This window comes from Mixophyes fleayi, chromosome 8 (assembly GCF_038048845.1).
Source record: "Mixophyes fleayi isolate aMixFle1 chromosome 8, aMixFle1.hap1, whole genome shotgun sequence".
NCBI lineage: Eukaryota > Metazoa > Chordata > Amphibia > Anura > Limnodynastidae > Mixophyes > Mixophyes fleayi.
Genome location: NC_134409.1, coordinates 118562657 through 118706835, shown reverse-complemented (window position 1 = coordinate 118706835; position 144179 = coordinate 118562657). Strand labels below are relative to the sequence as shown.

Below are 144179 nucleotides of genomic sequence, written 5' to 3'. Positions count from 1 at the left end.
ACCACCTTTTAGCTGCCCACATGGCTAACTGATTGATTTATTTTATTTTTCTATCTGTCACTACAGGGCATGCTGGAGCTTGTAGTTCTTCAAGTGCCATTATGCTCTGGCATCTATGGATATGCTGGCATTTGTAAGTCTGTAGACTTCCTTGGGCAAGAAGTGCCACATATGAAAATTATATCATGTTTCTTACTTAAAACCTTTATTACCCTCCATCCACCAATCAGAGGTGTTGGGGAGAGCTCTAGTGCTTTCAGCAGCGGGTTGTTTTTTCCTCAAGGGTACATACATATTAATTTTTCACAACTGTGCTGGACAGTCTGGGTCCGCAACCCTCCATGCTGCAGATGTGCCTGTTATAGTGGCTTTTGCAGGGGGACCCCACGCTGTTCACCCCCCCGCATTAACTTTAACCTGCCCAGGCTAGGAGAGCTGGTGCAGGGCTATGAGTGCTTGTACGCTCATTCCCTCCTTTCAAGGCGTAAAGAGATGCAAATCAGGGATTTGCAAAAAAATCTTTATATGGGGATACGTATATGCATTGTTGGTTTGCATACATAGTATGAAAATGAGTATTTTATGCAAAAAAATTGATTTGCATCCAAGTCTAAATCAGGTCCTTTGTGTCCGCGACCAGGTTGGACAATGGCCCCATCAGTGCACTGGACAGGTTATCATTCGACCTGAAAGCCTTTGCCTACAGTGACATGCATGAACAACCATAGTTACAATCTTGATGTGACAGTTCACCCAATATCACAGAGGATATGGGTCAGACTCTTATTGGGTGGACATTGGACAAAATAAACACCTATGTTTTGATCACTATATGAGCTTGTTTTTACACTTCATAACATTTTGTCAGATGTTCAACTGTACAAAGGCAATTTACATAATGTACTTGACATACTAGGTGGGACAAGGAGGTGGGGTTCGACTACATCTCTCCTCACTGTGCACATTCATACTCCACGTAGACTTCGTTGTCAACCGTGGCACACTATAGTAATGCAAAATCCACAAAAACTTCCTCATAAAGCAGAACGTCACTGGCATAAATCTTGTACCTCTAATGATTTCAGGGCATATACTGCGATCTACATACTCCTATTGAAGTGCTCTGGACACTGCTAAACAAACATACTTCCAATCTCTCATCTATGCTCAGGCTACTAACCCCAAACGCCTTTTTAACACATTTAAATTTCTTCTAAACCCTCCCACCCCAAACCCTCCGACTACCATCAGTGCCCAGGATTTTGCTTCCTTTTTCAAGGACACGGTTGATAAAATCGGACTTTGAAATTGTATCATCTCCCTCGACTAGCAATCAGCTCAATTCCTTCCGGGTATCCTCTGACACCCTCTCTTCATTTGATCCCACAAATAAAAAGGAAGTTTCTACTCTCTTCTTATCTTCCTACTCTACCTCTTGTCCTCTTGATCCCATAACCTCCCAAATTGGTAGATCCCTGTCTCCTGTGCTCATTCCACCTTTAACTAAAATCTGTAAGCTATCCCTCAATTGATGGAATATATATGAAAATAAATTATATGAAATATATATGAAAATTTATGAAAATATATCAGTAACTGGTATATTTCCATCACTATTCAAGCATGCAGTGATTACTCCTATTCTGAAAAAAACAAAATTCTTACCCAAACTCTCTCAAATTACCGCCCCATTTCTCAGCTCCCATGCCCCTCCAAACATCTCAAGAGAATTTCCTACACTAACCTTACACACTTCCTTTCTGTAAACAACCTATTGGATCCTCTTCAGTAAGGCTTTGGCTCTCAATCTGTTGCATTACCGACTGTCTTTCTTCCATTTTGTCTTGGATGCCCTCTTGCCAACTCAAGCTCAATCTTTAAAAAACAGAATTAAAAATATTCCCACCCACCAATAGAAGCTTCCTGTCTGACATTTCTGTTTCTGTTGACAACATGACCATAAATCCCACCCCGCAAGCTGGATGCCTAGGTGTAATCTTGACTCACAACTATCCCTTGTTCCCCACATCAAGTCTATATATACATCATGCTGCATACATCTAGTATATGTACATATCTCACACAAGTCACTGCAAAAACTTTAATTCGTGCACTCATCATCTCCCGCATCGACTATTGCATTTCCCTCCTTACTGGTCTTCCCAAGATCAGAGTCGAGCCCCTACAATCTATTTTGCACACAGCAGCTTTTCCTTGCAAATAATTTTTTCTTTGTTGAGCCACTCTGTCAGTCTCTACATTGATTGACTGTTTTTCAACAAATCCAATATAAAATTCTTCTACTAGCATAGAAGGTCATCAACAAAATTGCACCAACATATATCTCTTCACTTGACTCAAAATACCTCCCAACTCGACACCTCCATTCTGCACTAGATCTGCGTCTCTCTTTCACTGTCATTACTTCCTTCCATTATCGGTTAGAGGACTTTTTTGGGCTTCACTCAGTTTAAGGGATTCACTTCCTCACATCACAAGACTTTTCTCTAGTCTTCAAACCTTCTAGCGTTCTCTGAAAACACTCCTCTTCAGACAAACTTATAATATTCCTCAACCACCATCTTAATCTCCCTAGGTTACCGTATTACCACCCTCTACACAAGACAGCAACCTTCTGACCAACATTGCTGTGTGATTGATCATACAGCCCATTAAATACTTTGTAACCTTTGCATTCTAGCTGAAGAAATATGCAATATGATGTAGCACTTACCCTTCTGTATCAAACCATATGTCCTATAGATTGCAAGCTTGCGAGCAGGGCCCTCTTACCTCTCTGTATGTATACTCTCTGTATGTTTTATTAGTATGTTCTCAATTCTAAAGCGCTATGTAATCTGCTGGTGCTATATAAAAAAATGTTGATGATGGTGATTTGCCTGTTTTACTGAATGTGGCTATAGTAATTGAATATTTCTTATGATTATAACCAATCAAAATAATTTAATCACTGAATATATTTTCAATTTAGACTGGACGCCCCCACCAGAGAGTTATTTTCCAGCTTTGGAAGTAGTATTGCAAAAAAACTGGGTTTCCGAGATGGATGGCTCTTCGTTGGTGGGAAAGGAATAAAGAACAAAAGTCCCTTTGAACAGGTAAATATGTTCTTTGGTTGAAATATGGGTGAGGTCAAGAGATGTGCTTCCACTAAACCCTATGCACACAGATAAATGAATCAGAGTTTGGAAAAATCCTGACACACGTATCTAATAAAAAGTAAATTTTACCCCTAAAAGTGTGGAAGCTGTCAATTTGGTTAATGAACACAAGATAATAACGGGGGCTCTCTGTAGAAAATAATTTTTAAAACATTCTTTTCATTCAACACTTTAAATAAAAATAAAATGAAAACATGACTTACTACAATAGGCGTATTTTCACTTTAAATATTAGAAGATAAAATAATCCCTTCTGGAACATGGTCAGTTTGCATGAGCACTTGCACATATATAATATTATAAAATGGACATGTCAAGCAGCTCATTTTCACATTGACCCAATGAATAGTTGCAAACTGAATGCAGGGTAAAAGTTATGTTGCTTAGAAAACACTTTAATAAAACACATTAAGGGGTATATTTACTAATTGGCAGTTCCGACAAGCCACTGATTATCTGCAGTTTGGTGTCTTTTTTTGTTAAAATTACAATTTTATTAAAGACAAAGAGGCAGAACTAGTGAGCTGTGGGCCATGATGCAGGAAAGTGGGAAGGAGGAATCCAGGGCCCACAGCTCACTACTTACCCGTGCTGCGGGCCCCATAATCTCCATGGGCCCTGGAGTACAGCACTGATGCACCAATGGTAGATCCGCCGCTGGACAAAGCCCATCGGGTCAAAGAATCAGCGGATTGTCGGAACCGCCTCTTAGTAAATATACTCCTAAGAATTAATGCCTGCTCACACTGCTCCCTAATATCCTTTAGATTCAGCCTCATCTCTGCATTCTGTTCACCTAAATACATTAATTATAGCTAGGATAGTATTGTATTGCTTTTGATCTACCTTTGAATGCAATGAAAATAAATAATGCATATCTATCAAAACAACCTACTGTATTGTACAATGAAACATATGTCAAAAAAAGATTGTATATATCCTCATTTAATTTTTTCAGACTCCCCCGATTTTTAATTTAGATTCAATAAACTAGATCATATGCCCACTAGTCCTGCAAATATAAGCTGGCAAACATTTCTTCAAAAAATAAGAATTCTGATATTCTGACATATTAAACAGAGGTGACCTGGAAAAATTAGTTCACATTGATACTCTTAGCTTTCAATAGTTTATCATGCACTAGCTGGAGCAATGCTAGAATCTTGGTTGTTACCGTTACACTACAGCACCCTACTGCCATGGAGCATGTGTGTTTGGCCAATTGGTTCAATTAGATCCCCTCCCGAAAACTACAAAATCTACTGACCTAAAAACTCTTTGCATCTAGAATTTCACCATTCCTCTTGTAGAGTGTTTTTCCTCCTTTAATTTAGAGATGTGTGAATTATTTTAATCTATTCAAATGTTTGAACATGTTAGGATTTGATTTTTTTGGCTGATTCGGCTGCTGTGGCCGATTTTGCAATTTGATGTTCAAAGTTCAAGTTTGAAGTTCAAAGTTTGCAGAGGACAGTTAAAATAAAATACAGTAAAAAACTATATAACATTTTGCCTGTTTGAGTTTTAATGTTTCAATGGCTACATTTGATTGGCAAATGTTACAGTAATTGAGGTTGCATGGAAAACTGTTAAAACTACTGTACAATATAATCGCTTAAGCTGAAAAATGGTCAAATTCCTTTGTCTTGCTCGAATTTAACTCAAATTTGTTAGTCTGTATAAGATACCATATCAAATATAATTTTATATGTTGTCTCCTGTTCAGCACATCAAGAATAACAAGGAAACAAACAAGTATGACGGCTGGCCGGAGGTGCTAGAGATGGATGGATGCATTCCTAAAAAAATGGACTAATGACGTCAATATCTCAGAATGCAATCTGAAGTCGTTTTGTATGGTTGTTTTGTTAGGACCCAGAACTGTTCAGCCTCCTTTAGGATATCTTGGCAAATTGTTTATATGTTGATATACATATTATTTTATTTAATAAAGAAGAGAGATTGCGGGACCACTGAGTATTTACAAATCTTTGACCAGTAATATTTTTTCCAAAAAAGGCGCCTGGAGTCAATTCACGCAAATGTTCCAAAATAAGTAATTAAATGTTTTATAAAAAAAGAATAAAAAAAATAAAATCACAACCTGTGGTGATGCTTTTGATAGTTACCCCAGACCTTCAAGATTTCTGGTAGGAGTCTCGCTGTTGAGAAGATGACAGATCCCACCAGCCACTGCTCTAGTATTCTCACGTTTCCTGCAGCCTCAAAGTCTCTGGGGCTGAGACGACACCCAAATCCCTAATAAATTGCCGCATTGAGACCTTAACCTTGTGTCCTCCAGTGAACTTCACTCAAATTAGAAGCGATCGAGTCCATTAGAATTACTTTATGCCCGGTCCAAGACAACCATATTGCACATTGAAAATTACAAAGTATCCACCATGGATGGTATCTACAGGTAAGGTAAAATGTCTATATTAAAGAATTGCCTCACAGCGCTGGAATGTTGGGATCAATTCCGACCAGTATCCTATCTGTATGGAGTTTGTATGTTATGTATACTAAAAGCAGTATCATCAGATGGTGGGCAACCCAAATGTTAGCAATTTGTTGATTAGGCTTTTTAAAAAATAGTTCACATAAGGCAGTGGTATACAATATTTTCATATTTTTATAGTTTAGGGAAACACCAAGAGACAGAACATTGTTTATATATATTAAAAAAAAAAAGGTTGGTGTAGTCATACAGCAAAACTGCAGTCAGTTGGAAAACAGTGCATTCTCAGCACAGATAAATATTTGGTCAGCCTAGGTGGATCTGTCATTTGTATCTAATTAACAGGCCTGTTTATCTCTAACAAACCCTGACATTAAATTAATAGCATTCAAATTTAATAAATTGTTTCTTTCCTCTATTGAGTCCCAGGGTTAAATTTATCAAGCTGCAGGTTTGAGAAATTGGAGATGTTGCCTATAGCAACCAATCAGATTCTAGCTACCATTTTGTAGAATGTACTAAATAAACGATAACTAGAATCTGATTAGTTGCTATAGGCAACATCTCTACTTTTTCAAACCCGCAGCTTGATAAATTTACCCCACAGTATTAATAACCCCTACAATGTATTAATAACCCACCAAACCCACACTACATTACTAAAGAGCAACATCATAATGTTAATAGCCACCACATTTAATAAAGAGAGACCACATTGCATTGATACCTTCCACTAGTCCCACATTTATTAAAGATCAATCACATAACATTAATACCCCCACACACATTACTCCACAAAATATTAATACTCCATATCCCCCCCCACAAATACACACAACACTAATACACCCATAGTTTTTCCCCCAAGTTGCTTACCGATACTTGAATGCTCTCAACTTGTATGTAGAGCAGAGGAGAAGTGTGGAGGGGGAAATAGGAGAGGCCGGATAGAGAGAGGGTGGTGAGGAATGATTGCTGTCATGCAGAGCAGCACATAGGTAGCTGATTACTGGGGACCAGCCACCAGGGAGCATAGCAATGTTTATAATCCTAGGTCACCCAGACCAGGCCCCAAGTCCCACATAGTTCACCCTCATTCCAATACGAGACTCTGAGGAAGGGTCTCCACTTAACGTAAAAAATAATTACATTAATGTTGTGGGTGGGCACTAGGCAGGGACCCAGATTGTGTAGCAGGTGATTCAGTACTATTTACTACCAAACAGTGACATAGATGTTCATGATGGTATGTGATGCCTCTCTCTACATGCTGCTTGTATATAAGGTAAAAAGTGTGGGGGTGAGTAGGGAGGCCCATATTTAGTCCTCTAAACACTAAGGGCCTCATTTAGTACAACCATGTTGCACTACATGGTGGGTAAATTTTAAATAAGCAAACAGATTTAGAGTTGAAAAGTGGCATGTCGTAGCTCAACTCTAAATTGCAGTGTAAAAATAAAGCTGTCTAGGACTTACTTGCTACATGTAAACGCAGCCAGTAATTTCCCTACAAGCAAAAAATGCATTTGTACCACTTGCACCTAAACAATCCTTGCCTCTGCATGCCCTCACCTACAACTCTGTGTGCCCCCACATTACATTATTACACCCACATACCAGTCCTCACATAACATCCTGTGACTCTGTGTGACTCTTCCAATCAGCTTCAGGGTATCTTGCCCTGATCTCACCTCACTGCAGGGTAGTTGTTCTGTCCACTCTGCACTAACAGATATTACCCACACACTTCTTTCAGGATGCCTCTGAAAGTGGGCATCCAGGTGTCTGAATTCCCAGCCCAATGACAAGTCAGGTTGAAATAATTGGCTTGGATGAAGTAGCGATATCACCGACTCCTTGATGTATCTCTCTGGGCTCTGTAGCCTCCGTCTTGGGACTTAGGCACTTGCTCTATTAATACTCTCTACACCTAAGTACTGGAGACACATGTCACACACCAGCAGTCACTGTCAAGGTTCTTGCACCAAACCAATCTTTGAAACCTGACTGTAAAGAGTTGAGACTCGAAGGTGAGATAGAATATTAAGTTTAAGAAAGCTTTAATCTTTAATGTAGCTTTTCCAGGCACCAGAGCGGACATTTAAATGCTGCAGTCTTGTCGTTACACAACTGACCCGGCCCAGAGGTTTCATTCATGTCACATCGCTTTGGGCATCACACACACACATATCTGTGCCATGGGGATTTTACATTTACTATTACAAATGGGCAAACAAGATATATATTTCAATGCAAGTGTTGATTATGTTGCTGTAATTAATTTTTTTATTTATTTTTTATTTCATGACAGTATTTCTTTACAGAAAAAGTAGCTTAGATTGAACCCCCTGTCACTGTGTGCAGTGTTGAGGTGCACAGTTTAGACAGTACACCTCCTTCTCAGCCCTGGCTAGCTCCTGGCGTGGATGTAGATGACCAGACGGTCCCCGCACATGCAAATTATTTTTACAGAGTCTCTTTGAAGATCTTGTGACACAGGTGATGTAACTTGGTGGTGCAGCAATCAGATGTCTCAATAATTTGTCAGACCATCTCTATATTGCACAATAAACTATTTACATTCCTTCTTCACTCCAGCACATTGTTAAACTGTTGCAGCGATAAAGTAAATATATAAAGTTCCTATATACATATTCTGTCTCCTCCTGAACAGTTATTAACGTATATATGTGGACAGAATATTAATGGGGCAGTCATATTTAAAATGGTGGCTTTTTAGCTCACATTCATTTTTCATAGCAGTGTTCACTTACCCCACCTCTGTGAGGTAATATCTCTCACCAGGGCCATCATCAAGGGGATACAGGCGGTAAAGCTATTAGAAGCCCGGATAGACTCCTCCGTCTGCCCGGGCACCCTAGTCTGACCGTTGTTACACACCCCGCGGCTTGGTGATGTCCTCAGTGTCTGGGAGTCGCTGCATTGCGTCAAGAGTAGGCAAAGTGAATTGGGGACATGTATTGTGCAGAGAGAGGGGGACATGTATTGTGAAGAGGGAGGGAGGCATGTGTAGTCAAGAGGGAGGGTGCATTTACGGTAAGGAGGGAGGGGGGCGGTGCTAGATTAATTCGCACTGGGCCCCACAGTTTCTGATGGAGCTGGCCTCTCACCCCTCCTCTGCAGCGGTAATATCACACACCCCTCCTCTGTGAGGGTAATATCACTCACGCCTCCTCTGTGGGGGTAATATCTCTCACCCCTCCTCTGTGAGGGTAATATCACTCACCCCTCCTCTGCAGGGGTAATATCACTCACCCCTCCTCTGTGAGGGTAATATCACTCACCCCTCCTCTGCATGGGTAATTTTGTCTCACCCCTCCTCTGTGAGGGTAATATCACTCACCCCTCTTCTGTAGAGGTAACATATCTCACCCTTCCTCTGCGGGGGTAATATCTATTCTAATGCCTCTGAGGAAATCATCTTCGATGAAATGCATCAGGCAAAAGAACTTCTTCAACTAGGAAATACTACTTGTTTCTGCTCCTAATTGGCAACAAAATATCTGGATGTCAGCTTATCCCTTTTGATATTCGCTGTTATTGACAAGGTGAGGAGAGCGTCTACAGCGTGCACGCTGAGATCATCTGACATCCGGACGGCTGTAACTTTGTGTGCCGGACGGGAGTTATTTGCAGTGCAATTCGGAGACCAGTGGGAGTGGAGAAAGTGGGTTCGTCTATCAGCCCTAAGGTAAGCCACAATACTTGGACTCTAGCACGCATTCCCTTCATGGAGATTTGTGTACCTATTTAAATAGGTTTATGGATATACAGGACCTTCACTTGCATTGTGGAATTTTTACCATTATTGGCACTTGCGTGAAGGATGGTAATATGATATAGAAAGACGGTTGAATTTTTGTGTGCGGGACTCAAGTTGTTTGTAGTGTTATTTGGAGACCAGTGGGAGTGGAGAAAGTGGGCTTCTCAATCAAACCTAGGTAACCCGCAGTATTTGGACTCTAGCACGCATTCCCTTTACGGAGATTTGTGTTTCCAGTAAAACAGGTCTATTGCTAGATTCACTGGATCTTTATTCATATTACGTTTGAAAGGAAATATCCAAATGAGTTAATGTGGATTTTTTTATTAATCTTTTATCCTCCTATAATGGTGAATAATAGTGATAGTAGTAGTGGTTTGAAAGTAATAAATCCACAAACGCGTTTCTCCCCTCTCACAAAGGGACTTCCTCAGGGAGTAATAAATGTGTAGTATCACCATTATAGGAGGAGAAGGAGAGATTGTACATCTCCTGTTTATCACGCTAACATCAACGTGTCCCGCTTGTCGGGTAAGAAAGAGAGACGTACATCCGGTAACTAGTGAGAACTCCTGTATTGCTCTGCGCATGTGTGTCACCACAGAGGAGACTTGGAAGCTTCTTTTCTACACAGTACCTTCGGATACAACTGCCCCCCACTTCAGGGGTGGTAAGGAGGAATGGTTCCTGGAACCTAGCTTCGAGCGTCTAAAGTTTCCTTGAACATCTGGACATGTATAGCCATCTAAGTTTTTTTACTATATTACATGGTATTCTATTACTGATCTCTTCTATGGTTTTTGAGATATCGTTTGACTATACAACCTGGGAATTTGTTGGATACTGCAGATATAATATACCCACACTTGTATACTTGGACATTTATCTGGCATGAACTGGATTATACAAAGGAATGTCATTTATCCATAAGGATTGACGTTTTTCTGAAGTCATTAGACTGTGTTGACCACCAACACTTTCCATTCGACATCTGGCTGTATGTGCATCATATGAGATATAGATCTCGACACCAGATCTTCATCTAATTGAGGTGTCACCTGCTAGATGAGCACACCAACCTGTTTTACCTTATCCAGGATATCCTTATGTTTGCTCCACTACCATAGTTGGAAAGCATAAGTGAGACTATGTTTCCACTTATCCCTGATTTTCCACTTATCCCAAGATATCCCTGTGTCTACTCCGCTATTTTAGTTGGAATGCTTTAATGGATTTGTGAGAACTTAAATTCAATATCCTAGGCCCTAGGATATTGAATTTAGGTTCTCACAAATTCAATAAAGATGTGATTCCCTAGGACCTAGGGGATCACCTCTGCCATTTGGTTTTGAATATAGTCATTGTGGAGTTGTCTACACGTAGGATGCTATTTTTGGTTTTTGGTTTTTATTTTTGGTTCTGGCCAGACCTATAGTATTCATATATTCAATTTTATCATTTACTGTATCACTGTTTTTATAACGATATTTTATAAAGGTTTATTTGTACTATACATTTCTTACATTTTGCGCCTTGGGAACAGCAAGAATACCTTACATACAACATTGTCAGTTGTGCAGATAGATATTATATAGTTAGTAGGAAGCCCTTACAATAAGAAGATATCTCAATATATTTAAAAATAATGGGGCTTTACCTGTCAATGGTTGTATACTTGGTTCAGTCAAATGAAGAGACCTTGTGGAAATTTAATATGAATCAATAATCAGGTAATCAATTCTACTGTGCTTAGAACATGCAGTATATGTGTAACTGCTTTTTCAATTTAATAAATGTAAATAATGTTGGTCACTCAATATTTCTGGTGATTACAAGCAATTAATTATGTGTTAAAAATACTAGACATGGCATTTGTCAATATAAACATGAAGAAACATGTAATACCCATTCACATTGCCTAAAAGACCCAGGTTTTTTCCGCGGTGAGCCACGACGGCCCAGGTCGAGGCTCAGCGTGAATGGGTCCAGGGGCATCTACCTGGGTTGGATGACCCGGGAATTAGACCCAGGTCTTTTGCAGGGCTATTCCCAGGTCCAGCCTGGGTGGCCACCAGTGTGAATGGTGAGACCCGGGTTTTTCAACCCGGGTCTCACTGAACACCATTGACAGAGTAAAAAAAATAAAAAAAAAATAAAAAAATCATCATCATCACAAGAGGAGCCAATCAGAGCTCCTCTTGTGATGTTGCCAGGGAAACCCGGGCAGACCCGTTTTCAGTGTGAACACGCTTTACCCGGGAATCTGCCGGGATATTGCAGGGGCGACAATCTGAAAGTGGTATTAGTGTACTATCTAAAACAAAGGAGCATAAGTGTCTGCCTGGAAAAGCAGATCCAGTACGTTGAATGCTGACAGTAGCGCCACTTTCTAATGCAGACAATTTGACATTGGTTTAAGGAGAAGACACTGAATACAGAGAAAGATAAAGGATGTTGTGAGAATAGACCAGACGTGTGGAATAAGAATACATACAGCAACTAATATTGCATATAAAGAAAAGAGGAAATGATTTTGCGAGAAGTCCTAAAAACATACAGAATATGAACACATGCTGACAGCTAAGTATAGAATACAGATTAAATTCTGATGTTGTATTGTACAATTCTTTATACATAACGAGTAAGAAGACATTGTAAGCATTATGGGAGGGATAAAGGGCAACAAAAGAGGTGAAAAACAAAGCATAAAGATAAAACTATGATAAAACTTCAGGATATGACCCCCAATTTTGAACATTATTTTATCGCTGCTTATCACATGTCATTGAGGGAGGTCAAACATGGTTGACCGGATCGTGCATTTGCGAACAGTTTGTCTGTTTAACAAGCATCGTAGCGGTACACATGCTGCCGCAATGTCCATTCTGTTTTCTCCGTCTTAAGATGACAACAACAGAAGAAAACTAATGAAAAACTGCTTTTTTTTTGAATATTTATTCACTTGTCAATATTTTTTTACATTTTTTTTACATGTTTTTATCTATGTTTTTACAATTATCTATTAATTTTTAACTAAGTGGAACTGAAAGCCCAAGTCTGAGGTTAATGGGCTAGTGTCGTAACTCAAGACATGTGTAAGACTAAGTAAGGAACAAAGACTGGTGTCTACTTTAATTGCGCAAGAATAACTATATTTCAAGAAGGAGAAGTGTTCACATGGCCACTTTCTAATGCAGACAATTTGACATTGGTTTAAGGAGAAGACACTGAATACAGAGAAAGATAGAGGATGTTGTGAGAATAGACCAAACGTGTGGAATAAGAATACATCGACCCCAACTCTCTTGCTAATTATCGCCCTATCTCACTACTCCCCTACGCCTCCAAATTACTTGAGCGGATTGTCTGCAGCTGCCTCACCAGACACCTCTCAGACTATTCACTCCTTGACCCTCTCCAATCCGGCTACCGTCCCCTTCACTCCACTGAAACTGCCCATGCCAAGTTTACTAATGTCTCCTATCAGCCAAGTCCAAGGGTCACTTCTCCCTACTTATCCTCCTTGACCTCTCCGCGGCCTTTGACACTGTGGACCACCCCCTCCTGCTGCAAACCCTTCTCTCTCTCGGCCTCTCTGGATCTGTCCATGCCTGGTTGACCTCATACCTTGCTAACCGCTCCTTCTCTGTATCCACGTCTGGTTCTTCCACCTCCCCCTACCCTCTCACTGTAGGCATCCCGCAGGGCTCTGTTCTCGGCCCTTTACTCTTCTCGCTCTATAGTTCCTCACTTGGCGCTCTCATCTCCTCCTTTGCTCTTCAGTATCACCTTTATGCTGACGACATTCAACTCTACATCTCTTCTCCTGATCTTTCTTCCATCCTCCTCTCTTGGGTATCTGACTGCCTCTCCGCCATCTCCTTCTGGATGTCCGCGCATTTTCTCAAAATCAATATCTCCAAAACGGAACTCATAGTCTTTCTTCCGCCCAGACTCCCATCCCACCATGACCTCTCTATTGTCGTCAACAACACCAACATCTCCTCTGTTACCCAACTCCGCTGCCTGGGTGTCACCCTCGACTCCTCTCTCTCTTTTGCCCCCACATCCATTCCCTTGCCCAGTCCTGTCGCTTCCAACTGCGCAACATCACCCGCATCCGTCCCTTCCTCTCTCAGGATGCCACCAAAACTATCATACACGCACTCATCATCTCCCGCCTGGATTATTGCAACCTCCTCCTCACTGGCCTCCCCCACTCCCATCTCTCCCCCCTCCGCTCTATAATCAATGCGGCCGCAAGACTCATCTTCCTCTCACGCCGCTCCTCTTCAGCCTCCCCTCTCTGCCTCGCCCTACACTGGCTTCCCTTCCCCTACAGAATCCTTTTCAAACTCCTCACCACCACGTACAAGGCTCTCTCACACTCTACTGCCCCCTACATCTCTAACCTCCTCTCCATTCACACTCCTGCTCGCTCTCTGCGCTCAGCCAATGACCGCCGCCTCTCCTCCACTCTTATCACCTCTTCCCACTCCAGAATCCAAGACTTTTACCGTGCAGCCCCCCTTCACTGGAATGACCTCCCTCGTTCCATCTGTCTCTCTCCTACTTTGTGCTCCTTCAAACGTGCACTGAAAACTCGCCTCTTCCGTAAAGCTTACCAACCATCTACTTGACCACCTCACCACCTCCACTCACTCTCCCTTCTCTCTTCTGGCTCCCCTTGTGCCTGTTCTGTCTACCCTCCTTCAGGATGTAAGCTCACATGAGCAGGGCCCTCTTCCCTCCTGTCTCCTCACCTGTTCTTCTGCTCCGTGCTTATTGCATCAGCCTGCCTGGAGTTTCTGAAGTATTGGTATTTTTTGTTTATTGTTCTGTACCTTCTCACCCTTTATAGTCTACTGTTTGTACTGTGTACGGCGCTGCGGAAATCTTGTGGCGCCTAACAAATAAATGATAATAATAATAATAATACAGCAACTAATATTGCATATAAAGAAAAGAGGAATTGATTTTGCGAGAAGTCCTAAAAACATACAGAATATGAACACATACTGACAGCTAAGTGTAGAATACAGATTAAATTCTGATGTTGTATTGTACAATTCTTTATACATAGAGAGTAATAAGACATTGAAAGGATTGTGGGAGGGATAAAGGGCAACAATAGAGGTGAAAAACAAAGCATAAAGATAAAACTATGATAAAACATCAGGATATGACCCCCCATTTTGAAGATTATTTTATCGCTGCTTATCACATGTCATCGAGGGAGGTCAAACGTGGTTGACCGGATTGTGTATTTGCGAACAGAAGAAAATTAATGAAAAACTGCTTTTTTCTTTTAATATTTTTTCACTTGTCAATATTTTTAAAATATTTTTTAGCATGTTTTTATCTATGTTTTTATTTTATTTTTCATCTATTATTTATTAATTTTTAACTATGTGGCACTGAAAGCCCAAGATTGTATTTAATGGGCTAGTGTTGTAACTCAAGACATATGTAAGACTAAATAAGGAACAAAGACTGGTGTCTATTTTAATTACGCAAGAATAACTATATTTCAAGAAGGAGAAGTGTTTACATGGGGAGGAGTTAAAGGATCTCTTATTAAGTAGAATCAGAGATGAAATCACATTCAAGCAGTCAACTGAAGGACAGAAGGTAACAATCCATCAGTTATTATGTGGACTTTGGTGGTTGCTGTATTATGCTTGGTGAGCGCTCTCAATCACGCTAAAGACTCATGTCCAGGTAAGACATATCGTACAGACTTTAAGAGGTAAATTTATCAAGCTGGTTTGAAAAAATGGAGATGTTGCCTATAGCAACCAATCAGATTATAGCTGTCATTTTGTAGAATGTACTAAATAAATGGTAACTAGAATCTGATTGGTTGCTATAGGCAGCATCTCCACTTTTACAAACACGCAGCTTCATAAATTTACATCCATCCAAATGTCTCTAAGTTGTCCATTAAAGGCATCGAAAAGTTTATAATAACTTTTTATTTTTTGTTAATTAACTTTTTCAAGACTGGAGTTCTCTTCTGCCTCCACAACCTGACCTTTTTTCATGGTTTTCACTACAAATTAAATTTAATTTTTTTATTCTACCCAAGCAAATGTTAAATTGTTTTTTTCCGGACATCTAGAAGTTTATTTTGGCAGCATACTGAAATATTTAACTTTCTAGTTGACATCTATTAACTGAGGCAAAACAGACAAAAATAATGAAAATTACACTTTTAAACTTTTTGTTTCATTGTTCACAATCAAACCATTATTTTGAAACACTTTTATTTTTAAATATTAAACAATATTTTTTTTAAAAAGTAAACATTTTTTTACTACTACTTGTTTGCATTTTGCGGTTTGTGAAAATAGTTAAAATAAATCAATTTAAGCTTGACATATCCAAAATGGTTTGCACATTTCTTATATAAATTTTTTATTTTTATTATTTTTAATAGCTTGCCTTTTAAATTTATTTTTGGTGCCTGGAGGCTTGGAGACAAGGCTACTTTAACGAGGCTATAGGAGTTATTTTATAGCTGGTGCTAGACGCCTTGCATACCTGTGGACTGTGGAAATAATTAAAGTGATAGAGCTAAGTAGGTCCACAAATGTGCAAGAACACGACAATAAGAATCATTTGTGTAATCTTTTATATAGCAATTGATATCTATACTAATATAATCTGAAATGTAGATACTGCTAAAAGCAAACAAAAGAGAACTAGAGTCAGAAAACAGAGCTATGCAGGGAATAATACAGTGTATTATTAAGCACAGAGGATAAATTGTCTGTTTTCCTGCCAGACTGCAACTGCTTTGTCAACTACGGACTTGTGTGGTAAGTATTTGCTATCTCCTTGTAAAACAGGCTTTCATTTATACACATAGAGGGGCATTTTTATTATCAACGGAATTGTAAACACGATTAATTTCAATCCTTATCACAAAGATAAGAATTGGAATATTGTGACTGTTTATTAAAATTCTTCACTAGGAACAACAGTCACGAAAAATGTGGGGCAATGTGATGTTAGAGAAATCATCTAGAGAGAGGTCATTTATCAGCAGTGACCGTCCTTGTAAGCTGACTCTCTCTATATGTATATTACTTCCCTCCACTATCATCTTTGCTTGTAGATGTAAAGCTGGTGGGGATTGGAGACTCGGAGAAGTTGGCTATACTTCGAGGATGTCCTGGGCTGCCTGGATCTTCTGGCCAAAAAGGAGAACCTGGTCCCTCCGGAGAGAAAGGTGAGTGGTTATTTGACCGAAATTTTTCAGCAGAGGAGCTTATAGAGAGGGCCAACTGAGCATGTGTGGTGTGTATGTATGGGTGTGTATATACATTAACTAGTGTTAATCAGTGTGAGGATATATGCAATACTTATAGCATCAGTATTATAGTATAAAGTGATATCATGGTTTGCAAAAATATGGATTTTGAAAACAGGTAGCATAGTTGACAGCTATACTATCTGACAGCCCTGGGACCTTGGGTTTTATTCCAACCAGGGTACAATCTGTGTGCAGTTTGCATAGTGTATATATATATATATATATATATATATATATATATATATATATAGCATGGGTTCCCTATGGGATTTCTGGCTTTCTCCCACAGTACAATAACAGAATGGTAGATTAATGTTGGTGTGGTAGAGAATTTACATAGTAAGAATCACTGGGGATTGATATGTTGGGTCAAGCTAAATAAAGGTTAACAATAATACAATCTTAACAATAAAGATTGATTGAAAGTAAAAAATAAATAACAAAAAAAAAATATATATATATATATATGTTGCACCCCTAAACAAAGGACCCCACATCCATTGCTTAGGGGTGTGGGAAGAGCCCTAGTGCTTTCAGCACGGGGCTGGGTTTTCCTGGGGTAGGGTCTGCATTTGTTTTGGCGAACCTCATCTCCCTAGGGAATTGAGCCCCGTGTTGACCAGCCTGGGGCTGGTTGTCATTATGGCAGGGGGAACCCACACTGTCGATTCCCCTGCTATAGTGTCACCAACCCTGGCTGGCACAGCGAGGTGCTGATGCGAGTACAATTGGGCGGGGGGACTAGGCAGCACTAGGGTTAATCTGCTTGGGGGGTGGGCATTCTGTTGTTTTTAAAAATTATTTATTTGCTGTATTTTGTTAGCAGGTCCACCAAGGAGTACTAGGGTTAATCTGTTCGGGGGAGGGGGGTTTGGGGTTCATGTTTGTGTGCGCTTTTTTTTTTAACATTAACTATTTTATTGGCTGCAATTCCGGTGGGTCAGTCGGCGGCTCTGCCAGCTATCGCTGGCATTGCTTTTTGAATGTCGACATTGTGACTGTCAACATTACAACTGTCGACAGTAACAATGTCACCATTTTAACTGACGAGAGAATGAATATGTCAATATTTACACTGTCACCATTTTGGTGTGGACAGTATAAGTGTCGACAAATTCACCTTCTCCGAAATGACTACATCCCGACAGCTGAAACGGCATCTTCTATTAGTATAAAGCAGGCTGCTCCCAGTTCACATGATGGATAAATGGTAATATTTGCTCCCTTGTCCTTGTAGGCCCTGGGTAAATGCAGATACTAAATATTAAACTAGATCATTACTATTTTTAATCCTTGCAGGATCTAAAGGAGAACATGGGAAAGCTGGACCTACTGGGCAGACAGGTTGGTTGTTTACCGTTATTTATTATTGATGCCAGGAACATCCACACTGAGCCCTCCTATCAACCAGAAAGAATCTTCATTGATCTATGGCAATCATAAATTAGGGATACTGAAACTGCTGCCCACATAAATGTCTAATACCTGCACTTTTCTACACCCAGAAAGTAGAACATTGGGAATCACTAAAACTCCAACCTTCTCCAAGATTGAGCAGCCCAAATTTTGGATTGATTGTCTATCTAAGTGGACTATCTTGGAAGTTTAGCAACCACATTGGCAGGTTCCAGGCCAAGCAGTAGTAGGGAGCCGTAGCATGTGCATTGCAGAGTATCAATACACTATGATGCTGCCAATTTCCTATATAGATACTGCCCACTTTTGATTTCTCATGACACACAGCATGGTGGCTAAGTGGTTAGCAATTCTGAATTACAGCAATGGGGTCATGAGTTCAATTCCCGACCATGGCCTTATCTGTGAGGAGTTTGTATGTTCTCCCCATGTTTGCGTGGGTTTCCTCTGGGTGCTCCGGTTTCCTCCCACACTCCAAAAACATACTTGTAGGTTAATTGGCTGTTAACAAATTGACCCTAGTCTGTGTGTCTGCATGTATGTGTGTGTGTGTGTTAGGGAATTTAGACTGTAAGCCCCAATGGGGCAGGGACTGATGTGAATGAGTTCTCTGTACAGTGCTGCGGAATTAGTGGCGCTATATAAATAAATGGTGATGATGATGATGATGAAACAGGAAAAACACAGCTCTGAAACAGAGAAGTATAAGGGGCTTGTAAAAAAATGTAAATCCCATTTAAAGGGCCATTGCCATTAATTTTTATGCTTTTAGTTTTCAAATATAGTTTGTTCCCCACTGACAGTAAACAATTGTACTTAGTCAGCGTCAATGTAAGGACAAATGCAATCATCTGTACAGATTTAAACTAATGTCACATAGGTGTATTAGAACACAGTGCACTTGTGACATCACCTGCTGATGAATTGGAAGCGCTCTTTATCTGTGAGATCAATGCATGAGGCATTTCCGTGTGACATGAGAACTGTTACAAATCCCTGTGAGAACTACAGGATGCTATCTGGATAATCACACTATTCTAAATAATGTACCATTGTGGCATCACCAGCCCAATAAATGTCTGGCAAACACAAGGATTAGAAACAGGGCGAATTTAAATAAACAAAATAAAAGGATCAACCAGCACTCCCTTATAAAGTATTTTAGTGTATAATTAATTTACTTATTTTTATTTCATTGCATATATTTGGTTATGAACAGGAACAGCAGGTTCTCCTGGATTAAAAGGACAAAAAGGTGAGTTGATTGTTCAGTTATTCATTTATCCTGTACTATCTTCTGTAATCTTTTCATGGTCTATAGATTTCAGCTGCTTCAGATAAAATCTATTCTGGAATTCTGTCAGTGAATCAAGAATGGAATTAATTACAGAACCATCGTAATTTAAATTAAATATAATTTATCACTGAAAATTATCTCATTAGATACACTTATTTAGCTTCGATGATATTTAGTGCTTTTCCTTCTCTATTATGTCTGCACAGAGCTTTTAGCCACATAGCTCTTATTGAACAGCAATAATATCAATGACACCTACAGGTTGTAAAAGTCAAAGTTGAAAACAATACACATCATACTTGACAACATATTTTTAATCTCCTCCGGGAGATGAAGCTAAATTACGGAGCAGGTTGTGCGCTGCAATAGCGCCATATTGCTGCGGGTGAAGGGGGGGTCAAATTGTCGTAATTTGCAATTTGCGTCATTGAGGCCCCATCCCGCCCTCTTCGCTAGGAAGTGGGTAAGATGTGGGAGAATGGCCTACTCTCCCAGGAGTCTGGGAGACCTACCCAGAATTTAGGAGTCTCCCACACATTCCAGGAGAATGGTGTATAGGTACAGGTACTGTTTTTGATTTTGGAAATGCTTCTGTGCAAATAGTTTTTGAAACAAATTGCAAGAATCCTGCCTGCTATCACAACCACCTTAATAAATTACTACTTCCCTGCTTGTGTAGCCTCATTTATGTCTAATTACTGTCATGACATGTGTATTGCATTTGTATCTGTTTATTGCTAATGTTTGTTATTACTCTGATAGAATTGTGCCTGGAAAAGAGCTTTGTTCGCATATAAATGCGCTTTCACTTATAGAGTGTGTTCCAATGAAAATAATAACCAATACCTGACATCCAGGACCTCTCCAGATCTGTAAAAGTCATTTTGCAGGACTAAAAAAGGTTTTTGGCCAACCATCAGGAACACCCCATATATTTGTTAATCTTGTTTTTTACAGTACCAAATGGATTACTGGGGTCAGCTTGCATTCAGCAAAGAATACCCTAATTAGAAGGAGAAAATATTTCCCCTCCAGAAGTGGTCGCCATCTAGACACGCTAAGCCACATATTTAGGTCTTAGCATGTTAATATTTATAGTAGTTTGCATATTGCAAGGCAGTCAATCCCATAGCATGCACTGAGAACACTATGCCTCCCCTACTCACATTTGTCTTTCCCCTTTAGGAGAGAAAGGAGACACTCCCACCCCAGACCCAGTTTATGGTAAGTGAAACGCCTAAAGGAAAACTACACTGGGAAATCATCATATTACTAAAGCAAAGTGCAGAAGTTCAAGGATCTACCGTGTCATGGCAAGAATTTGGCCATGGAGACATAACTCCACCAAACACGTGCCATCAACAGATAACCCTTCCTTCCCACCATTCTCACAGACTCACCAGGCCTCCTCAGACCTACCTGACTCTCCAGACAGATAAGATATCCTCTTCCAAAACCTCTCTACCACCTTCCAAATTCCCCTACCCCCAAACCTTTCTCACAACTTTCCAATGCCCTCTTCTACTTCACTCCTTTTCTTGCCATAATCTCTCCTTACTCCTGGTCTGTTATTACTAATTTAGGCAGCAGATTAGTACTACTCACAAGTGATGCTAGTATGCCAAAACTGCGACTAGTTTGGTATTAAACTCCTGTACATTTGATTTACTCTCCAGCTAGATTCTAAATTACTCTATGGCCATATGATGGGGGCAAAAAGTGTCCTAGAGCAGCAAAAACATAACATCTGAGCCTGTACTGTGTGGCTATTGTCTTATTTTTTTTTAAATCAGGTAAAATTTTATTGCATTTTTTCCTTTAAACAACAAAAAAACAAAACAAAACCAACACAGTAGGTTATCCCCCCCAACTATACCCCATACAGTGATACAAGTATTGTCAAGTATTTATACACCATGCAGTTAGAAAAAGCAAAAAAACATTGACATTCGCATTTCCAAGTAAAGATATATAAATTTTTCCAAGATATAGTGAAATAATGGTACAGCTTTGGCAATACAAGATACAATCGTTGATCTTAATAACATAATAGGCGGCTGGATGTCTGCCCCAAGCTTCAATCAGGAGAGTTCCACTTCTCTCAATCCCTCCGTGACATACGGGGATATCCTCCATCTATACCATATTCTTTCATACTTATCCACCAAATTCCTGCTGGTATACATGAACCTTTCATGCCCGACTGTATCGTTAACAAGGTCAATCCAGCTATTCAATGTCGGACCTTCTGGTGCCATCCATTTCCTAGCTATCACTACCTTTGCCAGCATGAGTAACGTATTGATAAGCAATCTAATGAGTCTACGAGTTTTTTTGTTCAGGCCTAAACCGAATATACAGAGCCTTGGAGTCAGGGCATTCACTCCCACCTCCAATCTTTTAATACAGTCCTCCACCTTTCCCCAAAAGGATGAAACCAGCGGACATTCCCAGAGCATATGCCAGAAGCCCCCCTCCTCGCTCCTACATTTGGGACACAACACTTTCTGGCCGCCACTGAACTTAGAAAGCCGAAGAAGGGTGAGATATGCTCTGTGTAGCAGAAAAAATTGAACTTGGCGAAATCTAACTGATGCGGTGACCTCCTTTGGGCTACATAACACCATACCCCATGCCTTATCACTGAAACGCCCCAGATCTCCCTCCCACCGGCATCGCAGCTCCGGCAAGCCCCCTTCGCCAGATCCTTCCACCAAAATTGAATACATAAAGGAGATTTGCCGTCTCTGGCCCAACCTTGACAGTTGCACCCTTAAGGAATCTGCGTTAAAGCTCGGAGTAGCTTCCCGAAACTGCGAGGCCAGAGCATGTCTTAATTGCAAATATCTATAAAAGTAACCCCTAGGTAGTTCATGTAGTGTCTGAAGTTGCTCAAATGAATATAATATACCATTCTCATACAATTGTCCAATGTGTGTTATATTGTAGTTTCGCCAAGCTCCAGCCCCCTCCATCTTAGTCAGCTCTCCAAAATACAAATTGTCCCATAGTGGAGTGCATGGATCCAGATCCATTCCACCTCCAATCTGGGATGACAATCTCCAAACCTTTATGGCCTGTGTTAATAAAGGGGGGTCCCTCCCAACTTTTCTTCCGGCCAGAAGAAACTGCACACGTGTATGACTAGATCCTGTCTCAGAAACCAAAAAATCATGCAAGTCTAGACCCAGCCTTGACCTAAACCAAACTTCAATATGTGCTAACTGGGTGGCAAAATAATAAAGCCGTAGATTCGGCAAAGCCAAGCCCCCCGATCCTCGAGAACGATATAAGGTAGTGAGTTTAACTTTTGCCCTCCTGCCTGCCCATATCAAAGAAGCCATAAGACGTTCTATGTAACGGAATGTACTATGGGGGATATAGACCGGCGACTGCTGCAAAACATACAGAAACTTTGGTTGAACTATCATTTTGACCAGATTAATTCTACCTGTGACCGACAATGGCAGCTGCTTCCACACCCCAACTCGGCTCCTAAGGTAATCAATCTGAGGCTGGACATTACGCTGAATATATTGACCCATATCACTAGAAATCCAGATACCAAGATATTTAAATACCGGAGTCCATTTAAGAGAAGTCTGCAGAACTTGGCCCGTAGGGCAAGTTCCCCTAATCGGAGTTACACTAGATTTATCCCAGTTAATCAAAAGTCCAGAGTATCTACCGAACACCGAAACCACATGGAGTAAGTTTGGCAACGATTTATTAGGATATGACAAAAAAAGCAGCATATCATCTGCATAAAGGGCAATCTTGTCCGTCCTGCAACCCATCTTTAAACCAGTAATATCTGACTGCATTCTTACCACACATGCCAATGGCTCTATGGCAAGGGCAAACAGAGCAGGGGACAGGGGACATCCCTGTCTGGTACCTCTGCCCATAACAAACTGGCGGGACACAAAACCATTTACACAGACTCTAGCTGTAGGACAAGAATACAATAGTCTAATCCACTGAATAAAAAACGGTCCAAACCCAAATGTCAAAAGCACTGCCCACAGGTACCTCCACTCCACAGAGTCAAAGGCCCTAGCAGCATCCAAGGACACCACCACTGCTTCCTCCTCCGCAGGATGGGGCAACTGTAAATGACAAAAAAGCCTACGCAGATTTATGGCCGTAGATTTTCCTGGCATAAAACCAGTTTGATCAGGATGCACTATCTCACTAATCACCCGGTTCAACCGCGTCGCCAAAATTTTTGCTAAGATCTTAATATCCGTTGCCAGTAACGATATCGGTCTGTATGATTCTGGAAACAAGGGATCCTTTCCCGCTTTAGGGATAAGAACTATAATGGCTTCAGCCATAGACGGAGATACACATCCCTGATCTCTAGAACTTGTAAACATGTCCTTCAGGTGAGGCACAAAAAACCCCAGATGTTTCTTATACAGCTCTATGGGTATCCCATCTATGCCCGGGGCCCTACCATTTGGGAACGATGATATTGCAGCTACAATCTCCTCATCAGAAATTGACAGTTCCAAACTTTCTCTACCATCTATATTCAGTTCGGGCATGGAAACAGCCGCCAGAAACGTATCTAAATCAGAATCTGAGTACTCAGCTCTAGACGCATAAGCCTCTTTGAAATATGTATAAAAAACATCACTAATCTCTTCAGTCACGGTATGTACAACACCCAAAGTATCAGTAATCCCCGCCACTACAGCCGCCGCCCTTTCAGACCTAGCTAAATAGGCTAAAAACCTACCACACTTCTCCGCTTCAAAGTATTGTGTATGCTTAGCAAATAGCAGCTTACGCCTTGATTTATCTAGCAAATAGTCCGACCACTCTCTCTGTACTGTTATCCAAGCCATCCTATCAGAAGCCGCATGAGAGGGCTATTGTCTTATTTAGTTTTTGACAAACTTGGCCTGATCTTGTAATATGTGTGATCAAATCTGTTCTCTTGAAATCCATGTTAATCCTGTCTGCCTGGACAAATATCCGCATTAGTGCATATGTAGTGTCAGTTACTGAACTTTCTCTTCCAGCTGCACGAAACTGCAAGGAGCTGCAGAACCTGGGGTCTTTTCTTAGTGGGTGGTACAAAATATATCCGGATGGTGAAAAACCTCTTACAGTCTTGTGTGACATGGACATAGATGGCGGAGGATGGATTGTAAGTGAAAAAAGATCTATAATCAGTGTGAGAACATTCAGAAGTCTCCTCCAATATCCTTGCTTAAATACAATGGGTTTGATTCATTAAGGAAAGTAAAGCAAAAAAAATGAGTAACTTTGCACCTTGGCAAAACCATGTTGCATTGGAGGGGGGGGGGGTAAATTTGAAACGTGATGGTAGATTTGTAGTTGAGGTAGAGTCTGTCCTAGATCAACTTTATATTTCAGTGTAAATATAAAGCTATCAAGTATTCGTTTGCTGCACGAAAAACAGCCAGTATTTAACTTATGTGCAAAATAATTAGAGATGGTCACTGACCCCCGTGTTTTGGTTTTGGATTCGGTTTTGGATCTGGATTACCGTCGTGTTTTGGTTTTGGTTTTGGTTTTGCAAAACCGCCATTGCGTGTTTTGGTTTTGTTTTTGGTTTTGTTTGGTTTTGTTTTGCTATTTTTTGGGAAAATCCATGTTTTTGGGCCTAAATTAACCCAATTTAGTGCTCCAACTGTTTTAAAGACAAGTAATCTAATTGTTGAGGTAATAAATCATCCAAAAAAACAGTTTAATTCTTCGTTGGTAGGCCTACATTTATTCTACACACAAAACAGATTGTCTTCCTCTCCATCTATGCATATTGGCAATGCAGCCATCGTCTTTGGATGTATATTACACCCTACACTTATAGTTAAATATGTAAAGAAATGGAAAAAGACAGTTTGCTTTCTGTCTCTATAGGCCCCCCTCCACTTTTTTAAAAAAACAAAAAATTCAGCCATTATAGACTGTACAATATTAATTGACATGGAGAAAGCCAGTTTGGTTTCTGTCTCTCTAGGCCCCCCTCTACTTGTATAAAATACCAAAAAATCCAGCCGTTATAGACTGTACAATATTAATTGACATGGAGAAAGCCAGTTTGGTTTCTGTCTCTCTAGGCCCCCCTCCACTTGTATAAAATACTAATAAATTCAGCCGTTATATACTGTACAATATAAATTGAAATGGACAAAGGCAGTTTGGTATCTGTCTGCATCAGATCCTCTCTCCACTAGGAGTAAAATAGAAAACTATTCAGCCGTTATATAATCTAGAATATAAATAGAAATTGAGAAAGGCAATTTGGTATCTGTCTGCATCATAATCATCAACATCATCATTAGTGCCCTCGTCGCCTACACAAATCTCCCCCTCATCCTCTTCTAATTCCAAAGTGGCATCCTCAATTTGGGTATCACCCGCTACACTCGGGCTATTAAGGCACACATCAGCAGAATGCTCACGATTAGACATCCCACTGTTGGATGGACTCTCCACAGGGATTGTTGTCATTTGTGAATCAGAGCAAATATTCTCCTGTAATGCCTCACTGTTATCTTGCAGCTCGGCTTTGACGCATAACAGTAGTTGTGCACCAATTGTAGGCTGGGTAACTTTTTGGGATCTGCCACTAATAGCCAAAGGTGAAGGCCTCATTCTCTCTTTGCCACTGCGTGTATAGAATGGCATGCTTGCAATTTTTTTTATATCGTCACTTAACTTTTGCTCAGTTACACTTCTTTTTCGCTTCAATACAGTAAATTTTTTTGGGGGTTTTGTTTTTTGCACTAATTTGGAAACACTCTGTTGTTTGACATCGCCTTGGCCAGATGACGTACTGGGAACACTAACATCAGGACTGGTGACAGAACCTGGTTGCTCATTCAGATCATATGTGGACTGCTTTGAATCCATTCTGAGCGCAAACCACTGGGGAGTGCTAAAAATTATTTGGTAGATACTGCTGACAGATATGACTTTTGACAGCCAGAAATATTAATGCAGAATTAGGGAGGACACCCCAAAAGCACTGAGGAGTGCTAAAAATTATTTAGTAGATACTGCTGACAGATATGACTTTTGACAGCCAGAAATATTAATGCACAATTAGGGAGGACACCCCAAAAGCACTGAGGAGTGCTAAAAATTATTTAGTAGATACTGCTGACAGATATGACTTTTGACAGCCAGAAATATTAATGCACAATTAGGGAGGACACCCCAAAAGCACTGAGGAGTGCTAAAAATTATTTAGTAGATACTGCTGACAGATATGACTTTTGACAGCCAGAAATATTAATGCACAATTAGGGAGGACACCCCAAAAGCACTGAGGAGTGCTAAAAATTATTTAGTAGATACTGCTGACAGATATGACTTTTGACAGCCAGAAATATTAATGCACAATTAGGGAGGACACCCCAAAAGCACTGAGGAGTGCTAAAAATTATTTAGTAGATACTGCTGACAGATATGACTTTTGACAGCCAGAAATATTAATGCACAATTAGGGAGGACACCCCAAAAGCACTGAGGAGTGCTAAAAATTATTTAGTAGATACTGCTGACAGATATGACTTTTGACAGCCAGAAATATTAATGCACAATTAGGGAGGACACCCCAAAAGCACTGAGGAGTGCTAAAAATTATTTAGTAGATACTGCTGACAGTTATGACTTTTGACAGCCAGAAATATTTATGCACAATTATGGGGGACACCCCAAAAGCGCTGGGGAGTGCCAAATATTAAGAAAAAATAATAAACCTCTATCCTCCTCTCTGCACTAGCGATTTTGGTTAGAGCAATTGCAAGAACAATATTGTATTCTCTGTCCCTGCTCTAATCAGCCTATGACTACACTCTGCTCTCTCCCTCTGTCAAATGGCGATGGATTGCTGTGGAGGCGTGTATTTATAAAGTTGAAGTATCGCGAGAACCGAGCCCTGAGATCCGACGACGTCACGATGACGTTCGGCCTCGATTTGGATTCGGAATGGGCGGGAGAGTACCAAGCTGCTCAGCTCGGTGCTCGGATACCCAAAGTTCGGGTGGGTTCGGTTCTCGGAGAACCGGACCCGCCCATCTCTAAAAATAATAAACTACTTTTCACCCCTTGCAGTGTAACATGGTTTGTCCATGAGAAAATTTACTCTTTTATTTGCCTTACTTTTCTTAATGAATCGGGCCCAATATGTTCAGAAATAAAGCATATTTAATGCATAAGAGTTACAATTACCTTCAATCACTATTCAATATTCTTTACTCCTAAACACATTGGGAGGCATGTTGCTGGCAGATATTTGCTTTTTCTGACCTGTACTTAAAAAAAATAATAAAAGAATCCATATGGGAACCGCCTCCTTCACTACACACTTACCTATCACATTAAGCTGATTACTCTCAATTTGAGCCTCGGTGCACTACAATACTTATAATGGCATCATAATTTAAATTAAATATAATGTATCAGTGAAAACTTGATTATAATTCTTTTAGCATTTTGCAAATTGGTTCAACAAATTGTAATTTCATAAATATGCATTTAATGTTAATATACTGTATGTACATGGGAAAAACTAGACATTTGTGGACCCATAGCAAAGTTTTATAAAGGCCTCCATGTACTGCCCAATGGTGAAAAAATGTACATATACACATGGGGCTGTGACAGGGAATGCGGACCCCCATCAACTCATTGCTGCATAGCAAGTGGTAGTCATAATTCCGGCAACAGTAATGCCGTCATCATTGAGACAATGGCGGCATGTTTGAAATAGCGACTTACAGAAAAACTTACACACCACATTACCGACAGCCATTCCAGAAAAGCCGACACGAACAAATGCCGGCAGTGTGATTGCCAGCACTTAAAATGCGACACTCACGTTGCCGACATTAATGGGGCAATGTGAGCGGGTCCTCCGGCTATACAGCCGCAGCACCCGCCAGCACTGTGTTTTTTATAAAGTAAAAAACACAGTAAGAAGGAACAATAAAAATGTGTGGGGGTGCCCCCTATAAACACTATTACTGCTGGTTGTGGCGAAATCACAACCAACACAAACCAGCCAGGGTAGGTGGCACTATAGCAGGGGAACACTAGGGAGGGGATCCCCCTGCCATAATGACAACCAACCTCAGGCTACTCAGCACTGGGCTGGATTCCCTAGTGAGTGGGATCCGCAAAAGAATTATGTGAACCCCCACTCTAGGAACACCCAGCCCAGAGCTGAAAGCACTAGGGCTCTTCCTACACCTCTTGTGCGGTGGGTGTAGGGTAATAACGGCACAAGAAAGTTAAATAAAGAGTAGGAAAACAACATTTTAGTTTGTGGAACTACAATTTCCTGATAGCCCGGGCTGCCTTTAATAGTCTGGGCATGCTGGTGCTTGTAGAACTACAAGTGCCACCATGCCCTGACAACCTGGACCTGCTGTAGTGCCCCAAAGTAAAATGTTAAATAAACCACAATAACCTCTTTAATAACATATAATTTTAATAAAAATAATAAAACCCCTTAAATAAAATACAACACCCTCTTTATAGCTACATCTATTTATTTAAAGTAAAAAAACAAAAAACAAATACTTACCAAGAGATGTCTTCTTCTGTTCTCAGAAGCTTGCAATCCAGTTATGCTTGTAAACCATGTCCAAATAAATTATACTCCAAAGGGACCAGGAAAATGTTCCCAAATAAATTGTATCCAAAAGTCTAGTTAAATTATCTTATATTCTGGTCCAAAGAACCCCTTTTGTAATTCCAAAAGTCCTGTATGTTTATTATACCATCCTTATGTTACTGTCTGGGATTTTCCATGGTTCCTAAACCTGCTTTGAACCTTTAGGTTTTCCAAAGACGATACGATGGAACCGTCAATTTTTTCAGAGATTGGGTTGACTACAAGCGAGGGTTTGGCAACCAAATGAGCGAGTTCTGGCTAGGAAATGATAACATTCACAGTCTGACATCTTCAGGTAACTGACCCATCACCTTCAAATTCAATCACCTGTATTTTTTAATTCATGAATGTTCATATTGTCTAATATCTTTATTGTCTAACAGGCAACCTGTGTCTTGACAGCTGTGACAGAACTTCAAGCTTAAGCATGCTTTGCCAGTCTCTGGAACTACAAGTTTCAGTTGATAGCTTGCCAGAATATGTTGTTTCATGACAGCTAGGTTGCCTACCTCTGGTGTAATGGAACAGTGAAATCTTGATTATCCACCAGTGTCCTTTGTAAGTGTTTGAACAATGCTGTTTTCATTTGTATGTGTTTACACTTTCAGGAACCCATCAGCTTCGAGTTGACCTGACAGATTATGAAAACAACTATAGTTTTGCAACCTATGCTTCCTTTGCCATATTAGGAGAAGATGAAAAATATAAGCTTAGCCTTGGGGCTTTTAGTGGAGGCACTGCAGGTAGGTGTCATCATTCCATTTCTATGTAAAGTTATGGCAAACAAATACCAACTTTAAATTTCAGTGTACAAATAAGCTATCAAGTATTTGTGTGCTACATGAAAAAACAGGCAGTATTTAACTTATGTGCAAAACAGAATACTAATTTGCACCCCTTGCATTGTAACATGGTTTTGTCCAGGAGACTGAAATAAGAAGTTTCTCAAGTTAAGATCCTTAATGAATCAGGCCCTATGTCATTATTTCTATGATCTATTGCGTTTCAAATGACATAACCGAGTAATTTTACATGGTATTTAAATTGATGCTTTAATATACTTTATATCCAATATAAATTAAAAGCCATACTCTCTGCCTGTTCCTCCTATCCCGCATGGTGCCTTACTAAAGGCTCAAGCAAAAGAGTTACTAGCCTGATGCAGTAACCCGCTGTGCACACGGAGGCACGTCTGTGCAGTTTGTGGTCCATTTCCATCAGGTAACTGATAATAAAGTGTGGGAGATAACACAGCGGATCATTAGCAGAGTACCATGGTGCTTCTTTGTAAGGACCCCAATAAAGCCTGTTTTCTATGTTCTCTGCATAGTGGTGCTTCTTGTGCCTCTGGCATTGTATCCCCATTTGAACTGGAGGGGGAGTGGCTAAAGGGCAGCCTATCACTTTACTAGAGCTAGGACCGCTCTCATAGGGCTATGTCCTATCCCGATTCTGGGAGCAAAATTGTTGGGGGTATGCAGCAGGGATAACTCTCATCTCATACAAATTATCACTGTTATTTGTATTGATGTAACGTACCATATAGAACACTGATATTATCACTTGTATCATTGTTAGAAATACCAAAAGGTAAAAACCCCAAATGCAGACTTTTCAATAAAGAATAGCAGCATCTTAAAAATGAATACTGTACATTTTGGAGCCTTCAAAAACGGGATGTCTGAGACAGCTGCCTCAATGTGTCTCATTATGGACATCAGGTCCAAGGGACTACTGTAAAATATTAAAAATAAAACAAAAGTTGATGTACTAATTTCTGCCTATTTCTTTTATATATGCAGGTGACTCTCTTGGCTATCATAACAACCGCCCCTTCACGACTAAAGACAGGGACAATGACGAATATGGAAGTAACTGTGCAGACGTTTTTAAAGGAGCCTGGTGGCATGGAAGCTGCCATAATGCCAACCTGAATGGACTGTATCTGAGAGGGAAACATGCCAGCTACGCAGACGGAATTATTTGGGAAACTGGCAAAGGAAATTATTACTCTTATAAAATAACAGAAATGAAGATCAGGCCAGTTTAACCTGTATTTACACTGTGTGCTGGGTGCATCCCTTTAATTTGAAATAAAAGCCCAAACATAGTTTGATATATTGTGTAGATTTCTCAAGGGAACACCGGAAAGTTTCGGTCTGTAGCTAATACAAGTAAGTGTTCCAGGCTCTTTCAGCAATGTGTTGCATTGGAAAAATGGACGCTGTCAAAAACCTGCGGGCCTGTTTCCTCTAATGTGGATGTGATTTTACATTGCCAGAAGAATATAATAAATAAAATATCATACAAAGTAGATGGCTTCCAACACCCTGATTAATGTATATATAAGACCTCCCTAACACCCTGGTGTAAGATCAGTACTATCCACCAGAGACTGGACCGTGGGGGAAATGCCCCCCTGCCACTCTGTCTCTGAGAATGAACTTTATTGTCTTATCTTTCCATGAATTTTAATGAATGAAACAACTTTGAGGTTACTCCACGCAGTCTTATATTTCTACTAAAGTCTGTGCAATAGATCTTTTCATCTGTAAATTACACTAGTAGCATTTATATACACTACTGAGAATGAGTAAAATAATAGAGAAGTGGGCATGGAGAGACAGAAAAGAGAGAGAAGTACAGAGAATCGGGAGAGAAAGGGCCGGTTTGAGGGAAAGACAGAGACGATATGGATGAAATCTGATAGATTACAACGAATAAGGAATAGAAGGTGTGAGAAACGGGTAAAAAGGAAAGGGAGAGACAGAGCTTTGATAAAGAGGGAACAGATCTAAAAGTAAAATAATACAGGGTTGATTGAGAGCAAGGAAGGAACTGTCAGAGAGACAGAACAGACAGCAGTAGATAGTTACAGACAGTTAAAAGACTGATAGAGGATTGTATCAAGGACAGATTTAAAGGAAAAATAATGCAGTGGTTGCAGGAATAGAGGGGAAAAGCTGAAATAAAAAGGGGCTGTCCTGCCACAATCATGATAGCTGGGAGGTATGCATTAATATAACAAAATATAAAATAATATATAAAATATTACAGTGCGAATAATAAATATTTTTATTTATTTATAAACTGCTGACATATTATGTAGCACTGTATATTGAGGGGATCATGACATGACACAAACAAATTACATACAATGACATGGACCAGAAGGTTAAGCTGAGCTTACAATCTAGGAGATTCGATGGGGAACACACGATGGAGAGCTTAATAAAAGAACTTACAAATAGTGCAAACAATCTAAAGCAGCCGTCTATCACCAGGCTCCTGATCCATATCTAAGCCCAACAATCACTAATGAAGATATAATATATGGGGACAGAGATGGCGCTGTAGACATAAGCTGTATATACAATTATTTTGTTTCCACAAACACACCCGTTATATATTTTGTGTGTGAAACAAATATCATATAGTACTTGTCAAAATGTTCTTATAGGGCCTGATTCATTAAAGAAAGTTAAGCAAGAAATTGAGTAAGTTTTCTTACTTACGTTTTCTGGACAAAACCATTTTGCAATGCAAGGGGTGGAAATGAGTTTATTATTTTGCACATAAAGAAAATACTGGCTGTTTTTAAATGTACCACACAAATACTTGATAGCTTATTTGTACACTGAAATCTACAGTTGATCTAGGGGGGGAAAAGCCAGTATTTTCCTTATGTGCAAAATAATAAACTAATGCACCCCTTGAATTGCAACATGGTTTTGTCCAGGAGAAAACTTAAGTAAAAAAGATGAGTACTTTCCTTAATGAATCAGGCCCATAGTCCTTCCACTTATATATCAACTATTTCAAGGAATCCTAAAATCCAAAATGTGAAACTTACTTAATAGCTCCTCTAAAAGCGTGTATATGCAAAAAACAATAAATAAACAGACCACAATGCAACTCTGTATATAAAAAACCCTTCTAAATATAATAGAAATATTCTCTTCCCATTAAGAACTGGTAGTGATAATTCAGTGTTATTAAATCTTTATACCATGTGAGGTACTACACACCCCTCTGTGGCTGCACATACGGAGTGTTGATTGCAAATCAGCCTTGAGTATCAGATATAATGCATCTTCTCAGACTTCAATAGAAAATCCTCCCATTTGTCAATTGCATGAAAGACAGAAAACATGCTAATAGTGCGTTAAATTTTTACATTTCTTAAAAAAAAATTCAAACGTCATAATAGGGGACTTAATCCCCATAAAATAACATATAAACTCTGCAACACAAGTAAAGGTGGACCCTTACCACAGAAGTTAGCAGAATAACAATTGGTGGGAAAGTGTGAGTGGCTATTGTAAGCAGTCATTGGCAGCTGGCATTTCTGTGCAGCTACCGATGGCGCAGCACGGTTGGAACGAGGAGAGACAGCGGAAGGCAGAAATACTAAACATGAACCAGTCACTGCAGAGATACCAAAACAGTAAGCTGTTGGCAGCTACAATAGTCCTCCACTGCCCATCGCAACTAAGCATCCTCCTGGTTCTAGAGGAAACATTTCCTTTCACTCTCCACATGCACTCTTGCGGTTATCTGTCAGTTTTCAGTAACTGTGCTTAGTCTGATGTTTTACTTTAGTGTCAGGCTCGCTGCTGAAAAAGAGCCTTGACAATCGTTCCCCATAATCTATGGCAGCTGCTGTCACCAAGGAGCCAGCAGAGATCACAAAAGGAGGAATAAAGATGGCAACAGCAATGACATTAGAACTCTCTGGGTTCAGGATTTGAACTGAGATAGCATTCCAGTAGATCTTCTAAACAACCTTGTCCTTGGTGTGATGACATTCCTCAGCACCACTTTGTAATTTCCCACTGACTTCACAAACCTGAACTGATTTTATATTTGTCAGAAGATGAAAATGTAGGAGGCAGGGCACAGAGCTGATCTAAACTACAGTCATCTCTAACAGCCTTCTGCATGATGGCAACCATCCTTTTGTCCCCGATTCCTCAATACTCACAGGTTCAAGGGCATGAGCTGTATCATGACTACTTGTAGGGACCAAGTCCTAAAGGTAACCAGCTACCACATGTAGTGACCAAGCCATAAACATATCCACCCACTACCCATAGGATCCTAAATGTAAACGTACAATGAAAAACACTTTCTATCCTAAAATAGATAGGAGAACCTTGACATCCCCCCGGAACGCCGGCAATACTGCTGTAACAAAATGACAAAAACAAAAGTAGGATATTCTCTGCCTCACTATCTTCCTTGTGATTTGATTAACTCCCTGTGAAACTAAACTCAACTATAATGAAACTGTTATGAATTATATTTATTAAGTTCCAAGTGATCATTAAAATATGTACAGAAGACCTTAGTTTTAATAATGCTAGTATTAACAGTATCTTCTGCCTTACCTTATCTTCTTCCCACAGTGCTCAGTGTTACTAAGGTTACGGTAACAGCATTGATAAAGATACAACATCACAACTGGTAATTTGTTAAAGCACTAGTATCCTTCCTAAGCCAAACCAGATCCCTTATCCCATATCAGAAACTGCTCCTTGCCTTAATCCTGTCATATCGCCCCCGTCACTAAGACTAAAGCCGCACTTCAGGGCTCACACCACATTATCATTATTATTATTATTTTCCTTTATTTAGAAATCATCAACATGTAATGTAGCGCAGGAGGTAAATATGGCCCTGCCCAGATGAGCTTGTAATCTATCGTTATCACAGGATTAGCCAAAAATCCTCTCACTATTCATTTTATATTTTAAATAGACCACTATTGTTTCCATGTTGATGACAGGTTTACTTTAACAAATTAACTTAAACATAAATTCATAGTAACGGCCACCCAATATTATGTCTGAGTAGTGGCAATGAGTGAATTATGGGGTATTATATCAAATCCACATTACGTCTCACAAGCTGAAGTTCTGAGATGTGAAGAACGTGGACTGCATCCCTTCTTTTGGTTGTAATGACTACTAATAAAAAAAAATCATATAAGCAATAAGTTCAGAAGGATAAAGGGGCTCAATGGGTTTGAAATGATTTCTGTATTATGGTATACCCCCAAAAGAGACAGTAAACCTTACTTGAAGTCTTTGAAAACATGAATGAATCTCTCCGCAAGAGTGTATTCGGTCCAAGCGATTTCAGGATAGATGGAGAAAACTAATACATACAGATCATATCTCCCGCGTAAATTCTTTATCAAAAGGTTTCCGCCAGCTAAGAGTTTTACCGGGAAGCCTATTTAATAAATACTGACAAAAGTATTCCTCAGGGTGAGGAGAAAACTGATATTAAAAAATGTTTTATTTATTTAAATAACATATTTTTTCTATTCAAACTGTCTGCAAAGATTTGTGATTTAAAAAATAAATAAAACATTTTTACATATTATTTTTTAACAATTTATTAATTTTTTTACATATATTTTAAGTAGAACTGGAATCAAATCAGGGTTTTTGCTTCCACTGCACATATGTAAACCGGCAAAGCCTGGAAAATGAGGCGCTTCAGAAAAAGGCAGTTTCATTGAAGGGACCAGGCCTTTTCTGTCACTTTGGAAGGACAATAAAGAAAGCTGCTTTATACTTATCCCTTTATTAAGAGTATTCAGGAAGATGAATATCAGAGGGTGACGCATCCTGTTGATATAGAAATTACAACATGTATAGAGGAAACTCCCAATGAGTCCTAAAGAATCTAAAGACTTCCCGGTCTAGATCTCGCAAATTGATCTACCTGTCCTGTAAATCAGTGGATTCCAAACTTTTTCAGTTCAAGGCACCCTTAGGGTCTCCAAAATTTTGTCAAGGCACCCCTAAGCCAAAATAATTACCAAGCAGTCCCCTGCCTTGCTTACCACTGGCCCTGGCCGAGGCACCCTTGTGAGATCTCCAAGGCACCCCAGGAAGCCTAGGCGCACAGTTTGGGAACCACTGCTGTAAAGTGTATGTGCCTTGGTCAGAACTGATAGATAAATGGAATACTTAACCTGGTATGGAATTTCTTCAATCATTTCTTAGCTGCTTGTGTAGCATCAGCTTTTGCACATGGGTAGGTTTCAAATATCCTGAATTAATACAAATAATAACTCTATTAAATATTCAAAGTTTACATTTTTACATTGAATTAATTCACTTTACAAATTTGCAAATGGAACTACTGATGCAATGTTCCTAAATGAGGTAAAATTGCAATGTTTGAGAAGGAGGCTGTAACAAGCTTAGACAATACGAGTTTATTTGTTCAACGTTGACAGAGAAGAAGATATTACACATACAGCTTATGCAACAGGTAATATGCAATATTTATTCTGAGTTTCTCTTGCACTGAAAGCTGTACTTCCTTAATCAGTTATCTCATTCCTAATTTTAAACACAAGAACACAAGTTATGATTTAAGACAGTAGGTGGCAGTAGAGCTACATCTGACAACATAACAATGTAAAAGTTTAATATTTCCTATAGCTTCTATATAAAGCCCAAGATTTATAGTAGGTTAGCTCATAAGAATTTGTGCGTTATCTAACAGGTAGCAGTTACAACTTATTTTTTCTGAACAGCATTACTGATCAAATAATTACTTCAATAAGCAATACAAAAGTATGTATATAAAATATACATATATATATATATATATATATATATATATATATATATATATATATATATACACACACAAGTTAACCGTGCATGATACTCATGCATTCTAGTCAAATCAAGCTACTTAAGGTGTTAAAGAGGTTCTTGTCATGCATTTGGGCCTAGCCCAGGCCTCCTCAGGGGAAGAGCGTAACTTCCCGACGCAAGCGCCCTTTTTTAACGTGGTTTTGTCCACATGTCACCACCTCATCATTTTTCTCCATCATCTCATCCTTCATCTTCATCGCCACATCCTTCATCAAGCTACTTAAGGTGTTAAAAACTCCCCACTGTCACCCCCGGTAACCACCAACCACTCCCAACTGTCACCTCTCCTTCAAGAAATATATAGGTCAGTGTATAACTCTGCCCAGCAGGTGGCGCTGCAGCTTGGTTGTTTTTTTTCCACACACGCCACTAGGAAATTATATAGTAGATATATATATATATATATATACATATACATATACGTATTATTAAAGTAATTCTATTGTTTTCAAATAAGCATTGCCCAAGCGATTGTATGTGTTTCTAACGCACAAAGTGATTTATTTTAGCAGATGTAAATAGTTAACAGTTCAATACATCAATAACTAGAGTATGCAATGTGCGATCTCTTCGCCGAATGCACCGGACAGCTGCTGATGAAGAGGGGTTTAATACTAGACATGATACTAGACATGACACCTTTCCTATAACCTGAACCTTAAATAACACTGAAGTGTACATTTAATCATATTATATAAACTAATAATAAACTAAATACTATCTGCTCATAAATGACTGTGTAACGGAACCAATATGAATATGAATTACATAAATAACTAAATGTTGTAATGCGAGTGTGTACGTGCGTATTTTACTTTGCGATCGCCGTATGCCACGTGTAGCGTGGCATACTGAGTGCAATCGACCAATAAAACAATATTAACCAATATACTTTCGTTCATCCAATTATACGACTTTGACAGTATATATATATATATATATATATATATATATATATATATATATATACACATACATATATATATACATACATATATATATATATACATACACGTATGCTATACAATATCAAAAGAAAATAGTCAAGATACTTAAGAAAAAGAGTCCAATCAGGACAACCTATTGTATCAGATGCTGCAGGATCTGGAAGCTGTCGGGAGACAAGGGCAGTCCTGAAGCAACATCCATACAGAAAGGGCTTCTCTTACTTAGTCTGGCACGTTTACGTTGGCTCAGACAATACAATGTACTGGTTCCCTCCAGATCAGTTGTTCAGCATCGCACCACAGGCAACACAGAAATTGTTGTGGAATTATGACACAAAAGAAGATTTGGGTGCTGACTTGTTTAGATGTTATGCTTTTGTATTCAAAATGGATCTATTCACAAGAGAGAGCATACTAGCATTTTGCAATACACAATGACAGTAGAGCTCTCTGCCCCCTATCATAAGGAAATAGTGTTTTAAAAGATACAATTGTTGGTGATAAATCCATATTTATTAATACAGTACCTAAGAAAAGTCACAATATTTATGTTTTTAAAAGCTAGGCAGTATTTTAACAACATAGCTCACAAAACAGGAAATTAAGAGCTAAGCAACATTTGTCTGTGAACCTCAACTATTAATAGCATGCATCTTGCACTTTTTGGTGAGATCCACATCATCTTCTGATGAGAGAAACTTGGTGGGTTGGCACCCTTCTAACCATATGTAGTATGCATGTGTTGTGTTATGCTACCCACATGCGAAACAGACATTTTTTTTTTGCAGGATTATTTAGTGTAGAAGGCACATTTTAGGGGTTGCTCCCTGGTTAGCATTGGTCCACCGGGCATTGTTCTACCCACAAAAGGTCTAAGAAGTGGTAGACCAATGAAAAAAGGTGGGAGAAACCACGCTTGCCTTAATGTGATGAGGACAGTGCTGCCTCTATGGAAAAAACCTAAATGAATACAAGTGGGTCCCTTACCTCTAGAGAAAAAATGCAGTAATAGTTTTGTTTTCCCTGGTGCAATGATAATTATGCAATCAGTTTATGGATGATTAGGATACAGATAATATTAAGTGACAATGTTTATTATCAGAATAAAACACATATAGTAAAGCAATTGCGTAACATAAAAGGTCCGGACCAATTAAAGAATTTTCCAAATCAAACCAATCTCTATAACATAAGAATTGATAAAAACATTGCATTGGAAAAAATCTTAATCACTGAAACATCTTATCCTTTATGCAATAATGTTACAAGAAGTGGTAGAAACCAGACCTCGACCTTGATTTTCAATAGGACATCTTTTGTCCTTCAAAATACACTTATTATAGGAAAGCACATGTATAAGCACAATTCAAGCAATGTAATGAAATCTTTAAAACACACAAAAGTGACATCTATAATACAGACAGTCCAGGGGGTAAATGTATCAAGCTCCAATTTTTTCAGTGTGTTAAAATTGCGGTTTCAGTCAAAAATTTCTCAAATGTATGAAGTTGCGTTTTTTACCCTGATCTTCAAAATCGCTGGTCATGTCTGGCAATTTACTGCGATGTAAAACACTCCTGTGTTAGCTAACTCTCCTGTGTTGTAGCAGCGTGTTGTATAAACACATCACTGTTACACTGCCTGTACACTGTGTTCTACACAGTAGGAGCTCCGATGCGCAATGAGCTTAGCTCATTGCGGTAGTTCTAATTATAGTCTATGGTGATTTTTCCAACCTAGTGGGAAAATCCTCTAATACTATAAAAGGACCTAGTGCAATGAGCTAAGCTCATTGCGTATCGGAGCTTCTACTGAGTAGAAGCTGTTTGCGGTGGTCCTGCACTTTTTTTATTTTCCTTCAATCAAGCAAGAAGAATCGGGGATGTTACAAATATGGGGCCCACTGGCCAGAAAAACAAAAGACTGCAATCAACAATGGGGCCCCATCGCCAGAAGAACAGAAGACATTACAAGCAGGACTTTTGGAATTACAAATTTATTTTGGACTTTGCCAAGCCGGACTGTGGGATACAAAATTATTTTGGACTTTGTTGACAGTCATTTTTGGATTAAAAGCTGCTGACGACAGAAGAAAACATCAGTAATTGAGTATAGGGTATTTATTATTTTTAATAAAAATATATGGTGTAAATGAGGGTGTTTACTGTCATTATTGTGGGTTAATTATTTTTATTAAATGTTAGTGGTTTTAAGGAGGGTGTTGTGGATTTGTAAACATTTTGGTTTGTGGAACTACAGGTCCCAGCCAGCCCTGGGTGTCAAGGCATGTTGGCACTCGTGGTTCTCTAAGTGCCAACATGCCCTGGCTGCCATGTGTATGCTGGTGCAAGTAGCAGCATGCCCACACTATTTAGGGCAACCTGGCTGGCTGGGACTTGTAGTTCCACAAATAAAAATGGCGTCCGTTTGTTTTTTTAACAATTATATCGCCGTTATTACATGGTTATCATCTCACACTGGGATGTGCAAATACGCATACCACAGTTTTTCTCTCTTCACACAAGGGTTTGCTCAACCTAATTACCTGCTACTGGGCTAATTGGTTCCTTTTAAAAAATATCTGGTCAAACATTTATCTGAGTTGAAAATCAGGTTCATTTCTATGTATCAATGCAATTTTATTTGGGCCCTGGCATTTAATATTCTATTTCATTTCATTATATCAGATTTATGCTCTCATCCTGACATCCGTAAAGTTAGTTTCTGATCCTAGAAGAGGTATAAATAGTGCATCAGATGGGGTATGCTCGCACTGTCTTGGTAATATATTGCCATGATTATATAGCTCATGTGTGTTATTTGTGTGAATGAACTCAGCAAAGTCTTTCGGTATTAATTATCTTGGAGGTTAGTAGTTATTTGTTGCTTGGTTTCTCCGATCCCCATGTTTATGCACGGGTCTCACACAGCGTTGTATGACTGTAGGATAACAGCTTTGCAACATTTAAACTTTCTAATGACATTTTTAGGTGACATGCATATTAGGTTTACTGAATCCAGGATGCACACATGATGGAATCCAGTCTACCAGATACATTCTGCAACATTTAACCCCCTCAGCTCCAGAGCTGTGCTGATGAACCCTTTCATAGCATGTTCTAGAACAGTTCGTATACCACCTCCTCTCCCAGAGGAAAAACTCTTGACAGGAAATAATAATTGCAAACAATTGAAGATCAAAAACATAAAAGTTCAACCCCCATAGTGTATTATTGCCTCATAACATCATTATATGTGAAATATATATAAAAGTACCAGGTAAAAAATATATCTTGCCGGGTCATATTACAACTCCATTTTCAGTCTCTTGGACAGTGGGTTCCAACCTTTTTCAACTTGTGTACCCCTTTTGAACCCATTTCTATAAATTGTACCCCTTGTTTTTAAAATAGCTGTTTTTAAATACTGACAATTTTGTTATAATGGTGTAAATGAGGAAATAAGTTGGAAAAGGAAAATTACTACATTAAAAGTACAAACCATAGATTTAATTTTACTATATTTGTAACACAAGTATTTCACAAACCTTTAATTTATTATTAATAATAATATTTATTATTTATGTCTTACCTGAAAAGTCTGTAATAACTGTTCTACAGATCACTAGCAGATTGAAACATTGTTACTGAGATCAGCCATCCTTCATGCCTCATTCATCATGTCTCAGCCATCCCTCATCCCTCATGTCTCAGCCATCCCTCATCCCTCCTGTCTCAGCCATCCTTCATCCCTCCTGTCTCAGCCATCCCTCATCTCTCCTATCTCAGTCATCCCTCATCCTTCTCCCCTCATCCGTTTCTGTTGAAATGACAGGCTGCGCGCTTTACTTACCTGCTCAACAATGGCTCCTGCGGCCTTCGTGCAGCTCCTCTGGGCGGCTGAATGTTGGCAGCTCCTCCTTCATGGGTGGTTCAGTCATGATCCCACATAATCTCACATGACTGAACGGCAACAACTTAACAGCACAGGTGCAGATCAGCTCTCTGTGTTTAGAAAAAGTTTAGGCCAGGTCACCAGATGTTCACAGCCCTAATAACGGAGCGGGTGGTGCCAGTCTGACGCTATTTTTTTTGTCGTACCCCTCTACCGCCCTGCACGTACCTGTTTGCGCCTACCCAGCATTCTTCTCACCAATGACTTGCGTTGAATGAAAAACAGAGTGTGTTTGTAATGGAAGCATATTCTCCTCTGGGTACCACCCACAAACCAACGGTCAGACAGAGCGAGTAAATCAAGATTTAGAATTGTTTCTTCGTTGTTTTTCTTCACACAACCAATCCAATTGGAGTCTTCTGCTACCTTGGGCCGAATTTGCCCACAACAACCATAATCATTCTTCCTCTGGATATTCCCCATTCTTCACTGTATATGGGACCCATCCCATTCTTCCCTCGTTTTCTTTCCCACCCCCCACGGTCCCTGCCGCCCACGCTATGACTCAAGATATGGCTAAACTATGGGCTTCCACCAAACAGAATCTTCTCAAGTCTGGACGTCATTATAAAACTTCCGCTGACAATCATAGAAGAGTCGTACCAGTCCTCCAGGTTGGGGACAAAGTCTGGTTGTCCACTAGGAATTTGAGACTTCGGGTTCACTCCATGAAACTGGCACCCCGCTTCATTGGACCCTTCTCAGTCACTCAAATCATTAACCTAGTTACGGTTAGACTCCAACTTCCTCTGGCTCTGAAGATCCATAACACCTTCCATATTTCCCTCCTTAAACCTCTGATACTCAACAAGTTTTCCCAGGTCACCCCTGTTCCTCATGCCATTCCAACCACTATGGGGGACGAATATGAGGTTAGTCAAATCCTGGAGGAACGTAAATTTCGAGGACGGTTACAGTACCTGGTACATTGGAAAGGCTTTGGTCCAGAAGAGAGGTCTTGGGTTTTAAAAGAAGATTTGCATGCCCCAGGATTATTATCCGCCTTTCTTAAACGGCGCTCTTTACCAGATGGGTCTTCCGATTGTGAGGAGGGGGGTACTGTCAGACGCCGTCCCCGCGCCTCCACGCTAAGCAGGGACGGACATCTGACTCTCCCTGAGCGTCCCGTTGCTAGGCAACGGAGACGCATCTTCCGGCGGCGGTGTGCGCATGCGCGCCCGTCGCCATGACCACGGGACGCGCTGCTGAAGCTTCCTGTCGGCGGCCAGCTGTCTGACCGCCGAATCATTGTCCACCAATGAGCATGAAGGACCTCCTATATATATCCTGCTCTGACATCACTAGGATGCCAGAGCAACTAGTTATCTAGCCTCCAGCGTTCCAGCTATACATTCTACTTGTATACATCCTATTGATTCCTGTTACTGACCCGGCTTCCTGACCTCGCCTTTGGATTCTCCCTGTGTCCTGCATTGCTACTTCGGTTTGACCCCGGCCTGCTGACTATCCTCTGCCTCCTGAATTTGTACCTTATCTGCCCGCTTGGTTCTGACTCGGCCTGTACGTCTACGGATTTGCCCTTACCTCGCAAGTAGCTACCTGGGAGGGCCGCGACCTGCACGTCGCTCGCCGCAAAGTCCAAACTCCCTTGCGAGGGTCCCTGGTGAATACCGGTGGCGTGTTAGACTCCGCGCCTCCTTGACTAGCTGAGCCAATACTTGCAGGAACTAAAGTCACCTCTGTGACAGTATGCCAGAAACAAACTGTCATGATGTTGAACCTGGAGACTATGTTATAATCCGCAATTTCTTACGTTCAGGTTGTTTAACAGACCGTTGGGAAGGCCCATACCAAGTGCTGCTGACCAGTACTACATCACTGAAGGTTGCAGAGAGAGACACTTGGGTCCATTCCACCCACTGCAGGAGAGTCCGTAACCCGGAGAAAGTGCAAGATAAAACTGAGACCAACGACATAGATCTGTCACTTGTAAGTCTGTTCCGGGAGACCTAAAGCCTGCAGTCGAGACACCTGAACCAGAGACGTTGCCCCAGAACTACCTTTCCAGCGATGGAGTGGCGGTTTTTGTTTTTCTTTTGTTCCAGGATTTTCCTTGTTTTTACTTTTTCTAGGACATTCTATTTTTGTGAAGGAGGATGGAGGACGGAGGAGGGTTCTGGTAGTGATGCGGATGAGATGGAGGCTGAGGAAAAGTTATTAGAATACTCAGAGCAGCCCATTATCAAGCTTGGTCCAGGGATTATGAAAAGGTCTGCTATCTCAGGAACTCGGAGACAGTGTGAGGGGCTATTTTCTGATGAGTATTGTATCTGCAAGTTCTGTGACTCCCTAGTTGAAGAGAGATGCATCCAGCGATGCCAGTCTACCGGTAATCTGAATATGGGCGGGCATCCTTTGGAGGATTATCACTCCCTGGTGGGTAAGGTGCTAAATCAAACCGAGTGCTGGGTGTGCTCTCACGTGCCGCAGGGGCAGCATAATATAGGACTAGTGCCATTCCCTTTAAACATTTCTAAAGTACTTGAATTGAGGGGTGGGAGGCCCATAGAAGGGAGGTACAATAACACTAGGTCCCCTAGTCTGACGCTTCGACAATACTCCGTAGACAGATCTTTGCTGTGCCTAAATATCTCTCATGCAAAGCGTCTGGAGAATTGGGAGGCTGACCCATAAGATCAGACAATGGTTCGCCACGCTCATGTTTTAGGGAGACTTACAAAGTCACCCATGGCCAAGAATGTTGATGGAAGTTACAAATTAGGGCGTACAACCAAACATAAGAAAGTGTCCATTGGTAAAGTCTCTATAGATAATTGTGAGAATGTCATCCATGATGACACGTGTCTTGAGCAAATTAAGGGCTAGATTTACTAAGCTGCGGGTTTGAAAAAGTGGGGATGTTGCCTATAGCAACCAATCAGATTCTAGCTTTCATTTATTTAGTACCTTCTACAAAATGATAGCTAGAATCTGATTGGTTGCTATAGGCAACATCCCCACTTTTTCAAACCCGCAGCTTAGTAAATCTAGCCCTAAGACTCTAGACATGGGTAGTTTTATCAAAACTCTGTGCGATATAATTAATGGGCATACTGTTCCTTATGTTCTCCCTGATGATGTGTACTTTGTTTGTGGGAGGAAAGCTTATTCCTGGGTTACTCCGAGTTCCAAGGGCTTGTGTTTCTTAGCTAAACTGGTTCCTGAAATCATGACTGTTACTCATGAAGAAATGGTTGGTATTCACAAGACTACATCCCCACCATACATACACACACAGTATGAACACCGTGGCAAGAGAAATATGATTCCTGGTGAGGAACCCATAGCTACAAAATTGATTAGTGAAACCGCTGGTTTTCAAGTTATGGTTGCTCTAGATCTCACCAGGACTGCTCGGGGAACATTAAACTTTAAGTATATCCAAGACCTAGCCAAATTAATAGATAATATCACCGAGATGTATGATGACACTTTCAGGTATACTGGAAGGGAGCTACAAGCGTACAAGAAGGAGTTGGGGCAACATAGACTGGTACTAAATTATCTCACCTCTATTACTGGTGGGTACTGTGTAACACTGGCCACCCAGTTCGGTGTCAAATGTTGCATGTACATCACCAATAATACGGATGACCCAAAGGAGGTTATAGACCGGAAGATGGATGAAATTCTGCAACTGAAATGGGAATTTCGAAGGAACCATAATATCTCATCGTCCCATGGCTATTCAAGCAGCCAGGACAGGATGAGGACACAAATGGGGCTCCTGATTGTATTCTAGAAGTTCCTATCTAAGCGAATCCTCCTGTTCTGCAAACTGCAGCAGCTGCCTTGCCATAGATGGCGCTCTCTGGCTTATGTTCCCCTGGGGAAGGGCCCTTAGCAAACAGCTATATGAGGGGGTCAAGGAATGAAAACATGATGTGTTATCCAAAAGTGGGAACCCCTTGTGCATTATAGCCTAAAGCTCCATTTTTATTTAGCATGATTTTGCATCTGTTTATGAACTCTTTTAATGTAGGCATTTTTACTTTGCATTCACTTTTCCTGAGCCAAATAATGATTTCTAGACTATTTAATTTTAATTATTACTAGAGAGGTCTATTTTATCACTTATAGGTACCAAAGCTTGAAAAACATATCTGTGATTGCAAATATACTGATAAATAATGTTCTGTTACTAATGAACTATGTGAAATAAAACATGTTTAAGTATACATAGTTACTCCTGGACAGTTACATCTGTAGAATATATATCTGTAGTATATTCGCGAGTCGTGTTTTATGAACTCACGTTATAAGCAGCAGCTCCTCATCTAGTGTTCAGACATCTTGTCCCCAGACTTCAGGATTGAATGACTGTACACTGGATCCAGAGCGCCTGCGATAAGTAACGGCTGTACTTATTATAATTTTTGCTTGAATATCTACTGCTACTTTTTGAGAATAAATCTTTGTGCATTGGAAACACAAATCGAGATTCGACAATCGTTATTGATTAGCGACAATACGCACATAACATAATATATAGTTGTCCATATGAAAATGTATTTCTAAGCACTATAAGTCAAATATAATACAGCTACATCTGACCATTGTATTATTTACAGAGCTTGTTTTAGTGACTGATGTACAATACAGAAAATGTTGTAGTGAATACTATACAATATAGACTGCAATTACATTTCCTTTATACATATTCTAACCTAGTTTCGTTTCAGCTATGTACCCTGTGATTTCCTGGAAATGGGATGATTTCAATGCTTTATATTATATTACTCAGAGTGAAACTGAAACTAGTGAAGGAATTTCCTCTATAAATAAGAGTGAGTTGCTCTTGCCCACTAAGAATGTAACAGAGCTCTGCAGACATCATCAAGACATTCCGGGGTAAGGTATGTTATACTGGGAAATTACAAAAGAAAAACATTTATTTTTTATTTATGCTATTAACTTCATATATAACGAAAGATTTAAGACAATTGGTTGTGTTTAATGGTATCAAAGTATAAGGAATAAGAACATTCTATGGGGAGACGTATGTGGGGTTAGACGTGTGTGATTTCTGCACTAAGTGGGATTTTCTCACAAAGTGGACGAAAATGCACAGTTAGACAACACAGTTGGACAAACATTGGACTACATTTGACTTGATTTAACTCCCAGCAATAAGCAACATCTGCCACAGCCTATTTCTGCACTACTTGTCTATTTATATGGAATACTGCTAAGAGGTAATTCTTAAAATATCCTTGCTTTTTGCTTTTACCCCTTTTTTCACAATGTTTCACAAATTGCTTTTCTTAGTCTCATTTCATGGCATGATCTTTAGGACTGTGTCATCTTTCACCCCTCCACCAACACACAAATTTGTTCATATTGCACCTGCATTACTCCACTCACCTCTATTTAACACCCATGAACTGTTGTCCTATTTATTATCTCTAACAAGTACAGCCTCCACCTGTCGCCAGAAAATAAAAGGCCACACATCTTACAATCCCCTTGCCTATCTTTCGCTCACTCTGCTTCTATTAGCTGGTGATATATCACCTAATCCAGGTCCCCCACACTCCTCACACACACATACATCAGAACACTACCGTTCTATAGCAAACCTCAAACACATCACCTGTCTACCCTCTCTTCCCAAGTCCTTTAAATGTGCCCTTTGGAATGCACGATCTGTTTGTAACAAACTTACCTCCGTTCATGATCTCTTCCTCTCAAAAAACCTCAACCTTCTGGCAATAACAGAAACATGGCTCATGCAATCAGACACTGCCTCACCTGCAGCACTTTCACATGGTGGCCTCCATCTCACCCACACCTCCAGACCTGAAGGCAGACAAGGAGGTGGGGTTGGACTACTTCTCTCCCCACAGTGCACATACACAGTTCTACCAAATGTCCCATCACTCACGTTCACATCTTTTGAAGTACATGCTATTCGCATTTTTAATCCATTCTCCCTACGTGTTGCGGTGATCTATCGTCCCCCTGGAGCACACCAACAATTTATTGAGGATTTCTCTGCATGGCTCCCTCACTTCTTATCTTCAGACATCCCCACCATCATCATGGGTGACTTCAACATCCCCATTGATAACCCACCTTCCAAAGCTGCTTCCAAACTACTCTCTCTAACATCCTCACTTGACCTCTCCCAGTGGATTGAATCATCTACTCATAAGGATGGCCACTGCCTTGATCTTGTTTTCTCTAGACTATGCTCAGTTTCTAACTTTATTAATACACCCTTCCCCCTCTCGGATCATCACCTTATCAGCTACACTCTCACCCCCACTGCTCTAACCTCTCTACTGTCTAACTCAACCAAGCCTCCTCATACTTGTAGAAATCTGAATTCTATTAATCTTCAACAATTTTCCACCTCTCTCCAACACCTTCTCTCCCCTATCTCTACATTCTCATCCCCTGAGATGGCAGTACCTCATTTTCACCTAACCTTAGCAACGGCCCTTGATCAAGTGGCTCCAGCGACACTTCATACTACACGTCGACTTCGATGTCAACCGTGGCACACCAAAGCAACACGAAATCTTCAAAAACTGTCCCGTAAAGCAGAACGTCACTGGCGTAAATCTCGAAGCTCTAATGACTTCTTCACATATACTTCTGTCTACCACTCCTATCGAAATGCTCTGGACACTGCAAAACAAACATACTTTCAATCTCTTATCTATGCTCAGGCTTCTAACCCCAAACGCCTTTTCAATACATTTAATCATGTTCTCAATCCTCCCACCCCGAACCCTCCATCTACTATCAGTGCTCAGGATCTTGCTACCTACTTCAAGGACAAGATTGATAAGATCAGACTAGAAATGGTATCCTCTTCCTCAACAAGCCATCAGCTCATTTCCTTCCCACTACCCTCTGACACCCTCTCTTCATTTGACCCCACAAATGAAGAGGAAATTTCTACGCTCTTCTTATCTTCCTACTCTACCTCCTGTCCTCTTGATCCTATTCCCTCGCAAATTGGTAGATCCCTGTCTTCTGTGCTCATTTCACCTCTAACTCAAATCTGTAATCTCTCACTCTCTACTGGCATCTTTCCATCACTATACAAGCATGCAGTGATTACTCCTATTCTAAAAAAACAAAACTCCGACCCAAACTCTCTCTCAAATTACCGTCCCATCTCTCAGCTCCCTTGCCCCTCCAAGCTTCTAGAGAGACTTGCCTACACTCGCCTCACACGCTTTCTTTCCGCAAACAACCTGTTGGATCCTCTTCAGTCAGGCTTTCGTTCTCAACACTCCACAGAGACTGCGCTGACCAAGGTTGTTAATGATCTGATCACTGCTAAGACTGAACGCCATTACTCTCTCCTAATTCTCCTTGATCTCTCGGCTGCATTTGACACAGTTGACCACTCTCTTCTCATACAAACGCTGCAATCCCTAGGTCTTCAAGACACAGTTCTATCCTGGTTCTCATCTTACCTCTCTAATCGCTCTTTCACTGTTAATTTCTCTGGAGCCACATCTGCTCCGCTTCCCCTATCAGTTGGAGTACCACAAGGCTCAGTGCTAGGTCCTCTGCTGTTCTCTATCTATACCGCTTCTCTTGGAAATCTAATAAGTTCCTTTGGCTTTCAGTATCATCTCTATGCGGATGATACCCAAATCTATCTATCCTCTCCTGATATCTCGACATCTGTGTTGTCCCGTGTAACTGACTGTCTTTCTGCCATTTCATCTTGGATGTCCTCTCGTCAACTCAAACTTAATCTTTCTAAAACAGAGTTAATAATATTCCCACCCGCCAACAAGAGCATACCTGACATTTCTATCTCTGTTGATAACATGACCATAAATCCCACCCCACAAGCTCGCTGCCTAGGTGTAATCCTTGATTCACGCCTATCCTTTGTTCCCCACATTGACTCTATATCTAAATCATGTTACATACATCTAAAGAACATTTCCAGAATCCGCACATATCTCACACAAGACACTGCTAAAACCTTAATTCATGCACTAATCATCTCCCGCATTGACTATTGCAATTCCCTCCTTACTGGTCTTCCCAAAAACAGACTCAAACCCCTAAAATCTATTTTGCATGCTTCGGCAAGACTGATTTTCCTTGCAAATAGCTATTCCTCTGTTGAATCACTCTGTATGTCTCTACACTGGCTGCCTGTCTTCTACCGAATCCAATATAAAATACTTTTACTAACCTACAAGGCCATCAACAAAGCTGCACCAACATACATCTCCTCTCTTGTCTCAAAATATCTCCCAACTCGGCAACTCCGTTCTGCAAAAGATCTGCGTCTCTCATCCACCCTCATTACATCCTCCCATTCCCGGTTACAGGACTTTTTTCGGGCTGCACCCACTCTATGGAACTCTCTCCCTCGCACAATAAGACTCTCCTCTGTTCTACAAACTTTCAAGCGTTCTCTGAAAACCTACCTATTCAGACAAGCGTATAATATTCCTCAACCACCATCTTAACCTCACTACCTTTAGCCTGTTACACAATTTCACACAAGACAACTACCCCCGGACCAACATTATTGTGTGACAGGATCATTTAGCTTATGAATCACCCTACCTTTGCAGTCTGGCTGGGCCAAGATGCAAAATGTATACTTAACCTCATGTGTCAATCTCCCATTGTCCCATAGATTGTAAGCTTGCGAGCAGGGCCTTCTCACCTCTTTGTCTGTTTTACCCAGTTTGTTTATTAGTTTATTACGTTTGTCCCCAATTGTAAAGCGCTACGGAATATGTTGGCGCTATATAAATAACTGATGATGATGATGATGATGAACATTGAATTTCAATATTCTAACAACTTGTAACATTTTGTTTATATTTTTATATATTAGCAGAAATAATTAATCCAAAATCTCAAGAATTTGGTCCAAATGGATTACATAAAATTAGATGGTGGTAATGATGAATCTGAATGTTCTCCTAAGTGTTCAGTTCTTTAAATGCTTTTGATTTATTCTGTTCTACGTTTATTTCAATTTACTATAACTATAGATACATTGTATATTGTTACATGCAGTTCCTTCCTGTTGGCTAAATTTAAAAAACTTGTTTGTTTATCCTATTATTGTTTCTGATTGTATTTTTTTAGACCAATGTATAGTACGTAATCTGTAATATTTGACCTTTTTATGCATTATTGAAAATTTAAAATAAAATAAGCATGATGAAAAAAAACTGATATTTTTAAACAAATTATGATCACTATTAAATTAATATCCTATATTGAATCACTCACCTTACATAATTCTTGCCATGTGCTCATACATAATATCTTTAAGAATATATATATATACTACTTAAAAGCCCGTTAAAATGACGGAAAAAAATAAAAGATCATGTTGGACCAAACGAATGGATAGAAAATCGAGTCAATTTTGAATAACAAAGCTAATTTTAAATGGTAACTGAAACACAAAAAATGTAAATAAACCAGGCCAAAGAAGCCGAAGAAATGATGAACATCTAGTCAGTAGGAATAGTCATTTGCAAACATTTTACCAAATCTGTGGAAGTGTGTGTGGGGGTGATTTGCAGTGGTGTGAATGTGTGGAGGTGTGTTTGTGTGTGTGTGTGTGTGTGTGTGTGTGTGTGTGTGTGTGTGTGTGGTGTTGATGTGCGGAGGTGTGTGTGTGTGTGGTGTAGATGTGCGGAGGTGTGTGTACATGAAATATGGAAAGCTGAGCAATAGGTAAACAGGGTACGTAACAGTATATAATACATTCATCCTACCTTCAAAAGGGCTGAACATTACCCTTAATTTTGAGACTGAAAATATAAGCTAAAGACACCCACATCACTCATCCGAAAATGCCCACACATGCCACCTAGACCTCCCACATGTTCCAAAATAGCCTCAAATGTACTCAGACTTTGATATGTACTATGAAACTGCGCTCATATCTTCACACATGCACCTTATCTGCCCCTCAGACATCCCCACATGCCCCTTACATGCTCATCAGAACTCCCAACCTAAACATTCTTTTCCTTACTCACAAATGTATTTTTGCATGTAATTTATTATACATCCCCTGCCCAATCCTTGTCACTCTTTAGCACCCTGTCCCTCTTCATCACATATCCTCCTTCCTGTCCCCCTTCATCACATATTCCCCCCTCCCTGTCCCTCTTTATCACATATCCTCCTCCCTGTCCGTTTTCATCACATATCCCCCTCCCTGTCTCCCATCGTCACACATGCCCTCCCCCTGTCCCTCTTCATCACATATTCCCTCTCTTTCTCTCTCTTTGTCCCTCTTCATAACAGTTTCACCCCCCCGTCTCTCTTTGTCACATATCCCCCTCCCTGTCCCTCTTCATCACATATTCCCCCTCCCTGCCCCTCTTCAACACATATTCCCTCCCCCTGTCCCTCTTCATCACATATTCCCTCTCTTTCTCTCTCTTTCTCTCTCTCTCTCTCTCTCTCTCTCTATATATATATATATATATATATATATATATATATATATATATATACACAAAACCACAGATACCCAATACGGGGGCGCGTAACCCACTTCTGTGTACAAAGTCACTATCTACTGATAGACATTAAAAAAGTAAACACAAAGTCCAAATTGCAGGAGGCAGCCAGTTCCAAAAACAGATGGTGAATCTGGACTATCTAAAAAAGAAGGGTAGAAGAAACAGGGCGCCACATAGTGTATTACCACAATATAATAAATGCTTGAAAAGGATAGAGTATGACAAAGATGGAAGCACACTAGAGATATAATATGTATTTAAAATGTTGTGATTTTCAAATAGTGATCAGAAAAGACACTTGTGCCAACACACTGTTATCCCAGGTGTGATCACCACTTGTAAATATTAGGCGTACCGGATAAAAAACTTGTCAGGCATATCCATAAAACTATGGGACCGGCCCAGGGGACAGATGCCCCCTTGTCCCTACAAAGGGACGACTAAGGACTGTTCTGTGTCTGAATTTATATAAATTACAGAAAATGCCCTATGTATGTTTAAATGCATTTCAGTATTTGTTATATTGTTCTATGAATATTTTCTCTCTATTACTCTCCCTTGAAGGTTCATGATACCAACGGAGTGCATCAGAATACTGTGATACAGAAGATTCTTTGTCGCCTTTAGGTATGCAAATAGTTTTTATTTTCATATGGTGTTATTGTTGCTGGAACTGATGTCACATCTGTGAGCTACAAATGTATATATAATTAACTTAAAATGAATAATGTGACTATGAGAAATGATTGCATACCCAAACAATACATGTGCGTTTCAGTCTCAATACAGCCTTCTATTGAAGGCTGTATTGAGTGGCTTTTCTGAGCAGGGTGCCTGGTGGTCCCATTCCGCATGACCTGACCAATCAGTCAGCATTCACATCCACAATTGGATTGCAACAATGCGTCTGCATGCTCTTGGGGTCAGAATTGTAGGTGTATTTTTTTGAATCTGAAAAAAATTCTTACGTTTTTTCTGAAAGCTATGAAAGAGTCCAGAGGATGTTGTCATCTTTCACACAGGAAAAAAATAAGCTTTCTACATGCAAAATCTGTGAATAGGTTAAATAGATTGGCTGCATGCGAGAAACCCTCTATGTTGGGAGGGGAGACTGGAAAATAATGCATGTCCACTGGGGCTCTTCCTGACCTCCCCTCCCCTCCCTGGGGCAGGGTAAATAAACAAGATTGGGAACCCTGGACTGGCAACTATGCCACTCAGAATTGGTCTTAGTATAATGGACTGTGGTCTCTTAGCACTGAAAGAGAAGTCACAGAGACAAAACTTGAAGTTAGTCAATTTAGATGGGGAACATTGCCTAGGCCAATAAATAGCATTTCTACAGTAAATCCAGGCTTTTTTTGCTGCCATATGTATTTGTAACTTGTGTGCCAGAGTGTGTAGTCCTCTGAGCCCTTATACTTGAATTACTGATAAACATTGAATCATCATCATCATCATTTATTTATATAGTGCCACTAATTCCGCAGCGCCACTAATTCCGCAGCGCTGTACAGAGAAATCATTCACACCAGTCCCTGCCCCATTGGAGCTTACAGTCTAAATTCCCTATTATAGACACACACTCAGACACTGACAGACAGAGAGACTAGGGTCAATTTTGATAGCAGCCAATTAACCTACCAGTATGTTTTTGGAGTGTGGGAGGAAACCGGAGCACCCGGAGGAAACCCACGCAAACACAGGGAGAACATACAAACTGCACACAGGTAAGGCCATGGTCGGGAATCGAACTCATGACCCCAGTGCTGTGAGGCAGAAGTGCTAACCACTAGGCCACTGTGCTGCCCATGAATGTTTGCAATAGACAGGTTACAATGAGAGATGCTTATAAAATGCTTAACACTTGATGTTCTCACATAAGTCACCATTTTTACAATCCTTCTTAAAATCCTAATAATAAATAAAAGACACGAAAACAGAGCTTGGCAAATAATTGGAGTTTATTAAAATACAAACGTATGGTGGAGAAGAAAATGATAAGCAGTTCAGTTAGGACCAATGATCCTTACATCACAGTGAGGGTCATTTGCCCTCTCGATATCAATACATGGGGAACCATTTCACCTGGGCACATCCCTTATCTTTTAAACTTAGGTATCCATTATCCCAAGCATCTGAAGATCTATGAGCTTCTGAGCTGTCAGAATGCAACCAATTAACCCACCCCCAAGGGCGATGCCTGTACCGAAACCAAAGCCTGACTCTTTGAAGGGAGGCGGGTTCTACCATTACATACAATTAAGCTAATGTGCACCCACCAAGCATTGGCCACCAACTGCTCAATGTATTTCGGCAGATGCTACCATCATGCCAGCTTGTGTTGGCACCCAAAGCTCCTGCCAAAAAATGTCATCGGGAGTAACATAGCACCAGGCAGCAAAGCCGAAGGGTGATGGAACCCAAATCCGAAGCCGTCCCAATAGGGGCACTATTAAACACACCTTGGGCTAGTGTTGGCATACAAATCACCTGCAAAGAAGCTCCAAAATCAGGGAGGAAGAGCGGGCAACTTGTCCTGCAGACTAAGAGTCCTGCACCACCTGTCAGAGAAATTTATAATGTGGCCTAACTAACCTCTCAGTGACACAACATGGGCATACCCAAGGCTCACTTTGCTGCCCACTTTACCCCTTAAGAGAGGGGACAAATACAGTTGCAAACAGACATCTCAGCTTTTAATTTCCCTCAGACATAATAGTCAGGACCCACCAAATTGATGCTCTCACTCTCCATTCTAAGTGCTGCACTTGCTTAAGGACATTAGCTAAAAATATACAAGTCTGTTTCTTAATTAACTCCTGCACAGTACTGGATTATAGGCTGGATTTGATGCAATCAGGAGTTGACTGCACAGTTTCTTCCACCCCTAATATCCACTTTTGAAGCTTTTTAAACCTACTGTACTCTTTTCTTAATAGTGATAAAAACAAAGAGTCAATATTATAACACGGCAACTATAATGTACTCTGCAAATGTAATAACATTTCCAAATGAGCCCACAAAAATGCCTATTGCACAAAGTAAAAGTATATCCCACATATTGAATATTCTCACTATCGCAAAGTGGCTACTTTGCGATAGTGACCAGAGGGGAGAGCAGGTAAGATGCGGTGAGGTATCCAGGATCCCTCTACTGCAATGCTCTCCCCATAGACTTCAATGGCTAACGCCATCTTTAGATGACATTAGCCATCGGGCACAAGTTGAACTTGTTATATCATGCAAAATAGCAGTCCTATGGGGACTGCTTTTGCATTCGAAGAGACTGGGGCCGCAGCAGATATCTCAGATATCTGCTGTAATCCCCTAGTTATAAATTGATTTGATCGTTCAAAATTCGGCTATCCCCCGAAATATTTTAAAGAAAAAGAAGATTAATAAATAGACCTCATAAACTGATGTGTGCCTACACAATCATGAAATTTTAACACAGATAACACATGATAACTAGGGATGTGCACCGGCGACTTTTGGTGTCTCGTGTTTTGTGTTTTGGATTCGGATTGTTTTGAGGTTTTGGGTTCGGATTTGTTTCACAAAACACCTGCCGAAAGGCTTTGGTTCGGATTTAACGTTTTGGATTCGGATTTTTTTTGAAAAAAGCATAAAAAGTTCAAAAATCAAGTTTTTGGGCTTATTTTCACTCCTACGCTATTATTAACCTCAATAACATTCAATAACAATCATTTCCACTAATTTACAGTGTATTCTGAACACCTCACAATATTGTTATTAGTCCAAAACGTTGCAACGAGGTATCTTTCTGGACTGCGTAGTGGAGTGGTCCCCACAATATAATAAGAAAACCATCAACTGGTCTTAATTACACCAAAAATTGTATCTGGACTGCGTAGAGCAGTGATCCCTACAAAATAATAAGAAAACCATCAACTGGTCTTAATTACACCAAAAATTGTATCTGGACTGCGTAATGGAGTGGTCCCTACAATATAATAAGAAAACCATCAACTGCTCTTAATTACACCAAAAATTGTACCTGGACTGCGTAGAGGAGTGGTCACCACAATATAATTTAAAAACCCTCAAATGGTCTGAATCCCACCAAAAATTGTACCTGGACTGCGTAGAGGAGTGGTCCCCACAATATAATAAGAAAACCGGCATCAACTGGTCTTAATTACACTAAAAATTGTATCTGGACTGCGTAGAGGAGTGGTCCCTACAATATAATAAGAAAACCATCAACTGGTCTTAATTACACCAAAAATTGTATCTGGACTGCATAGAGGAGTGGTCCCTACAATATAATTAAAAAACCCTCCACGGGTCTGAATTCCCAAAAAAAAGTTTCTTGACTGCGTAGTGGGGTGGCCCCGCTACACAATTTTTTACCGGGGCCACAATATAATTAAAATACCCTCCACGGGTCTGAATTCTACCAAAAAAGTTTATGGACTGCATAGTGTAGTGTTCCCCACAATATTATTTAAAAATTTTGCAGCAACAGTCAACGTTGTTTAATATCTGATACACCTCTATCTGGACTGCATAGTGGAGTGGCCCCGGTACTAAATTTGGTACCGGGTCCACAATACCTCCTCCAACTTCCAAGTGTAGTGTTTATAACATATAAACACTACAGTAGTTCTAGCACGTCAATACCTCTTGTTTTAAATTATGACAGGGCTTTTTACTTTTGGTTTAATTTTTTGAATTTGTTGACATTTTGTTTTACTTTTTGAACATGCCAAACGACTGTTGAATGGTCACATAATGCCAAAAAAATAGTTGCAAGATGGAATTGTCCTTGGGTACTCCCACCCACCCTTATGTTGCTGAAATAGGACATGCACACTTTAACAAACCAATCATTTCAGCGACAGGGCCTACCAATTAACTGTGGCTGAAATGATTGGTTTGTTTGGGCCCCCACACCAAAAAAACAATTCATCTCTCCCTGTACAAACTAAACAGGCACTACTGAGGAAAGATGTCGTCCTCCTCCTCAACCTCTGATTCCTCTCCCCCTACAGTGTGTACTTCCTCCTCCTCACACATTATCAATTCGTCCCCACTGGACTCCACAACCACAGGTCCCTCTGTACTATCTGGAGGGCAGTGCTGTACTTCATTGTGGATTTTTTTTCCTGCCAGTAACAATATGGACTGTCTGACATGTCTATTTGGATGGTGTCAGCAAAATAATCCTCCACCATTTTTTCAATTGTGACAGCATCCAATGCAGCGACAGTAGACATGTCTGCAATGGTTGGCAGGTCCTTCAGTCCGGACCAGATGTTATCAGCATCCCCGCCAGCGGGTCTTTTAGGAAAACTGAGCTTTTTCCTCACAGCCATAGATGTGGAAGAAAATGAGGGTGGAGCTGTTGGCATGTCACGGTCCTCTTCAGAGGACAATCTTCTGACCAGCAGGTCTTTGCACCGCTGTAGACTTGTGTCCGCCGGAAACAGAGACACAACATACGCTTTAAACCGAGGATCGAGCACGGTGGCCAGAATGTATTCCTCTGACTTTAAAAGAGTGACCACCCTCGGATCCTGGCAAAGCGTACGAAGGGCTACATCCACAAGAGCTACATGCTTGGTGGAATCGCAATGGTTTACCAGCTCCTCCCTCACTTTCTCCAGCTGCTTCTGCAACAGCCTGATCAGGGGAATGACCTGACTCAAGCTGGCAGTGTCGGAACTGACTTCTCGTGTGGCAAGTTCAAACGGCTGGAGAACCTTGCACAACACGGAAATCAGTCTCCACTGCGCTTGACTCAGGCGCATCCCCACTCCTTTGCCTATGTCGTAGGTGGCTGTGTAGGCCTGAATGGCCTTTTGCTGCTCCTCCATCCTCTGCAGCAAACTCCAAGGTGGAGTTCCAGCGCGTCTCTTGTTTGAGGTGATGACAGGGCAGGTTCATGGTTTTTTGATGTGCCTCTAGTCTGCGGTAGGCACTGGCTGAATGCCGAAAGTATCCAGCAATTTTGCGTGCCACCGCAAGCATCTCCTGCACACCCCTGTCACTCTTGAGGTAATGCTGCACCACCAAATTAATGGTGTGGGCAAAACATGGGACGTGCTGGAAATTGCCCATATTTTATGCCCGCACAATGTTACTGGCATAGTCTGACACCACAAATCCCCATGAGAGTCTAAGTGGGGTAAGCCACTGGGAGATAATTTCCCTCAGTTTCTCTAATATGTTGTCAGCTTTGTGCCTCTTATTAAAGCCTGTAATACACAATGTTGCCTGCCTTTGCACGAGCAGCCGTTTTGTAGATGCTGCTACTGATGCAGCTGTTGCTGTTGCTGCGGAAGGGGATGCATCTACCCAGTGGGCTGTCACAGTCATATAGTCCTTCGTTTGCCCAGAACCACTTGTCCACATGTCCGTGGTTAAGTGGACAGTGGGTACAACCGCATTTTTTAGAGCACTGAGGACACTTGATCGTACTTCTCTGTACATTTTTGGTATCGCCTGCCTAGTGAAGTGGAATCTCGACGGGATTTGGTACCGGGGACACAATACCTCCATCAACCCTCTAAATCCCACTCCACTGATGGCGGACACCGGGCGCACGTCTAACACCAACATAGCAGTTACAGCCGCAGTTATACGCTTTGCAATAGGGTGACTGCTATCGTATTTTGTGGTCATGGCAAATGACTGTTGGACGGTCAATTGTTTTGTGAAAGACTTAGCGGTCTTACGACTTCCCCTCTGGGAAGATGACCGACTAACAGCAGCAACAGCAGCAGTGGCAGTAGTAGGCGTACCGCTGCAGGATTCCTCGGATGAATCCCGTATTGGAGAGGACTCAGTCTGGCTGCTGACTTGGGCTGCAGGACTGAATCTGATGGAGATCGTGGAGGAAGTTGACGAGGAGGGTGTTGCTGGTGTGTATCCAACTGGACCACGGGATTTAGGTGTCCCTGTACCGATGACGGTCCTAGCCCTAGTTCCTGAACTAACCACTGAACTATGAAGGTTATTCAGGTGACGTATAAGGGAGGATGTCCCTAGGTGGGCAAGATCCTTACCCCTGCTTATTTGAGCTTTACATAAGCTACATATGGCAATACAATTGTTGTCCGGATTGGGATAGAAATAACTCCAGACCGAAGAGGTGCATTTTTTGGTCTTCTGACCCGGCATGACAATGGGCTTTTTCATCCCATGGACATCAGCTGTTTCCCCCACTGCTGCCTCATTTACAATAACCACATCAGCATCATCATCATCAAGTTCCTCCACACCACCAGCTACATCAATAGCCTCCTCCTGAGCCACCTCTTCCCGTACAGTGATGGGAAGGTTAGGCTTGACAACCACCAACACCCTTGGACTCGCCTTGGAGATTTGTGATAATGTCTCTTTAGAAGGCAGAGTTGTTTGCTGTGTTGTTGCTGACAGCATAACTCTCTTAAATTTTTTGTAGGGGGGGGGAGGAGGAGGGCTTAGTTCCTTGGGTGAAGCTGAACCACTAGTCATGAACACGGGCCAGGGGCTAATCCGTTCCTTGCCACTGCGTGCCTTAAATGGCATATTGGCAACTTTACGTTTCTCCGCAGATGATTTTAAGTTTCTCTTTTTGCTACTTTTACTTAACTTGGGCTTTTTGGATTTTACATGCCCTGTACTAGGAGATTGGGCATCGGGCTTGGAAGACGACGTTGATGGCATTTCATCGTCTATGTCATGACTAGTGGCAGCAGCTTCAGCATTAGGAGGAAGTGGGTCTTGATCTTTCCCTACTTCATCCTCCAAATTTTTGGTCTCCATTATATGTAGCATAAGATACTGCAGAATGTGCGAACTTGGTAATATTGCAGTACCAATGGACTTATACTGCTGGATTGGTTTTGCAAATTTTGTTATAATTCCTTTTTTTTTTTTTTTTTTTTTAAAGTTTTTTTTTTTTTTTAAATAACTTGGGAATAATGGGGAAATAACTATGCCCTTAGAAGCACAGAGCACAGAACACAGCACCACTGGACTGAACAGGACACAGCACAGGACCCAGCAGCACCACTGAACTCAGAAGGACAGAGCACAGGACACAGCACCACTGGACTGATACTGCAGAATGTGTAAACTTTGTAATATTGCAGTACCACTGGACTTTTACTGCTGAATGTGTGAACTTGGTAATATTGCAGTACCAATGGACTTATACTGCAGGATTGGTTTTGCAAATTTTGTTGTAATTAATTCTTTTAAAAAAAAAATTTTTGTATTTTTTTTTATAACTTTTTTTATTTTTTTTGAAAATGGGGAATAATGGGGAAATAACTATGCCCTTAGAAGGACAGAGCACAGGACACAGCACCACTGGACTGAACAGGACACAGCACAGGACCCAGCAGCACCACTGAACTCAAAATTGACAGAGCACAGCACACAGCACCACTGGACTGATACTGCAGAACACAGCACAGCACAGCACAGCACAGCACAGAACTAAACAGCACAGCACGAGATCTACCAGGACAGAGGACCACCTAACACACCCTCCCTCTACCCTGATCAATGCCCGAGTGAAGATGGCGGCGACTAGCGGGGAATTTATAGGATCCGAGTATCGCGGGATTATGACTCCGAGCCTCGGTTTCAGGTTTTCATTTGGTGCCAATACCCGGATCTGTCTCGGATCCGGCTCGGATCGGAAATGATCGGGTGGGCTCGGATTCACGAAATCCGAGTGCGCTCATCTCTAATGATAACAGACACATACTTGCCTACTCTCCCAATTTTTAGGGAGCCCTCTCGGAAGAGCAGACACCCTCCTGGATCCTGAGCAGAGATGGGGCTTATGATGCAATTTGCGTTATTAAGCCCCGCTCATGTTGTATAAATACAGAAAATAGCGATATATAATGTCAGAGAGCGGGTGAATGGTGACAGTTGCGTCACCGCACACCCTGCCGATTAGTCACTTGATCTCGAAAAGTTGGCAACAGAACATCAAACAGGTACAAGCATTTAGGACCAGTGAAGAAAATCCCAGATTCCACGGGATGCACCCAAAATGCACATTAGTAGAAGAGTACAAGGGTGCCTGACTGAGATATTTTAAATTACTTCTGGTCAGACTAGTCTTTTATAGTGGTAATCATAGCAAAGATATTACATGTCAGTAATACTCCATATAAGCATAGAATATGTGATTTAACAGTAGATGACACTAATACTACATCTAGCTACATAAAAATATTTTATTTTAAAACTTCCTGCTAAGGTCAAAGTCTGTATAGAAAAATACTTTCTTCCAATCAAATAGTAGGTCTTATGTCCTGTTTTGGTGTGCAAGGATTTTTGTACTCTTTTTTCCTCTGGAACCATCTAACACTTTTTATAACGTACAATTTTTAATAAGATAAAGTTATATATTATAAGATTATAATGTGTATATGTCTTTTTTATATATGTAATGTAACAGGTGCGGAAAAGCCTTGCTTTATATATGTATATGTAAAAATTAAATAAGCACAGGCAGAATGGTGGCTTAGTGGTTAGCATTTCTGCCTCACAGCACTGGGGTCATGAGTTCGATTCCCGACCATGGCCTTGGCCTTAACTGTGCGGAGTGTGCATGTTCTCCCCGTGTTTGCACAGGTTTTCTCCAGGTGCTCTGGTTATCTCCCACAGTGCAAAAACATACTAGTAAGTTTATTGGCTACTATCAAAATGACCCTAGTCTCTGTCTGTGTGTATGTTAGGGAATTTAGACTGTAAGCTCCAATGGGGTAGGGACTGATGTGAGTTCTCTGTACAGCGCTATATAAATAAACGATGATGATGATATAAGAACACCGCTACTTACAAAGCATTTTTTCCCTCTCTTACTTATGAAACAGTTGTTTAGTTTCACTTGTTCTTCATCATGATAGCCAGTGAAGGCTGCTTAGTTAGTGTGTATAGCTCTAAGTGTATAGATACAAGTGTGAAACAAAAAAATTTAAACAGCATAATTCGGAGTTATACCGGAGTTACACTGGATGAAACAGGAGAAGAACATTCTGCCTATTAACACAGCTTCACAAGGACAACAGTCAGTATTCACCTGAAATTCCATATTCTACCTCTGATGTTTTCTCTGGCTACAAGCTACATGCAACATGAGGACTGTTTTGGACTCTGATCTCATTTTCCTCTCATCTCATGAAAGTTTGTTCTATTTGTCAGTTTGTTTTCAATGCAAAATCCACTCTGTTTAATCAGACTGCTGTACTACTTGCTCAACCACTCCCTACCCATGCTACAGTTATTTCAGTAACCTATCTCACCACTGTACTTCAATTCTATTTAAGTTTTGTCTCCCTTTACAAGTAGGAAGAAATTATACTGTCTTTCAACCAATCTCCTCTCTCATGAGTCTGCGAAATCTCAGCTACTCAATTACCGTCTCTTTATTACTCTCCATTCAACACTTCCACCCACTCCCCCACATGGCTCCCCACATCATTACTTTATACTATCCAGACATCCAGGAATACACTACATTTGCTGCAGCCTAGCTCTACACTATTTATCTGATTACACTGGACATTGCAATTAGGCAATTCCTTTAATTCCTCATTTTTGCTATTTGACTACTAGTCCCAATGCTTGCCAAAATATTTTTCTTTCTCTCTTTTCATGGCATTATCTTTAGGACTATATCATCCTTCACCCATCCTGCAACACACACCTCTGTCCACATTGCCCCTTCATTACTTCACTCACCTCTAGTTAACACTCATGAACTCTTTTGCTATTTAAATTCAATAACTTTAACAGCCTCACCCTGCGCCAGAAACTAAAAGGACACACATCTTACAATCATCTTTCCTACCTTTCTTCCTCCCTGCTTCTATTAGCTGGTGATATATCACCTAATCCAGGTCCCCTTCACTTCTCCCACACACATATATCTGAACACTACAGAAATCTGGCAAACCTCAAACACATCACCTGTCTCCCCTCTCTTCCAAAGTCCTTTGGATGTGCCCTTTGGAATGCACGCTCTGTTTGTAACAAACTTACCTCCGTACATGATCTCTTCCTCTCATACAACCTCAACCTTCTAGCAATAACAGAAACATGGCTCACGCATTCAGACACTGCCTCACCTACAGCCCTTTCACATGGTGATCTCCATTTCACCCACACCCCCAGACCAGGAGGCAGACAAGGAGGGGAGGTTGGACTACTTCTCTCCCCACAGTGCACATTCACAGTTCTACCAAGTATCCCTTCACTCACATTCACATCTTTTGAAGTACATGCTGTTAGGATTTTTAACCCATTCTCTATGCGTGTTGCTGTCACCTATCGCCCCCCTGGTCCACACCAACAATTTCTTGAACACTTTTCTGCATGGCTTCCTCACTTCTTATCTACTGATATCCCCACCATCATCATCGGTGATTTCAACATCCCTATTTCTAATCCACGTTCCAATGCTGCTTCCAAACTACTCTCTCTAACCTCCTCACTTGACCTCTCCCAGTGGATTGAATCTGCTACTCATCAGGATGGCCACTGTCTTGATCTTGTTTTCTCTAGACTATGCTCAGTTTCTAATTTCCTTAACACTCCTTTCCCCCTCTCGGATCATCACCTTATTAGCTACGCGCTCACCCCCAGTTCTTTACCCTCCCTGGTGTCAAACTCTTCCAAGCCTCCTCGTACCCGCAGGAATATCAACGCTATTGATTTTCAACAGTTTTCCACCTCTCTCCAACACCTTCTCTCCCCAATTTCTACATTCTCCTCCCCTGATCGGGCAGTACCCCATTTTCATGAAACCCTAGCAACTGCTCTGGATCAAGTGGCTCCAGCGACACTACATACTTCGCGTAGAATTCGTTGCCAACCAAGGCACACTACAGTAACACGAACTCTACAAAAACTTTCTCGTAAAGCAGAACGTCACTGGCGTAAATCTTGTGCCTCTAATGATTTCATCACATATACTGATATCTACCACTCCTACATAAATGCTCTGGACACTGCTAAACAAATATACTACCGATCTCTCATCTATGCTCAGGCTTCTAACCCCAAACGCCTTTTTAACTCATTTAACTCTCTTCTGAATCCTCCCGCCCCAAATCCTCCAACTAACATCAGTGCACAGGATCTTGCTTCCTATTTCAAGGACAAAATAGATAAGATCAGGCTTGAAATGGTATCTCCCTTGATAAGCAATCTGCTCAATTCCTTTGTAGCACCCTCTGACACTCTCTCTTCATTTGATCCCACAAATGAAGAGGAAGTTTCTACTCTCTTCTCATCTTTCTACTCTACCTCCTGTCCTCTTGATCCAATTCCCTCACAAATGGGTATGTCCCTGTCTCCTGTGCTCATTCCCCCTCTAACTAAAATCTGTAATCTATCTCTTTCTACTGGTATTTTTCCATCTATATTCAAGCATGCAGTGATTACTCCCATTTTAAAAAAACAGAATTCTGACCCTAACTCTCTCATAAATTACCGCCCCATCTCCCATGCCCCTCCAAGCTTCTCGAGAGAATTGCCTACATACACCTCACACACTTTCTTAGAGCAAACAACCTATTGGATCCTCTTCAGTCAGGCTTTCGCTCTCAACACTCCACAGAGACGGCGCTGACCAAAGTTGTCAATGATTTGATCACAGCAAAAAATAATAACCAATACTCTCTTCTAATTCTCCTGGATCTCTCTGTTGCATTTGACACTGTTGACCACTCTCTCCTCATACAAACGCTGCAATCCCTAGGTCTTGAAGGCACTGTCCTATCCTGGTTCTCATCCTACCTATCTAATCGCTCTTTCAGTGTTAATTTCTCTGGATCCACCTCTGCTCCGCTTCCTTTATCAGTTGGAGTTCCACAAGGCTCAGTCCTAGGTCCTCTGCTATTCTCTATCTACACCACTTCTCTTGGAAAACTAATAAGCTCCTTTGGATTTCAGTATCATCTCTATGCGGATGATACACAAATTTATCTATCCTCTCCTGATCTTTCACCATCTGTGTTGTCTCGCGTTACTGACTGTCTTTCTGCCATTTCATCTTGGATGTCTTCTCGCCAACTCAAACTTAATCTTTCAAAAACTGAATTAATAATATTCCCACCCAAGAACAGAAGCTTCCTGCCTGACATTTTCTATTTCTGTCGATAACATGACCATAAATCCCACCCCGCAAGCTCGTTGCCTAGGTGTAATCCTGAATACAATGCATAAATAAAATCAATAATCACATAAAATGATCCACAGGCTCATAGGGACCTATATATATATATATGTACACAGTGAGACAAATATCTCTATAGAGTAACATAAAAATAGGCTTTCAACGATTGTCTCTATAACCAGAAGTTACCACCATTAATACAGAGTTACCACTCTTCTGGTTATAGAGACAATCGTTGAAAGACTATTTTTATGTTACTCTATAGAGATATTTATCTCACTGTGTACATATATATATATATATATATATATATATAGGTCCCTATGAGCCTGTGGATCATTTTATGTGATTATTGATTTTATTTATGCATTGTATTCAGTAAACAGAGGTATTACTATATTATGAGCTGTTTGTACATTTATTTTCATATATTTTTATATTTTTTATGTGTATTCATTTGATTTGAACATCTCATGCGCAATCTGCTTTTTGGTTTGTATTGTCTTATTAATGTTTGTTCCCAATTGTAAAGCGCTACGGAATTTGCTGGCGCTATATAAATAAATGTTGATGATGATGATAGGCCCCACTTGTTAAGTTTATTAAGATGATTTGCCGAACTCCCCATTTGGTACTATGTTCTCCCCCTTTCCCCTTTTTTCTGGCATGTCCTTTCCCTCTTGTACCCCTTTCTCAACCTTCTGGTGTAAACCAGGCTCCTCCCCCCTGGTTGTTTCCTTTTACGTCGTATGTGCTTGTTTGATACTACTGGTTACCAAAAACAGCTTTGTACATGCAATTTTACACCTGTAACCTTTCACTGCTGCTATTCTGTATATTGACACTAAAAATGGAAAATAAAGAATATATACAGTATATATATATATATATATATATATATATATATATATATACACACACACATATATATATATATATATATATATACATATATATATATATATATATATATATATATATATATATAAAAACAGTGATACAGTTAATGAAATTTTAATTTAATTTTAGTGACATTTTGAAATACAACCCACCTCTTTGTGTGCATTGTATTGTGAAAGTAAAATCGCTCTATGAGAGTAAATGATTGAATGGTAGACAAGATGGTTAAAAACATAAAAGTTAAGCAATATTCATTTTTACTGCCTTCACTAAATGTTTTTGCTGGCTTGCATAAAATGGGTCTGCTTACGCCAGTGCATTCCATTCCATAAATTGTTTAGTTAGGATAAGATTAATTTTCTGCAAACTGTCTGACCACAGAAGGTTCTAGGACAGTGTTGGCTAACCTGTGACACTCCAGATGTTGTGAAACTACAAGTCCCAGCATGCTTTGCCGATATATAGCAGCTCATTGCTGAAAGGGTATGCTGGGACTTGTAGTTTCACAACACCTGGAGTGTCACAGGTTAGCCAACACTGTTCTAGGAAAACCTTTCGACATCCTAAGAGGCATAGATGCTTTAATCAGTCGTGTGATGAATTTGAGTTGTAATCATTTTGCTGATATATTTGATGTAATGTACAAATATAAAATATTGTGTATTTGTCAAAGTGGGGGTGACTGCTCAGTTGAGCCAGGCATCCTATTATTTAGGATAACCCCACCCTTTCAAGCACTTGCTATGAAACTATAATTGATTGAGCAACTTTCACTTCTGTATTGTTTGTTTGAGAGACATGTTGGTATCAGTAGCTGATGTCGCGTGCTGGCGCTGTATTGCCATTTGGAGGCTTCTGGGGTACCTCTTGGTAAGTTAGCTCTCAATTTATAAATACATGTATGTATGGCCCAAATATATGGGACTCTCACTGTTTAGAGTTAGGACCAGTGTTCCCTCTAAGCTGAGCAATCTGGAAATGATAGAGTTAAACCTGTATCTTACTAGGAAACATCCTGCTGATTGTGAATACAAACCTTTCGGGTGGAGCCCTCATTAGAATGATCTTTTAACTCTTTCCTTTCCAGATTGCTCAGCTTAGAGGGAACACTGGTTAAAACCACCCTATTAGCAAATGCACCATGGAGTGGCTGGTGGCTTTCCATACATTTGCAAATGTGTGCAACTGAGACTTTTGCATTTTTATGTACAAGTAGAAATGGCAGCTCTTTGCTGGCTATAGCAGTGTGCTGGGGGATTTTTCTCAGTGTTTGTTCCTTTTAGGATAACCCCACCCTTTCAAACACCTGCTATGAACCTATAAATTGATTGAGCAACTTCCACTTCTGTGTCCTATTATGCATGTCAGGATCCTGTATTTAGAAGCAAGACACAGTATTCAACTTTCAATTCACAGTATGGAAAGCACAGCTGATGCTTAATGAGATGCAATCAGGTGATAGCTGACATCACATAGGGGGGCAGGGTTTCAACTCACAAATAGTAATCAAATCTGCTCTGTCTGTCAATCCCTGCCAGATTTGCAGCTTTGCTGTTCTGAGCTGCCATTATCTTTTTTAGTATTTAATTTCTGATTATTGAACCGTCTTGATCCAGACTTTGGGATACCTGGATCCTGACTTTGTACTATGCCAACAGATTGGTTATGACCTCAGGCTTTCCCAGACCATTGCTCTGCTTTCCGATTCTGTTCCTTTAATCTGCATCCTGCTTACCTTGGCTAATCTGACTGTTCTACCTTCTGAACTACTTAACTGTAGTGTGTATGGGGCTGTGTAGCCGCAAACCGGTCATAGTGCCTATGATGACTCCTGTTCACCAGCAAAAGTGCCTACAATGAGCACTTGAGTTCCAGAACTGGACCTTGGAGCTATGGAAAAAGGTGTCCTAGTCTAATGAATCACGTTTTCTTTTACATAATATGGACGGCTGGGTGCATGTGCGTCATTTACCTGTGAAAGAGATGGCACCAGGATGTACTATGGAAAGAAGACAAGCCGGCGGATGCTCTGGGCAGTGTTCTGTTGGGAAATCTTGGGTCCTGGCATTCAGGTGGATGTTACTATGACACGTACCATCTACCCAAACATTGTTGGAAACCAAGTACACCCCATAATGGCAACAGTATTCCCTGATGGCAGTGGCCTCTTTCAGCAAGATAATGCGCCCTGCCATACTGCAAAAATGGTAGGTTTGTGGAACATGACAAAGAATTCAAGGTGTTGAATTGGCCTCCAAATTCCCAGATATCAATCCAGTCGAGCATCAGTGGGATGTGCTGAAAAACGTCCAAGCCATGGAGGCCTCACCTCGCAACTAACAGGACTGCAAGGATCTGCTGCTAACATCTTGGTACCAAATACCACAGGACACCTTCAAAGGTCTTGTAGAGTTCATGGCTCAGCAGGACAGAGCTGCTTTGGCAGGTTGTTTTAATGTTGTGACTGATTGGTGTGTGTAGATACACATAGAAACATGCACACACACATAGATATATATCCACATGAACTAGTACTTGTTATTCATATCTCACCCAACTGGCTATTGGTTATCCCACCTACTGATCACTGTGATAATTGCTCTCTCCTGGTAATTGTCTTTCAAACAGATAAAGGGTTGACTATGGTCAGTCACACTTACAAGTGGAATTGTACTACAACATCTAAGATGCATAGTTGAAATAAAGTTAAAAAATGACCAGAACATTGCAATTGACAAACTGCTAGGGCGGGTTTTCATTAAAAAATGACTTCATATCAGATGGCATAACAGAGGCAGAAGAGAAGAAGATATGTGGCATTATGTTAGCATTGTTAGCATTGAAACTAGTTGATACATAAGGTTATGGGAAAGTAACATAAACTAGCACAATTTTGAGGTTGTAATAGATGTATTGAAAGGAAGTAATGGAGTGTGTAACATCAAACTAAACATTATAATATAAGATGAAATCACACCACAATCCCAAATGGAAAAAACTGTTAAAAGTAAAGAAGTATGGAGTCTAATGGACCCCCTGGTATTCAGCAGGGACCCCACAAGGAAGTACAGGCTTCACTGCATGCAGTTTGCAGGTCGCAGTCTTCTGATCTGCCTGTTGGTATGTCAAGCTGGTACTCGCAAACTTGATGGTAATGAGTATGGAGCGCAATCAGACATTTGAAGAACGGTGTCATACGCCGGGTCCTCGGTATCTCTAGACTGAGACCCGGCTCACTTACCTGCCTGCCGGCCCCATCCGTTCCCCGCTGACGGCCGTCATCTTTGATACGGGTCTGCGCATACGCAGACCTGATTTCTTTAAAAAACCTTCTCTACCTTCCTATTGGATGATGATTTTCCCTCTACTATTTAAAGCAGCCTCCTTCTCCCCTCTGAGCCTGTTCTTAGGTTCATTTTGTGTATGTACTAGTGGACGTCTCCTTCGTTCCAAGCTGTTCTCCTGCAAATCTGCAGACCGCCACAGCTCCACGCTGTTCTACTGCAAATCCGCAGACCCTCACAGCTCCACACTGTTCTCCTGCAAATCCGCAGACCGCCACAGCTCCACGCTGTTCTCCTGCAATCTGCAGACCGTCACAGCTCCACATTACTCTCTGCTATCCCAGCGGTAATTCCTGCAATCCGCAGGCCATCACAGCTCCACGCTGTCCTCCGCTATCCCAGCGGTAACTCCTGTAGTCCGCAGATCTTTAATTCGCTGAACTCCGCGGGCCTTGCCCCACTCCCATAGGGCGATGACCTGTGTAGCGGCCGCCGCAAAGTCCATACCACCTTGCGGGGGTTCTTGGTGAAGACCAGCCACTGCGTTAGACTCCGCGCCTCCGGTGAGTGTTAGTATTGGCAGGCCAGGGGTCTAGTATTCCAGCTTACCATGACAAATGGTCAAATAAGCTGTCGTCTAAACACAGGGGAACAGGGGTTTTTTATTCAGCCTTTCAAGGCTTTTTAAAAAAGCAAGACTGGAAAGGCTGAATGAAAAAACCCTGATCCGTCTCTGTGATAGATTCACACAGGCCGAGCTGGATGTTATTTGTCCTGTTATCGAAGCAGAAAACTCTGTTTGAGTCCCCTACAAATTGCAAGAGGAATTACTACGTGAAGTCATAGAAAACACTGGTATACAAATTGGACTAACATTATTGAAGATTGACTGGATGTCACTGTCCCCCAGGAGGGAGATTGAAGGCAACCTGTTCATAGAATTTACAGGACCGCAGCCTAATGATGAAAGTGACTGAAATAGATTCAGAAAAAGACTTGAATCAAGATTAACAAATATTTCAAAAATAAAATATATTTTAATGGATAAAGTTCAAGACAGGAGCCAAATGATTCCACAGGCAATAATTTCAGTAAAGATTGGTGACCCTGAGTGACTTAAATTTTCAATTCACGTTGAGCCTTGATTGGTCTTTCCGCCCAGGTGACATATTGAATCCTGATTGGTGATTGACACTCACGTGATCGTTACCATCCTTATATAAACACAGTCCGTACTGGATGCTGTTACACATACCTCTGATGAAACGGCTATCAGACGAGAAATGCGTCAGGTGATCTGTGGATCCGTTCGGTGTAAGTTTTTCAACTAACGCCGGGGTTTGGTTCTCTATAGGAATATAGCAACAAAGACACTATTACATACTGGATTGTCACACTGGGACTAATTGCCTATGCTTTTGACATCTAAGGCTGATTTAAGAGACAAGTATGTCGATAGAAGTGCACCACATATGAAGAGAAAAGTATATTGATGGAAACACATCATATATGAATACTGATCTGTGTTCTTTGCACCAAGTGTGCTAATCTTTCAGCGCAAGTGTAATGGTCTCTCATTGCTAAGAAATGAACTGTCTCATTTAATAATCTGTCCCAGTGGAGAAGTACTGGCAATTGTATCTCTGGAGGTTGCTTATACTACAAGGAGAACCAGATAAAGTATCCTACACATTAGATACACCGGAATCCTACAGAGGACTTTGTTTTTTGACTATTTTTTAGTACTTTTTATCACTTTTATAATCTGTTTTTTCATTTGATATCTATTATATGTAAGGGCAATAAATTATATTTTTTGTATACATCATGCTTTGCACTCTCTCTGTAAATCTTTGTTTGTTCCTTCTGGCAGGTTCAGATCCTGCTGTTTGAGAGCTGCAGCATAGTATTAATCTATTAGGGTCCATATTGCGCCCATATTTGTTTATAGTTTATCTTTAATACATCAGGTAAATTATCTTGGTTAGCAGAAATGTACATCCTTAAAAACTTTTCTAGTTCTTGATTAATCCTTTCTCTTTGCCCATTGAGAATGCAGGTGGTAGCTGTGGAAATTTTACACTTAATACCCATATTCTTACAAAACCAGTGGTCGAAGTGGAAAATTAGAAGTGGGGGTATGAAAATTTAGACATTTTGGTATGAAAAATGTAATGGGAATGTAAGTGAATGGAATTCAGTTGTTTTACAATGAAGGCAGTAAGAGAAGTAGCGGTATAGCCTCATCATTACCTGAACCAGTCTCTGTCACCTGCTAATAATCAAAAGAATTAACCGTCCTGAGAAGAGAGTGAAATGAGAGAACACAAAACAGGAAAAACTACAACTTCATGCTGGACAACAGTCTTAGCCTTTGGCTCAGGTGCTACTAACTGCATTCGAGGCCTTCCAGTACAGACTCATGAGTGCCCTTGGACCCTTCTCTGAGTGTTGGCCCCTCTGCAGTGGGTGGAATGGGCACCAGTGTGTCTCTGCTACTCTTGAAGCCGTGATGCTGGTAGCCTACACCTGGTAGCTGTCTGTCAAAACACCTAAGCTTAAGAAATTTCTGCTCCACAACTTACTCTCCTGATCCAACATCCTGACAGTTAGTGTGACCTTTCAGGAAACAGTGTTTTGGACGTTCTTGGTTGCAGTCTCACTATTTACCTTCTTTCAAGATCTAACCTAGCCTCCCAGTTACAATCTCATCTCACGAGGGGTCAAGAACATTTCAAAAACTGACAGGTTAGGAGTCTGTCCAGGAGTGATCTTTTGGTAGCGGGAAAGGACTAGTGGCCGAAGCTATCAGTCACTTCAATCAAGTTCCAACTCTTATTCTATTCAATTTGTTCTACCGAGTACCACTACTTTATGTTCACACTGGTTTATGGTTAATTGAAAGTATGTGATTTGTTACCACTACTCATACATTATACCTCTATTATCAATAACATGAATACCCCTATCATCTATTATAACTCTAGGACTATCACATTGAATAACAAAAGCTTTGAGTATGACACAGTAATACATTAGACACATTTCAATACACCTCTACCCAGACATATTTCATTGGTACACCAGTGTATACTTGAGGATCCTGCATGGTGGTAATTGGATGACGTGTATTTGTTTTACCTGGAGGAAAACCCATCAGCAGGAGGGATATGGGATGGCTCTATTGGTCTACCTTGTCCATCTCTCCAGAGTCCGCAAGACTCCTCACCACATCTCTTCACCTTCCAGACAGTTTATCCCTCAGGTAACACAAATCTTCCTATATTAACCAATATGTGTATGCGTGCATGTGTGTGTGTGTGTATGTGTTCACATTTTAAAACTAAAACAATACAACGAAAAACAAAACAAAACATAGATTTGTTAACTGTCACATAAAACCCTGCTGTCTATTTGACAGCTATGTTCGCCCTGGTGTGACAGCCATGTATGGTCGTGTGTGTAAGTGTGGACTTTACTAGCAGCTACTTCAGTTGGTAACTGTGTCACTGTATAAAGTCCTCTATGTAGTGTCCTAATCATGTGCTGGTATTGCTATAAAACGATTTCTCAGTCATCTCAACATCGCCCTCTAGACTAGAAAAATGCTAAAGACCAATGTATATCAATCGATTTTCCCTCTGCCAACTCACATGTCATTCTCAGTACCTCATATTCAGCTACTTGACTAAGTGGGAAAGGCAGAGGGGTCTATTTCTATAACACTTTCTTCAAATATAACAGTATCCAGTACATGCCTGTCTAACAGTGAAAAAAATATAAAACATGAAAATTCTACATTTTCTAGGGTTTCACATTATGTCGTATCTTGTGGTAAAAATCCTACTCCAATGTTCTATACAGAGATGCATATCTGTATGCCTAACCTCCAGCAATCTCCTATCCACCCTTTGTGCATCCATATAAAGGCACAATTTTGCACAGGAGGCACGAATCATAAAAAAAACAAAAAAAAAACAGATATGCAATCTATAAAACATGAATCGTATTTCCACAACAGAACCTTTCTGCTTAAAAATCAGCAGTTTCTATACACATGAAAACAAAACCCCTAACTGTTTCTGTAACTCATGTCAATCTAGTGTGTGTATCTCTGAATTTGTCTTATGTAAAAAAATAAAATATGTTTTAGCCCCATTGTTGAGACTGTGTCTGATTTTATCTCTACCAGTGCAGAGAGAGAGAGAGAGAGAGAGAGAGAGAGAGAGAGAGGGAGAGAGGAGGGAGAGGAGGGAGAGAGAGAGAGAGAGAGAGAGAGATACTAGCATTTGTGTAAAGAATGGGAAATAGGAAAGCAATGAATGATGGGAATACAAAGATTTGAATACAAACATACATGTAGAAAGGGAGATTTTTACAACAAAATGACAGCTGGATTGGACTCTGACTCTATGGGGAAATGGCTGTATTCATTCCACTGCTCCCCTTAGCTATTTGCTAACTATGACCCCTCCCCATACTTGACTAGGGGGTCTTAACAGTGCAATCCAGTGTCGTCCGTCATTTGTTCATTAAGAACTCGGTATCTTATTGACTACATACCTTTTCAAAGGACTTTTCTAACTTATGATAGAGAAATGAAAAATTTACTCTTAGTGACTCATGTTTTCTCTGAAATACATAAAACGATATTTTGGAGCAAAGTATGTACATACTTCATTTTTGGATAATGATTCTCAGCCAAACAAATTATCATGAGACACTGCAGCCTAAAACAAAAGAGTGTTCCAATTGTCTATTGTTAATTTGTCTTTCAAAAATGATTCTTCTATTTCTCTATCTCCCCCCTTTTTATCACTAAGTCTATACTCCTTTTGTGTCCCCTTTACCTGTGAGAAGAAAAACAAGATAGTTATCTTAAAACAGCAAACAAAACAAACATTTCCATTCTTTGTCATCGGCCAGCGATTTAGGAAAACAAACATGTGACAACATAAAGCAAACAAACAAAATCAACAAAGATTATTTTTTTTTAAATAAGTTTCTTTCTACACTTTGCACATTAATACTTACCACAGATTAACTCTAGAGTCGCCTATATTTCTTCCCCAGAAAATTAGGTGTTACAGAGTGTGCAATCAATTGTAGGGGAACCTCTGAGAGAAATGTACGCCTCTTTTGTGGATGTCTATGTGATTTCCAACCCAGGTATCCATTCTTCTCTCTACACAGTTCCTACTCATGTGTCCCTTCTTACGGCAGTAGAAACACGTCCCTGTCATGTCTGCACAATGTTTTGCTAGGTGTCCTATTTTATTGCCTTGAAAACACTTCCTCAACTCATGTTGTTTCTCTTCCTTTTTACAATCTCTCCTAATGTGTCCTTCTTCTCTGCAATTGTAACATCTCACTATTCTGGGTTTCCTGTTATGTGGGTTGTATGCTGGTGGTCGTGTGTGCAGTCCCTCTAATGCTGGGATACTTACTATCATTACCCTATCACTTAGTGCTATTTCCTCTTTACATATATTTTTATCATGTCCTATAGCTGACTCCCTGAGAACACTTACAGTGATTCCTTTCCAGTTTGGTAATGAAGTTTGCACCCTTCTTTTCAAGTTTTCCCTGAGGCCATCCATTAGAACTTTAACAGCAACCTCTCTGTAGCGTACATTATCTTTTATGTCTGGTACCCCAGTATATTTGCCCATTGCTATCAGAGCTCTGCAAAAATAGTCTGTTGCATTTTCACTATCTTTTTGCTGGATAGTAAAAATTTTATTCCAGTCCACTATCACTGGGAAATACATGGCCAACTGTGTGATTATATGTCTAATATTGTCCTGATTATCATCCTCGGTTAAGGATTCATCCTCCTCCAACATACAATCATTAATGAACTTTTGTATATCAGTATTGAGAGGAAGACAGGTCTTCAATAATACTCGCCAATCGTTATTAGTTGGCTCGTACACATTACCATAATATCTAATAAACTGCTGACATTTGGTCAAATCTTTCCTAGGATCAGGGAAATCAGACAAAATTGAAAATATTTCAGACCTAGTGCATGGATCATGCTTTGCTACATGTTTCAAGGGAACATCACTATTCCTGTCTTCTTTCCCATTGGGAACTGCTGTTGTGCAGACAGGATGCAAGTCTACCAAATCACTAAAACTAGTTGCTGAAATTGCTGCTGCAGTACAATGGATGTCTCCCCCTGTGTTAACCTTTTCATTATTCTCACCACTTTTAGCCGCTGCCCCTGCTGGTGGGACTGTTCCTTTTCTTTGTCCTGAAATATTACTTTTAACATTACTTAAAACAACATACAAGTTACTAGTTACAGTTTTCACATTTTTGGTATTGGCTGTACTTCCCGCCCCGACCGAATTTGTCGGGGGCGTGTTTGTGCTCAATTCGCCACGCTTTGCAATGCACACTTCCGAAATGCTTGTTTCCGGTACGCTTACTTCCGCTGAGCACGCGCTTCCTTGCCACGTGTACCCTTCTTGTTGCCACAATTTTAAACAGTCATCATGTTCAATTCTCGTTTTTGTTGATTTAATCAACCGCACTTTATCTCTAACATTATTTAATACCTCTGAGTCAAGAGTACCTATGTTTGAGAAAGGTTTCACACACTCCCGGGTCATCTTGACCCATTTGTCGCAATATGCCGTAGCATACGCACCGTATTTATTATACATAACATATTTTGCAGAACCAACCGGCCATTCATTAGGCAGCACAACATGAACTATCTCTAGCGTTTGCTTCGTATCCATTGTGAAAACAACCTATTTCTCAACGCTACACAAAAAGACTTTTTACCTGTTCTCCTTTCAAACAGAACTTACTAGAGATTTTTTTATTTATGGACGTTTTCAACAGGCACGTCCCCTTAAAGATATCAATGCCCTTCCTAGTTTGAGTACTTTACCACTGTTAGCACCCGATATCAATCAAGAATATCAGTGGTTGCAGCGTATTTCCTCCCACATCTCCCAAGTCGCAATCACGGCTGCACTAAATCAACCATGCGGTCCGATCGCACCGCTTACGGATACTAACTATCAGTAAGCTTTGCGATTAATATTTGGGAATGCCGCGAAAACCTGTTATTTTCGCTTCGAGTATGCCATGCATACTCTGTGGTGTCTCTTTATCACCTGCTCTTTGTTAGAACAGAACACCACTCACACAAAGTTTTCTTTATATCCTGCTCAGCCCTAGAACAGAACCTTTGTTGTCAGGTCACCTTTTTTACCATGCCCCGTCAGACACACCTGAACAAAAGCGCTGCTCAGAGATACTAGTTATCTGTGAACATCGTGATTAGTATTAGGCACACGTGTAAAAACCTATAGTTGCCTATAGTTACCAGTATATTTTTGCCTTTATATATTCATTCACATACACACACATAACCTTTGTTTTCTGTACAGAAAATAAATTTCCCAAACAATGGCACTATCTTTTCAGAGATTTTACCAAGTGATTACACTATGCATAGCTAACAGACTGTGATCATGACTATTTACACACGTGGCAACAATACCGGAAGTTCATACACACTAAACAGGAAGCACACATACACTAGGCAATGCAGTACCCTTTAAAACATAAAATGACAATAAAAAGAAACATTTTTCTTTCTTGTCCCAAGATTCTAATTAGCGTTCCTTCAGTCTATGCAACAACGGACATTCGGTTTCGCAACACACAGTGAACCACAGGTCTTAAACGTATTACGTTCTTTCCTGCTTTATGCGACGCGTCCGTCAATCCACCCTTTCTGGAGGAACCGAATATCGTAAGCGTTGCATACCTGCCGGTAACGTAACTCCTAACTCACGAGCCCCCAAATTATTAAAGTAATTGTATCGTTTTAAAATAAGCATTGCTCAATCAATTGTATGTGTGTCCAAAGCACATGGTGGTTTATTTTAGCAGATGTAAATAGTCAACAATTGAATACATTAACATATTATAATACAGTACAGTACAGCACAGCCAATACCAAAAGTTACATACATACATACCGCTGCAATCGCTGCGCTTCCATGGGTCCCAATGGAACAGTGTATCTGTTAGATAACTGTGGTCAGAGAAGACTGAGAGCCAAAGGAAGCGCAGCTATATTATATACAGTACAGTGTTACACTTGAACAATAGAGATGACGTAGATTGTTTCTATAGGTCCAGACGTTGGGTGGGTCCAGGCCAGACAGGTAATAGGTTGATTCAATCTAAGGAATCCATAGGTGGGGTTCTTCTCTCCAGGGGGTCTGCTCCTTTCATAGCCAGTATCATACAAAGGTTTACTCTCTAATATCAATAACTAAAGTATGCAACGTGCGATCTCTTCGCTGACTGCACCGGACAGCTGCTGATGATTAGGGCTTCAATATGATATCAGGCATGACAACTTTCCTATAACCTAAACCTTTAATAACACTACAATGTACATATAATCACTATATATATATATATATATATATATATATATATATATATGTATATATATATATATATATAGACTAATAATAAACCGAATACTATCTGCTCCTGAATTACAGTGTAACAGAACCAATATGAAATTATATAAATAACTAAATGTTGTAATGAGAGTGTGTGCGTGCGTATTTTACCGTGCGAACGCACCACGCTACGTAACACGTGGCGTACGCTTCGCAATACGCACGGCAAACCAATATTAAACCAATATACTTTCGTTCATCCAATTATACGACTTCAACAATACAGTAGGTTAATAGAGGGAGTGTGCGTGCACATGTGAAAGAGTGTGCATGCACATGAGAGTGAGTGTGCATGCACGTGGGAGTGTGCGTGCACGTGAGAGAGTGTGCGTGCACGTGAGAGAGTGTGCGTGCACGTGAGATTGAGTGTGCATGCACGTGAGAGAGATTATGCACAAGAAGGAGGATAGAGTGAACAATACGGAGGACAGACCGAATAGTGGAGGACAAAGACAAATAGAGAGTAATATACAGTGGGTAATAGAGAGATCAGTTTGGTACCATGTAGTTAGCAGTATACAGAATTGCATACAGCAGGCTTGGCACACGGACCACTTCTGTCCAGCAGGCCGGTGGTCCGCAGATGCTTCACTAAAGCAGCTGTAGATGGCTGAAATCAGCTGCGTTAGTGAATCAGCTCAGAGGGTTATATATATAATTATGGCTTATTTTATGATGCTACTATCATAATATATATATATTGATATATATATATATATATATATATATATACAAGTTAACCCGTGCATGATACTCATGCATTCTAGTCAAATCAAGATACTTAAGGTCTTAAAAAGGTTCTTGTCATGCATTTGGGCCTAGCCCAGGCCTCCTCAGGGGAAGATCGTTACTTTCAGACGCAAGCGCCCTTTTTAATGTGTGTTCATGAGGTAAAATTACCTCACGAAAATGAGTTTGACCCCTCAACTCGTAAATTTAGCCTTTACTACCCCTCCCACGGGGGGAAGGGGGGATGATGGAAGTTAACTGACTTGACTATTCTAATTTTTTTGTCAAATAATGTCAGTATACCAAATTTCAGGTCAATTGGATGAGCCCTTTCTGAGAAAATAGTTTTTTCCACACACACACACACACACACACACTAACGCACGCCTCTACACATGTGTGTTCATGAGGTAAAATTACCTCACGAAAATGAGTTTGAGCCCTACCAAATTTCAGCCCTTTTTGAAAAAATTTTCCCACACACACTAAGAATTTAGTACGTCAGTGTATAACTCTGCCCAGCAGGTGGCGCTGCAACTTGTTGTTTTTTTTCCACACACAGACGCCACTAAGCATTTATATATTAGATATATATATATATATATATATATATATATATATATATATATGGTTATATATATATATACATACATATACTAGATTTTAGATGGCACACTGATAAAAAAAACAGTTTGCCGACCCCTTGCATACAGTGTACCATAATTTCCCTTTGTCTAGCAGGGAGTGGGGAATGTCTATACACCTTTGCAAGACTCCAAGATGCAAGCATTACACCTGTCTAACATGCAAACTTTTACCATTGCAAAAGAGATTATTTATCTCACACAGGAGTCTTTTTGTCCAATCATGGGGACAGTATAAATTTACAATGACAGCCCTTTTGAAGGCATGGAGGGATTAGATCAACTTCTATTTTCTCTATTGTCTCCATAAACACTGTCTCCATTAAACACATGGTTTATCACATTATTGCCATATTAACTACCACCCCATGAACTCAATTTCTCCAGCAGTAATCTGCATTGCTTCAAAGTTTCACATTACAAACTACCTTCCATTCAATCCATTCAACATACTATAATCCAGTTTCTCATTGTAGCCATTTTTAAACCAAAGACACAGATTCTAAAACAATTTTTCCCATGTTACAATATCACTTAACTTATCACTTACTAACAGCAAAACAATATCACTTCACTTCACTTACTAACAATGTAACAATATCACTTCTAATTTTTCCCAAGTAACCACTTCCATACAAACTATTTAACTTTCTAATCTTTCCAACTTTCCCAAGTAACCGTTTCCACTCAAAGTATTTACATCTCCTATTAATAAAAACACTGTACCAGTAAACACTGAACATATAGAACACTGTACCAGTAAACACTGAACATATAGAACACTGTACCAGTAAACACTGAACATATAGAACACTGTACCAGTAAACACTGAACATATAGAACACTGTACCAGTAAACACTGAACATATAGAACACTGTACCACTAAACACTGAACATATAGAACACTGTACCAGTAAACACTGAACATATAGAACACTGTACCACTAAACACTGAACATATAGAACACTGTACCAGTAAACACTGAACATATAGAACACTGTACCACTAAACACTGAACATATTAAACATATTTAACCATTATATATCCCCTCCTGATCAAATATTACCACAGCCCAGAATGGCTTATCAAAGAGTCCTCTTGCTTGGTCCATGGTGTGGAATGAGAGTGAAATGAATGCGTATCCAGTATTTCTGCAAAAGTGACCCACAAAAGGCTATTCAAATTTGACCTGGCCAGGCAATACCCTCTGCAGATCACATTTCTAAACCAGAAATACTAGTTTGCTAAAGGTGTGACAGTTTCTTAACAGAAACTACTGTTATGTGCGTATTGTCGTTAACCAATAACGATTGTCGAACCTCGATTTGTGTTTCCAAAGTACAAAGATTTATTCGCAAATAGTAGAATAATATGCTCAAGCGAATTGATAATAAATACAGCTGTTACTTATCGCAGGCGCTCTGGATCCCGTGTGCAGTCATTCAATCCTGAAGTCTGGGGACAAGATGTCTGAACACTAGATGTGAAGCTGCTGCTTATATACACACAAAAATACAGTAACACAATGAAGATGGTATAGCTTGCATCTATTGGTCCAGGTCTCAGGAAGGTCCAAGGGGTTGTCAATCATTGGCTAGTTCATCCTAAGGAATCCAAAGGAGGGGGTCACCTCTCCAGGGGGTATGCTCGGCTCTTCCCGCCAAGATTCCTTAGTCTTAAGTAGTTCATAGTTTCCTATCATTCATAATTTGCGTATGCACTCTGCGATTCCCTCGCAGAGTGAACCAAACAGTAGGATATGTAAAGAAGGTTTATTATGATACCACTCATGATATGATTCCTTCAACCTGTTCCGTGTATTTCACTAATATGCATGTAACTCTAATATAACATATAAATACTACTATATTTCGACATAACTGACTATGTGTTGCAACTACCATTAATGTGTACTATTTTATTAGTATGCGTGTTTGTGCGAATGTATGGTAAAAGACCAATTATTGTTGCTGCCACGTGTAGTGGATGCGTACGCCGTAGCGTGCCCATGTACGTCATAGCGTACCGTACGCATCTTTTCAGACAAAGACAACCAAGTTTGCTCGACTTTAATTGAAATGACTTTATCCAATTTGCTGACTTCGACACTACTGAAGAGGGGGGAGGGGTCCACATTATCACATATATACAGTTACCATTTTGTTGCAATACTGGGTCTTGATCACAATCACATCTTTTGCAAATGTATAAGCAAAATATAGTTCACTCATACTTTCTAACTCTCCCGGAATGTTCAGGAGACTCCCGGACTTCTGGGAGAGTATGGCAGCCTCCCGCATCTTCCCACATCCTAGTGAAGTGGGCAGAATTAGATCCAAATTGCCTCATTTCTCAGGGAATTGCAGCATTTGACCCTGCCCCCCAGCTGTAAAATGACGCATTTGCGTCATTGCGTCACGGGGACAGGGCCAAAATGACGCGATTTGCTGAGCTCTGCCCTCCGCACGCCCACCTCCCCACTGCAGCTCCCAGACGCCGACTTCAAGAAGTTGGCAATTATGAGTTCACTTGACTAATGCTCTCTGAACATAGGAAATCCCTGATAACTCTAATGTGTCAACTACCAATAAAACTACAACTCCCAGATAGTCTGCCTTATCAGAAACACTATTGACAGATACACTCCAACTCACTATTTAGTGAATATATATTGCAGGAGTTAGTTTGTCTACAATATGGGATTATTTACAGGGGTTGAATACACTATCTGAATAATAGGGCTTATTAAATATAAAATATATAGTGTAATATTCAAGCAACAAGAGACGATTACAGTGGTAGCACTGTATTTTATTTGCATTTTATTCACTATTTTCTATCTTCTACACTCTTTTTTCTATAATTTTATATAGAATACTTTAAATTGGGATGGCATTTCAGTAAATTGTTTTAGAGCACATCAATAAAGATGTAAGTTGTAACATCATTCCCCTGTGCACAACAGTATAATGACCACAACTGTCCCTTGGTATACTAAAAAAGGAATTTGTGCAAGGTTTTATGCGATGCTATCAATAGCAGTGCAATTTTTCTTCAAATATTAAACAGTATTTCTGGTCTACACCTGTAATCATCCCCAGTACTTGCCTGTCATATCTCAGTTTACATAATATGTAGTAAAGAAGGGACAGCGCATCCAAGACTGAGGAATAGCACAGTGACTTACCATCAAATACTTAACTTAAACCCACATATAGAGAGGACGATCATTCCTGCAGCCACAGTACCACTTTTTTAATATAGCAAACTATATTGCAAAGTACACTTATTTTATTAATGCCAATATTTATTGCTAATGCTGATGTGTATTGTATTGTTCATGCAAGACATACATTTAAAATTAACTTCTATATTAAACTAAACACTTGTAAAATGATTGATAGTGGGTTATTTACTTAATTAAAGATATCACTAAAATTGTCTTAGAACTGAGAACTTGGTTGATGATTAATTTATACAACTGTTGCAGATACTGCAAATAGACCAAAGCTGATGAAAGTAAGCCTGTTTATTAAAGAAAAGCAGTTTAGCCCACCATCATGAAAGCTATTATGTTCACTTTTTTCAGTCTATCATGCACTCTAATATTCAAACTAGAAATAAATTAGAGATGGTCACTGACCCCCGTGTTTTGGTTTTGGATTCGGTTTTGGATCTGGATTACCATCGTGTTTTGGTTTTGGGTTTGGTTTTGCAAAACCGCCATAGCGTGTTTTGGTTTTGGTTTTGGTTTTGTTTGGTTTTGTTTTGCAATTTGTTATAAAAATTACATTTATTGGTGCTAAAATAACATAATTGAGATATTATTTTGTAGCTACATTATTATTAACCTCAGTAACACTAATTTCCAGTTATTTTTTATTCAATTTTGAACACCTCCTATGTCACAATATGATTTTCATACACTTGAAAAGAAAAATTGTTGCAGTTCTTGCCAGTGATAACAAAAAGGCCATTGTCATGCCTGGGCATAAGACCAAAAATCCACCTCTTTAGTGTGGAATTATTTTTACACGAATCCTGGCAAGAGTTGTCTATCCATTTGTAGCATTTTTAAAGCCACACTCAGTAGAGGTAGGGACCTTAACCATCTGGGATCCTCATCCATGTTTCGTCATTTTTCAGCAAATTCTTGTAAAACTGTTGGGAAAATCAGAAACTTCGGTTAAAAAAAAAATAACAACAAGCATTCCAGCATAATCTACCTCCCTTCTCTCATCTACATCCCAGCACCTGCAGTCTTCCCCCCCAACAATTGGCAGTTAAACAATCCTCTGCAAGAGGAAGCAAGAATGAAACCTGTCACCCAGTCGCAAAGCGGATCACAGACGCCCTGGGTACTATGCTAGTGTTAGATCTGCGTCCAATGTCCACTATTAATACAGTTGGTTTAAGACATTTATTTGAGGTGTTATGTCCCTGTTAGCAAATGTCATCACTATACCATTTTACTAGAAAAGCTAATTCTCTCCTGTACCGGAAAGTTCCTAAAAATGTCATTATTGGGTGACAAAATGGTATTCTACCCACTGTACACTTAACCACAGATGTGTACAAGCGTAACTGGGCAAACAAAAGATTATATGACTGTGAAAGCTCACTGGGTTGGTCATTCGCCTTCATCAGCATGGACAGCAGCAGCATGTACCCCAGTACATCACATTTTTGAGAAGTAGGCTACTCTGTGTATCAGCAGCTTCACTAAGAGGCATACAGCTGACAAACTGTTCCAAAAACTAAGGGATGTCATTGAAAGATGGCTAATCCTGCTTGGAGTCTCCTGAGGATATGTCATTTCTGATTACGACCCCAATATTGGTCCAGCATTACAGCGGGGTTGAATTTTATCACATTTCCTGTTTTGCACACACTATCAACTTGGTGTTACAGAACTTTTGAAAAATGACATGCAGGAGATGCTGTTTGTGTCCATAAACATTTAGGGTCAATTTCTGGTTTCTGCAACAGCATGTAGGAGAATGCAGCAGCTGCAACAAGACTAGCATTTGGGGGGAATATACTTTAGTCCAGCGAAGTAGTTACCTGTGAAGAAAGTGCAGACACGGTTAGCTTGAGTCAAGTGATTGCCTTAATAATAGATTTTGAAAAGGTGCTACATAAAATTATAGTGTGCAATAAAACAAAGTAAATGTGCTAACTATATTTTAATTGTAGATTAAATACTTAATTTTCTTTGCAAGGATCCCAGACTTATCAACATCTTGTTGGGACGACTTCTCCTTCAGTTTCTCTGGCAACTGCTTGTTGTAAAAGAAATTGCTTTCCCAAGACACCCAGTGGTGATGCAGATGAGTCCGCTAAACATTTTGATATTTGCTGTGCTGTAAAAGAATTGCCCAAAAATCGTGACAGCTCTGCCATAAAATCAACTAGTCATTCCCTTTGGAAGGCCATTATCAGCAATTACATCTTACTACACAGACTTCTATGATATTGGGATGAATTAGTATTGTTGGAGGAAGATTATCACTAAACCCTGCCACCTCTCCAGTTTCGCAGTGAGCTATGGTACAATAAAATGTAACTGCAGATTTAGACCAAGACTGTCAGCCCTATTATTTCTATTTCAGCAATTACAATTAGCAATAGAGCAATGAAGCTCTTCTCTTTGGGTGTTACCTATATAACGCAGCACAATTTGCCTGCAAATTCTACAGACAAGCCTGCTTGTCTTCCTCTCCATCAATGACTCTTAGCAATTGAGCACTCGTCTTTGGGTGTATATTACACCCAAACATTATTAGTGAAAATTATGAAAAATACAGTTTAATCCCTGATAGGCCCTCTACCATCCTTTGCATGTTAATAGTAGGATTGGTTGGAATTATGGTCAAGGTCACACATTTTTTTGACAAATCCTTCAAACCAGCCCAGATGTCAAACTGTTGTGGTCTGCCACCTGCGTCATCCCTGTTTGTGTTTGGAAAGTGCATATTGGTGCCAGAACCTCACATGCCAGAACTGCTCCCACTGGTGCCACACTGCTGCAGGACTTACACAATCAACTGCATCCTCATCGTCGGATACCCAAATCTCCCCCACATCCTCTTCTAAAGACAAAGTGCCATCCTCACTTGGTGTATCACCGGCTACACTCGGGCTGTTCAGGCACACATCAGCAGAACTGCTGAAAAGGCCCTTCTTTATGGGTACACTAACAAAATGGTCACGATTAGACATCCCACTGTTGAATGGACTCTCCACAGGGATTGGTGTCATTTCTGATTCAGAGCAAACATTATCCTCTAATGCCTTACTGTTATCTTGCAGCTCGGCTTTGACGCGCAACAGTAGTTGTGCACCAATTGTAGGCTGGGTAACTTTTTGGGATCTGCCCCTAATAGCCAAAGGTGAAGGCCTCATTCTCTCTTTGCTACTACGTGTGTAGAATGGCATGCTTGCAATTTTTTTTTTATCGTTACTTAACTTTTGCTCAGTTACACTTCTTTTTCGCTTCAATACAGTAAAAAAAATTAGAGTTTTTGTTTTTTGCACTAATTTGGAAACACTCTGTTGTTTGACATCGCCTTGGCCAGATGACGTACTGGGAACACTAACATCAGGACTGGTGACAGAACCTGGTTGCTCATTCTGATCATATCTGGACTGCTTTGAATCCATTCTGAGCGCAAAGAACTGGGGAGTGCTAAAAATTATTTGGTAGATACTGCTGACAGATATGACTTTTGACAGCCAGAAATATTTATGCACAATTATGGGGGACACCCCAAAAGCACCGAGGAGTGCTAAAAATTATTTGGTAGCCAGAAATATTTATGCATAATTATGGGGGACACCCCAAAAGCACTGAGGAGTGCTAAAAATTATTTGGTAGATACTGCTGACAGATATGACTTTTGACAGCCAGAAATATTTATGCACAATTAGGGAGGACACCCCAAAAGCACTGAGGAGTGCTAAAAATTATTTAGTAGATACTGCTGACAGATATGACTTTTGACAGCCAGAAATATTAGTGCACAATTAGGGAGGACACCCCAAAAGCACTGAGGAGTGCTAAAAATTATTTAGTAGATACTGCTGACAGATATGACTTTTGACAGCCAGAAATATTAATGCACAATTAGGGAGGACACCCCAAAAGCACTGAGGAGTGCTAAAAATTATTTAGTAGATACTGCTGACAGATATGACTTTTGACAGCCAGAAATATTAATGCACAATTAGGGAGGACACCCCAAAAGCACTGAGGAGTGCTAAAAATTATTTAGTAGATACTGCTGACAGATATGACTTTTGACAGCCAGAAATATTAATGCACAATTAGGGAGGACACCCCAAAAGCACTGAGGAGTGCTAAAAATTATTTAGTAGATACTGCTGACAGATATGACTTTTGACAGCCAGAAATATTAATGCACAATTAGGGAGGACACCCCAAAAGCACTGAGGAGTGCTAAAAATTATTTAGTAGATACTGCTGACAGATATGACTTTTGACAGCCAGAAATATTAATGCACAATTAGGGAGGACACCCCAAAAGCACTGAGGAGTGCTAAAAATTATTTAGTAGATACTGCTGACAGATATGACTTTTGACAGCCAGAAATATTAGTGCACAATTAGGGAGGACACCCCAAAAGCACTGAGGAGTGCTAAAAATTATTTAGTAGATACTGCTGACAGATATGACTTTTGACAGCCAGAAATATTAATGCACAATTAGGGAGGACACCCCAAAAGCACTGAGGAGTGCTAAAAATTATTTAGTAGATACTGCTGACAGATATGACTTTTGACAGCCAGAAATATTAATGCACAATTAGGGAGGACACCCCAAAAGCACTGAGGAGTGCTAAAAATTATTTAGTAGATACTGCTGACAGATATGACTTTTGACAGCCAGAAATATTAATGCACAATTAGGGAGGACACCCCAAAAGCACTGAGGAGTGCTAAAAATTATTTAGTAGATACTGCTGACAGATATGACTTTTGACAGCCAGAAATATTAATGCACAATTAGGGAGGACACCCCAAAAGCACTGAGGAGTGCTAAAAATTATTTAGTAGATACTGCTGACAGATATGACTTTTGACAGCCAGAAATATTAATGCACAATTAGGGAGGACACCCCAAAAGCACTGAGGAGTGCTAAAAATTATTTAGTAGATACTGCTGACAGATATGACTTTTGACAGCCAGAAATATTAATGCACAATTAGGGAGGACACCCCAAAAGCACTGAGGAGTGGTACAAATTATTTAGTAGATACTGCTGACAGATATGACTTTTGACAGCCAGAAATATTAATGCACAATTAGGGAGGACACCCCAAAAGCACTGAGGAGTGCTAAAAATTATTTAGTATATACTGCTGACAGATATGACTTTTGACAGGCAGAAATATTAATGCACAATTAGGGAGGACACCCCAAAAGCACTGAGGAGTGCTAAAAATTATTTAGTATATACTGCTGACAGATATGACTTTTGACAGGCAGAAATATTAATGCACAATTAGGGAGGACACCCCAAAAGCACTGAGGAGTGCTAAAAATTATTTAGTAGATACTGCTGACAGTTATGACTTTTGACAACCAGAAATATTTATGCACAATTATGGGGGACACCCCAAAAGCGCTGGGGAGTGCCAAATATTAAGAAAAAATAATAAACCTCTATCCTCCTCTCTTTACTAGCGATTTTGGTTAGAGCAATTGCAAGAACAATATTGTATTCTCTGTCCCTGCTCTAATCAGCCTATGACTACACCCTGCTCTCTCCCTCTGTCAAATGGCGATGGATTGCTGTGGAGGCGTGTATTTATAAAGTTGAAGTATCGCGAGAACCGAGCCCCGAGATCCAACGACGTCACGATGACGTTTGGCCTCGATTTGGATTCGGAACGGGCGGGAGAGTACCGAGCTGCTCAGCTCGGTACTCGGATACCCAAAGTTCGGGTGGGTTCGGTTCTCGGAGAACCGGACCCGCCCATCTCTAAAATAAATACGCTTTCAAAATTGCTATAGTGCCATATAAACCAATGCCTGTCCCTGGCGTGTATAATGCTCTATGTGCATGCTCATGAGTTAGCGAATGGTTGTATAAATATATATCCAATTTTCTGGTATAACAACAGAAACTGATATGCAATAAACTAAATGTACCATAAACTGACCATAAATCAGGTGGATATTGCCATGAAACAAGTATATATCATGAAAGTTAATTTGGTTTAAGATACATATGGTACCTTGGTGATTTCAGCTACACTACTATACTGTCAAAACACATATATAGGAAAAGCTCTGACGATCCTGGCTGCTTACTGAATTTGTATTGCAGTCTGTCTGTTTGGTGGGTATGTGGGGCTCTCTTTGAGTATCAAGTGACCGGCGTGTCCATGGGCTTTAGGTTGTGTAATGTGGGCGAGTTTGTTTTCAAGCCATTTTTTAACATTTTTAAATTTAATGTGTGGACCTTTTGAAGGTTGGATGTATTTATATGTTATATACTGTGTTCTCTTTAATGCAGGGCTTTCCATATGTCATATACCTATACATTTTCAATAAAGGCTCCAATATTCCAGGATCCAGACTAGAAATCTGCAGGAGGTTGTGGAAGCAGCAATAACAAGTAGGCGAGAATAATACAGTCCAGCAACAGCCTTGTTCTTCACCCTTTCATTTTGTTACCTAACCTCTCTTGTTCTCTCTCTCTCTCTCTTTTCCATCCCCTCTCCCTTGCTGTATTTTATCTCGCACCTTCCTCAATATCCTGAGCATTCACCTGCTGTGCTTATACTTAACATCTTGCTCACCTTCTCCTCCTCCATGCCACCTTCACTCCTCCTCATCCTCTCTAATCTTACCCTCTCTCCACAGCATACAGGACAGTGACAATCAGCTTGAGGCACACAAAAAAGCAAAGACCAACCATTAATCTTCACGTAAGTGAAAACTTTATTTTATTAGCTGATTTTAGTCAGAGAACAACTAGTGTTTTTTTCCCACTTCAACTTGCCACCACATGCTGCCCGTTCCCCCCCCCCCATTCACACATTAGTACTGTGAGGGAGTGCTGTAGTATTCACTTGCGTCCACTGGGCCCTGCACTGTTTATTATTAGAGATGGTCACTGACCCCCGTGTTTTGGTTTTGGATTCGGTTTTGGATCTGGATTACCGTCGTGTTTTGGTTTTGGTTTTGGTTTTGCAAAACCGCCCTTGCGTGTTTTGGTTTTGGTTTGGTTTGGTTTTGTTTTGCAATTTGTTAAAAAAATTACATTTATTGGTGCTAAAATAACATAATTTAGGTATTATTTTGCAGCTACATTATTATTAACCTCAGTAACACTAATTTCCAGTCATTTTTTATTCAATTTTGAACACCTCCTATGTCACAATATGATTTTCATACACTTGAAAAGAAAAATTGCTGCAGTTCTTGCCAGTGATAACAAAAAGGTCATTGTCATGCCTGGGCATAAGACCAAAAATCCACCTCTTAAGTGTGGAATTATTTTTACACAAATCTTGGCAAGAGTTGTCTATCCATTTGTAGCTTTTTTAAAGCCACACTCAGTAGAGGTAGGGACCTTAACCATCTGGGATCCTCATCCATGTTTCGTCATTTTTCAGCGACTTCTTGGAAAACTGTTGGGAAAATCAGAAACTTCGGTTAAAAAAAATGACAACAAGCATTCCAGCATAATCTACCTCCCTTCTCTCATCTACATCCCAGTACTTGCAATCTTCCCCCCAACACCTTTATAATCAATATCCCCTGAACCAACAATTGGCAGTTAAACAATCCTCTGCAAGAGGAAGCAAGAATGAATCCTGTCACCCAGTCGCAAAGCGGATCACAGACGCCATGGGTACTATGCTAGTGTTAGATCTGCGTCCAATGTCCATTATTAATACAGTTGGTTTAAGACATTTATTTGAGGTGTTATGTCCCTGTTAGCAAATGTCATCACTATACCATCTTACTAGAAAAGCTAATTCTCTCCTGTACCGGAAAGTTCCTAAAAATGTCATTATTGGGTGACAAAATGGTATTCTACCCACTGTACACTTAACCACAGATATATGTACAAGCGTAACTGGGCAAACAAACGATTATATGACTGTGAAAGCCCACTGGGTTGGTCATTCGCCTTCCCCAGCATGGACAGCAGCAGCATGTACCCAGGTACATCACATTTTTGAGAAGTAGGCTACTCTGTGTATCAGCAGCTTCACTAAGAGGCATACAGCTGACAAACTGTTCCAAAAACTAAGGGATGTCATTGAAAGATGGCTAATCCTGCTTGGAGTCTCCTGAGTATATGTCATTTCTGATTACGACCCCAATATTGGTCCAGCATTACAGCGGGGTTGAATTCCATCACATTTCCTGTTTTGCACACACTATCAACTTGGTGTTACAGAACTTTTGAAAAATGACATGCAGGAGATGCTGTTTGTGTCCATAAACATTTAGGGTCAATTTCTGGTTTCTGCAACAGCATGTAGGAGAATGCAGCAGCTGCAACAAGACTAGCATTTGAGGGGAATATACTTTAGTCCAGCGAAGTAGTTACCTGTGAAGAAAGTGCAGACACGGTTAGCTTGAGTTAAGTGATTGCCTTAATAATAGATTTTGAAAAGGTGCTACATAAAATTATAGTGTGCAATAAAACAAAGTAAATGTGCTAACTATATTTTAATTGTAGATTAAATACTTAATTTTCTTTGCAAGGATCCCAGACTTATCAACATCTTGTTGGGACTTCTTCTCCTTCACTTTCTCTGGCAACTGCTTGATGTAAAAGAAATTGCTTTCCCAAGACACCCAGTGGTGATGCAGATGAGTCCGCTCAACATTTTGATATTTACTGTGCTGTAAAAGAATTGCCCAAAAATCGTGACAGCTCTGCCCTATAATCAACTAGTCATTTTCTTTGGAAGGCCATTATCAGCAATTACATCATACTACACAGACTTCTATGATATTGGGATGAATTAGTATTGCTGGAGGAAGATTATCACTAAACCCTGCCACCTCTCCAGTTTCGCAGTGAGCTATGGTACAATAAAATGTAACTGCAGATTTAGACCAAGACTGTCAGCCCTATTATTTCTATTTCAGCAATTACAATTAGCAATGGAGCAATGGAGCTCTTCTCTTTGGGTGTTACCTATATAACGCAGTAAGATTTGCCTGCAAATTCTACAGACAAGCCTGCTTGTCTTCCTCTCCATCAATGACTCTTAGCAATTGAGCACTCGTCTTTGGGTGTATATTACACCCAAACATTATTAGTGAAAATCATGAAAAATACAGTTTAATCCCTGATAGGCCCTCCACCATCCTTTGCATGACAGATATGACTTTTGACAGCCAGAAATATTAATGCACAATTAGGGAGGACATCCCAAAAGCACTGAGGAGTGCTAAAAATTATTTAGTAGATACTGCTGACAGTTATGACTTTTGACAGCCAGAAATATTAATGCACAATTAGGGAGGACACCCCAAAAGCACTGAGGAGTGCTAAAAATTATTTAGTAGATACTGCTGACAGATATGACTTTTGACAGCCAGAAATATTAATGCACAATTAGGGAGGACACCCCAAAAGCAATGAGGAGTGCTAAACTAAAAATTATTTAGTAGATACTGCTGACAGATATGACTTTTGACAGCCAGAAATATTAATGCACAATTAGGGAGGACACCCCAAAAGCACTGAGGAGTGCTAAAAATTATTTAGTAGATACTGCTGACAGATATGACTTTTGACAGCCAGAAATATTAATGCACAATTAGGGAGGACACCCCAAAAGCACTGAGGAGTGCTAAAAATTATTTAGTAGATACTGCTGACAGATATGACTTTTGACAGCCAGAAATATTAATGCACAATTAGGGAGGACACCCCAAAAGCACTGAGGAGTGCTAAAAATTATTTAGTAGATACTGCTGACAGATATGACTTTTGACAGCCAGAAATATTAATGCACAATTAGGGAGGACACCCCAAAAGCACTGAGGAGTGCTAAAAATTATTTAGTAGATACTGCTGACAGATATGACTTTTGACAGCCAGAAATATTAATGCACAATTAGGGAGGACACCCCAAAAGCACTGAGGAGTGCTAAAAATTATTTAGTAAATATTGCTGACAGATATGACTTTTGACAGCCAGAAATATTAATGCACAATTAGGGAGAACACCCCAAAAGCACTGAGGAGTGCTAAAAATTATTTAGTAGATACTGCTGACAGTTATGACTTTTGACAGCCAGAAATATTTATGCACAATTATGGGGGACACCCCAAAAGCGCTGGGGAGTGCTAAAAATTATTTAGTAGATACTGCTGACAGTTATGACTTTTGACAACCAGAAATATTTATGCACAATTATGGGGGACACCCCAAAAGCGCTGGGGAGTGCCAAATATTAAGAAAAAATAATAAACCTCTATCCTCCTCTCTTTACTAGCGATTTTGGTTAGAGCAATTGCAAGAACAATATTGTATTCTCTGTCCCTGCTCTAATCAGCCTATGACTACACCCTGCTCTCTCCCTCTGTCAAATGGCGATGGATTGCTGTGGAGGCGTATATTTATAAAGTTGAAGTATCGCGAGAACCGAGCCCCGAGATCCGACGACGTCACGATGACGTTCGGCCTCGATTTGGATTCGGAACGGGCGGGAGAGTACCGAGCTGCTCAGCTCGGTACTCGGATACCCAAAGTTCGGGTGGGTTCGGTTCTCTGAGAACCAGACCCGCCCATCTCTATTTATTATAGTGACATTACTGAATATGTAAAAAATTGTCTGTTAAATTTATTTGAAAATCATTGCTTTTGTCTGAAGTTAAACATGGTCTTCTTCACTGGGACAGCTTTGTTAGGGTTATACTGATAAACCAAAAAAATCAAGCTAGTCTGGTTTACAATTTTAGAACAATGGTCTTAAAGAATTTCCTACTGAGTCAGGTGACCATTTGCATGAGTATACTTTTTTAAACTCACTCATCATCCCATATACAAAAGTAAAAGTGCTTTATCAACACCTAATTCCTAATAATAATTTACTGTAGAAAGGAAGAAAAACTATGCAATCTAAACTTAATGTACTTTAACCATTTTAGACAAAATCCACACATACATCTAGGTATGTTTTGCTTTCATTTGGATTGATGACTGCTTTTAAAGATGTTGTTGAAGCCTGGAAAAAAGGGACTCTGGATGCCCCTATAATAGGAGTATTCCCTGACTATTCCCCAATAATCTGTGAGCAATTCTGAGATATAGCATTTTCACAGCTGATGTACTATGAAACACTCACATGTACTCAACACTATCTATAATATGGGCAGGATTTAGCAGACTATCCTGCTCAGCTAGGAGCTTTTCCCAGCAAGAGGAGCATTTGGGACATACTTCCCACTCTTCACTTTACATAAATACTGCGTGAACCAGTTAGTTGTGCACTCTTCATATAAGAGAAATATGGGAGGGAGATGTAGATGGTTGGAGGCTCTAACTATGCCCTTCATGGTGCTGGCCAGACATTCTTTGATAGGATGGTGCTTCTCACAATAGGCCCTTGATAGTTTTCAGCACCAGGCCCATGTGGCCCCTAATTTGGCCCTGGGGCCGGAATGTGATCACCTGGGCCCCCACAGAGGAAGAACTGTTGGAGCAGCCTGTGCTGCTCGGTAATGCAGAATCCTCACTGTCTCTGTTGAGCTCCGATTGGCTGACACTCAGCCAATCAGAGCACAGACATGCCCCCTACCCATACTGCCATTGAGGAAACTGAAGGCAGCACTGCAAGAAAAGGTAAGTTTATGGGAGTTTATATGTCTGTGTGTATGACTGTGTGTGTGAGAGAGAGCATGTGTATGCAAGTGTCTATGAGAATTAGTGGCGCTATATAAATAGATAGATAGATATGAGAAATGTATTAGTGTGTATGAGAGTGAATGTGAGTCAGTTTGTGTGTATCAGAGTGTGAGTTAGTGTGTATGACAAATGTGTGTATGAGAGAAGGGGTGTGAGTCAGTGTGTATGAGAATTGTATTAGTGTGTGTCCATGCACTCAGTATATAGAAAAAGAGGGATCATACCGCTGGATTAATTAAAAAAAGGGATATTTGCAGGGACAATAAATTTCCATGGACAAATCTTTAAAATCCTTGGAAATTAAGGGCAGTCGGTAACTCCAGCAGTGTCCAGCACAAAAAAAATCAAGAAATAGTGTTAAGTTATACATTAAAGCAAAACACTGCTTATCACTTTTTATTATTTATGTTTCTATGATAGTGCAGACATTCAGAGACTTTCTCTTTGTGCATATGTGTCTATTTGTCTGATTATTTGCGGGTCTGAGTGGAAATATGGGAGGTGTAAAAATGTCACTACAAAGTCCATCACATTGCCACGTTAGGATTTCTCCTTTCATTATGTTCAACTTTCCATTTCTCCAAAATACTATTGCTTATAATTTCATTAAGTCTTAAGAAAGGGGACTCTATTTGTTTCCCTTGGAATTGGTCTAATATAAAAGTCAAACGATTAACGTATGAACATATTTTAGATTTAGGACTTTAAATATTGTCTTTAATGTTTTTATAAAGTCTGCTTGCGGAGCTCACCATTCTTACAGTTCCATTGTTTTCTTTCTCTTCCATAGAATTTCTCTATCTTGTCCCAGAGATATTCCTGGCAATGTTATAATAATCCAATAATTAGTGTGTGTCCGTGTTTTGCTATTGATTTAACATCTGGGCTGGTTGGGGGGGGGGGGCTAGAGTGTTCACTCATGGCTCGTCTTTTCATATTTCTTGTACCTATCCTTTTTCCCCAAACAGGAGCCCAACATTCCAGGATCAAGACAAGCAACTACTGAGCTTAAGACACCTGGAAGTGAAAGCTGAAAGAACAGGTAGGAGAGAGCAGGATAGCTGTCAACTGTTCTGATTCTGGTGGGACAGTCCTGAATTTGGGTGACTGTTCCGCTTTGTACCAATCTATGGGTTGGGACCCAGACTGTGCACTTTTTGCATACTCCGCATTCTTATATAACTTGGTATTCCCCGGCGCAATTGAAGGATCGTGGTCCCATTCATGTGAAGTAAGTAAAAGATTTTAATGAAGTTTGTAAAAAGTAACATGCTCAAGTATATACATATTTATCACAGAAAGAAGAGTGATCACTCATTAATCAACAATTTCCGAGATACAGTATCAAAAATAGCAAAAGTCCAGAAGTTCATAATCAACATAAATAGGTCAAAATAGCAGATTGAGAGATAAGAAACTGGAGTCTTCTCTTGTATTTGCTGACAATCTCAGAGAGAGATAAAAGGGATTTCCTGCTGGGAGAGTTCCATGTAAGGAGCTCCAGATGAGAGCATATAATGAGGTCTATAACAAAACACTGGATGCAGAGTTCTGTGCATTGCTTATCTCTCTGCTGAGAGATTTATTGTACCACAAAGTCACTGACTTTGTAAAGCAGGGATTACTCCCAGAGAAAAGTTGAATCAGTTTTGTTTTACATCTACCTGCAGAACCCCTGTATGTGTAGTAAAAAAAAGAGGCACACAATGACTGTATAAAATCAGCCCTGTTTCCAGTCTACAACAGGGACTCATTTAAGCTAACAAGGCATAAGTGTCTGGAAAATTGTCATATTCTCTCAGGCTGATGATTGCAGAGAAAGTAACCTGTTCAGTCTGCAGAGGTTAAGTGATTTCTCTACTGCCCTTCCTGAAAGAAAAACACCCAGACAGATAATTAACCTTTAACTGTCAAAAATGACTCTTGCTGCATAAGGACTGAATGATGCAAAACTTGCAGATCTTAAAGTGAACGTTTGGTTAATCCACAAATAGACCACTCCCTCAAAAAGTCAAACAGAAAGACACTGCACCATATTAGGAGCACATCTAACAAGAAATCACTTTAAAGTATATGGGATTTAAGTCCACCACCACAATTATCCATAATTGGCTGCAACATTAAGTTAATGTAAAAGTAAGGACAACTCATCATGTGCACCACTGTTACCGAGAGATATTAAACCATACTTGCCAACTCTTCCGGAAAGTCCGGGAGACTCGCGAAATTCAGGTCAGTCTCCCGGGCTCCCGCGAGAGCTGGCATTTCTCCCGCATCCCGGAATTCACAGAGAATCACGTCATTTGACGCAATTCTCGGTGAATAACGCCATTTTGGAGGGCGAGAGGGGGCGGGGTAAGGCCAATCGCGTCATTTTGGCCCTGCCCTCTGCGACATGAATTACGGTTTCATGGGGGGCAGGGCCAAAATGACGCGATTGGCCTCGCCCCGACCCTTATCGCCCTCCAGTCACGTCCCCTCTCCCGGAAAAATGTTTCCAGCAGTAGGCAAGTATGTATTAAACCATTTTATGGGGTATAGCTGTCTAAGATAATATTTACTGCGTAGTAATTTTTCTATGAACCGAGTATATGGTTCGCTGGATAAACCTGTGTCTATATTGTTCAGTTCAAATGTTATTTACATGTACACACAAATGTGATAATTGTAACAGTTAATGTTATACCATTATTCACACCAAGGTCTTTGAGTTCTTTTGACCGCAATGTCTGCAATGTGAATTTTTGTCAAATGCATACAGTTTAAGGAACGCAAATTGGATTGGGGGTGCGGGGCCACAAAAGAGTAATGCTATAAGCATTACATTTTGCATATTGTCCTGTAATCTAGTGGCAAAGGAACAGGCACTCAGGTATTTTCACAAATGTATTCATTTTCTTACAATGGCATTATATTTGCTCTTACACTATTTTGTTTGTATTTTTCTTCTTATTATTATTATTATTAATAATAATAATAATAATAATAATAATAATAATAACAATAATATGTGGGGTCTTGATAAGTTGCTTGTGAAAAGGTTTTTTTTAGACTCGCAGAGTAGCCATTATTTGCACATACTTTACATTTCCTGCTATGTATATTAGTCTATTCCCATTTTGGAACAAATATCCAAATAATATTGTAATATACAAATAAAATAAAGTTGCACAACAATTTGGTGACAATCGCAGAGAACACATTAGGGTCATTCTAATGCACAGGTAAAGTGTACATATTTATGAGGTTCAATTCATTTTGATAACAAGTTGTTTTTGATTCTTCTACAGAAATGTCAGGAGAACCAGATGAAAGTTCTGCTGCTAAAGAGCTCGTCAATAAACTCAAAGAGACAGGTTTGGATTCTGAGCATTGGCTCTATGTGCTTAAAGAACAGCTGGGCATTACAAATATTCAGTCATTACAACATGTAATTCCTGAAGACTGCTCAGTACTAGAGGAGAAGATTCGTTATCCCTGGGAAAAAAGAGCATTACATAAACTATTTAATATACCAGACAGCAGTGTACAGATTGCTGAAGTACAAGAGAAGCAATGTCAATTACTGAAAAATAAAAATGAACAAGCTTCTAAAATACTAACACAGTTAAAAGAATTGAGATCTGAAGGAAAAAGTCGACATGATGAACTTGTCAAACACAGTGAAGAAGAAATGTGGAAAGCCCTGGAGATACCTAGTGAATGCTCAGCACCACCTGAAAAATCATTAGTGGATCTGGTAGATCACTTTGAAAATCTGATTAAGCTCAGAGATGAATCATATTTAAAAAGAGAGAATTTAAACGATGAAGAGATCATTAAATGTGCTTCTGGAGGGCTGGCACTTGAGGGAATTTTCCAAACAAAAAACATAGAAGACATGTTTAAGAAACGTGAACCACTTCTCTGTATTCCAAATGGTTTCAAACTTGTTGGACCAGAACAAAGTCCAGCTTATCAGCAAAAGGAATTTACGTCTCATGAAGAGGAATCGAGATTTAAAAGAATTGTTGAAAAGATTGGGTTAAGTTTAAGTAGTTCAGTTACTGCTGGTTTTATGGGATTAGGTATAAAGTGCAGTACTGATTACAGCAAATCTTCACAATCTGACAAGGTCAGCAAACAATCAAGTGAGCACACTGATGTTTGTACAACCAGATATAACTACATCCCATTAGCTTCCTGTTACTTTACAAAGGACCAGCTCAGACTTTCACAGGCTGCAATAAATGAGTTAAAAGGCATTGAAAACTTAATTGGCATAAATTCAAATGAACAAATTCTAGTAACAAAGTGTGCTGATTTTTTCCAGAGGTTTGGCTCACATGCCAACCTAGGCCCTATATACTTTGGGGGAATATACTGGTGGAAAGCTTCCATGCAAGGAGTTACTACCAGTCAGCTGCAGCAAGCAAAAAATATGACATCTGAAGCCCTAAACTTCTACATGGGTGATAGTTATGCTGGAAGTGGAGGTGACATTGACCTGTCAACAACAAATACACAGGGTTCTGTGGACAAGTCTAAACTATCGACATTTCAGAAGGATATTCAGTTTTCTGTTACCAAAACGGGGGGTCCATCAGGAGCTGATTCTCTCTCCCACTGGAAATCTGGACTTGCAACCAGTAACAAAACCTGGAGTGTCATAGATAGAGGATTTCAGCTGATACCAATATGGAAAATCATTGTAGACAATCACAAGGATGAGTTCATAGACAGTTTTAAACTTAGTTCCTGCCTAATTAAATACTACACATCAGTGACTGGTCTCAGCTCAGAAACAATGATTGGAGAACATCTAGAAACGCCTCTGGAAAAAACAAAACTGTTCTTAGAAAATGTGAAGTTCTGGAACATTGACAACTGCAGAGAACATTTAAAAGCACTGATTGATTTTAAACAAACACTCTATGAAACCACAAGAAGTTATAGTGCCTGGGTGACTTTATGTCTGTCAGATAAAAGTCTACAAGACTTTTTAGTTAACATTGTTAAGAAATACAAAGATGATTCTGAACAAGACACAAGTTTCATAAAAGTTTCATTGCAACAGCTAGTTGAGTCTCATATTTATTCAGTTGATAACTTCCCCAGTGCTTCATTTATTATGAGATGGATTTATGCCTCTGAGAAGGATGAACTTCATCACATTTCTGTGTCTGATTATAAAGAACTTATTGATGTTTTACAGAAATCGATGGAAGACATTCTTCATGTTAGTGTATCCTTGAAGTCATCCACAGAAGAACACCACCAAGCAAAGGTTAAAGCTACAATGCACATTAGTCGCTCATTGTATTCCTTCCTGAGATCTATTAGGGAGATGAAACAAACTGACACAGAATTATTGGTACTCTGCATTGCAAACAACTCCGGTTATTGTATGATAAATCATAACTTCCGAATCCTTTTAGGATATAAAGATATTGAGTTTCTGAAAAATCAGATTCAAGAAATCTATATGGAGTACACAAACCTCAGAAGTCAGAGTGTTCAGCAGGCTCAAGCATTCGTCCTGTACACAGGTTTAACATCTGTAGGTGAATATAAAGCAATCTCTTTGGAACAAAAAAAAGAACGTTTGAGTTTTATGAAAAAGCACCTGGGAGATTGTATTTTACCAAATGTCAATGATATTATTGAACAACATTCAGAATATTGTGATTGGAGTAAAATGGAAGATGGGCTGAGACAAGTTAGCTATGGACACATGAAAAACCTTTTCAAAACAGATGAAAATGCTGAGGAGTTTAATAATATATGCCAAGAAAAAGTACCAATTATAAAAAATGATAAAGAAATGGACTGCAGAAACATGGACACATATTTTGTACAATTGCTGCAGAGACTGGATCTGGAAAAGTATTATCCACAAAAAATGAATACTGCTGACTTTCATAAGATCTGTAGATCTTCTATATTTGAAATTCAGATTTTAGAAGAAAAACATGTTCCTTTGCATTTTTTGCAAAAATTGCTCATGTTGGACTATCGTGCACGATATGTACAGTGTAAATGCAATGCTAACCCCATTCAGGTGAACACAAGGACAATCAATGAAGATGATGAAATGGACATATCTGAAGATTTCTTAGAAGAATTCCTTGGTGAATCTAATGATGATTTTCAAAATCAGACCACAAATAGTGAACAATCTATCCACCCTATGGATGTCCAGATGGTAATTTTTCATTGTGCTAATGACTTTATGAGACAATATATTTACACAAAACTTTCATTTTGCCAGTTTGCTGTACCACTTTTGGTAACTAATCCTGGTACAAATTATGTTGAGTTCCCACTTTGGTCTTTTCAAGAAGTTAAAAAGAAGTGGAAAACTAAAAGTGGAGATAGCACCAAGAATGATAAATCTAATGACAAATTTATTAAGGAAGCAGAAAATCCAATTATATCCTTCATTCGTTTTGGGCCATCTACTTCCTCTAAATCCCAGTTAATCAATTGGTTGATGAGTAAACAAAGACATGATATATTCTACCACCGTCACTGCAAAGGAAGCACCAAGAACTATGTGCTGATGAATGGAGTTACAGAGATTGCCTGGTATTGTCCAGGTGGGAAGGAGGATGACACGTTTGATGACTGTATCGCATTCACTAATCTTCATGGTGATGCCAGAGAACATGATCATCAAGTACAATTCTTACAACAAATTTCATCTGTCATTGTAGTAATGTTCACTGACTCAGATGTAAAGGATATGAAAGGGAAAGTAGTGCTACAACAATTATTGAAATCCCCCATACCATTAATATGTCTACTTGCAGACAAAGAACGTAGTCAACCAACACTTAGATTTGAAAAAAAAAAAATAGGTATAAAAAACAGAAATGAAGCAGAATTGTTGCAAGAAATTACAACAGCGATCCAATCATTATTACTTATTTCAAAACGAAGGCTTTCCCTTAACAAATGTGGTAGTCTTGCCAGATCTCATGGATTTATTGTTGATGAAGACAGAGAACAGTGCAAGCAAGGGAGAGAACAAGCTGAGATCCTACTCTCCCTGTTAAAAGGAAAGAATGTATCAGCCAGAAAGACTGAATTTCTTCCTTTACAAGGTGATCTCTGGCACAGGTGGTGCATGAAAGACAAAGAACTGACTCGACTCAAGAGTAAAAACAACCTGAGTATTGAGCAACAACGAAGTGACATTGAGTCTCAAAAACAAACAATAAGAAATAGACAACTAGAAAGAGCATTTCCTCTCAATGACTTCATGGGATCTTTTCTACAGATTCTACAATCAAATGATCAATGGTCAAAAATGTATTTTCTCCAGTGGTTTAAAATGTATTTGGATGACTTGTCTTCAAATACTCTTTCAGTGCTGAACCAGGAGTACCACAATGTGTGGTCCAAAGTAAAGAAGGAAAAGCAAACAGGTAAAAATAAAGAGATTATAGAAAAAATGGACAAAGATTTAGAAAAATTATCAATTAAGATCAATATGTCAACATTTGGGCTTGAGCACATTCTAAGAGAACTGGGACAAATCTATGAAGCATCAGAAACTTCCCCCAAACAGGATAAAAGTTTTTTCAGATTTCCAAAAATTGTTGCAAATCTCATGATTTCAGGGCATCCGGTTGAGCTGATGGATGGTGATGCTGCACATGTACCACTGAGGTGGATTAGATCTATTCTGGATGAACTGATAAAAATACTAGGAGATAAGAAGCTTTATGTCCTCTCTGTACTGGGTATACAAAGTACAGGTAAATCCACGTTGCTCAATGCTATGTTTGGCCTGCAGTTTGCAGTGAGTGCTGGAAGATGTACTCGAGGAGCATTTATGCAGCTTATTGAGGTAGATGAAGAACTTAGACATGAAATGAACTTTGACTATATTCTTGTTGTAGATACTGAGGGACTAAGAGCTGTAGAGTTGTCAAATAAAAATGTACTTAATCATGATAATGAATTGGCTACATTTGTAATTGGCCTAGGTAACCTTACGGTAATCAACATTTTTGGGGAAAATCCTTCTGAAATGCAAGATATCCTACAGATTGCTGTCCAAGCATTTCTGAGAATGAAAAAAGTCAATCTACAGCCCAGCTGTCTATTTGTTCATCAAAATGTTGGAGAAATCACAGCCAAAGAAAAAAATATGCAGGGACGAAGACAACTTCAGGAGAAACTGGATGAAATGACATTGTGTGCTGCGCAGCAAGAGCAATGTGATGTAACCTATTTTAATGATGTCATCAAATTTGATGTAAACACTCATATTCACTACTTTTCCCACCTCTGGGAAGGGGACCCACCCATGGCTCCACCGAACCCAAGTTACAGCCAAAATGTGCAAACACTAAGACGGGTCATACTCAACTCAGCAAAACAGGAAGCACAACAAAATATTTTAAGTATTTCAATGTTCAAAACACGTGTTAATGACCTGTGGAATGCATTGCTTAATGAGAATTTTGTTTTCAGCTTTAAGAATTCTCTTGAGATTGCAGCATACAACAAACTGGAAGTGAAATACAGTCAATGGGCATGGACATTAAGGGAACACATGCTGACACTACAAAACAAAATCAATAACCAAATTCACAAGGATGAAATAATGTCGGTAAATGTAATGTTTCTAAACAAGGAGTATGAGGAAAAATACAAAACAGTCCTCGAGGACTTAAAGGTATTTTTTAATGATGAAAAGGACGGGGAGTTACTAGTGCAATGGAGAGTGAATACAGAAAACAGACTTGCTACCGTTAAAGATTACCTTATAGAAGAGATAAGGAAAAAGGCAGAGGAACTAATTAGATTAAAAAAGGACAATACAGAAATAAATAAATTGAAAGAGAAATATGAGGAACAAATGTTTGTAAAAAGCAGAAAAATGGCCCTAGACTTGGAAGGAAAAAAATTAAATGATAAAGACTTACTGGAAATATTCAATAAAATGTGGAATACCTTAATTACTGGGGCAACTGAGGCGATACGAACTCCTGAACCACCACAAATCTACCAGGATTTAGAAAATGTTTTTCTAGAACGCTTCAAAAAAGAACCCAATCTAGTCAGTACAATCCGTGATTCTTATAAATGGGAAAACTTACCTCAGGTGTTCTCTAAGTATATTTCAACTAAATCAAAACTTTTCTTTATCCGTGCAAAGTTTTCAAATAATTTCCAGATAAAAATGGGAGTCGAAACCCAGGTTCTAAACAAGCGAATGGATGAATATATTGATCAAAAGCAGAAGGAGAAAATGGATTATCAGTGTATTTACTTTTATGAAATTCTGCAAATGCTAGAAACAGAAGTAAGCGTTATGTTAGATAGTAAGTTTAAATTCATACGTGAATACACACTGTATGTGTCTCTGTTCTTGTGCCATAAAGCTGCCCGCAGATTTCTCCAGATTTCTGAAGCTTTTAGAAAAGCCAATGATCCTATTGCCTATCTAAAAAGTAAAAGAGCACAATTCTGGCAGAGTTTTAAAATCTCTTGTGAAGGAACAAAACAAATCGCATCACTGGCTGACTTTTTGTGTAACACATTAAAAGACTCCATCCAGCAAGCAGTGAATGAGAAGTCTGCAATTCAATTAGCTGGAGACATGAAAAGTAACCATCCTGCTTTGAATGGGAACAGATCAAAACTAGAGTTCTGTCTGCTTAAGTCACTGGCAGAGAATGAAATCTTTCAGGATTATATAAATTATATCACAGATCCTAAATCAGCAGTACGAGTCTTTATTGAGGAATGTATTGAACAGCATTTTAATGACGAGAAAAATACGTCAGATATTCTACACAAGAATGTGGATCACTTCAGAAACATTATAATAAAGGCTATAGATACATCCACTGTAATGGTCACAGACAAACAAGGTGATGTCAGCTCATGGATAGATACTTTCTGCTCAGAGCTCGGTAGTGAGATGAACCTGACATGTGCGGACCTCAAAAGTGTGAAATATCAGAACATAACCGATATAGATTTTCTAAAAGAGGCAATGACACAGGCTTTGGAAATTGTGGTGAAAGACCTAAAATACGAAATTTCCAGGTGTGATCTGTCCGATCTAAAGAATAATATTCTTGGGATGATATGTGATCATTTTAAAGGGTGCTGGCAGAGGTGCCCATTTTGTGCTGCAGTTTGTACAAATACTATTTCTGATCATGATGGCGATCATAGTGTTCAGTTCCATCGCCCTAATGGTCTTAATGGTTGGCACTATAAAGACACAGATTACTTGGCAACAAACATATGCTCTACTTCTGTATCCAGTGATTCCTCATTTTATGCTAGGCATGATAGTACTGAAAGCACTCCCTACAAAACCTACAGACAAGCAGGACCTCCTTACAGTAACTGGTCAATTACGCCAGACAACTCCTCATTATCCTACTGGAAATGGGTGACCTGCCACTTCCAGTCTGAAATTGAAACACATTATAATTTAAAATTTGCAGGTCTGGGAACAATCCCTTCACAGTGGAAAAATATAAGTAAGCAGGAAGTCATTTTGGAGATACATATGTAAAATGTCAAACAATGAATTTACAGTGAATCATTGTAAAAATAAAACTCAATTTATAGAATGCTGAGTAAAACCTTCATATAATATTTGTATTAAAATGTATCATATAATAAATCAGTAAATAGTGTAGAACTGAAATGCTAACAGAATTATTGATAAATTGTCATTTTAGACTAATAATACATAATACAGAAGACAATACAAATATTAGATGTTTGGTGAATTATCAGATCATAAAGGGGTTGAAGACTTACGTTGCGGTAGATGCCAATCACTGGTTTTGACAATCAGATGCTCTATGTCACTGATAGATCTCCCCTCCTCAAACGTATCCCAGTCATACATTGTAAAACTAACAATTGTCATTTACCACAAGGTTTGTCTATAAACAGTTTAAATTCTGCAATTAACGTTTTATGAATTTTTGATGTGGTTATTTAGTAGTATAGCCAGAATATAAAATCAGTTTGTTTTAATCATATATAATGATGCTTAATTCATGATTACCTTTTTTCTGAAAATGTTTCATTTTCTTGCTTCTTGCTATACTGTAATTATTCCATGTTGTATGAATTTGGTGATATGATCAGGATAAATTATGGTAATGCAGGGATCACTTTTCAGGCAAAGAAATCCCACATATGCCCTTAAATGTTTTGGGATAGCTAGAAAACAGAAGTGTCTAAAATCATATGGAAAAGTAGTTTATATTTAGTTTGTAATGTTTTAAAACAAAATGTGCAATAAATTAAATAAATCATGCCAAATAATCAATTTTCATTGAACTATGTGTCCTTTTTTTCAGAACATTCTGTCCTCTAGTAACTATGCAATAATTATAAACTACAGTCTTCTGAAATTCTATATGGGGTGATTACCCGAGTCTTATTTTGGGTATACCACTTCTAACTAAAACTGGACCTAATAGTATCTGGGTGACCTGCTAGTCATTGTTTACACCATGAATTTGTATGCTTTTACTCAAGTGCTTGAAATAATCATCTTCATGACATATGTAGAGCAGCCCCCCCCCCCCATACCTCAGCAGATAAGCATCACGTTTAATGATCGTCAAAAGCCATCACACGCTTGTGCAGTCTTTACAAGTGAAATCCCAATGGGACACATACTATTAAGATTGAGATTTAGTACAACTGACTCTTACTTGTGAGGCCTCTCTTTCCACTATGTATACATATTGAATGTGGGAAGTGAAAGAGAGGAGGATTCAAGGATAACTCCCAGATAGCAGGTTTGGAGGACAAATGAAGGGGTAATGCTGTTAACAGAAAGAGAGATGTGAAGAGTCAAGGGGACTCTGGAGGATATAAGACAATGGACTTTATTCATCAAGGCACGCAGTCTGAGCGCAAGTGCGTTTGCTCAAAAACGCACGTAAACCGGTCTGCGAACTCTCAAATTCAACAAAGAATGGATCTGAAGATACATGCGCTGATGAGTTCAGGTGTAGGTTTGCTGTGCTCTACTACACAAGACACTGCAGGATACGTCCAATACCTATGTGGATTATAAATTCGCAAAGGAACTCACAGAATTTTTTATAAATGAATGTCACCTGTTAATAATATAGGCATTAGTGATAAAACATAAACAGTGATGAAGTAAAACAGTGTTTTTTTAATCATTTTTTTCCTCATTAAATACATTTATTAGGATGTTCAGTAACATAATTTTTTGTTAAAATCAATTTTAGGATGTTCTTAATGTCTAATGGACATAAAATAAATGTTTACAGTTATTCCTGATTGCAAACACATATTATATCATGCATATGAGACTGTCATCACTACTGATCAGAACTTAGACTAGTCCTGTAGCTGGAGCAAGAGATACGGCAGAAAAACTAAGTAACTCTGAGATGCCCAAAGCTTGATTCGGTCGTGGATGCCTGTCTTTGAGTTTGGCACCCCCTTACTGTTAATTGACTATGGCAAAACGCCCCTTCTTGCCCCATTTACTCTCCGAAATCTTCGGCTGTAATAGGTGTCCTTTGCGCTTGAAGACAGAGTGGACAGGGCTGCGTTAACTGGCACATGTGTTGGTTCTGGGCAGAATCGGCAGATACGTGCCTTGATTAATTAGTCAACAGACACTTGCGTTCAACTTGCAAACATGTACAAAAACCTTTTATTTATTATGTTATGAATGCAATTGCTATGATGCATCATTTAAACTTGAATAACCTAGCTAATACACCAGGAAAAACTTCCCAACATGTGTACCAAAAAAAAATTTTTTTATCTTTACGACAACACGCTTGCCAAATCCTATTCTATAGCTAAGCGACTACTAAAGTCTAAATAAGCAGTTCACTAGTTCGGATTTTTATCATCATCATCCGCTGCTTATACCTGCCCTTGATCACTTGCAAATAAAACCACTTTTTAAGTCATAGTCCCATTCTGAATCCATAAACAACTGCTTGAACACATCCTTACTGTACATTACCTACTTTAAAACACTCCTTTCCTCCCCTGTTATGTCTCTTCAGGCATAAGGAGTCATAAGTGGGAAAGAGTTGCAGATATGAATAGTTTCCTTTTCGCACGTTCAGTTTCTGAGCATGCTCAGTGCGAAAAATGCAAAGATACGCTAATTAAATGGGCATATGTCTCACTCTGAATCAGGCCCATTCATTTTAAAGAAGAGCTGAGACACCCAACAGGAAATAGCAGAAAGTTAGCAGGAAACGTGAGAAAGCGGGGGTGGAGATGTCAAGGGAAGAGCTGTACATCTAGGTATCATCAGCATATAGAGGGTATTGGAGGCTGAAACAGCTGTTGTGATCACCAAGGGACAAGGTCCACAGGAAGAAAAGGAGGGGGCCAAGAACAGAGAATTGGTAGGATGACAACAAATAGAGGAAGTAGGGGGTAGGTGAAGTCATGACTAAAGAAAGGGAAGGAGCAGTTGGAAAGGTAGGGGGACAGCCAGATCAAGTCGGGCTATGCACCAATATAGTCTGGATCAACTTCCACTGGGTAGCAGAGTGGCCATTTGATCGATATTGTCCTTTGGCATTTAACTTCCAGGTCTGTAGGAACCTGTCAACGTGTGTGTAAGGTTGCAACCAATGTGTTTCAGCATCCAGTGTCTTCCTCAGGGAACAAATGTGAATTAAAAACTTTCCACTTTGTACCAAAGCATTTCCTTACAGGAGGAATTTGTCAGGAGAATAAACTTGCTAATTGTCAGTGCCAAACCAAATAGTCAAAGGTTTAAGTACAAATAAGTACAAATAAAACAAGAATGTCACAACTAGTCTTATTACCATATTTTATAAATAAAGAAATAAATGTCTGAGAATCACAGCTTCTCTACAAAATTCCCCCAATCGCTGTACGAGAACTTGGATTCCCTGGACTGCCCACTTTGAGTAAAAACCACCATTGAATACCAAATGACCCACTCTTATTACTAATATAAATCAGATATACATTGACTCATTGACTCCTTTCCATACATCGACACACGCACCCCGTCCACATGATGTAAAAGTAAATGTGATTCATCAGACCAAGCCACCTTCCTCCATTGCTTCATGTTCTGGCACTCACGTGCCCATTGTAGGCATTTTCGGTGTTGAACATAGGTCAGCATGGGCACTCTGACCGGTCTGCTGCTACGCAGCCTCATACGCAGCAAGCTGCAATGCACTGTGTGTTCTAACACCTCCCTATCATAATGAAGTTGTCAAACCAATAAAAGTGTTTTACTAGCTGTTCTTCCCTTGTATTCAAAATAATTATAACTATTTATATATTATTGGGGTGCTACTACCAAACCTACATTAAAATAAACGGCAAAGAGAAAAAAGAAGTTTTAGTGCACTACGATAAAAACTTCTTTTTACTCATTGGAATTTTCCTTTTTTATCAAAGCCAGCATTAACTTTTCCAGCATTCTGTGCTACAGTAGCTCTTTTATTTGTGCAAACTGCAGCACAAAATGGACACCTTTGCTATCCTTTGTTACCCATGCACATCAATGAGCTTTGACTACCCATGACCCAGTTGCCGGTTCACTGGTTGTCCTTCCTTAGACCACTTTTGGTAGATGCTAACACTGCATACTGGGAACACCCCACAAGACCTGCCGTTTTGGAGATGCTTTGACCCAGTTGTCTAGCCATCACAATTTGGCCCTTGTCAAAGTCGCTCAGATCCTTACGCTTGCTCATTTTTGCTCCAACACATCAACTTCAAGAACTGACTGTTCACCTGCTGCCTAATATATCACACCCCTTGACAAGTGTTATTGTAACAAAATAACTAGAGATGTTCACTGTATTGGTTTTGTATTTGGTTTTGGATCTGGATTAACTTCGTGTTTTGGTTTTGGCAAAACCACCCTCGCGTGTTTTGGTTTTGGATCTCTATTTTTTTTTTTTAGAAAAATAGCTAAAATATGCTAAAATCACATAACTTAGTCTTAGTCTTAATCTTTTTCTTGTTCCAACATTATTATTAACCTCAATAACACTAATTTTTAGTTATTTGCAGTCAATTTTGACCACCTCACAGGTCACAATATCATTTTCATACACTTTCGGACAAAGACTGCAGCAACCTGGCAGGATGCTAAGCGACAGAGCAACAACACAAACACACGGCAGTTCATAGCACATCTAGGAAACATTGCCACAAAGCAGTGGCAGAAAAGAAAAGTGGTGCAAGATGGATTTGTCCTTGGGCCCTCCCACCCACCCTTATGTAAGATAGTGAAAAGGACATGTACAGTTTAACAAAGCAAGCACTCCAGCAAGAAGCAGTGCCATGTTTGTGGCTGAAGTGCTTGGTTTGTTTAGGCCCCCACAAAACAAGCTGCCAATGGCTTAGCTGCCTTAATGAACTCTACATTATTAAACCATATCTGCTTGTGCTGCATCTTTAATCTCCTTATTCTCTCTGGATAGCTCCCTCTCATTTCTGAAGAACTGCCAAACTTATTTAGACACAGGAATGGATATTACAACTGGAGAGGCATTAGATCTGCTTCAGACAGACTGTGAACTGGAACATGTGGGCAGCATGGAATCTGTCATGTTGGAATATGCTGCATTGAACAGAGATTTCAACCGATATATAGACGCAGTTGAGGAGACCGTACATAAGTTAAAACGTGACCCACCAGATGAGATTAAGGAGAGCTCGTACACAAGAAATACACTGCGCTTCAGAAGAAAAATACAGAGGAGGCCCTGAGTCAGGATTAGAAATATGTCCAGTTTAAAGAACAGCTAAGAGACCTGAGAAAACAAATGGGTGGGTCACCGGCCCCCATATTAAGCTTTGGCAGATGAAGATGAGGGGATCACCCAGAGCACACAGTACAGTGAACCTGAGAATGGGTCATTGAATCAGTTATGGTTCCTTTGATCACTCCACCCATTCCTTGGATAACTGTGGTAATTCTACAGCTAATACATGGCGATGAGCGCTGACCCCTCGGGATGCGTGCATTTTTCAGACCAAGACCAATCCAGGGTGCCCCAGCGGGTTGGAGATGGTGAACCCAGTGAAAAACAAAGTATGTGGTCACACGTACGAGAGAGAACCAATTGAAAGGATGATTGAAAACACACTTCATCCTAACACAATATTAATTCAACCCCACAGAAAACCATCATTAAAAAAGTCTTTGTAACATAAATGTCAAAAACAAAAATGTAAAAAAAAATGTTTTACCTTTTTAAAGTAAATAACACATATTTAATAAAGGAGAAACTTTACTGTAGAAAAACATAAAACTGCCAACATGTCATTTTACCCAAAAACTATTAAGCATTCCATCATCAGCTAGCTTCCTTCTCTCAACTAGATCCCAGCACGTGCAATCTACATTGTCATCATTCTCACCCTCATCAGTGTGTACATCATCATCACTCAATACTAATTAATCCTGCTGGAATCCACCATTACAGAAGTCTCTGTACTTTGATCTAAATGCCAGTAAAGGCCTTCCTCGTGGAATTTGTAGTTTATTTTACGACAGAGCTGTCACGATATTTGGGCAATTCTTTTAGACCAGACCAAATGTCAAAATGTTCTGCTGAATCATATGCATCCTCCTTGGGTCTCTTAGAAAATCTTCGTTTTTTCCTAGTAGCAGTAGCCTGAGAAACTGAAGGAGGGGGCGCCGTTGTGTCAGGTACCACTTCAGCTGTCAACTTGCTTACCAAGAGCTCATTGTGTCTCTTGTGATCTGGGACAGTGGGAAATAAAGAGAAGACATAGCTTTTAAACCTAGGATCAAGCATAGTCACCATAATGTAATGATACGATTTCCAGAAGTAGATAACTCATCGATCCTGGCGAAGCGATTAAAATGCTTCATCTACAAGTCCGACATACTTAGCGTAATTTCTTTGTTTCAACTCCTCCTTCAATTTTTCAAGGTTCTTTTCCAAAAGACTAATTAAGCGAATCACTTTGCTCAAGCTATCACTGTCTGAAAACAGTTCACAGGTCACTACTTTGAATCGTCTCAGCACCTTGCATAACACGGAAATTATTCGCTACTGCGCAGGACTAAAACACATTTCCCCTCTTTTCCCAATGTTATGGCTTGTGGAGTAAGCGTGGATGACTTTTCGCTGTTCCTCCATCCTTACAAGCATATAAAGTGTGGAATTCTACCTTATTACCACCTCTTGCTTCAGTTGGTGGCAAGGCAAAATAAATTGTTCTTGCAGCTGCTGCAATTTCCTACATGCTGTTGCAGAATGACGAAAATATCCTGAAATTTTTTGGGCCACAACCAGCATCTCCTGCACGTCCCTGTCATTTTTCAAAAAACTCTGTACCACCAAGTAGATTGTGTGAACAAAACGGAATGTGATGGATTTCACCCAGCTGTAATGTTCTCACAATTTTGGTGACATTATCATAAATTGTCACGGTTAAATGCAGGAATACAGCAAGGAGCCACGAATATGGTGAAAAACACTCAATGTTTATTTGCTGAAGTGTACAAACAGTAGGTAATCATGAGCTTGTAGTAAATACCAGGTACAAAGCTGATGCAGGAAGCAGGAGGTAATATTAACTTGCAGAAAACACCAGGTACACGACTGATGCAGGGAAGCAGGAGGTATGGAGAGATCCCAAGCAGCAAGTAACCAGAAGCATAGCAGAAGGCAGGAACAACAGAACGTAACAACAATAACCAGCAATGAATGCTGGGAGAGACAAGTATAAGAAGGACACTCCCAGGTGCAAGGAATAATTAGTGAACAGGTTAACCCTTAATACACACAAGGAAGGTGCAACAGCAGCACCTTTGATGAACATTGGTACTGCCACAATACATATATATATATATATATAACAAAGTCCAAAAGGCAGGAGCTGCCAGGCAAAGCAACGCTTGCAGGCAGATCCTGACATAAATTACATATCCTCAGGAGAGTTCAAGCGGGATAAGCCATGTTGCAATGACATCCCTTAGATTTTCAAGCAGGTTGTCATCAATATGTCTCTTAGTGAAGCTGCTGGTACACAGAGTAGCCTGCCTCTGAATAATCTGGCGTTGTTGGGTACATGTTGCTGCTGTTCCTGCAGCTGAAAGCAATTCACCAACCCAGTGGGCTGTCACAGTCATATAATCTTTAGTTTGCCTAGTTCCGCTTGTCCACATATCTGTGGGTAGAATGGCATTCTGTAGCCCAATAATTACATTTTATGGAACCTTCTGGTAGAGGTGAGGAATAGCTTTTCTAGTAAAATGGTGTTGTGATGCAATTTGGTAACAGGGACAGAAGACCTCAAGCAACTGTCTAAAACCAGCTGCATTAATAGTGGATATTGGACGCAGATTTAATACTAGCATAGTCACCATGGCGCCTGTGATCCGTTTTGCGACTGGGTGACAGCTTTCATTCTTGCAAAGGATTGTTTAACAGTCAATTGTTGTAAATTACGTGTAGACTTCTTATTGGTCTGCTTCTGGATTGAAGATCCATCCCCAGCAGCAGGAGCAGCAGCAGTGGGCCTAACGCTCAAGGATTCTTCTGAGGAGTCCTGGATAGGGGAGAAGTCATCTCACCTTAGAAACTTGGATGAGGGTGTAGATTGCAGGTGCTGGGATATAGCTGAGAGAAGGGCGGTAGCTGATGCTGGACTGCTTGTTGTTATTTTTTAGCATAAGTTTCTGATTTTTACAAAAGCTTTCCATGAACTCGCTTCAAATGGCGTAACATGGATGAGGCTCCTAGATGTGGCTTTACAATTCAACATATGGCTAGACAACTGTTGTCAGGATTTGTGTAAAAATAATTCCACACATAAGATGTGGATTTTTTGGTCTTATGCCCAGGCATGACATTGGCCTTCTTCTTTTCACTGGCAAGAACTGCTGCAGTCTTTGTTTGAAAGTGTATGAAAATGATGTGAACATCTCTACTAGGAACTGTCAGAAGTTTGATCTGTAAGTCTAGGTTCTATGTAAATAAGGATAGACGGACACATATGGTGGACAAGAGCTCAACAGTATTTAGAGTACATGAGATGTAAGTAACACATCCAAGAAGAGGAACAACAGAAATTACAGGTAACCAATTGAACTCACATTGCCTAGCAACCATTTGCTCCCTGCAGGAGTCAGTTATACAGTTGGTAAGTATTAACACCTAGGTTATATCTCCCAACAGTTCAAAAAGCTAATTTGGGAAAGGATAGGTGCCCCCTATGATCTGCCCACCCACACCAGATACGCACAAACCATGCCCACATTATATTGGAGACAAATCAAGACAGTACCAGCAAATTAGGAATTAGGATCTAGGTTCAAAAAGGGAGTGTACTGCGTCACATTGGGGAACCAGTTGCGTCACATACTGAGTATGAGACATCCCCTGGGGGCGTGTATAGTGCTTCAATAGTAAACACCATTGTCAGTTGGGCAGATAGATATTATATAGTTAGTAGGAAGCACTTAAAATAAGAAGATATCTCAATATACCTAAATATAATGGGGCTTTACCTGTCAATGGTTGTATACTTGGTTCTGTCAAATTAAGAGACCTTGTGGAAATTTATTTTGAATCAATAATCAGGTAATTCATTCTAACAAATCAATTCTACTATGCTTAGAACATGCAGTATATGTGTAATTGCATTTTCCAATTAAGAAATGTAAATAATGTTGGTCACTCAATATTACTGGGGATTATAGGCAATTCATTTTGTGTTAAAAATACTAGACATGGAATTTGTCAATATAAACATGAAGAAACATGTAATACCCCATCTACATTGCTTGAAAGACCCAGGTTTTTGCCGGGGTGAGCCCCGACTACCCAGGTCAACGCTCAGTGTGAATGGGTCCAGGGGCATCTACCCAGGTTGGATGACCCGGGAATTAGACCCGGGTTTTTTGCAGGGTTATTGCCAGGCCCAGCCTAGGTAGCCGCCAGTATGAACGGTGAGACTCGGGTTTTTCCATCATCATCGCAAGAGGAGCCAATCAGAGCTCCTCTTGTGATGTTGCCAGGGAATCCCGGGCAGACCCGTGTTCAGTGTGAACACGGTTTACCCGGGAATCTGCCTGGATATTACAGGGGTGGCAATCTGAAAGTGGTATTAGTGTACTATTCTAAGACAAAGGAGCATAAGTGTCTGTCTGGAAAAGCAGATCCAGTACGTTGAATGCTGACAGTAGCGCCAATTTCTAATGCAGACAATTTGACATTGGTTTAAGGAGAAGACACTGAATACAGAGAAAGATAAAGGATGTTGTGAGAATAGACCAGACGTGTGGAATAAGAATACATACAGCAACTAATATTGCATATAAAGAAAAGAGGAAGTGATTTTGTGAGAAGTCCTAAAAACATACAGAATATGAACACATACTGACAGCTAAGTGTAGAATACAGATTAAATTCTGATGATGTATTGTACAATTCTTTATACATAACGAGTAAGAAGACATTGTAAGCATTGTGGGAGGGATAAAGGGCAACAAAAGAGGTGAAAAACAAAGCATAAAGATAAAACTATGATAAAACATCAGGATATGACCCCCCCATTTTGAAGATTATTTTATCGCTGCTTATCACGTCATCGAGCGAGGTGAAACGTGGTTGACCGGATCGTGCATTTGCGAACAGATAGTCTGTTTAACAAGCATCGTAGCGGTACACATGCTGCTGCAATGTTCATTCTGTTTTCTCCATCTTAAGATGACAGCAACAGAAGAAAATTAAGGAAAAACAGTTTTTGCTTTGAATATTTTTTCACTTGTCAATATGTTTTTACATCTTTTTTTACATGTTTTGATCTATGTTTTTACAATTATTTATTAATTTTTAACTAAGTGGAACTGAAAGCTTAAGATTGTATTTAATGGGCTAGTGTCGTAACTCAAGACATGTGTAAGATTAAATAAGGAACAAAGACTGGTGTCTACTTTAATTGCGCAAGAATAACTATATTTCAAGAAGGAGAAGTGTTTACATGGGGAGGAGTTAAAGGATCTCTTATTAAGTAGAATCAGAGATGAAATCACATTCAAGCAGTCAACCGAAGGACAGACGGTAACAATCCATCAGTTATTATGTGGACTTTGGTGGTTGCTGTATTATGCTTGGTGAGTGCTCTCAATCACGCTGAAGACTCATGTCCAGGTAAGACATATCGTACAGACTTTAAGAGGTAAATTTATCAAGCGGCGGGTTTGAAAAAATGGAGATGTTGCCTATAGCAACCAATCAGATTATAGCTGTCATTTTGTAGAATGTTCTAAATAGACGGTAACTAGAATATGATTGGTTGCTATAGGCAACATCTCCACTTTTACAAACACGCAGCTTTATAAATTTACCTCCAAATGTCTCTAAGTTGTCCATTAGAGGCATCTGACCTTTTATCATGGTTTTCACTACAAATTAAATTACATTTTTTTATTCTACCCAAGCAAATGTTATATTGTTTTTTTCAGGACATCTAGGAGTTTATTTTGGCAGCATACTGAAATATTTAACTTTTTAGTTGACATCTATTAACTGAGGCAAAACAGACAAAAATAATGAAAATTACATTACACTTTTTGGTTCATTGTTCACAATCAAACCATTATTTTGAAACACTTTTATTTTTATATACTAAACAATATTTTTAAAAAGTAAACATCTTTTTACTACTACTTGTTTACATTTTGCACTTTGTGAAAACAGTTAAAATAAATTAATTTAAGCTTGACATATCCAAAATGGTTTGCACATTTCTTATATAAAAAAAAATTTTTGATTATTTTTAACAGCTTTCCTTTTAAATTTATTTCTGGTGCCTGGAGGCTTGGAGACAAGGCTACTTTAACGAGGATATAAGAATTATTTTATAGCTGGTGCTAGACGCCTTGTATACCTGTGTACTGTGGAGAGAATTAAAGTGATACAATTATGTAGGTCCACAGATGTGCAAGAACATGACAATAAGAATCATTTGTGTAATCTTTTATATAGCAATTGATATCTATACTAATATAATCTGAAATGTAGACACTGCTAAAAGCAAACAAAAGAGGACTAGAATCAGAAGACAGAGCTATGCAGGGAATAATATAGTGTATTAAATAAGCATAAATAAATGGTGATGAGTGTAAATTGTCTGGCTTTCCTGCCAGACTGCAACTGCTTTGCCAGCTATGAACTTGTGTGGTAAGTATCTGCTATCTCCCTGTAAAACAGGCTTTCATTGATACACATAGAGGGGCATTTTTATTATCAACTGAATCGTAAACACAATTAATTTCAATCCGTATCACAAAGATAAGAATTGGAATATCGTGACTGTTTATTAAAATTCTTCACTAGGAACAACAGTCACGAAAAATGTGGGGTAATGTGATGTTATAGAAATCATCTAGAGAGAGGTCATTTATCAGCAGTGACCGTCCTTGTAAGCTGACTCTTTCTTTATGTATATTACTTCCCTCCACTATCATCTTTGCTTGTAGATGTAAAGCTGGTGGGGATTGGAGACTCGGAGAAGTTGGCTATACTTCGAGGATGTCCTGGGCTGCCTGGATCTACTGGCCAAAAAGGAGAACCTGGTCCCTCCGGAGAGAAAGGTGAGTGATTATTTGACTGTCTTTTACAGCAGAGGAGCTTATAGTGAGGGCCAACTGAGCATGTGTGGTGTGTATGTATGGGTGTGTATATACATTAACTAGTGTTAATCAGTGTGAGGATATATGCCATACTTATAGCATCAGTATTATAGTATAAAGTGATTTCATGGTTTGGAAAAATATGAATTTTATTGTAAAACTTTTTGAAACAGGTAGCATAGTGGATAGCTATGCTACCTGACAGCCCTGGGGCCTTGGATTTTATTCCAACCAGGGTACTATCTGTGTGCATTTTGTATAGTGTGTATATATATATATATATATATATATATATATATATATATATATATATATATATATATATAGACAGATAGCATGGGTTCCCTATGGGATGTCTGGCTTCCTCCCACAGTACAATAACAGAATGGTAGGTTAATATTAGAGATGGTCACTGACCCCCGTGTTTTGGTTTTGGATTCGGTTTTGGATCTGGATTACCGTCGTGTTTTGGTTTTGGTTTTGGTTTTGCAAAACCGCCATTGCGTGTTTTGGTTTTGGTTTTGGTTTTGTTTGGTTTTGTTTTGCTATTTTTTGGGAAAATCCATGTTTTTGGGCCTAAATTAACCCAATTTAGTGCTCCAACTGTTTTAGAGACAAGTAATCTAATTGTTGAGGTAATAAATCATCCAAAAAACCAGTTTAATTCTTCGTTGGTAGGCCTATTCTACACACAAAACAGATTGTCTTCCTCTCCATCTATGCATATTGGCAATGCAGCCATCGTCTTTGAATGTATATTACACCCTACACTTATAGTTAAATATGTAAAGAAATGGAAAAAGCCAGTTTGGTTTCTGTCTCTCAAGGCCCCCCTCCACTTGTATAAAATACCAAAAAATTCAGCCATTATAGACTGTACAATATTAATTGACATGGAGAAAGCCAGTTTGGTTTCTGTCTCTCTAGGCCCCCCTCCACTTGTATAAAATACTAAAAAATTCAGCCATTATAGACTGTACAATATTAATTGACATGGAGAAAGACAGTTTGGGGTCACTCTGTCTCTCTAGGCCCCCCTCCACTTGTATAAAATACCAAAAAATTCAGCCATTATAGACTGTACAATATTAATTGACATGGAAAAAGCCAGTTTGGTTTCTGTCTCTCTAGGCCCCCCTCCACTTGTATAAAATACCCAAAAATTCAGTCATTATAGACTGTACAATATTATGAAAAATGGACAAAGCCAGTTTAGGGTCACTCTGTCTATGACACCCTACCCTTAAGGATAAATTGCCCTAACAGCAGCCTTTCAAGATGGTATGTGATATGGAAATGCCACAAGTCCCTTTCCTCTTTGGGGGTAGATTGCACCCTACACTTACATAGAAAGTTTTAAAAAGATGTTATCGGCATCATCTTCAGCTTAATCCTCACCCTCATCAGTGTGTACGTCATCATCACAGACTATCAATTCATCGCCGCTTGAATCCGCCATTAGAGAACAGTCAGTGCTTGGATGTCTTGGATGGTGAAGGCCTTCCTCGTGGAAGATGTAGTTCATTTTTATAAACATCATTTTCTCCACATTTTTGGGAAGTAACCTTCTACGGCGATCACTGACTAAGTTCCCTGCTGTGCTGAACACTCGTTCAGAGTACACACTGGAGGGTGGGCAGCTTAGGTATTGCAAAGCAAGTTTGTACATGGGTTTCCAAATGGCCTGCTTTTCTTCCCAGTAAGGAAAGGGACTGTCTGACATTTCCATATCAACTACCTCTTTAAAGTAATCCTCCACCATCCTTTGCATGTTTATACTCATATTGGATGGAGTTATGGGCAAAGTGACACATTTTTTTGAAAAATCCTTCAAACCAGCCCAGATGTTAAATTGTTCTCGTCTGCCCCCTGTGTCTTCCCTGCTTCTTTTTTGGAAATTTAATTTTTTACGAGCAACAGCTTGAGAAAGTGAAGGAGGACACGTCGTCAAGCCGAGGCCCAGTTCAGCGGCCAACTTGCTGAGCAATAGCTCCTTGCAAAAGTTCACATCTCGCTCATTTACAAGTAAAGACTCAATGTAGGTTTTAAACCTTGGATCAAGCACAGTGGCCAAAACGTACTGATCCGAGTTCAAGATCTTAATAACTCGAGGATCATTGTGAAGCGAATTAAGTACTTGATCGACAAGGCCAACATACTTTGCTGAATTGCTTGCTTTCAGCTCCTCCTTCATTTTCTCAAGCTGCTTTTCCAATAGTCTAATTAAAGGAATAACTTGGCTCAAACTAGCAGAGTCTGCACTGACCTCACATGTCACAACTTCAAATGGTTTCAGCACCTTGCACAGCACTGAAAGGATTCCCCACTGTGCAAGAGTGAAATACATCCCCCCTCCTTTCCCAATGTCATGACTTGTGCAATATGCTTGGATGGCTTTGCGCTGTTTCTCCATCCTCTGAAGCATGTACAGGGTGGAATTCCACCGAGTTACCACCTCTTGCTTAAGTTGGTGGCAGGGCAAGTTAAACTGCTCTTGGAGCTGCTGTAATCTCCTACATGATGTGGCTGAATGCCTGAAATGGCCTGAAATTTTACGGGCCACCGAAAGCATCTCCTGCATCTCACGGTTATTTCGTAGGAAGCTCTGCACCACCAAGTTGATGGTTTAAGCAAAACAGGGAATGTGCTGGAAATCACCCAGCTGTAATGCTCGCACTATATTGTTGGCGTTATCTGAAATGACATACCCTGGGGAGAGTCCGAGTGGTATAAGCCATGCATCAATCACATCTCTCAGTTTGCGTAACAAATTGTCAGCCGTATGCCTGTTAGTGAAGCCGGTGATACAAAGAGTGGCCTCCCTGTGACAAATGTTACGTAGTGGTGTACATGCTGCTGCTGTTCCTGCTGGTGAAGGTGAATGACCAACCCAGTGGGCTGTCACAGTCATATAGTCTTTGGTTTGGCCACTTCCACTTGTCCACATATCTGTGGTTAAGTGAACAGTGGGCAGAATGGCATTTTTCAGCGCAATCTCTACATTTTTACACACTTTTTGGTATAGTTGTGGAATAGCTTTACGGGAGAAATGGTGTCGCGATGGAATTCTGTAACGCGGACACAAAACCTCAATTAACTGTGAAAAACCAGCTGAGTTTATTGTGGAGATTGGACGCAGATCTAACACTAACATTGCAGCCATGGCGTCTGTGATTCGCTTGGCGACTGGGTGACTGCTGTCATATTTGCTTCCCCTCGCAAATGATTGTTTCACAGTTAATTGCTGAAATGTAGGACTGCTCATTTTATTAACCTGCCTCTGGGATGACGATTCACCCCCAGCAGCAGCAACAGCAGCAGCAGGACTAACGCTTTCTTCAGAGGAATCAATAATAGTGCCGGAGTCATCCACCCTTAAGTGGGATGCCGGGCTAACTCCGAGCGCTACTGAGGATATTGATGAGAATGGTGTGGTGGGTGTATTTTGTAGCCGTCGGTATGTCGGTGAGCGGAGGGTCTTAGCTGATGAGGGAGTGCTTGTATTCTTTTGGGAAGAACTTTCAGCTTTTCCCAACACTTTGCCATGAACTCTCGTTAAATGGCGTAACATAGACGAGGTTCCAAGATGGTTAAGGTCCCTCCCTCGACTGACTGTGGCTTCACATACACTACAAATGGCTATACAATTGTTGTCTGGATTTGGGTAGAAATAATTCCACACATAAGAAGTGGATTTTTTTGTTTTATGCCCAGGCATGACAATGGCCTTTTTCTTGTCACGTGCCAGAACTGCTGCCACTGGTGCAGGACTTACACAAACAACCTCATCCTCATCAACATCCTCATTAGCGCCCTCGTCGCCTACACAAATCTCCCCCTCATCCTCTTCTAATTCCAAAGTGGCATCCTCAATTTGGGTATCACCGGCTACACTCGGGCTATTAAGGCACACATCAGCAGAATGCTCACGATTAGACATCCCACTGTTGGATGGACTCTCCACAGGGATTGTTGTCATTAGTGAATCAGAGCAAATATTCTCCTGTAATGCCTCACTGTTATCTTGCAGCTCGGCTTTGACGCGTAACAGTAGTTGTGCACCAATTGTAGGCTGGGTAACTTTTTGGGATCTGCCACTAATAGCCAAAGGTGAAGGCCTCATTCTCTCTTTGCCACTGCGTGTGTAGAATGGCATGCTTGCAATTTTTTTTTTATCGTCACTTAACTTTTGCTCAGTTACACTTCTTTTTCGCTTCAATACAGTAAATTTTTTTTGGGTTTTTGTTTTTTGCACTAATTTGAAAACACTCTGTTGTTTGACATCGCCTTGGCCAGATGACGTACTGGGAACACTAACATCAGGACTGGTGACAGAACCTGGTTGCTCATTCAGATCATATGTGGACTGCTTTGAATCCATTCTGAGCGCAAACCACTGGGGAGTGCTAAAAATTATTTAGTAGATTCTGCTGACAGTTATGACTTTTGACAGCCAGAAATATTAATGCACAATTAGGGAGGACACCCCAAAAGCACTGAGGAGTGCTAAAAATTATTTAGTAGATACTGCTGACAGAAATGACTTTTGACAGCCAGAAATATTAATGCACAATTAGGGAGGACACCCCAAAAGCACTGAGGAGTGCTAAAAATTATTTAGTAGATACTGCTGACAGAAATGACTTTTGACAGCCAGAAATATTAATGCACAATTAGGGAGGACACCCCAAAAGCACTGAGGAGTGCTAAAAATTATTTAGTAGATACTGCTGACAGAAATGACTTTTGACAGCCAGAAATATTAATGCACAATTAGGGAGGACACCCCAAAAGCACTGAGGAGTGCTAAAAATTATTTAGTAGGTACTGCTGACAGATATGACTTTTGACAGCCAGAAATAGTAATGCACAATTAGGGAGGACACCCCAAAAGCACTGAGGAGTGCTACAAATTATTTAGTAGATACTGCTGACAGATATGACTTTTGACAGCCAGAAATATTAATGCACAATTAGGGAGGACACCCCAAAAGCACTGAGGAGTGCTAAAAATTATTTAGTAGATACTGCTGACAGATATGACTTTTGACAGCCAGAAATATTTATGCACAATTATGGGGGACACCCCAAAAGCGCTGGGGAGTGCCAAATATGAAGAAAAAATAATAAACCTCTATCCTCCTCTCTGCACTAGCGATTTTGGTTAGAGCAATTGCAAGAACAATATTGTATTCTCTGTCCCTGCTCTAATTAGCCTATGACTACACCCTGCTCTCTCCCTCTGTCAAATGGCGATGGATTGCTGTGGAGGCGTGTATTTATAAAGTTGAAGTATCGCGAGAACCGAGCCCCGAGATCCGACGACGTCACAATGACGTTCGGCCTCGATTTGGATTCAGAATGGGCGGGAGAGTACCAAGCTGCTCAGCTCGGTACTCGGATACCCAAAGTTCGGGTGGGTTCGGTTCTCGGAGAACCGGACCCGCCCATCTCTAGTTAATATTGATGTGGTAGAGAATTTACATAGCAAGAATCATTGGGGATTGATATAATCTTAACAATAAAGATTGATTGAAGGTTTAGTATATATAACAAAAATAATATATATATATATATATATATATATATATATATATATATATATATATATGTTGCACCCCTAAATAATGGACCCCACATCCATTGCTTAGGGGTGTGGGAAGAACCCTAGTGTTTTCAGCACGGAGCTGGGTTTCCCTGGGGTGGGGTCTGCATTTGCTTTGACGGACTATTGTTCCCTAGGGAATTGCACCCCGTGCATAATGACAACCAACCTGGGGCTGGTTGTCATTATGGCAGGGGGAACCCACACTGTCGATTCCCCTGGTATAGTGTCACCAACCCTGGCTGTCAAAGCCTAGTCCTGGTGCTAGTAAAATTGGGCGGGGGGACTAGGCAGCACTAGGGTTAATTTGTTTGGGGGGTGGGCATTCTGCTGTTTTTCAAAAATGATTTCTTTGCTGTATTTTGCCAGCGGGTCCACCAAGGAGTACTAGGGTTAATGTGTTCGGATGAGAGGGGTTTGGGGTTCATGTTTGTGTGCGCTTTTTTTTTTTAACATTAACAATTTTATTGGCTGCAATTCTGGCGGGTCAGCCGACGGCTCTGCCAGATGCCTTTGGCGTTGCCTTTTGAATGTCGACATTGTGACTGTCAACATTACAACTGTCGACTGTAACAATGTCACCATTTTAACCATGATGAGAGAATGAATATGTCAATATTTACACTGTCACCATTTTGGTGTGGACAGTATAAGTGTCGACAAATTCACCTTCTCCGAAATGACTACATCTCGGCAGCTGAAACGGCATATTCCATTGTAAAGCAGGCTGTTCACAGTTCACATAATTGATAAATTGTAATAGTTGATCCCTTGTCCTGGTAGACCCTGGGCCAGAGCCGTAACTTAGAATTCTAGTGCCCTGGGCGAGAAAGACAAATGCCGCCCCCCTAGCCCTCAATTTTAACCAAACTAATCTAAAATATTCCTAAATTGCGCCCCCCTTCAGCGTTGCGCCCTGGGCGGTCGCCCCTGTCGCACAGCCCTAGTTACGGCCCTGCCCTGGGCAAATGCAGATACTAAATATTAAACTAGATCATTACTATTTTTAAACCTTTCAGGATCTAAAGGAGAACCTGGGAAAGCTGGACCTACTGGGCAGACAGGTTGGTTGTTTACCGTTATTTATTATTGATGCCAGGAACATCCACACTGAGCCCTCCTATCAGCCAAAAAAGAATCAATGGTCTATGGCAATCATGTATTAGGGATATTAAAACTGCTGCCCACATAAATGTCTAATACCTGCACTTTTCTACACCCAGACAGTAGAACATTGGGAATCCCTAAAACTCCAACCTTCTCCAAGATTGAGCAACCCAAATTTTGGATTGATTGTCTATCTAAGTGGACTATCTTGGAAGTTTAGCAGCAACATTGGCAGGTTCCAGGCCAAGCAGTAGTAGGGAGCCGTAGCATGTGCATTGCAGAGTATCAATACACTATGATGCTGCCAATTTCCTATATGGATACTGCCCCCTTTTGATTTCTCATGATACACAGCATGGTGGCTTAGTGGTTAGCACTGGGGTCATGAGTTCAATTCCCGACCAAGGTCTTATCTGTGAGGAGTTTGTATGTTCTCCCCGTGTTTGCGTGGGTTTCCTCCCACACTCCAAAAACATACTAGTAGATTAATTGGCTGCTAACAAATTGACCCTGTGTGTGTGTGTGTGTATGTGAGGGAATTTAGACTGCAAGCCCCAATGGGGCAGGGACTGATGTGAATGAGTTCTCTGTACAGCACTGCGGAATTAGTGATGATGGTGATGATGATGATGAAATAGGAAAAACACAGCTCTGAAACAGAGAAGTATAAGGTGCTTGTAAAAAAATGTAAATCCCATTTAAAGGGATATTGCCATTAATTGTTATTCTTTTAGTTTTCAAATATAGTTTGTTCCCCACTGACAGTAAACAATTGTACTTAGCGTCAATGTAAGGACAAATGCAATCATCTGTACAGATTTAAACTAATGTGACATAGGTGTATTAGAACACAGTGCACTTGTGACATCACCTGCTGATGAATGGGAAGCGCTCTTTACCTGTGAGATCACTGCATAAAACATTTCCGTGTGACATGAGAACTGTTGCATATCTCTGTGAGAACCACAGGATGCTGTCTGGATAATCACAGTATTCTAAATAATGTACCTTTGTGACATTACCAGCCCAATAAATGTCCAGCAAACACAAGGATTAGTAACAGGGCGAATTTAAATATACAAAATAAAAGGATCAACCAGCACTCCCGTATAAAGTATTGTAGTGTATAATTAATTTACTTATTTTTATTTCATTGCATATATTTGGTTATGAACAGGAACAGCAGGTTCTCCTGGATTAAAAGGACAAAAAGGTGAGTTGATCAAGAATGGAATTAATTACAGAACCATCGTAATTTAAATTAAATATAATTTATCACTGAAAATTATCTCATTAGATACACTTATTTAGCTTCAATGATATTTAGTGTTTTGTTCTGATTTTCCTCCTCTATTATGTCTGCACAGAGCTTTTAGCCACATAGCTCTTCATGAACAGCAATAACATCAATAACACCTACAGGTTGTAAAAGTCAGAGTTAAAAACAATACACATCATACTTGACAACATATTTTTAATCTCCTCCAGGAGATGAAGCTAAATTACGGAGGGGGGGTTGCAGGGCAGCATTAAGGGAATGGAGGCCCCTGGGCTAAGGGAGCCTCCATTCCCCACGTGAGGCCCCCCCCCCAGGTGAGCCGAGCCGCCCCCAAGGCACTTACCTCTTCTTCTGGCATTGCAGTCCTTCCCCGGCGCACTGTATGCTCTTTACTGAGAAGATCCCGTGAGAGTGAGACTCATGAGATCTCCTCAGTAAGGAGACTACAGCGCGCCGGGGAAGGACCGCAGTGAAAGTGCTCAGCACCATAGATCGCACCGGGGTCTCCCCCGCCCCCAACCGATCAATAATGCTGCTGAGTATTTGCAAGGGCCCCCTTGATGCCCGAGGCCCCTGGTCTGTAGCCCCGTTAGCCCTAGGGTTAATCCGGCCCTGGGGGTTGTGCGGCAATTGCTGCGGGGGGGTGTCAAAATGTCGTAATTTGCAATTCACGTCATTGAGGCCCCATCCCGCCCACTTCGCTAGGAAGTGGGTAAGATGTGGGAGAATGTCCTACTCTCCCAAGAGACCGAGAGACCTTCCGGAATTCGGGAGTCTCCCAGACATTCCAGTGGAGTGGAGTATAGGTACAGGTACTGGTTTTGAGTTTTGGAATTGCGTCTGTGCAAATAGTTTTTGCAACCAATTGCAAGAGTCCTGCCTGCTATCACAACCACCTTAATAAATTACAACTTCCCTGCTTGTGTAGCCTCGTTTATGTCTAATTACTGTCATGACATGTGTATTGCATTTGTATCTGTTTATTGCTAATATTTGTTATTACTCTGATAGAATTGTGCCTGGAAAAGAGCTTTGTTCACATATAAATGCGCTTTCACTTATAGAGTGTGGTCCAATGAAAATAATAACCAATACCTGATATCCAGGACCTCTCCAGATATGTAAAAGTCATTTTGCAGGGCTAAAAAAGGTTTTTGGCCAACCATCAGGAACACCCCATATATTTGTTAATCTTGTTTATTACAGTACCAAATGGATTACTGGGGTCAGCTTGCATTCAGCAAAGAATACCCTAATTAGAAGGAGCAAACATTTGCCCTCCAGAAGTGGTCGCCATCTAGACACGCTAAGCCACATATTTAGGTCTTAGCGTGTTAATATTTCTTTTTAGCAACCCGTAGTTTGCATATTGCAAGGCAGTCAATCCCATAGCATGCACTGAGAACACTATGCCTCCCCTACTCACATTTGTCTTTCCCCTTTAGGAGAGAAAGGAGACACTCCCACCCCAGACCCAGTTTATGGTAAGTGAAACGCCTAAAGGAAAACTACACTGGGAAATCATCATATTACTAAAGCAAAGTGCAGATATTACTAAAGCAAAGTGCAGAAAATCAAGGATCTACCGTGTCATGGCATAAATTTGGCCATGGAGACATAACTCCAACAAACACGTGCCATCAACAGATAACCCTTCCTTCCCACCATTCTCACAGACTCACCAGGCCTCCTCAGACCTACCTGACTCTCCAGACAGATAAGATAGCCTCTTCCAAAACCTCTCTACCACCTTCCAAATTCCCCTACCCCCAAACCTTTCTCACAACTTTCCAATGCCCTCTTCTACTTCACTCCTTTTCTTGCCATAATCTCTCCTTACTCCTGGCCTGTTATTACTAATTTAGGCAGCAGATTAGTACTACTCACAAGTGATGCTAGTATGCAGTGTCGGACTGGGGCATGAAGGGCCCACCGGGGGACTGCAAATCTAGGGGCCCACCAGAGGGGGTGTGGCCAGCCATCATAGAGGCGAGACCAGACACTAGAGGGGGAGTGGTCAGCTCACAAAGGACAGCTATCACCATAGTGTAGTATATAAAGAATGTAGTGTGTATATAAAGAGTACACAATCTTGAACTGCCCCTTATATTGGGCTGAACAGTCACCAAAAATTGGGATTGTCCCACTAGACCAGGCTTGGCTAACCTGTGGTACTCCAGGTGTTGTGAAACTACAAGCCTCAGCATGCTTTGCCAATATATAGCAGCTTATTGCTGGAAGGGCATGCTGGGACTTGTAGTTTCACAACACCTGGAGTGCCACAGGTTAGCCAAGCCTGCACTAGACTCAGAACAATTGACAGACTGTCCTACCTGTTCTTGTCACATTTACCACCTGTGGCTGCTGGTTTCTTTAGTTGCAGCTTGTCTGGATCCTGGAATGTTGAGGTTCCTATTTGGAAAAAATAATGGATACATTTAGAAAACTCCAACCATCCCCGCTAATAAATCAACAGCACCCACATTTAATAAATAGGCCTCTCTCCAGCCCCAAAATTAAAGTAATAGTACTCAAATGTGATAAATAAACATTTTACCCTCCCTCAAAACAGCCCCAGCAATAAATTAATAGCATTTACATTTAATACATCCATTTTCCCACAACCATTCCTAGCATTAAATAATTAATATTCACATTTAATAGATAGCATTAAATTAAAGGTCCCATCACCCCCCTCCCTATAGTGTTCTCTGTACAGCCCCCCTCTCTATAGTTTACCATAGGCAGCCCCCCCACTATAGTTTAGTATAGATAGGCAGCCCCCCTATGCCACATAGTAGTGCCCCAAAACAATATTATGCCATACAGTAGTACCTGAAATTCACATATGCCACGTAATAGTGTCCCCAATTCATATTATGCCCACAATAGTGCCCCCCAATTCACATATGCCATGGAATAGTGTTCTCCATACACACACACACACACACACACACACACACACACACACATTTGTACATTGATTCTAATGCAATCTACATTATATTGAATTAGGGCTTGTATATTTTCATCATTTAAGGCCCTATATAAATACAGTGAGAAAAGGAACAGCCACTTTAATAGAGAAACCTGCATGCAAGCACATGCACACATCTGACTCATTGTATAATCAAAATATCTGTATGTGTCAAATGTGTATCACTGTAAACCTACAGCATGGTCATACACAATGCTAAAGGACAACGAAAATTAAAGGCAAATTGTTTTATTAAAATATCAAATGATCAATAGCTCTACCTGTCAATTTCATCAATAATATCAGCTCAGCACAAATATAAAACCCCAAATAAAAGGAATTTTCTCTTTCAAAGTATGAGCCCTTTATAAGAATATGCTGCTTTCTCCAGGATCCAACCATCTAATTGGTTTAAAGCAAACCAGGGCAGTATTGTATAAGTTTGTGAAATGGTGCCCTGAGTAAATAATGCATACCTCCTACTGTTCCGATTTCAGCAGGACAATACCACATCGCAGACCCAAAAGAGGCGGATTTTGCACTCAAAAATGGCCGATGTTTCGTCTCAAAATAGATATTTTTATTCTAGATCTAGAATAGTAATATATATATATATATATATATATATATATATATATATATATATATAAATATATACTCTGCAGTCAGTCTCTGCTCTCCCTGCAGCTAGAGCACAGATGTATATAAGATAATTCTGTGCCATGTCCTGGAATTTAGAAAAAGAAAGGATAAGCGCTCAAATCCAATCAGGACTCAACCTGCTACAAGCTGCATGTAGGGAGATTCTCCCAAAATCCCAAAGTTGAGGAAAAAAATGCACATTCCATCTATCATTGACAGTTGAATTGGAGTGTTATTCCTTCCACACTTTCAAATGCATGTACTTTTCATCCTATACTGAAATGATTAGCGTGGTATAAGTAATTGTATTAACTGCAGCTTACATATTAGTCTCCAGGTGTTTGTACGAGAGTTAAATTGCAATTGTACCTTATAGTACATACAAGTTTGATTTTGTTTTTATCCTCTTAGCGCTGTGCGATTGTATATATTAAGTCCTGGAATTTGGTGAATATTAAGATATAAGCAATAATATTAAATAAAAAAAAATAATCTACTTACCCATATCCTCATTGCTGCAGCCTCTCTGCTCCTTAGTCCTTCAGCGGCGGGATCATCACAGTCAGCTGACAGAGGGAGGGGGCAGGTCACGTGATCGCAGCTGCGATCACATGGGAAAGATGACTGGCTGTCACTGACAGCCAGTCATCTGCAGCAGCAGCAGAGACGCCAGGGAGTGCAGCGGGGACGTCCAGGAGGACAGCGGGGACGCCAAGGACATCGACCCCCAGGTGAGTTTAATGGGCTCCGCCCACTTTCAGAAGGGGGTGTGGCCGTAGGGCAGCGGGGCCTACCGGTGATTTTTCCGATATCCCGGTGGGCCAGTCCGACGCTGCTAGTATGCCAAAACTGCGACTAGTTTGGTATTAAAGTCCTGTACATTTGATTTACTCTCCAGCTAGATTCTAAATTGGCATCTACAGTCTTACTGTATGGCCATATGATAGGGGGCAAAAAAGTGTCCTAGAGCAGCAAAAACATAACATCTGAGCCTGTACTGTGTCGCTATTGTCTTATTTAGTTTTTGACAAACTTGGCCTGATCTTGTAATATGTGTGATCAAATCTGTTCTCTTGAATTCCATGTTAATCCTGTTTGCCTGGACAAATATCCGCATTAGTGCATATGTAGTGTCAGTTACTGAACTTTCTCTTTCAGCTGCACGAAACTGCAAGGAGCTGCAGAACCTGGGGTCTCTCCTCAGCGGGTGGTACAAAATATATCCGGATGGGGAAAAACCTCTTACAGTTTTGTGTGACATGGACACAGATGGAGGAGGATGGATTGTAAGTGAGAAAAGATCTATAATCAGTGTGAGAACATTCAGAAGTCTCCTCCAATATCCTTGCTTAAATACAATGGGTCTGATTCATTAAGGAAAGTAAAGCAAAGAAAATGAGTAACTTTGCACCTTGGCAAAACCATGTTGCATTGGAGGGGGGGGGGGGATTTGAAATGTGATGGTAGATTTGTAGTTGAGGTAGAGTCTGTCCTAGATCAACTTTATATTTCAGTGTAAATATAAAGCTATCAAGTATTCGTTTGCTGCACGAAAAACAGCCAGTATTTAACTTATGTGCAAAATAATAAACAACTTTTCACCCCTTGCAGTGTAACATGGTTTGTCCATGAGAAAATTTACTCTTTTATTTGCCTTACTTTTCTTAATGAATCAGGCCCAATATGTTCAGTAATAAAGCATATTTAATGCATAAGTGTTACAATTACCTTCAATCCCTATTCAATATTCTTTACTCCTAAACACATTGGGAGGCATGTCGCTGGCAGATATTTGCTTTTTCTGACCTGTACTTACAAAAAAATAATAAAAGAATCCATATGGGAAACGCCTCCTTCACTACACACTTACCTATCACATTAAGCTGATTACTCTCAATTTGAGCCTCGGGGCACTACAATACTTATAATGGCATCATAATTTAAATTAAATATAATGTATCAGTGAAAACTTGATTATAATGCATTCTTTTAGCATTTTGCAAACTGCTTCAACAAATTGTAATTTCATAAATACGCATTTAATGTTAATATACTGTACGTACATGGGAAGAACTAGACATTTGTGGACCCATAGCAAAGTTTTATAAAGGCCTCCATGTACTGCCCAATGGTGAAAAAACTTACATATACACATGGGGCTGTGACAGGGAATGCGGACCCCCATCAACTCATTGCTGCATAGCAAGTGGTAGTCATAATTCCGGCAACAGTAATGCCGTCATCATTGAGACAATGGCGGCATGTTTGAAATAGCGACTTACAGAAAAACTTACACACCACATTACCGACAGCCATTCCAGAAAAGCCGACACAAACAAATGCCGGCAGTGTGATTGCCAGCACTTAAAATGCGACACTCACGTTGCCGACATTAATGGGGCAATGTGAGCGGGTCCTCCGGCTATACAGCCGCAGCACCCGCCAGCACTGTGTTTTTTATAAAGTAAAAAACACAGTAAGAAGGAACAATAAAAATGTGTGGGGGTGCCCCCTATAAACACTATTACTGCTGGTTGTGGCGAAATCACAACCAACACAAACCAGCCAGGGTAGGTGGCACTATAGCAGGGGAACACTAGGGAGGGAATCCCCCTACCATAATGACAACCAACCTCAGGCTACTCAACACTGGGCTGGATTCCCTAGTGAGTGGGGTCCGCAAAAGAATTATGTAAACCCCCACTCTAGGAACACCCAGCCCAGAGCTGAAAGCACTAGGGCTCTTCCTACACCTCTTGTGCGGTGGGTGTAGGCTAATAACGGCACAAGAAAGTTAAAGAAAGAGTAGGAAAACAACATTTTAGTTTGTGGAACTACAATTTCCTGATAGCCCGGGCTGCCTTTAACAGTCCAGGCATGCTGGTGCTACCAAGTGCTACCATGCCCTGACAACCTGGACCTGCTGACATATGTAGTGCCCCAAAGTAAAATGTTAAATAAACCACAACAACCTCTTTAATACCACATTATTTTAATAAAAATAATAAAACCCCTTAAATAAAATACAACACCCTCTTTATAGCTACATCTATTTATTTAAAGTAAAAAAAACAACAAATACTTACCAAGAGATGTCTTTTTCTGTTCTCAGAAGCTTGCAATCCAATTATGCTTGTAAACCATGTCCAAATAAATTATACTCCAAAGGGACCAGGAAAATGTCCCAAATTAATTGTATCCAAAAATTGTATCCAAAAGTCTAGTTAAATTATCTTATCTTCTGGTCCAAAGAACCCCTTTTGTAATTCCAAAAGTCCTGCATGCTTATTATACCATCCTTATTTTACATGGTTCCTAAACCTGCTTTTGAACCTTTAGGTTTTCCAGAGACGATACGATGGAACCGTCAATTTTTTCAGAGATTGGATTGACTACAAGCGAGGGTTTGGCAATCAAATGAGCGAGTTCTGGCTAGGAAATGAGAACATTCACAGTCTGACATCTTCAGGTAACTGACCCATCACCTTCAATCACCTTTTTTTTTTTAATTCATGAATGTGCATATTGTCTAATATCATCATCATCATCATCACCATTTACTTAGACTTATATTTACTAATATCCTTATTGTCTAACAGGCAACCTGTGTCTTGACAGCTATGGCAGAACTTCAAGCTTAAGTATACACTGCCAGTCTCTGGAACTACAAGTTTCAGTTGATAGCTTGCCAGAACATGTTGTTTCATGACAGCTAGGTTGCCTACTTCTGGTGTAACGGAACAGTGAAATCTTGATAATCCACCAGTTTCCTTTGTAAGTGTTTGGACAATGGTGTTTTCATTTCTATGTGTTTACACTTTCAGGAACCCATCAGCTTCGAGTTGACCTGACAGATTATGAAAACAACTATAGTTTCGCAACCTATGCTTCCTTTGCCATATTAGGAGAAGATGAAAAATATAAGCTTAGCCTTGGGGCTTTTAGTGGAGGCACTGCAGGTAGGTGTCATCATTCCATTTCTCTGTAAAGTTATGGCACACAAATACCAACTTTAAATTTCAGTGTACAAATAAGCTATCAAGTATTTGTGTGTTACATGAAAAAACAGTCAGTATTTAACTTATGTGCAAAACAGAATACTAATTTGCACCCCATGCATTGTAACATGGTTTTGTCCAGGAGACTGAAATAAGAAGTTTCTCAAGTTAAGATCCTTAATGAATCATGCCCTATGTCATTATTTCTATGATCTATTGCGTTTCAAATGACATAACCGAGTAATTTTACATGGTATTTTAATTGATGCTTTAATATACTTTATATCCAATATAAATTAAAAGCCATACTCTCTGCCTGTTCCTCCTATCCCGTATGGTGCCTTACTAAAGGCTCAAGCAAAAGAGTTACTAGCCTGATGCAGTAACCCGCTGTGCACACGGAGGCACGTCTGTGCAGTTTGTGGTCCATTTCCATCAGGTGACTGATAATAAAGTGTGGGAGATAACACAGCAGATCATTAGCAGAGTACCATGGTGGTTCTTTGTAAGGACCCCAATAAAGCCTGTTTTCTATGTTCTCTGCATAGTGGTGCTTCTTGTGCCTCTGGCATTGTATCCCCGTTTGAACTGGAGGGGGAGTGGCTAAAGGGCAGCCTAGCACTATACGAAAGCTAGGACGGCTCTCATAGGGCTATGCCCTATCCCGATTCTGGGAGCACAATTGTTGGGGGTATGCAGCAGGGATGTCTCATCTCATACAAATTATCATTGTTATTTGTATTGTTGTAACGTACCATATAGAACACTGATATTATCACTTGTATCATTGTTAGAAATACCAAAAGGTAAAAACCCCAAATGCAGAATTTTCAATAAAGAATAGCAGCATCTTAAAAATGAATACTGTACATTTTGGAGCCATCAAAAACGGGATGTCTGAGACAGCTGCCTCAATGTGTCTCATTATGGACATCAGGATCAAGGGACTACTGTAAAATATTAAAAATAAAACAAAAGTTGATGTACTAATTTCTGCCTATTTCTTTTTTATATGCAGGTGACTCTCTTGGCTATCATAACAACCGTCCCTTCACGACTAAAGACAGGGACAATGATGAATATGGAAGTAACTGTGCAGACGTTTTTAAAGGAGCCTGGTGGCATGGAAGCTGCCATAATGCCAACCTGAATGGACTGTATCTGAGAGGGAAACATGCCAGCTACGCAGACGGAATTATTTGGGAAACTGGCAAAGGAAATTATTACTCTTATAAAATAACAGAAATGAAGATCAGGCCGGTTTAACCTGTATTTACACTGTGTGCTGGGTGCATCTCTTTAATTTGAAATAAAAGCCCAAACATAGTTTGATATATTGTGTAGATTTCTCAAGGGAACACTGGAAAGTTTTGGTCTGTAGCTAATACAAGTAAGTGTTCCAGGCTCTTTCAGCAATGTGTTGCATTGGAAAAATAGGACGCTATCAAAAACCTGCGGGCCTGTTTCCTCTAATGTGGATGTGATTTTACATTGCCAGAAGAATATAATAAATAAAATATCATATAAAGTAGATGGCTTCCAACACCCTGATTAATGTATATATAAGACCTCCCTAACAGCCTGGTGAAGGATCAGTACTATCCACCAGAGACTGGACCGTGGGGGAAATGCCCCCCTGCCACTCTGTCTCTGAGAATGAACTTTATTGTCTTATCTTTCCATGAATTTTAATGAATGAAACAACTTTGAGGTTACTCCACGCAGTCTTATATTTCTACTAAAGTCTGTGCAATAGATCTTTTCATCTGTAAATTACACTAGTAGCATTTATATACACTATTGAGAATGAGTAAAATAATGGAGAAGTGGGCATGGAGAGACAGAAAAGAGACAGAAGCACAGAGAATCGGGAGTGAAAGGGCCGGTTTGAGGGAAAGACAGAGACGATATGGATGAAATCTGATAGATTACAACGAATAAGGAATAGAAGGTGTGAGAAACGGGTAAAAAGGAAAGGGAGAGACAGAGCTTTGATAAAGAGGGAACAGATCTAAAAGTAAAATAATACAGGGTTGATTGAGAGCAAGGAAGGAACGGTCAGAGAGACAGAACAGACAGCAGTAGATAGTTACAGACAGTTAAAAGACTGGAAAAATAACGCAGTGGTTGCAGGAATAAAGGGAAAAGCTGAAATAAAAGGGGCTGCCCTGCCACAATCATGATAGCTGGGAGGTATGCATTAATATAACAAAATATTAAATAATATATAAAATATTACAGTGCGAATAATAATATTTTTATTTATTTATAAACTGCTGACATATTATGTAGCACTGTATATTGAGGGGATCATGACATGACACAAACAAATTACATACAATGACATGGACCAGAAGGTTAAGCTGAGCTTACAATCTTGGAGATTCGATGGGGAACACACGATGGAGAGCTTAATAAAAGAACTTACAAATAGCGCAAACAATCTAAAGCAGCCATCTATCACCAGGCTCCTGATCCATATCTAAGCCCAACAATCACTAATGAAGATATAATATATGGGGACAGAGCTGGGGCTATAAACATAAGCTGTATATACAATTATTTTGTTTCCACAAACACACCCGTTATATATTTTGTGGGTGAAACAAATATCATATAGTACTTGTCAAAATGTTCTTATAGGGCCTGATTCATTAAAGAAAGTTAAGCAAGAAATTGAGTAAGTTTTCTTACTTACGTTTTCTGGACAAAACCATTTTGCAATGCAAGGGGTGGAAATGAGTTTATTATTTTGCACATAAAGAAAATACTGGCTGTTTTTAAATGTACCAAACAAATACTTGATAGCTTATTTGTACACTGAAATCTACAGTTGATCTAGGAGGGGGAAAGCCAGTATTTTCCTTATGTGCAAAATAATAAACTAATGCACCCCTTGCATTGCAACATGGTTTTGTCCAGGAGAAAACTTAAGTAAAAAAGATGAATACTTTCCTTAATGAATCAGGCCCATAGTCCTTCCACTTATATATCAACTATTTCAAGGAATCCTAAGATCCAAAATGTGAAACTTACTTAATAGCTACTCTAAAAGAGCATGTATATGCAAAAAACAATAAATAAACAGACCACAATGCAACTCTGTATATAAAAAACCCTTCTAAATATAATAGAAATATTCTCTTCCCATTAAGAACTGGTAGTGATAATTCAGTGTTATTAAATCTTTATACCATGTGAGGTACTCCACATCCCTATGTGGCTGCACATACGGAGTGTTGATTGCAAATCAGCCTTGAGTATCAGATATAATGCATCTTCTCAGACTTCAATAGAAAATCCTCCCATTTCCATTTGTCAATTGCATGAAAGACAGAAAACATGCTAATAGTGCGTTAAATGTTTACATTTCTTAAAAAAAAATTCAAACGTCATAATAGGGGACGGTATCCCCATAAAATAACGTAGAAACTCTGCGACACAAATGAAGGTGGACCCTTACCACAGAAGTTAGCAGAATAACAATTGGTGGGAAAGTGTGAGTGGCTATTGTTAGCAGTCATTGGCAGCTGGCATTTCTGCGCAGCTACCGATGGAGCAGCATGGTTGGAACGAGGAGAGACAGCGGAAGGCAGAAATACTAAACATGAACCAGTCACTGCAGAGATACCAAAACAGTAAGCTGTTGGCAGCTACAATAGTCCTCCACTGCCCATCGAAACTAAGCATCCTCCTGGTTCTAGAGGAAACATTTCCTTTCACTCTCCACATGCACTCTTGCGGTTATCTGTCAGTTTTCAGTAACTGTGCTTAGTCTGATGTTTTACTTTAGTGTCAGGCTCGCTGCTGAAAAAGAGCCTTGACAATCGTTCCCCATAATCTATGGCAGCTGCTGTCACCAAGGAGCCAGCAGAGATCACAAAAGGAGGAATAAAGATGGCAACAGCAATGACATTAGAACTCTCTGGGTTCAGGATTTGAACTGAGATAGCATTCCAGTAGATCTTCTAAACAACCTTGTCCTTGGTGTTATGACATTCCTCAGCAGCACGTTGTAATTTCCCACTGACTTCACAAACCTGAACTGATTTTATATTTGTCAGAAGATGAAAATGTGGGAGGCAGGGCACAGAGCTGATCTAAACTACAGTCATCTCTAACAGCCTTCTGCATGATGGCAACCATCCTTTTGTCCCCGATTCCTCAATACTCACAGGTTCAAGGGCATGAGCTGTATCATGACTACTTGTAGAGACCAAGTCCTAAAGGTAACCAGCTACCACATGTAGTGACCAAGCCATAAACATATCCACCCACTACCCATAGGATCCTAAATGTAAACGTACAATGAAAAACACTTTCTATCCTAAAATAGATAGGAGAACCTTGACATCCCCCCGGAACGCCAGCAATACTGCTGGAACAAAATGACAAAAACAAAAGTAGGATATTCTCTGCCTCACTATCTTCCTTGTGATTTGATTAATTCCCTGTGAAACTAAACTCAACTATAATGAAACTGTTATGAATTATATTTATTACGTTCCAAGTGATCATTAAAATATGTACAGAAGACCTTAGTTTTAATAATGCTAGTATTAACAGTATCTTCTGCCTTACCTTATCTTCTTCCCACAGTGCTCTGTGTTATTAAGGCTACGGTAACAGCATTGATAAAGATACAACATCACAAGTGGTAATTTGTTAAAGCACTAGTATCCTTCCTAAGCCAAACCAGATCCCTTATCCCATATCAGAAACTGCTCCTTGCCTTAATCCTGTCATGTCGCCCCATCACTAAGACTAAAGCCGCACTTCAGGGCTCACACCACATTATCATTATTATTATTATTTTCCTTTATTTAGAAATCATCAACATGTAATGTAGCGCAGGAGGTAAATATGGCCCTGCCCGGATGAGCTTGTAATCTATCGTTATCACAGGATTAGCCAAAAATCCTCTCACTCCTCATTTTATATTTTAAATAGACCACTATTGTTTCCATGTTGATGACAGGTTTACTTTAACAAATTAACTTAAACATAAATTCATAGTAACGGCCACCCAATATTATGTCTGAGTAGTGGCAATGAGTGAATTATGGGGTATTATATCAAATCAACATTACGTCTCACAAGCTGAAGTTCTAAGATGTGAAGAACGTGGACTGCATCCCTTCTTTTGGCTGTAATGACTACTAATAAAAAAAAATCATATAAGCAATAAGTTCAGAAGGACAAAGGGGCTCAATGGGTTTGAAATGATTTCTGTATTATGGTATACCCCCAAAAGAGACAGTAAACCTTACTTGAAGTCTTTGAAAACATGAATGAATCTCTCCGCAAGAGTGTATTCGGTCCAAGTGATTTCAGGATAGATGGAGAAAACTAATACATACAGATCATTTCTCCCGCGTAAATTCTTTATCAAAAGGTTTCCGCCAGCTAAGAGTTTTACCGGGAAGCCTATTTAATAAATACTGACAAAAGTATTCATCAGGATAAGGAGAAAACTGATATTAAAAAATGTTTTATTTATTTAAATAACATATTTTTTCTATTCAAACTGTCTGCAAAGATTTGTGATTTAAAAAATAAATAAAACATTTTTACATATTATTTTTTAACAATTTATTAATTTTTTTACATATATTTTAAGTAGAACTGGAATCAAATCAGGGTTTTTGCTTCCACTGCACATATGTAAACCGGCAAAGCCTGGAAAATGAGGCGCTTCAGAAAAAGGCAGTTTCATTGAAGGGACCAGTCCTTTTCTGTCACTTTGGAAGGACAATAAAGAAAGCTGCTTTATACTTATCCCTCTATTAAGAGTATTCAGGAAGATGAATATCAGAGGGTGACGCATCCTGTTGATATAGAAATTACAAAATGTATAGAGGAAACTCCCAATGAGTCCTAAAGAATCTAAAGACTTCCCGGTCTAGATCTCGCAAATTGATCTACCTGTCCTGTAAAGCAGTGGATTCCAAACTTTTTCAGTTCTCCAGTTTTGGAGTTTCTTCAATCATTTCTTAGCTGCTTGTGTAGCATCAGCTTTTGCACATGGGTAGGTTTCAAATATCCTGAATTAATACAAATAATAACTCTATTAAATATTCAAAGTTTACATTTTTACATTGAATTAATTCACTTTACAAATTTGCAAATGGAACTACTGATGTAATGTTCCTAAATGAGGTAAAATTGCAATGTTTGAGAAGGAGGCTGTAACAAGCTTAGACAATACGAGTTTATTTGTTCAACGTTGACAGAGAAGAAGATATTACACATACAGCTTATGCAACAGGTAATATGCAATATTTATTCTGAGTTTCTCTTGCACTGAAAGCTGTACTTCCTTAATCAGTTATCTTATTCCTAATTTTAAACACAAGAACACAAGTTATGATTTAAGACAGTAGGTGGCAGTAGAGCTACATCTGACAACATAACAATGTAAAAGTTTAATATTTCCTATAGCTTCTATATAAAGCCCAAGATTTATACTAGGTTAGCTCATAAGAATTTGTGCGTTATCTAACAGGTACCAGTTACAACTTATTTTTTCTGAACAGCATTACTGATCAAATAATTACTTCAATAAGCAATACAAAAGTATGTATATAAAATATACATATATATATATATATATATATATATATATATATACAAGTTAACCCGTGCATGATACTCATGCATTCTAGTCAAATCAAGCTACTTAAGGTGTTAAAAAGGTTCTTGTCATGCATTTGGGCCTAGCCCAGGCCTCCTCAGGGGAAGAGCGTAACTTCCCGACGCAAGCGCCCTTTTTTAACGTGGTTTTGTCAACATGTCACCACCTCATCATTTTTCTCCATCACCTCATCCTTCATCTTCATCGCCACATCCTTCATCAAGCTACTTAAGGTGTTAAAAACTCCCCACTGTCACCCCCGGCAACCACCAACCACTCCCAACTGTCACTTCTCCTTCAAGAAATATATAGGTCAGTGTATAACTCTGCCCAGCAGGTGGCGCTGCAGCTTGGTTGTTTTTTTTCCACACACGCCACTAGGAAATTATATAGTAGATATATATATATATATATACATATACATATACGTATTATTAAAGTAATTCTATTGTTTTCAAATAAGCATTGCCCAAGCGATTGTATGTGTTTCTAACGCACAAAGTGATTTATTTTAGCAGATGTAAATAGTTAACAGTTCAATACATCAATAACTAGAGTATGCAATGTGCGATCTCTTCGCCGAATGCACCTTGACAGCTGCTGATGAAGAGGGGTTTAATACTAGACATGATACTAGACATGACACCTTTCCTATAACCTGAACCTTAAATAACACTGAAGTGTACATTTAATCATATTATATAAACTAATAATAAACTAAATACTATCTGCTCATAAATGACTGTGTAACGGAACCAATATGAATATGAATTACATAAATAACTAAATGTTGTAATGCGAGTGTGTACGTGCGTATTTTACCTTGCGATCGCCGTATGCCACGTGTAGCGTGGCATACTGAGTGCAATCGACCAATAAAACAATATTAACCAATATACTTTCGTTCATCCAATTATACGACTTTGACAGTATATATATATATCTATATATATATATATATATATGTATACATATATGTATATATGTATGTATGTATATATATATATGTATATATGTATGTATGTATATATATATATATGTATATATGTATGTATGTATATATATATATATATATATATATATATATATATATATATATATATATACATATATATATATATATACATACATACATACATACATACATACATACATACATACACACACGTATGCTATACAATATCAAAAGAAAATAGTCAAGATACTTAAGAAAAAGAGTCCAATCAGGACAACCTATTGTATCAGATGCTGCAGGATCTGGAAGCTGTCGGGAGACAAGGGCAGTCCTGAAGCAACATCCATACAGAAAGGGCTTCTCTTACTTAGTCTGGCACGTTTATGTTGGCTCAGACAATACAATGTACTGGTTCCCTCCAGATCAGTTGTTCAGCATCGCACCACAGGCAACACAGAAATTGTTGTGGAATTATGACACAAAAGAAGATTTGGGTGCTGACTTGTTTAGATGTTATGCTTTTGTATTCAAAATGGATCTATTCACAAGAGAGAGCATACTAGCATTTTGCAATACACAATGACAGTAGAGCTCTCTGCCCCCTATCATAAGGAAATAGTGTTTTAAAAGATACAATTGTTGGTGATAAATCCATATTTATTAATACAGTACCTAAGAAAAGTCACAATATTTATGTTTTTAAAAGCTAGGCAGTATTTTAACAACATAGCTCACAAAACAGGAAATTAAGAGCTAAGCAACATTTGTCTGTGAACCTCAACTATTAATAGCATGCATCTTGCACTTTTTGGTGAGATCCACATCATCTTCTGATGAGAGAAACTTGGTGGGTTGGCACCCTTCTAACCATATGTAGTATGCATGTGTTGTGTTATGCTACCCACATGCGAAACAGACATTATTTTTTTGCAGGATTATTTAGTGTAGAAGGCACATTTTAGGGGTTGCTCCCTGGTTAGCATTGGTCCACCGGGCATTGTTCTACCCACAAAAGGTCTAAGAAGTGGTAGACCAATGAAAAAAGGTGGGAGAAACCACGCTTGCCTTAATGTGATGAGGACAGTGCTGCCTCTGTGGAAAAAACCTAAATGAATACAAGTGGGTCACTTACCTCTAGAGAAAAAATGCAGTAATAGTTTTGTTTTCCCTGGTGCAATGATAATTATGCAATCAGTTTATGGATGATTAGGATACAGATAATATTAAGTGACAATGTTTATTATCAGAATAAAACACATATAGTAAAGCAATTGCGTAACATAAAAGGTCCGGACCAATTAAAGAATTTTCCAAATCAAACCAATCTCTATAACATAAGAATTGATAAAAACATTGCATTGGAAAAAATCTTAATCACTGAAACATCTTATCCTTTATGCAATAATGTTACAAGAAGTGGTAGAAACCAGACCTCGACCTTGATTTTCAATAGGACATCTTTTGTCCTTCAAAATACACTTATTATAGGAAAGCACATGTATAAGCACAATTCAAGCAATGTAATGAAATCTTTAAAACACACAAAAGTGACATCTATAATACAGACAGTCCAGGGGGTAAATGTATCAAGCTCCAATTTTTTCAGTGTGTTAAAATTGCGGTTTCAGTCAAAAATTTCTCAAATGTATGAAGTTGCGTTTTTTACCCTGATCTTCAAAATCGCTGGTCATGTCTGGCAATTTACTGCGATGTAAAACACTCCTGTGTTAGCTAACTCTCCTGTGTTGTAGCAGCGTGTTGTATAAACACATCACTGTTACACTGCCTGTACACTGTGTTCTACACAGTAGGAGCTCCGATGCGCAATGAGCTTAGCTCATTGCGGTAGTTCTAATTATAGTCTATGGTGATTTTTCCAACCTAGTGGGAAAATCCTCTAATACTATAAAAGGACCTAGTGCAATGAGCTAAGCTCATTGCGTATCGGAGCTTCTACTGAGTAGAAGCTGTTTGCGGTGGTCCTGCACTTTTTTTATTTTCCTTCAATCAAGCAAGAAGAATCGGGGATGTTACAAATATGGGGCCCACTGGCCAGAAAAACAAAAGACTGCAATCAACAATGGGGCCCCATCGCCAGAAGAACAGAAGACATTACAAGCAGGACTTTTGGAATTACAAATTTATTTTGGACTTTGCCAAGCCGGACTGTGGGATACAAAATTATTTTGGACTTTGTTGACAGTCATTTTTGGATTAAAAGCTGCTGACGACAGAAGAAAACATCAGTAATTGAGTATAGGGTATTTATTATTTTTAATAAAAATATATGGTGTAAATGAGGGTGTTTGCTGTCATTATTGTGGGTTAATTATTTTTATTAAATGTTAGTGGTTTTAAGGAGGGTGTTGTGGATTTGTAAACATTTTGGTTTGTGGAACTACAGGTCCCAGCCAGCCCTGGGTGTCAAGGCATGTTGGCACTCGTGGTTCTCTAAGTGCCAACATGCCCTGGCTGCCATGTGTATGCTGGTGCAAGTAGCAGCATGCCCACACTATTTAGGGCAACCTGGCTGGCTGGGACTTGTAGTTCCACAAATAAAAATGGCGTCCGTTTGTTTTTTTAACAATTATATCGCCGTTATTACATGGTTATCATCTCACACTGGGATGTGCAAATACGCATACCACAGTTTTTCTCTCTTCACACAAGGGTTTGCTCAACCTAATTACCTGCTACTGGGCTAATTGGTTCCTTTTAAAAAATATCTGGTCAAACATTTATCTGAGTTGAAAATCAGGTTCATTTCTATGTATCAATGCAATTTTATTTGGGCCCTGGCATTTAATATTCTATTTCATTTCATTATATCAGATTTATGCTCTCATCCTGACATCCGTAAAGTTAGTTTCTGATCCTAGAAGAGGTATAAATAGTGCATCAGATGGGGTATGCTCGCACTGTCTTGGTAATATATTGCCATGATTATATAGCTCATGTGTGTTATTTGTGTGAATGAACTCAGCAAAGTCTTTCGGTATTAATTATCTTGGAGGTTAGTAGTTATTTGTTGCTTGGTTTCTCCGATCCCCATGTTTATGCACGGGTCTCACACAGCGTTGTATGACTGTAGGATAACAGCTTTGCAACATTTAAACTTTCTAATGACATTTTTAGGTGACATGCATATTAGGTTTACTGAATCCAGGATGCACACATGATGGAATCCAGTCTACCAGATACATTCTGCAACATTTAACCCCCTCAGCTCCAGAGCTGTGCTGATGAACCCTTTCATAGCATGTTCTAGAACAGTTCGTATACCACCTCCTCTCCCAGAGGAAAAACTCTTGACAGGAAATAATAATTGCAAACAATTGAAGATCAAAAACATAAAAGTTCAACCCCCATAGTGTATTATTGCCTCATAACATCATTATATGTGAAATATATATAAAAGTACCAGGTAAAAAATATATCTTGCCGGGTCATATTACAACTCCATTTTCAGTCTCTTGGACAGTGGGTTCCAACCTTTTTCAACTTGTGTACCCCTTTTGAACCCATTTCTATAAATTGTACCCCTTGTTTTTAAAATAGCTGTTTTTAAATACTGACAATTTTGTTATAATGGTGTAAATGAGGAAATAAGTTGGAAAAGGAAAATTACTACATTAAAAGTACAAACCATAGATTTAATTTTACTATATTTGTAACACAAGTATTTCACAAACCTTTAATTTATTATTAATAATAATATTTATTATTTATGTCTTACCTGAAAAGTCTGTAATAACTGTTCTACAGATCACTAGCAGATTGAAACATTGTTACTGAGATCAGCCATCCTTCATGCCTCATTCATCATGTCTCAGCCATCCCTCATCCCTCATGTCTCAGCCATCCCTCATCCCTCCTGTCTCAGCCATCCTTCATCCCTCCTGTCTCAGCCATCCCTCATCTCTCCTATCTCAGTCATCCCTCATCCTTCTCCCCTCATCCGTTTCTGTTGAAATGACA

General features: G+C 39.8%; 4 protein-coding genes across 13 annotated transcripts in view; all 4 read left to right on the top strand.

Moving 5' to 3' along the window:
• The window catches only part of LOC142099651 (protein FAM3C-like), a 70114-nt gene extending 64829 nt beyond the window's left edge, over window positions 1-5285 (top strand). For both annotated transcript variants that reach the window (XM_075183327.1, XM_075183328.1), the window contains 2 exons: window positions 2993-3119; window positions 4909-5285. In XM_075183327.1, the coding sequence (XP_075039428.1) occupies window positions 2993-3119; window positions 4909-4998 (217 nt within the window). In that variant the 3' untranslated portion in view covers window positions 4999-5285. The remainder of the gene's footprint in view (window positions 1-2992; window positions 3120-4908) is intronic.
• Window positions 5286-15019: 9734 nt separating this feature from the next.
• Window positions 15020-31430, top strand: LOC142099650 (ficolin-2-like). 2 transcript variants are annotated; one of them, XM_075183325.1, is made up of 9 exons: window positions 15020-15145; window positions 16545-16658; window positions 18042-18086; window positions 19378-19413; window positions 20641-20679; window positions 24486-24613; window positions 29282-29411; window positions 29725-29859; window positions 30919-31430. In XM_075183325.1, the coding sequence occupies exons 1-9, from the start codon at window positions 15076-15078 to the stop codon at window positions 31164-31166; spliced, it is 945 nt and encodes a 314-aa protein (XP_075039426.1). In that variant the 5' UTR covers window positions 15020-15075; the 3' UTR covers window positions 31167-31430. The 2 variants fall into 2 exon arrangements, with proteins under 2 accessions (XP_075039426.1, XP_075039427.1); XM_075183326.1 differs by lacking the exon at window positions 20641-20679.
• Window positions 31431-46498: 15068 nt separating this feature from the next.
• Window positions 46499-105646, top strand: LOC142099649 (interferon-induced very large GTPase 1-like). 7 transcript variants are annotated; one of them, XM_075183317.1, is made up of 6 exons: window positions 46499-46579; window positions 52775-52837; window positions 88977-89078; window positions 89327-89391; window positions 95316-95389; window positions 97638-105646. In XM_075183317.1, exon 6 carries the CDS (start codon window positions 97640-97642, stop codon window positions 104873-104875), a length of 7236 nt encoding a protein of 2411 aa, XP_075039418.1. In that variant the 5' UTR covers window positions 46499-46579; window positions 52775-52837; window positions 88977-89078; window positions 89327-89391; window positions 95316-95389; window positions 97638-97639; the 3' UTR covers window positions 104876-105646. The 7 variants fall into 7 exon arrangements, with proteins under 7 accessions (XP_075039418.1, XP_075039419.1, XP_075039422.1 ...); XM_075183319.1 differs by having other exon boundaries at window positions 46530-46574; XM_075183318.1 differs by lacking the exon at window positions 95316-95389.
• A 9556-nt stretch (window positions 105647-115202) lies between these two features.
• Window positions 115203-134143, top strand: LOC142099648 (ficolin-2-like). 2 transcript variants are annotated; one of them, XM_075183315.1, is made up of 9 exons: window positions 115205-115520; window positions 116852-116965; window positions 123629-123673; window positions 124894-124929; window positions 126441-126479; window positions 129773-129900; window positions 131954-132083; window positions 132439-132573; window positions 133631-134143. In XM_075183315.1, exons 1-9 carry the CDS (start codon window positions 115451-115453, stop codon window positions 133876-133878), a joined length of 945 nt encoding a protein of 314 aa, XP_075039416.1. In that variant the 5' UTR covers window positions 115205-115450; the 3' UTR covers window positions 133879-134143. The 2 variants fall into 2 exon arrangements, with proteins under 2 accessions (XP_075039417.1, XP_075039416.1); XM_075183316.1 differs by lacking the exon at window positions 126441-126479 and having other exon boundaries at window positions 115203-115520.
• The last annotated feature ends 10036 nt before the right edge of the window (window positions 134144-144179 follow it).

Bases quoted from the DNA above. Each gene is read 5' to 3' on its own strand.
- LOC142099650 (XM_075183325.1), top strand. From the start codon at position 15,076: ATGTGGACTTTGGTGGTTGCTGTATTATGCTTGGTGAGCGCTCTCAAT. The intron at 18,087-19,377 runs GTTGGTTGTTTA...GGTTATGAACAG, and splicing joins TGGACCTACTGGGCAGACAG to GAACAGCAGGTTCTCCTGGA. The intron at 20,680-24,485 runs GTAAGTGAAACG...TTTCTCTTCCAG, and splicing joins CACCCCAGACCCAGTTTATG to CTGCACGAAACTGCAAGGAG.
- LOC142099649 (XM_075183322.1), top strand. From the start codon at position 97,640: ATGTCAGGAGAACCAGATGAAAGTTCTGCTGCTAAAGAGCTCGTCAAT.
- LOC142099648 (XM_075183315.1), top strand. From the start codon at position 115,451: ATGTGGACTTTGGTGGTTGCTGTATTATGCTTGGTGAGTGCTCTCAAT. The intron at 124,930-126,440 runs GTGAGTTGATCA...TTTCCCCTTTAG, and splicing joins TGGATTAAAAGGACAAAAAG to GAGAGAAAGGAGACACTCCC. The intron at 126,480-129,772 runs GTAAGTGAAACG...TTTCTCTTTCAG, and splicing joins CACCCCAGACCCAGTTTATG to CTGCACGAAACTGCAAGGAG.